At 37.9% G+C, this 129175-nt stretch overlaps 10 protein-coding genes across 22 annotated transcripts; 5 read left to right on the top strand and 5 right to left on the bottom strand.

Annotated features, from left to right (window-relative positions):
- The first annotated feature begins 774 nt into the window (after nucleotides 1–774).
- yif1a (Yip1 interacting factor homolog A) lies at nucleotides 775–4813 on the top strand. 3 transcript variants are annotated; one of them, XM_081382784.1, is made up of 9 exons: nucleotides 775–842; nucleotides 1147–1188; nucleotides 1582–1823; nucleotides 1978–2082; nucleotides 2391–2469; nucleotides 3327–3384; nucleotides 3572–3727; nucleotides 3830–3923; nucleotides 4001–4813. In XM_081382784.1, the coding sequence occupies exons 2-9, from the start codon at nucleotides 1158–1160 to the stop codon at nucleotides 4157–4159; spliced, it is 924 nt and encodes a 307-aa protein (XP_081238910.1). In that variant the 5' UTR covers nucleotides 775–842; nucleotides 1147–1157; the 3' UTR covers nucleotides 4160–4813. The 3 variants fall into 3 exon arrangements, with proteins under 3 accessions (XP_081238910.1, XP_081238909.1, XP_081238911.1); XM_081382783.1 differs by having other exon boundaries at nucleotides 777–842; nucleotides 1150–1188; XM_081382785.1 differs by lacking the exon at nucleotides 775–842 and having other exon boundaries at nucleotides 1046–1184.
- A 257-nt stretch (nucleotides 4814–5070) lies between these two features.
- Nucleotides 5071–9228, top strand: LOC308700898 (uncharacterized protein). The gene is made up of 4 exons (XM_081382782.1): nucleotides 5071–6343; nucleotides 6443–6564; nucleotides 6712–6767; nucleotides 8188–9228. The coding sequence occupies exons 1-4, from the start codon at nucleotides 5783–5785 to the stop codon at nucleotides 8478–8480; spliced, it is 1032 nt and encodes a 343-aa protein (XP_081238908.1). The 5' UTR covers nucleotides 5071–5782; the 3' UTR covers nucleotides 8481–9228.
- Nucleotides 9229–10187: 959 nt separating this feature from the next.
- Nucleotides 10188–26805, top strand: atl3 (atlastin 3). Its single transcript, XM_081383097.1, has 14 exons — nucleotides 10188–10445; nucleotides 11494–11721; nucleotides 11914–12048; nucleotides 15072–15176; nucleotides 15259–15309; nucleotides 19223–19279; nucleotides 19796–19888; nucleotides 19985–20123; nucleotides 20888–21015; nucleotides 21100–21156; nucleotides 21252–21323; nucleotides 23001–23192; nucleotides 23290–23529; nucleotides 25206–26805. Exons 2-14 carry the CDS (start codon nucleotides 11518–11520, stop codon nucleotides 25272–25274), a joined length of 1542 nt encoding a protein of 513 aa, XP_081239223.1. The 5' UTR covers nucleotides 10188–10445; nucleotides 11494–11517; the 3' UTR covers nucleotides 25275–26805.
- Nucleotides 26806–27656: 851 nt separating this feature from the next.
- cfl1 (cofilin 1) lies at nucleotides 27657–33033 on the top strand. Its single transcript, XM_081383405.1, has 4 exons — nucleotides 27657–27883; nucleotides 30739–31037; nucleotides 31297–31373; nucleotides 31477–33033. The coding sequence occupies exons 1-4, from the start codon at nucleotides 27881–27883 to the stop codon at nucleotides 31593–31595; spliced, it is 498 nt and encodes a 165-aa protein (XP_081239531.1). The 5' UTR covers nucleotides 27657–27880; the 3' UTR covers nucleotides 31596–33033.
- Nucleotides 33034–33232: 199 nt separating this feature from the next.
- Nucleotides 33233–38839, bottom strand: prss23 (serine protease 23). 6 transcript variants are annotated; one of them, XM_081383398.1, is made up of 2 exons: nucleotides 37458–37864; nucleotides 33233–36067 (listed from the first exon to the last, which is right to left on the bottom strand). In XM_081383398.1, exon 2 carries the CDS (start codon nucleotides 36047–36049, stop codon nucleotides 34919–34921), a length of 1131 nt encoding a protein of 376 aa, XP_081239524.1. In that variant the 5' UTR covers nucleotides 36050–36067; nucleotides 37458–37864; the 3' UTR covers nucleotides 33233–34918. The 6 variants fall into 6 exon arrangements, with proteins under 6 accessions (XP_081239524.1, XP_081239529.1, XP_081239527.1 ...); XM_081383403.1 differs by lacking the exon at nucleotides 37458–37864 and adding an exon at nucleotides 38733–38839 and having other exon boundaries at nucleotides 33399–36067; XM_081383401.1 differs by lacking the exon at nucleotides 37458–37864 and adding an exon at nucleotides 38188–38450 and having other exon boundaries at nucleotides 33399–36067.
- A 25809-nt stretch (nucleotides 38840–64648) lies between these two features.
- Nucleotides 64649–75536, bottom strand: ubl3b (ubiquitin-like 3b). Of its 2 annotated transcripts, XM_081383426.1 has the most exons (7): nucleotides 75225–75520; nucleotides 75026–75127; nucleotides 74508–74661; nucleotides 71254–71362; nucleotides 70452–70538; nucleotides 70169–70246; nucleotides 64649–66276 (listed from the first exon to the last, which is right to left on the bottom strand). In XM_081383426.1, exons 3-7 carry the CDS (start codon nucleotides 74532–74534, stop codon nucleotides 66224–66226), a joined length of 354 nt encoding a protein of 117 aa, XP_081239552.1. In that variant the 5' UTR covers nucleotides 74535–74661; nucleotides 75026–75127; nucleotides 75225–75520; the 3' UTR covers nucleotides 64649–66223. The 2 variants fall into 2 exon arrangements, with proteins under 2 accessions (XP_081239552.1, XP_081239551.1); XM_081383425.1 differs by having other exon boundaries at nucleotides 64676–66276; nucleotides 75026–75536.
- A 319-nt stretch (nucleotides 75537–75855) lies between these two features.
- Nucleotides 75856–84957, bottom strand: slc7a3b (solute carrier family 7 member 3b). 2 transcript variants are annotated; one of them, XM_081383036.1, is made up of 13 exons: nucleotides 84900–84957; nucleotides 82163–82575; nucleotides 81734–81895; nucleotides 81221–81392; nucleotides 80800–80918; nucleotides 80488–80710; nucleotides 80238–80377; nucleotides 80038–80140; nucleotides 79421–79653; nucleotides 79113–79276; nucleotides 78897–79005; nucleotides 78185–78333; nucleotides 76256–77556 (listed from the first exon to the last, which is right to left on the bottom strand). In XM_081383036.1, the coding sequence occupies exons 2-12, from the start codon at nucleotides 82530–82532 to the stop codon at nucleotides 78203–78205; spliced, it is 1926 nt and encodes a 641-aa protein (XP_081239162.1). In that variant the 5' UTR covers nucleotides 82533–82575; nucleotides 84900–84957; the 3' UTR covers nucleotides 76256–77556; nucleotides 78185–78202. The 2 variants fall into 2 exon arrangements, with proteins under 2 accessions (XP_081239163.1, XP_081239162.1); XM_081383037.1 differs by having other exon boundaries at nucleotides 75856–78333.
- Nucleotides 84958–85281: 324 nt separating this feature from the next.
- On the bottom strand, nucleotides 85282–91965 carry LOC308700377 (uncharacterized protein). Of its 4 annotated transcripts, none has more exons than XR_014031302.1 (9): nucleotides 91800–91885; nucleotides 89398–91363; nucleotides 89236–89278; nucleotides 88598–88773; nucleotides 88326–88415; nucleotides 85975–86040; nucleotides 85793–85864; nucleotides 85614–85681; nucleotides 85284–85462 (listed from the first exon to the last, which is right to left on the bottom strand). XR_014031302.1 is itself a non-coding variant. In XM_081381982.1 (9 exons), exons 2-8 carry the CDS (start codon nucleotides 91342–91344, stop codon nucleotides 85614–85616), a joined length of 2445 nt encoding a protein of 814 aa, XP_081238108.1. In that variant the 5' UTR covers nucleotides 91345–91363; nucleotides 91800–91885; the 3' UTR covers nucleotides 85284–85462. The 4 variants fall into 4 exon arrangements, 2 of the variants coding, with proteins under 2 accessions (XP_081238109.1, XP_081238108.1); XM_081381982.1 differs by having other exon boundaries at nucleotides 88598–88756; XM_081381983.1 differs by lacking the exon at nucleotides 88326–88415 and having other exon boundaries at nucleotides 85282–85462; nucleotides 88598–88756; nucleotides 91800–91965.
- A 3458-nt stretch (nucleotides 91966–95423) lies between these two features.
- On the top strand, nucleotides 95424–100738 carry foxo4 (forkhead box O4). The gene is made up of 3 exons (XM_081383022.1): nucleotides 95424–96701; nucleotides 97266–98733; nucleotides 99040–100738. Exons 1-2 carry the CDS (start codon nucleotides 96270–96272, stop codon nucleotides 98709–98711), a joined length of 1878 nt encoding a protein of 625 aa, XP_081239148.1. The 5' UTR covers nucleotides 95424–96269; the 3' UTR covers nucleotides 98712–98733; nucleotides 99040–100738.
- Nucleotides 100739–106258: 5520 nt separating this feature from the next.
- Nucleotides 106259–123095, bottom strand: sesn4 (sestrin 4). The gene is made up of 8 exons (XM_081383023.1): nucleotides 122862–123095; nucleotides 115337–115534; nucleotides 114098–114526; nucleotides 112705–112819; nucleotides 112370–112491; nucleotides 111495–111661; nucleotides 111116–111260; nucleotides 106259–109241 (listed from the first exon to the last, which is right to left on the bottom strand). The coding sequence occupies exons 1-8, from the start codon at nucleotides 122925–122927 to the stop codon at nucleotides 109152–109154; spliced, it is 1332 nt and encodes a 443-aa protein (XP_081239149.1). The 5' UTR covers nucleotides 122928–123095; the 3' UTR covers nucleotides 106259–109151.
- Between the last annotated feature and the right edge of the window lie 6080 nt (nucleotides 123096–129175).

Raw genomic sequence — 129175 nt, 5'->3', positions numbered from 1 at the left:
ATCTGTTCAATATAGGCTACATTATTATCATGATACTCATGAGACTTATAAAAGTGTTTTTGAGGACCATTTCCTGCATAAAAGTTGAAGCTGTGTTTTTATGAAGTTGCAATTTGACACTTTTATGAGAATTCTGACAATTAAATGTCAATAATTTCATTTTTTTTAATCAGTGTGGCTCTACAAATCAAATGACCTATGATTCTTTTTAAGCATCAGAAGCACAAATCACATGTATTTGCTATGAGAATATTTAGATATGTTTAATAAACTATTTTATCAATAACTACAGACCAACATTTATTTGGTCCCAGCTTTCTAGCTAACGCCTACTGAGTGAGTTTAATAAGACCATTATTTTATTTTGTATTTTTTTTTTAAATAAATATTATTTTATTATATTTAAATATTCATTGAGCCATGGTCCTTTTACACGTTTAATTAAACGTATAAGAAAATGTAAGAAATAAAAAGGGATGAAGCTTAATATATGCAACTGATGCACCTTAAGTTGGTTTGCCAACCGCCAGTTAAACTCTAAAAGAAGAAGAAGATATGCAACTGATTTACTGTGTTAAAATCATAGACTGGAAATGTAAAAAAAAAAAAAAGGTGAGGGGGGGGGTGTATTACTATTTTCCTTTCGGTTGCCTAGTACTACGCAGCGCTACTACCTTTTTGATTGATTTGTTTGCAGCCAATCAAAATGCAAGAACTTCAGTCCACGCAACCATCATTCTAACCAATGAAATTACGATGTTTCTCATCTCTGCCACGCAGGCACATTTGTCATCAGCCAATGAGAAGCGAAGCGAGGAGGGTGTTAGGGTGAAGGCGTATCTGTGAGTATAAGCTAACATGAGAACTTATTTAAAAAACATTATTTCAAACTTATATTATACGTGACTACCAGTCGTTTGTATCCGCATGAAGATACATATATCTGTAATCATTTTGGTATCACATTTAAGATTAATCCGACATGTTTTGTTAGTCATCTTTCAGATTAGCAACATAGCAAGCTAGTATATTATTACTAGTCTGATGCTGACATCAGATGCAACATTTTAGTGGGGAGACTTGAATCGCTTAGATTGCAGATTTTTTTCTGGTGAAGCTGATCAAATTATTTTTTGGAATTGAAAGCAGGAGAGAAGATGGATTTTCAACAGCATGGACACCGGGCAAGTACGTATGAAAGAACGTGGCAAAAGATTGTTGTTCTTTGACATGATACGTGGACAACTAACGTTACATACTGTACTTTAATATCAGCAAAGTCTGAATTGAATACATCATGTGCAGTTTGGCACCAAAGTACAATGCAGACTGTAGAGTAACTGATTAGTTATCTTAAACTAATTAGATCTCTTAGTTTGATGACGTGCTGGGTGAACCCTTTGCCACATCACATGTAATTAGCATGGACTGCTTTTATACCACAGGTCATAGTAAAAAAGAAAAAAAATGAAATGGAAAGAAGGATCCTATTATTTGAGAAGCATATGTGAGAGTTCTGCATAGGGGATGTTGCTTCATCATACAAAAAAATAAAATAAATAATTGTTTTTCTCCATGCAGCAAAACCCAGAGCCAGAGCATCTCCACCCAGTGGGGGTCCACTTCTTTTTGATGACACCAGTTCTGGGCCTCCTCCAATGAACAATCAGAACTACTACAGTTCAGGTTATAACATGGCTGAAGTGTCAGCGGGTGGTCCAGAGCCTGGAGTGGGCAACCTCTTTGCAGATCCGATGGCCAATGCTGCCATGATGTATGGCTCATCACTTGCCAATCAAGGCAAGGATATTGTGAACAAAGAGGTGAGATGCCATGTTTGACTTGGGAGGTACACAGTGATATGTTATGATTATGTGTGAAAACAACTGATTTAACTATAGATATCAATCATGCATTGCATCTGGCTTCTGAAAAATGTTAATTAATTTTTTGTCCACCCTGTAATCTCTTCTGCAGATTAACCGATTCATGCCAGTGAACAAGCTGAAGAATTTATTTGCAGTTGATACCAAATATGTCATGAAGAAACTGATGATTCTCATTTTCCCATACACACATCAGGTAAAATGTTAATTCCTAAATCAAATAGATAATTAAAGTTTATTAACATTTTTATTAACAATTTTTTTTGTCTCCAAATATTCTTAAAACTAAAAATGATTAAATGGAGCACAAAGTTTATTTAATCAGTTTTAATGTTTTTGTCCCTTTATCATAAATTAATTTCAAACTTGTCTTGCATCACCCAAATTCATTCAGAAAATCTAATTTATTGCAAAATTATTGAAAAGGTTTGTCTTGCCTTTCTTTGAACAGGTTTAATATAATCTTTTGCTCTTTTTTTTGTACGTTTACTCTGATATGATCAGGACTGGGAAGTACGTTACCACAGGGACACTCCTCTCACACCACGCCATGATGTCAATGCTCCAGATCTCTACATACCCAGTAATTGATGTTTATTATTAATTTTGAGCAACCTGAAAAATCACTGATCTATGCGTACAACATAAATTATTAATCTTGAAAGTAATTTTAGAGTTTCTCTAAGGCCCAAAACAAACATTAAGCAAGTATTTGAATGCAAGCTCAAGCTCAATTTTGTGCATTACTGCACTCTAAAATTGTGTCAGAGCACAATTCATAGTATGCACTGCGTTCTCAGCATTACCACAAGTGCCGATGTGGTGGACATTTCTCCTCCTATGGCTAGTATTCTCTCTCCAGTCAGCCAGTAATGGCAGAGCAGCAGTTGAAGAGAATCTTTGTATGTTCGATTTTATAAACATGTTTATAACTGGCTAGCTACCCGAATAATTACACGTCCTGATGGCACAGACATTTGAAGGGAACTCTACTGCTCCCTTGAGTACTAGGCGAGTACTAGGCTTTGTTAAAGACGTATTCCCCCGGTTTCACAGGCAAGGCTTCAGCCTAGTCCCAGACTAAAATGCATGTTTGAGCTGTTTTAACTGAAAGCAACTTGCACTCAGTGCCATTGCTTTGTAGAAATGTTTTTTTTAAAACTTATAAAGCTACATAAATACAATAATTGAAACTAAGGCGTAACCCTGGCTTAATCTAAGCCCTGTTTGTGAAACTGGGCCTAAGTGCGCAACAAAACTATGCTTACATTGCATTTGCATCTGTTGTCACATATTTGCATATAGTATGCATAATAGTAAGATCAGAAACAGTGTATTGGTGAATTTATAGATTTGTAGTGTTATTATATTACAATTATTAGTTGAGCCATCTGCTCAGTGTAGATTTCCTCATCAAATCCTTTTTTTGTTTTCATTTAGCAATGGCTTTTATCACCTACATTTTGCTGGCAGGAATGGCTTTAGGAATCCAGAAACGGTGAGTAATGATGATTATCACAGGAGAAGCACACTGATGTGTCATTTTATAGACATCCTGTTGGATTTGTATAACAATAATCAGTCAACTAGCCTATTACATTCAGTAACACTGATGTGACCCTATTAAATGGGATTCATAAATGTTTCATATGACATGAATTTGTTTGTTTTCACTACATGTTCAGGTTCAGTCCAGAGGTTCTGGGTTTGTGTGCAAGCACAGCTCTGGTGTGGATCATTATTGAAGTCCTAGTCATGTTGCTCAGTCTTTACTTGCTCACCGTTCACACAGACCTCTCAACGTTTGACCTTGTTGCCTACAGTGGATACAAATATGTGGGGTATGTTTCTGTTGGATATTATATTGTATTAGAGCCTAGTTTGTAATTGGGTTATGTGTTTTTTATATAGAATTAAAAATTATTTTTGTCTTTGTCTTTCAGGATGATTTTAACAGTGTTGTGTGGACTGCTCTTTGGCACTGATGGCTACTTTGTTGCTCTTGCTTGGTCTTCTTGTGCCCTCATGTTTTTTATTGTGAGTTTTGTTTAGGAATTTGTTTAAAAGTGATGCTTGCGCATTTAAGTTTTTCATTCTTTAATTTTTTTTTCCAGGTTCGTTCTCTAAAAATGAAGATCCTTTCTTCAATCTCAGCAGACTCCATAGGTGCAGGAGGGAGTGTCAAGCCCCGCTTTCGCTTGTACATAACTGTGGCATCTGCTGCCTTTCAGCCAATCATCATTTACTGGCTCACCGCTCATTTGGTCAGATGACCTACAGTATTTATACTATGAAGGAACTTATAAAATGACAATGCTGGACTGGGATGGCTTCAAACTTTGGCATTGTTAAAAAAAAAGTGACTTACCATGATTGTGTTTTTTCACAGAGGATTTATGTGGAATGATCTTCAATATTGGCTTCATCTGCAGATCAGTTGTTGAAAATCTAATCTAAAAGTTTGTGTTTTTCTGCCATTTTCACATGGAGAAAATGGGAAAATGACCATTCGACTGCTCTTGTGACTTTGCCATGCAGCTTTAGTGTCACAAAATCCAGACTTCTTTTTAAAGGGATAGTTCGCCAAAAAATAAATCGTGTTTTTCCAAGAAAATAAATACTATGGAAGTCAATGGGAGCCGTCAACTGTCTGGTTACAAACATTCTTTAGATCATCTTTTGTGTTTAACAGAAGAGAGAAACTCATACAGGGTTGGAAAAACATTAGGGTGATTTAAATGAAAAAAAAAATTGTGTGAACTATCCCTTTAAGAAGAATGCTAATCTATTTGCCCAGTGCTGTGATTCTTGTGTGATGTGTAATTGGTGAACACATGGTCAACTCAAGTGCCCTTTTCTGGTTATCTGTGCATGAATAGCAGTGTTTTCCTCTTTATAGCAAAATAAAGTCCATAATTTAGGCCTTTGAGGTGTGTAGAAATGTTTTCATCTTGAAAATTAAAATACTTGACTTATGTTGTGACAGATCATGCGCTGTACACTCTGGGGGCAAAATCCTGCAACCATGTTAGAATTACAAACGATGTTTTTCCATCGCATAGACGAGTAGCTGCTACCAACGGCAAACATCAAACCAAACGCGTTTTATTTCATCCAGCTGATTGTCTCTTTAAGGAGGGGTCGCGCAGGAGGCGCGCCGGCTGCAAAGCGTCCTTCTGGTTTCCAAGGCAACGTGGGAAAGGACAGCGCAGACAGGACGGGATAGTGCGAGGCATAACAGCTTATTTTGCAGATATTTAAACACTTTGACAGAAACTTTAAAATTATAAGAGAAAATAATAGGAGATTGAATGCTATAAATTCAGACCCAGTTGTTTAGGTAAGTTTTCGCCCTTCTTTCGCTCTTTTGTCTTGACATATAAAGCGCTCACGCGAGCATGAATGCTTGGGTAATTATTCTAAATGTAACTTAATATTCTTGCGCCATTTTCTCAGGTGTATAGGCCATGTGGCTTTGCTCTCTGTGGTAGAATAGTCGAACTATTTTTATTTCTGTTTCATAAAGCCTGTTCATATTTCGCATTAATTAGGCTGTGTTTGTTTAGCACCAGTTGAATGGTATGTAATTTCTCGCTTGACGACCTTGCTCAATGATTTACTCGCTTGTGTACTCAGTACTGTAAAAGAAATGATACTTCTGTGGAAGGGCAATGACTTTAACATTCTCCTTCCTGAGTTTAGTACCTTCAAGTTTGTTTACTTATTTATTTAACAATTTCTAAATCGGTGTGCTTGTTTTGAGAAAGAAAAAATGTTAAAGGACATGTTTGCACGTGTGTACATAATATGTACAGTGCATTAATATTAAGATGTTTGTGTGTTTCTACAGTTCAACAGGTTAATGTGTGGACCTGTATCTTGCTGCTGGGAAACAGATGGAGAAAGACACACAAGCACTGCCACCCCATTCTCCTCTACATTCCCCCCAAAATCATTCAGAAGCTCTTTCTCTATCCCCCTCTCTTCCACAGCCTGCCGCTGTTCTGCCTACATCCCTCCCTTCCTCCCCAACCACCCCAGCCTCCTATCTTCACTTTTCATCAACCCCGCAGGTATATGGAGGATCACACTGCCCCAGTCCCTCCACAGTATCTGACCAGGATGACCTGACCTGCCTCAGCTGGTTGCATCAAAGAGGGAACCTGTTGCCCTTGCAGCCCCTGCCCAGAATCATGACACTGCCTCAGACTTTCGAGCCCATTCCTGCCCAACAGCTGCCTCCCTCCCCTGCCAAACCCCCGTACTCTTTTAGCAGTCTCATCTTCATGGCAATAGAAGACTCGCCTGAGAAGAGACTCCCTGTCAAAAGTATTTATGAGTGGATTGTCGACAACTTTCCCTACTATAGAGAGGCTCCGGGTGGATGGAGGAACTCTGTCCGACACAACCTGTCCTTGAGCAAGAGCTTCCAACGAATACATCGAGACAAGAGTCAGGTGCGTCAGACCCCTTTACTTCCAAAACACATTAATCAGAATGTTCTGATCTCTTCTCATATAGATGGCTTAATCAAATATTCCTGTATTGTTTTCCAGTCTGTTGGAAAGGGCTCATTGTGGCGTGTATGTCCGGAGTATCGGCCAGCTCTTCTGGAAGTTCTTAAGAAAACACATTATTGCCATCGTACCAACAGCAACTTGTTGAACAAGCCTGTTTTGTGAGTTTGATTCACTTTCTTTTAATACACCACCTGTATGATGCATAATATTGAATTATCTGATTTAATATGCGGGATGAACAAATTACTCTTTCATTTTTGATATATGATACTGATACAAGCATATTTGACCTCCATTTTGAACAGGTTGGAGGCGACTGATAATGGGCAGAACATTTTGAGTGAGACCATGGAAATTTCAGGTCAGTCACAAGTTCACAACACAACTTTTGAACTTAACTCTAATGGAAATCTACTAACCACTTATTCTTTTAATCACAATTATTATAGTTTAGTTTAGTGTCCAGCCATGGCTAAAAATTGGTCTTTGCTTAGCTTGTCATACTAACAAACAATCAATTACAGCACAACAGACCAAAACACCTAGAATATCATCCATAGAGGTTAATAATAAAAATATATTAAATAGCCTAATGTAAAATAAATGTTCTGAAAAAAACGTTTACACTACTGATCAAAAGCTGTATAAATGTTATAAAAAAATAAAGTAAAAACAGTTGTATTTTGAAATATAATTACAATTTAAAATAACTGTTTTCTATTTGAATATATTTTAAAATGTAGTTTATTCCTGTGATGGCAAATCTGAATTGTCAGCATCATTATTCCAGTTTTCAGTGTCACATGATCCTTCAGAAATCATTCTAATATGCTTATTTGCTGCTCAAGAAACATGGCTTATTATCAATTATCAAACCAGTTGTGCTGGTAATATACCCTTTTTTTCAGGATTCTTTGATGAATAGAAAGTTCAACAGCATTTATTTGAAATAGAAATCTTTTGTAACAATATAAATGCCTTTACTGTCCCTTTTGATCAATTTAAATGGTAGTGTATGATATTGTGCTAGCTTCTCTCGCATGCTTTTTTTTTGTTTGCTAGCCTTTATCCACTTTTCCCAGACGCGGTATGTTTGTGAGCTGTTACCTTGGTAAAAGCCAGACATTACCCTAGCAACTTATAGCCACTGACATAATGGCCGTCCTCTCTGTGTCAGGCTGTTTTACTACAGGGCCACTTAAGTAAAGATGTCTCGTATAATGGACAGTTTACTCTTCATTTGCACACATCTTTTACCATATACTACTAATTAAACAATAATGCAACAGTACTGTAATTGGTATTTGTTAGTGTGTGTTTTTTTGTGTGAATGAAATACATTTATTTACAGGGATAGTTCACCCAAAAATGAAAATGTTGTCATCATTTACTCACCCTCAAGTTGTTCCAAGCCTGTATGAGTTTCTTTCTTCTGTTGAACTCAAAAGAAGATATTTTGAAGAATGTTTTGTAACCTCATTGACTTCCATAGTATTTTTTTTTTCTACTATAACAGTCAATGGCTACCGTCAACTGTCTGGTTGCAAACATACTTCTTTTGAGTTCAACAGAAGAAAGAAACTCAAACAGATTTGGAACAACTTGAGGGTGAGTAAGTAACGACAACATTTTCATTTTTGGGTGAACTATCCCTTTTTAAAAAATGATGCAACTATGAGTCTCATATAGAAGAGTCACATAGAGTGACTGTCACACAAAATCCAGTCCTGTTCTGTATGGTACAATTCTCTTAATTCCATCACTTTCTCACTGTTTCTCAGATCTAGATTCTCTGTCTTCAAACCCGCCGTGCTCTTTGATACCAGATCATGAGGAGCTGGTCCCCATGGAGTCTGTGGAGCTTACAGAGGTTGCTGGCGACGATTCGGAGAAAGATCCATTGGCAGACAGCGGTTACATTGAGTTACACTATTATCAGTATCAGCAATATCAGTACCTGGTTCTTCCAGGGGACGCAGAGCTGGACCTGGAGACGGTTGAGATACTGCAGCTTGACGCAGAGGCTCAGGAGGCTGCAGGGTCACTGCTTGATCTCGCGGGAGGAAACCACTGAGAGGTTGCCTGTGTGCTATGTACAAGCATGGAGGGTAAATGGGGAGATGGGCCACTGTGAAAACTCTAGGCTTGGTGTATTATTGGCACTTTATAACTGCCTGAACTTTTACTTACTGTCATAAAAGGTGCAACATAAGCAATCCCAAATAATGTAGTGATTTGAAAAGTCATTTGTAGCGACTGACAACAGCACTGTGAGAGTATCCTTGGTATTAGTATATTGCAGGTAACTTTGGTTTAAAAAGGCATCTGGAAAATGATGAACGGTCATTAAGAACAAAATATTTATTGTTTTTTGTCATGGTTGACAAGTTATATGTAATGCACTTCCATGCCATTGTTCATTAAGTCCCTCCTATTAAAATTCATTTAAAGATTTGTTGTATTCTAGGTTCAAATAAGAGGGATACAGTTCTGATGTACTTTTTTTTGTAAAGAAAATTAGGTTTTTACTGAATGAAATTGTTCAAAATTATGAACATATTCAAGTATTATTGAGACAAACTGCCAGCTGTTAGTTTGGGTAGATGGAAAGATTAATATCTAACCCTTAGTTCTATTGTTTATTCTTATTGTTATGCTACAGCATTCTGTAGTGATTAGTTTTCTGTGTAGTATGATGCATGTCACATTTTTCTTTATTCACGTGTTTATTTTTTTTGTTTCTGTTTAGTATGTTAAAAACTAAATTACACTCTGAACCCATTCTCTTCATGTGCAAATCATTTAGCAATAAAGTACTGAAATATTATGATGAATTCTTTGGCTGATTTAACCCATAAAATTATGGTTACCGTAGTTTCAATTAGCAAACTCTTAGTATATTACAGATATAACAAGAATACCTTGGGGAGTGAAACACTGAAGTTAACAGTTTCTCGCATGGCTTAATTTATGAAAATTACACATCTTAACCTTTAGATACTGGTTGGTCTGCAGTGGTCTCATCTGTTAATGTGGGTAATTGAGAGAAAAACACCAGTGTTCTGAAAGTCGTCCTACTTAAGATGACCTACCGGTTTAAATGCATAATTTAAGCTACACCTTGAACAGCGTGAGACAGTAAAAACTGTCCAGATGTGCTTCTGATGTAATAAATGTGCTGCAAAAGTGGGTAGCATTTTTCATATGTATGCAGTCTGGGTAATTATCCTGAGAGGGTGGCTTGGATTTTCAATACACCTTGTATGTGTTCCTTTTAAATGTAATAGTTATATAATCCTAATGGATTGATGTACTGTCAAATGTACATATGAAAAGCAGCAAAGTAAATAAATATAAATGTATATATATTATTTTTTGTTATAGTTTTGCAATATAGAATCAGTTTGAAAGTGCAGGTAAAAATGTCCCTTTAGAAATGTTTAATCATGAACATGTGCTATACAGATTTAGGTTAAGCTCCGCATACCAGCTGTTGTGTAATGTAGGGAATAAGATGTGTTCTTGGTCCTGGCTACTCTATGAAGGCTGCCTTACTAGTATGACTCATTATGAGAAAACTAGACGACACTCCCTAGATGTCTGGCAAAACTTTTTTGACTTTATTGCTTTCCATGTTGGCATGAGCTAACGATTTTAAATGCATTGACATACCAGTAAAACAGGTCTGAATGTGCGTACAATGATGTAATATTAAAGGTAATATTCAATACACTTTTTAATAAAACGGAGTTTTAAGAATTGGTTAAGGCTCAATAATATCGATGTCCTCTGATTGGACCATAAAAACAAACCCCGCCAGTCAAGCGAGTTTTACTCTGGGTCCTCATGGATGTTGTAGTTCTTGTGTGGCCTGTTTACACTTGGAGTGTATGCAAATTGATTACCGTAAAAACTACCTTTCCTGGCAACACGCGCGGTGGGATGTTCTTTGACGGACAAAGTTGTGTTTATTAAAACTGGACGTTCATACTCTGGAACAGAACCCGCGGAAGGTCTGCAGTGAAAAGCGAAGCACAAGGTACCGGAATGAATTGGTTGTTTTTAAAGTCAGTAATATGTAAGCTAGTTCAAGACACTTTTAAGATGGCTGTTTCGTCCGTTTCTCAAATACGTTGTCGCTTTGATTAAGAAACTCCTCAATGTTGGGGCGAGGCGACAGTTACTAACGTTAGCTAGTTTAATATCAGCTAGTTTGATTTTATATCCCAATAATATTCATGCATCCTTTAAGATCTTACCACGTAAACAACTTCTGGTTCATATATGGAAAATATTACATAAAGGGTCTGGAATTCAGCCAGTCTGAACAAGAAGAGGAGGAGGAGGAGGTGTCTGCACTGTTTCAGATTTACTCATAAATGTTTACTATTGTTTGATAGGACCCCGAACACATTTTGTAGCAACACTGGTTGTTTTTATCATATTTGACAGAAGTTGTTTAGTGGCAACTGCCACGTTTCTAATTACTACATGCAAATTGAGCAGTACTGCAATTGTCTAACATATTTTTGTAATTGACAGTCTCGAATGTCTGACATTTTTTGGCAGGTTTTTATGTTCCACACCTCTTTTGACCGGTTCCAGTTGTGAAATTGTATTCCTCAGGATGTGTTGTTCTGCTTGTACACATATTTGTGCACAAACTCTTCCACCAAATGTAAATCTCATTGGCTTTGTGTAAATTTGTGTATTTCTTAAGATGTTTCCACAGCAGTGTTGATTGTTCTTGTTATTTGCCCATGAGTGAAAGCAGTCAGAATGATTGAAACAATAAGTCACATTCAAGCTGACGAATCAGTCAATGGAGAAGAGCATGCTTGAACCTTTTAACTGGCTTGCCACATCGCAATTTCCCAACAAACCCTGCTTTGCTGGCCAACAGGGCCTGTACTGTCTCAATAATGCCTTCCAGAAATGGATTTAATACACTCTCTCTTTGATATGTCCAAACAGATATTAACAGCTAGCTTTAAAGGTCGAAACAAATAGTCATGCACTCACATATGAATGTGTGCCCTTATTGTATTGCTGGTATTAAGCTGAAACATATTTATTGTCGCCCACAGAAAGCCTGTGATATAGGACAGAGGATGCGGGGTGAACCGGGGCCAGTTCAAATTGTGACAGTCAACAAGGAGGATCACTCCTTTGACCTGGATACAGATGCTCTCAGTCGAATTCTGTTGGCGCCTGAGGTTCGAGATAAGGAAGTTGTGGTGGTGTCTGTCGCTGGAGCCTTCCGAAAAGGGAAAAGTTTCATTTTGGATTTCATGCTCCGATACATGTATAGGAAGGTCAGAAAGAAAGCCAACGCATTCAATATTTAGATCATGTAATGCTGCACATAATTTTATATTAAGGCAAAAATCTGCCCAGATAGGATGTTTTAGGATGTTAGATTCCAAGATCATTGGCTCCCTCTAGGTGTGCTGCTCTTGAACAGGTTCCTACAATATATTCACCTCTCCTAATTTTGTCCCCTGCAGCCTGGTCAGGACTGGCTTGGGCAGGAAAATGATCCCCTGACAGGTTTCTCCTGGAGAGGAGGCTCCGAACCAGAGACCACCGGCATCCATCTGTGGAGTGAAGTTTTCATTGTGCGGAAGAAGGATGGAAGTGAGGTAACAAGCACTCAACAGCAGCCAGCGCACTGCGGTCATGTGGTGTTATTAAGAACTAAATACCAGAAACTATTTATACACTAATAACTGCATACACTATTCGTATTTATTCACGCATTTGAACTTCTCACAAAAACGTTCTGCCTAATTGTGCCACATGAATTTGTTCGCAACCTCATTCTAATGTAGTTGAATTCGAAATATTCTAAATGAGCGACCACGTGCCGGAGGTAAGTAATATATATACAGTATATTATAATGTACATAAGACCTATTTCTGTTTAGAATTTCATCTTAACGTGTTTAAAAGGCCACCAAGTGTATGTGTGTTTTAGATGTTCCTACATTTTTTCATAGACTTAGACTTTCATAGAATACATTTTAGAATGAAAGTTATTGATGAATCATGATTTGTTCGAAAAAACAAACAAACATCTGTACGCAGATTTCACGCACTGATTTATGCGTACGCATGCTTAGTGAATGAGACCCAATGATTTTTATAATTGTGTTAAAGGGGTGGTTTACTGCTTTTTTTCTTTGCATGATTGTGTTTATGGGGTGCAATATAACATGTCTTCTTGTTTTTGTTTTTGTTTTAAGTCTTATTTTTCATAAATTTCACCTTTATTGTAAGCCGCTTTCTCCTCTGTCATTTGAACGACCGGTTGACTTCCTGATTCTATGAAAACACTCCCTCGGAAACAGGCAATGGGCTCAGATTGGTTAGTTGGGCCAGTGTGTTGTAATTGGCTAAACTGCGTACTGCACGTTGTCCGGAAACTTCACGCCCATTACCTTTACGGGCGAAAGTTGCATGTGCTCCGGTCAAATGTAAATAATGGTGTCAATACTGCCGTAACAGTTCGAGCCAGAATCAGACCCAGAAAGCGGCAATGAAGAGAGTCAAGCAACCTCCGCAAACACAGCTCTTACAAAACGTTTCTGAATGGTACATTTTTTATTATTATTATTCTATTCTATTCTATTCTACTTTTATTATATAAGAATTTCGATACACTGTTACTTGAAAATGCTACTGCTGCTTGTTAGCTTTTGAGATATGGTTTTCTCCTGATTAAACATTTAATATAACTGAATAAATGACTGAGTAATACCGTTTTTAAAGTTATTGTTTTAACTTCAGCAGCTGACGTTTGTGTGTTGCGATTACATATATATTTTTTTTAACTTTATACACGTTTGTCTTATACATACAAAATAGCATCGAACTAACTGGCTATAAACAAACAGCGTTAGCATTGGTTTACGTTCTTGATCAAATCGAAAAATTACGTCATAAAGTATAGGCTACATGGAAAAATACATTTACAAAATTAGTAGCCCACATAATTACAAATTCAGGTCCAAAATGTTTGTACGCGTTTGTAGTTTTAGTAGTTTGTGGCTACTACAGCCAGCGCTGGCATTTGTTTACGTCCTTGATAAAACTAAAACATTACGTCTGAAATTATACATGCAAATACATTTAAAATTATTAAGTCTTACTTACAGGTTGTGGCCCAACAACTGTTGCCTCTGGTTTTAAAGTTGGAACTGCTTTATGTTTTAGTAACATTTTCTTGTTGAATCCGGCATTGAATTCGTGGAGATTCTGGAAGCTGTCTTCCGTAAAATGCGCAGCACAGAGAGCTAAATTACGATTGTAATTTTCAGGAACATAATCAAACATAAATTTTAGCCATTGTTGACGAACTACAGCGTCCGTATGAAGCCCGAACACAGAAGACCTGGCAGCTGGGTGAAAATAACACACTTTCGACGGCATGGCTACAGCTCTCCACTATAACTCATCCTCTTCGACAAAGCCGCAGAAATATGGCCATGCCCCCTTTTTTGCATGGGTTAGTTACGTATAAAACCCGGGAAGTATCTCGTTGTAGTCCCATTCGAGTCGTTTTTGTAGGCATTAAACTTCCTGATTTTTAAAAGACAATATCTCTGCTTATGTTGAACTTTCAGCACAGCAACTTTGCAGATACTGTTCATGCACCAACAGCAACATTACACAGTATTTAAAATGAAAAAAGTGAAATCACAATCAACCACCCCTTTAATTTTTTAATCTGAGTTTCGCTTATGCAGAGGGAACACTGCAGTCAATTAGATTTGCGAACGAAGTCAGTGAAAGAGAAATAATGCATTAAAATGTTGTTTCTATTTGTATCTGTATATTTAAAATCTGCCTCTACTTTGTTGTCCATTGCTGGTTGCACAAAACAAACTTGCAGCATGACTAGTCTAGTCCGATTTGTGTTTGAATGATTCCAAGCTGGGTTTTTTTTTTTTATTAATCATTCAAAAACCATTTCACTCAGTAATCAGCTTGGGCAGTTACTGAATTTACATCTGAATGACTTATTTAACTGCAAATTATTACTTTTGGTCATATCTGCATCAAAAGAAATCAAAATTGTTGTGGCGTTAGGTTATTTTTAAGGCTTGCGAGATCAGTGTTACTAACTGGTTCTTTATATGACAATGTGTAGTTTTAACTTTTGTTAGGAACTTTATGATTTTGTTGTAATACATGGAACTTTTTTTAAATATTACCAAAAATAGTTGGATCAATTATTTGTTGCTTTCTTAGATATACTGAAAATCATTAAGTGGAATTCACCACAATTCCTGTCATTAGTGGTCTTGCATGTTTGAGATAAATGGGGTGAATGAAGAAATGAGATTGAATGAAGAACTAAATGACTAGCATTAGTCAGTTTCAGTTCCCTAGATATTTATTATGACGCCGGTTGCATTATGAACTTTATTACTGCCTGAAATCTTAAGTGGTTTTTGTTCAGCAATCTGTACTTGCACAAGCCCTGAAATCAGATTCATAGTAAGTTTGTGGTCATTTCCTGTCAAGATTTTATCGTCAGTGATGCTTAATGCGTAATGTTTTAAAAAAGCGTCAAAACACAATTTGATCACTTCCGGTCACTTGCTCTCTTGAGTTTGGAGAACCTTAGTACTAAAATGGAGCATTTTGTTCTTCTCTGTAGGTTGCAGTGCTTTTAATGGACACACAAGGAGCTTTTGATTATCAGTCCACAGTGAGAGATTGCGCCACCATCTTTGCCCTCAGCACCATGACCAGTTCTATCCAGGTTTCCACATTGCATCTTAACAATTTTGCCACATATGACTGGAAATGTGTCATAATTATAATTACTTTTTTTCTTCCTCTAGATTTATAACCTGTCACAAAATATTCAGGAAGATGATCTACAGCAACTTCAGGTTAGTCAAGTCACAACTAGCCAACTGTTTTGTCTTGAGACTGTCCTGCATTTTCGATGTGGAAAACATTGTCTTGATTACACCACAGAGCACTTAATGGGTTAAAATCAGGGTTTCTGCGAGTCTTAAAGTCTTAAGTCATCCATACACAAATTAAGGCCTTAAAAGGTCTTAAATCAGAGCAGAAAGTCTTAAATTCATAAAGTCATGGCATTAAATGTTTCATGCACTGCAAAAAATGAATATTTTCCTATTTTTGTCCTGTTTTCCAATACAAATATCTAAAAACATCTTTAAATCAAGATACATTTACTTGAGATGCAAATGTAAAAAGTCATTTATTTAGAATAGAAATCTTTTGTAACTAGTGCTGTCAATCGATTAAAAAACATTTTACATTTTTCTGTAATTAATCATGATTAATTGCACCTAACATTAACGTGTAATATATATTTATATTGTAACAGCTTCACATTTTTATCTCCAAATTAATGTAGAAACAACATAAAGACAGTAGCCTATATTTTAAATATTTGTTTAATGATATCTTTTTATGAAAAAGGTTAGTATCATCGATACCAATACTGCTACTGTTGTTTCTTCAATATTAGCCATTAATTATAGCCATTCAGCATTACAGTATAATTAAAAGGTAAACATTTTAACATTTATTTGACTTACAACAATCTTCTCATAAACTCATTGTAATAAACGTCACTTACCTGTGCTCTTCAATATATCAGGGCTCATTTTTGTCTATTGGCCCAGTTCAGATTTTTACTTGCCCTGTCAAAATGCACAAAACGTTATTGGTTTCATTGTTTTTTGACCCATGTAACCTTGTAAACAGTGCTTTAAGATTTTTAGGTCGGTCTAACAGGTAGGATATATACAGAAATTGAATAAAGTTATCAAACACTTCAGTCTTCACTGTACAAATTATAAATTAAATATAGATTAATACTAATTAAAGCTACAAAAGTGAAGAATATTGAGTGATTTTCCGTAATGACAGACATTAGCATCGGTTTGTTAGGCTGCTGTCACTTTAAGACATGACGTGGATCTGACACGCATCCCATTTTCTCCCAGCTCTTTACGTTCATTTAAAGGTCCCGTTCTTCGTGATCCCATGTTTCAAACTTTAGTTAGTGTGTAATGTTGCTGTTAGAGTATAAATAATATCTGTAAAATTATAAAGCTCAAAGTTCAATGCCAAGCGAGATATTTTATTTAACAGAAGTTGACTACATCGAACGGCCCGTTTGGACTACATCCCTCTACTTCCTTCTTTAATGACGTCAGTAGAACAGTTTTTTGACTAACCTCCGCCCACAGGAATGCTCCCTCAACTCTACCGAAATTCGTTTATGTACTTGCGCCCTTCTAATAACTTGCTGTGTTTACTCAGCTCTTACGGTGATTTTCTGAAGTAAAACTGACGCTTCATCTTTTGTGTGATGTACAATAAACTTTATTAAACTCATCAGTATATGTTTGATCATCATTCAGACAGCAGACTTGTAGGCTATCATACCTGCCAACCTGTACGCATTTTGCGTAGCGGATACGCATTTTGACATCAAAGTACGCTGGTACGATTTGTTAGTCTAAACTACGCAAAAACCTGGTGACGCCTCTGCACGCGCAGTCCTCAAATCAAGCAACAGCAAAAGAAGAGTTCGACCAATCATAGCGCTGGATTCATTCCCCAAATAGCAAGCGGGGATGATTGACAGATGCGTAAGGCCTATCATTAAAAAGAGACTGAAAATCGACACCAATAAAGAATCCCGCTCGATCCGCCTTCCACTCCCGCGGCCGCAGTCTGGCTGATGTCATAAGCGAGGACAGTAACGTTACAGTAGTCACTGTACATCTGACTCCTGAAGGTAAACGGGCTGGGCTGGGCTCGATGTGGAAAGTTGAAATATTGTACTGAGTTAACCTAATCCTATGGATTCGATGATCACACGGATCGCATGGATTATCTTAAAATACTCCGTTCTTCATGGTCACTCAGAAAAAGAGGAAGACCTCATTCAGTCACGCAAATAATAAAATGCTCAAGAAACACTGAACAATAAATCTTAATAAACTTGAAACCGCTATGGCTTCGTGATTATGAAAGTGATGTGATCATTTGTGGATTACGGATAGCGCGAGTCTGGAGAAACAGGCGTTTATTAATTAATTCTCAGTGCTAAGAAACGTAGCCTTCATGTGTTACGTTATTGTGTTAATAATAACTAAAGTACCTAATTATGTTACATATTTGTTTTGTATGAAAACTAGCGTGTTAGTTATGGATTTAAAAAGTACCGTTGTATCAGTGCTGCGCGAGCTCTCTCACAAACACGGACGCGCGCACAGAGAGAAGATTGTAAAATTAAATTTGACGGGTTAAGTTTAAATTTTGTTCTTGCTTGTTTTTGTTTTTGTTTTGTTTTCTGTGAAAATGCCAGAAAGCATTTTGTATTATCCATCCTTGTTTTTAAAAGTCGTTAAATGACGAACGTTTTACTGTTAACAGCCCTTATATGTCGGATTCGTCTAACTTACCGGTATACTTGACATTCTTTTTAGAATAAGTGATTCGTTATGCAATTATTGGACTCCTGTCTATTCATTGTCAACTGTTTTCTATAAATATGTTTTGGCTAACATTTATTCAGCTAATGCGTGTCCTGTTTAAAATGTGCAATGTTTAAATGCAAAGACAGCACGTCACAAATAGAAGCCCTTTTCCCTGTGGTATTTAGTATCATATTTGGATATTGAAATAATAAATTAACTAGCCTATCTTAATTGTTTTTTTTTTTGTTTTTGTTTTTTTACAGTTTTATAGTGGTTTCTTAATTTTAGACTAGTTGTCCAGCACACATTTTATGCAATGCAATATAATGCATGTGTGTCGTCGTCCCCCCCCCCCGTTGCCGTCCACCACCCCTCGCCCCCCCCCCCCCCCCCCCCCGTCGCCGTCGGTACGCAAAAAATAATTTCAAGGTTGGCAGGTATGGGCTATTAATAAATAATGGATACATACAAGTAGATGACAAATACGTTATAATAACCGTAATTAAACTACTAAACTATACCTGTTTCATCTCTATACAGCACTCTGACTCTGTAGGCATTATTGTCCGAATCGAAGTGAACACCGTTACTGAGAGTTTCTGATATTATCATCATTCCGTGAGATGAAATTGTCCTGAGAGACTGAGCGCGAGCTCATGAAGCTCCGCCCCCCTGGGTCATCCAGCAGCAGCTCATTTGCATTTAAAGGGCACACACTAAAACAGCGCGTTTTTCTGAGCCCCAAAAAATGACAATTTAAACTTGCTGTAAAAAATGATCTGTTGGGTATTTTGAGCTGAAACTTCACATACACACTCTGGGGACATCAGAGACTTATTTTACAATAAAAGGGGCATAATGCGGGACCTTTAAGACTTCATTAAACTCATTTAACACTAACACTTTCGAGGATACGCAAAAAAAGCCATTTTGGTATAATTTTGTGAGTTCTTGTCCGTTCAAGCACTGTCTGAAGCAGCTTTCTGTGCGCACGAGTGTGTGTGTGTGTCACACAGACAGGAGATTCAGACGCGCGCCAGTTCTGCACTGCGTTCTCTGTTGTTTTTTATCGTGCTTGAATGATTTAAAAGCATTTGCATAAATAACAGCGTGATCCTATGTAATTCTAGCCAAAGGATGATGGGGGAAAAAACAGATGCTGTGTTAATTGCGTTAAATATTTTTAATGCTTTAAACTGAAAAGCCCATCTGTTCTGATGCATCTCTGTTCTTAACCTTACAGACCATTCAGTATATCACAGTCATTAGTCATTTTTGTTTAATGGTTTTTTCAAACTTTTTTTATTACACCTGTCATTTTTTTGTGTTTGTGTAGCTGTTTACAGAGTACGGCCGACTTGCAATGGACGAAATCTTTCTGAAACCTTTTCAGGTATGAACACACCTTTCTGATACTGACATTGTAGTAATCTCTGTTAGTTTAGATGTGTTTGTGTCTGTGTGTACCTGTAGTGATGCATGCCTTCTGTGCTCACATTTGTATTTCAAATTTGTGTTTTTTTTTTTTGCTTGGCACTCATTTAACTTTGTGAGCAGAATAACCACAGGACCTAAAAAGACCTCTGGTGACACTGTATTAAAATTATGGTATCAGATGCCAATATCATGGTATTCGAAATATTAAATTGAATGATTATCATAATTACATCCCATTGTATTTATATCCGTACCAAGATTCTTCAGAGAATACAGTGGTAGTACCGTGGTACCTATCCAAAATGACTGCATAAATATGAAACCATGGACAACAATATCTTGAGAGCTCAGGACAGATGAATAACTTGAAACTTGAAGCTGCTTATCAGAGTGCATCTAGACAGACATGTCTGTGCTTGTGCGTTTTATTGTGTGTTTCCTTAATTTCAGTGCAACTCTTTCTTGCCCACAGTCGCTTATGTTCCTGGTCAGAGACTGGAGTTTCCCATACGAGTATACATTTGGGTTTAAGGGAGGAAGCAGTTTCTTGGACAAACGTCTTCAAGTATGTGACTAAGAATGACTTAAGGTTCACTATTTGTTCAGTTGTGTGTTTGTCTTCAGTGATCTCTCTCTTGTGTGTTTGTGTGGTGATGTTCAGGTGAAGCAGTCTCAGCATGAGGAGCTTCAGACAGTGAGAGAGCACATTCACTCCTGTTTCACCTCCATTTCCTGTTTTCTCTTACCACACCCTGGCCTGAAGGTGGCAACAAGCCCTGCATTCAGGGGACAGCTGTGTGGTATTAGACTTCATTCATGTTTTATTACTCACACTAAACACTCTACCTAGAGATGGGCACAAGTACCGGAGCATTTGATGCTGTCAGCAAAGATTCAACTTGGAAGCACAATAATTGTCTTTTAACTTCGAAACATTTTTACAACAATTTTGTGATTGGTTACAGTACGTTTTTACAGTAATTTGTATTCAGATTGGTTTGACAAATTATTAGAGATGCTTAAATACAGTGTGGTGGGATGCAACATACACCCACAATTTAAAAGTTGGGTTACGGACCCCCAAATTTGTTTCATTTATCTGTTTGGACAAAAAAGTGCCCATTCCTAATTCTGCTGTTACATATCCACACAAAAATGACATGCACAACCATTCAAACGTTTGGGGTCGAGAGGATATTTTGTAATGCTTCAACGTTTTATGCCAACCAAGGCTGCATCTACTTGATCAAAATACAGTATTATTAACATTTAAAATAACATTTATAAATCATTCTATGCTGAACTTTTGATTCACTTTTGATCGGTTTAATCCATCGTTCCCAAATTAAAATATCAGGCAGAAAAAAATCTTACTGACCCCAAACCGTAGTAAAGTAGTGTATATTTGTCAACACTCCATTTACTGATATTTGCCTATCTCATTGTGTGTGTTACTGTGTTTCATTTGCATTTTCAGAGCCTCATTTTATACTGGCATGTTTGTTATTTGTTGTGTTTACATGTACTAACTCTCTTTAACAATCACTCCATCTTCGATTCTTAGATGTGGCTCCAGAGTTTAAGGAACAGTTGCGTGAACTCATTCCCAACCTGCTCAAGACTGACGATCTGGCTGTGAAAGAGATCAATGGTAATAAGGTGACCTGCAGAGGCCTGCTGGAGTTCTTTAAAGTGAGCACACAACTGGCTTATAAACATCTTGGTCCATATTTGGTTGAACAGAATTTTTCATGAGTTTTGTTTGTAATTTTTTAGGCATATATTAAGATATATCAGGGAGAAGACCTTCCACAACCTAAATCCATGCTAGAGGTAACATAATATAGTTTTACTAATATTTGGTATTTATTTGGTATTGCTTTATCACAAGATTTCATGGTTTTGATGTAATGTTTTGACTCATTCAGGCTACAGCAGAGGCCAATAACCTTGCGGCGGTGGCGGCAGCCAAAGACCAGTACTACAAGAATATGGAGAAGGTATGTTACCTGGAATGTGTTAAACTCCTGTTATGTGTACAATAATTGCAGTCCCTCCCAAAAGGTCAATGCACAATGCAACTGCTGAATATGTTTTGTCCCGTGAAAATCACGAATCATTCACGTTCAATAACTTTCACCTTAGTATAAGATCTGTGTTTTGGATTCAATAAGATTTTCCTACAAATTCTGAGAAATAATCAAATGTCTTAAATAATAAGCAAGAGACAGATAAATTATGCCACTGCTCGCTTGTCACTTTCATTTTGTTTTACTTGGTTAAGGCTCGGTGTCATTCTCACAAATAGGGTAAACATGGGGCAAGATGCCCCCCTTAAGAACAATGTGGATTTACTTTTAAACTGTAACACATGGTATAAGTTTAGCATGTTCAGGATGATTATGCATCGGTCAGTGTTATTATAGGAAAGAAATAGAAACATTTGCTAATTTAGTTGTTACAGCACAAAATGTCAAATATCAAATACCCCTTCCTGGGGTAAGAAGCCAGATAAACCTTTACAGAATGTATAAATTACTTTTAATATATAATTATTATTATTAATATTTATACTGTATATGTTTTAAATTATCATTAATTTAAAATACTAAATCAACTTCTATTTACCTTCCCCAAGGGTCCCATTTTATCTTTTTTATCTATAAACATGAATGTGTCCACAAATCCCTCATTAACAAATAGACACAAAAAAATTGATAAATTAACCTCAAGACTGTTTTCGGCTGACTGAAATCACAAATGTTGATATTCAAATGACAAATTAAAAAATTGCACAGCCGTTCATCAAAAGCCATCTAACACCGTGTCCTAACTACACGTGCCGCGACACGCGATAAAAGGTATCTTTTCCATGTTAATCAGAGTTTTTGTCCTAACCAGGCGCGACGGCGACACACGACGATTCTAATTTAGAAACGGTTCTATTTTTCTGCGACGTCGCGCTGGAACATCAAACACAAAGTGTGGCGATGATAATCTAAGGCAGTGGTTCTCAATCCTGGTCCTGGGGACCCACAACTCTGCACATTTTTATATGTCTCCTTTATCTGACACACCCAGTTCAGTTCAGAGCTCTTTCCTAACGAGATGATGATCTGAATCAGGTGTGTTAAATGAGGGAGATATACAAACTGTGCAGAGCTGTGGGTCCCCAGGACCAGGATTGAGAACCACTAATCTAAGGTACTGTTTATGTGATTTATTTAATGTTTAAAGCGTGTTATGTGACTTGGAATATCATTTAGTGCTTGAAATTAAACGAATGGAAACATGAACGTTCAAACTGTGAACAAACAAGTGTATTATTTGACAAAGATTGTTATAGTAACTCAGTAGCCTATGTATTTTTTAAATGGTGTAATATTTGTGAATTTGATTAGCTACTTATCCATTTTCTTGCAAGTGCCGTCAAGTTTACTCTCTAGTGCTGCGAGACTCCGCCCACACGCTGTTCTGATTGGCTGTGATTTTTGATTGACGTTGTGGCGTCTCAGTCGCGTCGCATCTAATGTGGACCGACACACTCCCTGTCGCTGGAATTGTATCGTGTCGCGTGTAGTTAGGACGCGGTGTTAGACATTCTGTGCTTATATAAAAGGGTAAATGGATATTATGTCCTTTTATTTCTTTTTTTATAAATTCCCTCTCACTGTTAGGTATGTGGTGGAGATCTGCCTTATGTGGCTCCTGACTCACTGGAGGAAAAGCACCGCTTCTTCCTGCAGGAGGCCCTTCAGCTTTTCTCCGGCACTAAGAAGATGGGTGGGCGGGATTTCTGTCACCGATACCAGGAACAGTTGGAAACGGAGCTGAAGGAGCAGTGGGAGTCCTTAAGAAAGCACAATGAGGTAACGGCAGCATTGTGAAAAAGAATCAAAAGAATTAATGTGAGAAAAATATTTAGAGGATTTTATTAATTTCTTTTTGTACTCTTGTTCCTCTCAGTCCAAGAATGTTTTCAGTGCTTTCCGGACACCTGCAGTGCTGTTTGTCCTGATCTGCCTCCTGTATGTGCTGTCAGGAATTTTGCACTTCATTGGCCTGGAAACTATTTCCTTTGCATGTGACTGTGTAGTTGGTCTAGCCATGATTGCGATGCTGACCTGGGCCTGTATCCGGTACTCTGGCCAGTACAGAGAAGTAGGCACAGCCATAGACCAAGCTGCTGGAGTAATACTAGAGCAGGTAAATATATTCCTTTGATAAATGTTTTTATTTAAAGGTGAAGCATGTCGTTTCTGCGACACTAGTGGCACCTAGCAGAATCACAAAAGCATATTTTCAAACAACCTTGCAAATGTCCCCTTGCGCATCATGTCTCCCCCAACTCAAACATCACAATCACAGCTTTTACGGGTGCTTGTGAAGGCATGTCTCAACAGGTAAATGTAGCTACATTCAATAAAAGGTCCAAAATATTAGGAATACTTTTAGCAGTGTTGGTGTGTGTCATTGAGTTGTCTAATAACACTGTCTTGAGCGAATGTTAACGTCTCACCTATAATAAACCCATGCAACATATCTGCACAGGGCGCATTTTTGACTTGAGGCTTTCTACGCTGGACACATCTAAATAAACATTATATACGGTTACATTTGTCTTAAAGGGTTAGTGCACCCAAAAATGAAAATTCTGTCATTAATTACTCACCCTCATGTCGTTCCAAACCAGTAAGACCTTCGTTCATCTTCGGAATACAAATGAAGATATTTTTTGTAAAATCCAAGAGTTTTCTTTACTACCTTTCTGGGTAATTACATTGCAGTCTTTGTGGGGTCAGAAAGCTCTCTTAATTTTTATTCCAAAGATTGTTTGTAACGGCATGAGGGTGAGTAATTAATTACAGAATCTACTTTTTGGGGTGAACTATCCCTTTAAGAGTTTAATACCTGTTTAATCTTTGAAGGTCTTAATGCAGAAAAAAAAGCCTGCTACAGAAGCCACGCCCCTAACTCTCGCTATAGGTCAGTGTTGCCAGACGTACGATAGTTATCGTATTTGTACGATAATTTTGACCTATGTACGATCAATAATGAAAAAAATCCCATAATGTACGATAATTTCAGAATTGTGTGACACTTCAAATGATGTTCGTTGTAATCATAGGGCTTCTATACTTATTGATCTAGTTGTGGATTCTACGTCTACCGTGAGAAGAACGTGAACGTGGTGTTACGCACGTCTTCCGTCTCATCTCACGTTATGTCTTCTCGGCCAATCATCATGGAGAATGACTCTCATGAGCACAAGTTAATGTTCTTTTTGTATATTGTATACAAAGTTGGATATCATTAACATGTCATCTCTATGTTTTGCAAGAAGAAAAAAGTAAAAAAAAAGTTAACGTTCCTTCCACGTTAGGTCAGTTTTTTCCAAGCTGAGGTCGATATTTTAGCAATAAAGTCATTTTCATGTCGTTTCAAAAAAGGACAGCACGCCAAATACGCATTAAACTTTACCCCCTCTAATTGTATGTAAGTGTGAACTCGTGAAATAGCTGTATTCTGTACGTTTGACTCGTGTACGATAATTTTCTCCCAAATACGATAATTTTGAGCTTCTGGTATGATACTTGGACATTTCCAATCTGGCAACACTGCTATAGGTTGAGCTGGTAAGAGATTGACAGATCTAAGCAGACCGCTCTGTGTATGGTGCCTGGTAGGCTCAATATTTACACTTTTGTGGGAGATAAACCCATGAATGACAATACTAATAATAGTCAATGAACAATTATCTTGATTAGGAGAATGTATTTTAACATAAAAATCTTACATTCTTCACCTCAAAAAAATGTCCCTAATGGTTAGGAATTTGTAATTCTGAAGTGTTTTTTTTTTTTCTCCATTTTTTTTTCCAGGCTACAGATGTGGTAAACAAGACAAGAAGCCATGGTCAGGTGGCTGCACAACATAAGAAGACTAGATAGCTTCTCAATCAAACCGAAGATGCCAGAACAAGATGTAAATTGCACAGACGCGACCAATGATATGATACCAAATATCGCAGATCTCCGAATATAGCACTTAAATCTCTCCTTATAATGCAGGTTGACTGATTTTTTGCAAGATGTCTTAAACCAGATTTTTAAATATCAACACAAATATGAATATAAACCAAATATCACAAACCAGCAGTTTTTCAGGGACAATTATGTAAATTGCAAACTAATTATGTATTTAGCACAAGGGCTAAACTCTCCACAGAGCTGCATTGATACGTTTACAGTTGTTCACTCCTGTACAGCCAAATACATCCTCCATAGCAGGTCAGGGTCGTGTAACTTTTGGATTGCACTTGCATTGCGCTCTGTAGACACGTTGTTGGTTTGTTGTCTTTAGCCATGAATATCTTTGCACATGAACTGCCATTATTTCATTAAGGCTTGAGCTTGATGTGATGTTTAGTATTAAAAGTGTAAGTACTCTATATTATGTGATCTTTGCAAGACCTTTGTTTTATTATCTCTGTACCAAATTGTGGCCTTTCTGTGCATTCCATCTCTCCATCTTGTATACATCCATTTATGAATTCTATGATAAATCCTGTCAATAAGTTTGTTTTACTTTGTTTCATCGGGGTAACAAACATATTGTATTCCATTCCAATTATCTCGAGTGCTCGATTGGTCCTGTACACCCCTTTTTAACTGCTGGCATGTTTTTGGGTGTTCAAAACCATCCTGACACTTTAAGTTGGACTGATAGTATTGATAGAAAAGCCAATATTAACTATTAAAAAATGCCTTGAGGAAAGCTCGGTCATTGTGCACTATTCTGTAATCATGTTCATATTTGCATATCATATTAGTAAACACCTGATTTGATTCTGTTTTTTAGTGGTTTGAGCACTGTTGCGTCTTACTTTAATTTCGTTTTCATTTTTGTCATATGACATTCTTCTTTCATGTATGATGTGGCAGTGAAAGAGTATACCTGGAGAATTCAGTTTCCAGATTTTTACAGACAATGACAATGTGTTTGCCCCCCAAGGCATGTCTGTAATGTGTCTTTGTGGCATTGTTCTTTGTTGCATTCCACCAGAGCCTCGGTTGTGGGGTTTTGAATGTGTCCTGTGACCTCTTCACATTCATAGACTGTAAAAAAATGGACCTGTCTAAACTGACCTACTAGGGATCATTCTATGTCCCTGTTTATACTTTATACTGTTACATACACTTTACATATATAAACCCCAAAAATAAAGATTTAAGCATGCAATGCACTCATGGGTCTTGTTTGTATTCAGATGGAAGCAGAAATGTCAATTTTGTACACTAGGTGTCAGCATTGATTTGAACTGTGAGAACATCTCAGTGAGGACCGTAAGCATTCATTCATGGACACGTTTTGAACAGCCGTTAATTTGCAAGAGTCTACGAATGAGCAAAAGCGAGTAAATGGAACTATTAACTATTATGGTTGATTGCAAACTGAAGATAATAAATTATATTCTGTGTTATTTGGTCTGCGAGATATGTTCTTCCCCCTTTGCAGTTTCATTCTTTCTTTGCTGCTGTACACCGCTCCCTCTAGCGCTTACTGTGTGAATTTTTGTCTATAGAAATGAAATGTCCTTGTTTCCTTATATGGCGATCGGAGTCGCGAGCCGCCTGATGTGCGCGGCTTTGGCTGAAGCGCGCTCACGACTGTCACCATTTGCTTCCTTATTTGGAAGCGAGTTAAGCGAACCTTAAAAAGGGGCAGAGACAAGCACAAAGGGTTAGGCTCAGACCACAGCGTGCCCTACGAGCCACTAACGAATATTGCAATCGGTGTAGTATGGTTTCAGTGCAGAATTAGTGGGACCAACAGCGCTTCCCATCATGTCACGTTACAGTAAGGTAGAAAGCGCCATCACAAGAATTTACCAAACCTATTTAAATATTAGATATATTCATGTTTACATTTAAATATAGTAACTAATTAAAAAGGCATGCTAAATATTGAGATTTAATCATTAAGATTAAATAATAATAATTACACACACACACACACACACATATATATATATATAAATATATATTATTCATATGTAAATATATAGGCCTATATGTATATACATAAATATATGCCTATATATATATATATATATATATATATATATATTCATATATAAAAGAGTTGACATACATTTTAGAGTACTGTTAAACATGACACATTATGTGCTATATATTGTATTTATGTTGTAAAATGTAACTGATTTTTTTTAATAACAAATGCTTAATAAAAAGTGCAACTTTAAAATGTACAACCTTGTATAAACGCTTTTCAACGACCATACGTTTGTGCCAATGTACTACTGACAACAGTGAATATATTTTTATGTGTTCTGTTCACGACCATTTGTGTGGAGCCCAAAACTACAGTTCCCATAACACCTCAATAAGCGCGTGACATGGATGCTCGCTCCCATCTGCCTCGCGGCCACGCGCAAAAGGGCGCGCCCGAGCGTTGTATCAAGTGTGAGAGCGAAGGACTGCATCACAGCTCATTCAATTCCTATCCAGACGCCGACTAGCACAGAGAAACAACCATGGTATGTCTATATTTAAATAATAATTATACGATTTACGGCTATTTCCAACGTGTTTGAAGAGTTTAATGACTAGGCTGTGGGCTTTTTAGGGTGAATGAATAATCTGAGAATCAAATCTGTCAATTAACGCCTCCGCCGACTATAGCTGCAGGCTACGTTAAGTGCCGTAAATTGTTAGAAAAACGTTTCCTTGGCTCGTGTGGCAGTGTTCTTTGAGCAGTTTTATTTCTATATATATATAACGTTGCAGTTAATCTCACAGCTCTCGATGTTTTGGTTGTGCGTGGCCTTCAGCGATTCGGATGCGATGAGATTGGCAAAAAATGAGACCCAAAAACTACTGGCGCCATTTCCCCGCTCAGCTTCCTTTATTTCCGTGAGTCGAGGCCCAGGAAAGGCCTCGCTGCTTTTCATTACACTCTACCTACAGGCCCCATCTCTCCACACACCATTAGATCGCACGGCGAAATTAAAAGAGGATGTGTATAAATCAATGTCCGCAAACCGGTGTGTGATTAACTGCGTTTTTCGTTTGCCAGATGAAGCGCTTTCTTGAGTCTGTCCTTTGTCTGAACACGGCCAGAAAACACCATCGCTCACATTTGCCGCACCGGAGAGACTGCGGGCGTGTGTAAAAACGCAGATTATTCCCTGCTGAGGTCGAAGCCCCGCATGTTTATACTCCGCTTTTCGGCTTCGGAACGCGTTAATTTTGCGGATATTTGGAACGCATGCAGGAACACCGCAACCGTGGCCCCACCCTAATTCTTGATGCACAGATGGTGGTGGTTTATTTCTTTGACCGAAAAAAGATACCTCGACTAGGAAAGTGTTTTAGGTCGATTGCAGCTCGGGTTTATATGAAACATTATTAAATATATGCGCTGGGAGGAAGGAAGCCGAGTTTAAGAACCGTTACTTGTGCGTTTGCGTATCGGCAGGCAACGTGTGCACGACTAACGTACACTCTTCCTGGTTGGACGTAACTTTGGGGAATCGTAGCTTATCGGACGTTTTATCTTTGCTCGACGCGTTTGTTTAATTTCCATAATGTATATGCATTTCGTTTTATCGGCATTTTGTCTTTAAGCACATGACGTTTCTTGTCTGTGACGCGCAGTGCTTGTGGATATTTGGTTGAATATGCTTTGCTTGCTTTTTATTATTTATTGCTGCGTCGCTTTCGTCAACTTGTTTCTGTAGACACGGAAGATACTTGAGAAATTGAGAGGAAATTGCGTTCGTGTCGCGTGTAGGCTGAAGGAAATGCCGGTTCCGGTGTGAGCAGTCTCGGTATCCTCGTCACTAGGACAATGTACACGTCATAGGCCACAAACAAAATCTCTTTCTGTGAGAGGCAAGTGAAGACTCGTTATACATCTTTTTTTTTTTTTTACGTACAAGCTCTCTTCATTTAAAGGCCCACGATGTCATTTCCTGTATCTCATTTCTACTGTGGGTTTCACTTCTCAGTGAACGTGGATGATTTACCTGCAGCATTATTGTCCTTGTGCTTTAACTTTGGACTTTTACTCTTTTTATGACACTAGATGACAGATGAGGGCGTGTTTTTTCTTAAGATGCTGGCGGAAGATCTAGAATCTTTGATGACTCGTTCAAAACAAACTTAATGTTTTAATTTTTTTAAGCTTTTGTCTTAAACATTTGTAGATGATTCTTAGATGAGTATCTGAAGGGTATTTTCGCCTGAAACAAGGATCCCACAATCATGGAAAGTATTTATACAGGTTAGTCATAAAAGACTGAAAGTCGTGATTCATTGGTCAAAAGGTGTGGGAATCCTGATTATCCCTTGGGCCTGTAATGCCCTATTTCTTTCATTATTTGTGATTGTTAGGTAATGAGGCATCTTAATGCATTCCTGACACTCACACCTTAAGCAGACCCGGTTTCCACCCGTCAGACATGCGTTTCCTGTAAGTGGGCCACTCAAACATCTACCCCGCAGGGCTCCTGGTTTCCACCTTTTCACATGTCCTAATGTCCTATTCAGAAGCTAGATCTGCACTAGAGAACTGAATGTTCAGGTTTTCTCATTTCTTTGAGATGTTTTATGTTGAATGTTTGGTTATAGCAACGCAGCATTACACTGATCCCTGTTTCTAATGGAAATCAGAGGACTTGAGTAGGTTCATGGGACTGGTGTGACTGAGGCCATTTTGATTTTTCACAGAAGAATCATTGTTTTGCAATCTAAAGCTGTACACCAGATTTGAATGACATGGCTCTCTTATAATTCTCTACGGCCAATTTTATCCACATTTAATGATCCTGCTTTAAATCAGATGCTCAGTATAAATTGAATCAACTCTTATGAGGAAGTGCCCAACCATCCCTCTGTTCAAATGTGTTGGAGGATGTCTGAAGTCGTGTGACCAGGGAAGAATGGTGCCTTGTTCAAACCACCCTTTTTCTTTAACTTGCTATTTAGTTTTTTTTTGGGGAGTAGAAACCACATCACTGCAACAATGGATAATTTGCACCCAGAATGTCATTCAAGTTCTTTTGCCATGACTCTCATTCCACTGCCCTTGAAGTGTGCAGTCCTGTTTCTCCCATGGCTGGGTTTTTTGTTTAGTCACTCGCTTCTGTCTTGTGTTGCAAAACCTGCAGGCCCAGTAGTTTGGATTCAGCCAAATGAGGTCCAAGTATTCAGTTTTGTTAAAAGGGCAGCCCGTCTAACTAGATCAGACAAGACGGTTTGGTGCAAAATCCCATTCATTCACTTCTCGTTTTGCACCCACACATTCATGCATCCTTGCTCATCAGCTCACTCACTTCCCTCTATTCAAACCCATGTGACCTTATCCTGTGTGTGTTTTGTGTTCTCGCAGGCCTCCGGAGTTACAGTGGAAGAGAATGTCTTGACCATCTTCAACGACATGAAGGTTCGCAAGGCTCATAGCAATGAGGAGGAGAAGAGCAAGAGGAAGAAGGCTGTTCTTTTCTGCCTGAGTGAGGATAAGAAGAAAATCGTTATGGAGGAGGGCCAGGAGATCCTGCAGGGAGATGAAGGAGATCCCTACCTCAAGTTTGTCAAGATGCTTCCTCCCAACGACTGTCGCTACGCTCTCTATGATGCCACATATGAGACTAAAGAGACCAAGAAAGAGGACCTGGTCTTCATTTTCTGGTAAGTCTGCGAATGTACTTAGTTTAAACCAGGGGTTCCTAGTCCTGTTTCTGTAGATCTGGCTTTCTGCAGAGTTCAGTTCCAGGCCTGTCTGTAACTTTCAAGTGTTCCTGAAGGTCTTCGTTAGCTGGTTCAGGTGTTTGATTAGGGTTGAAGCTGAACTTAGATCTCCAGTAACCGGATTGGACATCTCTGATGTAGACTTATGTCAAATGCTTGTGTGGGAACAGATGATCTGATCTCTCGTTGTGTTGTCCAGGGCCCCGGAGAATGCCCCACTTAAAAGCAAGATGATCTACGCCAGCTCCAAGGATGCCATCAAGAAGAAGTTTACAGGTAATGCTGTCCATCAAAAAAGGAAAATCAAAATAATGTCCAATTCTAAAATATATAAATGAATGTGAGATCTGAAGCATTTTTGCTCTTTTGTGTTTCACAGGTATCAAGCACGAGTGGCAAGTGAACGGTTTGGATGATATCAAGGACCGAAAGACCCTTGCTGAGAAGCTTGGGGGTTCATCAGTGGTGACTCTCGAGGGGAAGCCTCTGTCCGATTGAGGCTGACACATTTCAGGGGTTAGCCGTTCATTCCGACGTGGGTGGGGCAGGTGGGCCAGCACGACTGTTTGTGGGGCCACGGGGTGGGTTAATGTGGGTGGGGAGGGTTGGGCAAAAGTGACAGTTTCCAAACTCCACACTTGATGAAAGATGTAGGCTGTCATTCCAGTTCACACATACAATGAACAAGAACAAAAACATTAAAGAGAAAAAAAAGATCTTAAAAGACAAAAATGAAGGATGATGATTATAAAAACAAAGTAATATAACTGTAAATGTGTACTGGCAGGTTTTCGTTCTTTCTGAGTTCCATGGGATTGTTGAAAGAAAAGACTGAGACAGCAGCCGTTACAATTCAGCTATACAACATACTCTTTGTTCTTAAGATTTAGGTTTTTTGTTTTTGTTTTGCCAAACATATAGTTCAGTTTTTCTAAGTATGTGTGTTGACTAGGTTAAGTACAAAATTTTCTCCAAAATCACACAACGTTATTGGACCATTCTGGGAACAGTTTACTTGCCCCTTCCCCGCTTTTGTTTTATTTTGAGTTCACATGTTTTAATGATTCCATCTGATTTAAATATTTCAAAAGGTAATTCAAAACCATGGCACTGGTGTCAAGAAATTGTACACATTCCTTCTACCTGTAAAATCTGGGACCTAGTGGGTGAGCGGTCTGTTGATGAATTGGATTGAGTGTATTGACACGTATGAAGTTTAGATGGGGAGCGATATATTTGGGCAGCCTGTGTACAGAGCTTTGATTGATATTGGTCAGTGGATGTTTTGTATCGTCTCCTTATCTCTAATAAAAAAAAAGCACTAAACAACTCTGCTGTTACAACTGGTTTGTTTCTTCATGTTTGGCAAATCATCAGTGTGAAGGCTGGCTTTATTTTAATTTTATTTTTTTGTGATTCACCCCAAGGTGAATCTAATTTTTAAAGTCTTTGAATCTCGAGTTGATCTTTAATATTGGTTTATATTTATATATATGCGCTTACATTTTGTTAATTCTGCATTTGTTGCTCTTTATCAGTGGTGTTCAGCATGGTTTATGCACTGATATATGTGATGGTTGCAAAATTCATAAAGTTCAAATGGATCCAAACAAAGAGACTCTGATTGCTTTGTCATCCTCCATATAGATTTGATGGGTGGCTTGGCTTTTAATAATGTCTTCAGTAGGCTACAAGCCAATAATAAAAATTGCTGATTATATTGAAACCATGATTGCAAATCCATCATGTACAATCATTCAGTATTTGAAGATGGTGGCATGTCAACTGCATTGGATACTATTAATAAACATGCAATTCCATTTAAACAAATCAATTCCATAAGCTAATTGGTTAAATCTCTCTTTTTGAGAAATGGCAGCAATATTGTTTCACTGACAAATTGATATTTGTGGCATAAAGATATTTACCCCTAATGCTCAATATCTTATGCCTGTCATTTTTAGACATTTAGAATAGATACCACATAGAAGAGAGATTTAGATGGGATGACTGACGGGGGAAAAAAGCATTCACCGTATGAACTGGACGTCACATATGTAGAATATAAATGTGGATGAAGCTATTGCCAGTAAACTGCCTGAGGATGGGTATCAGTAATTGAGAACATGCTGATAAAACGTTATTAAAACATTTATTTCACTAAAAGTACCACAGGGATGTCTGTGAACAATTTTGAATGACTTCAATGAATTAATGATGTTTGTGTGTAGTATGATAAGCTCCAGTTTGTTCTTTAAAACATATCTTACCGGACAATTTGTGCTATAATAAATCGCTGAGCTCCTGCAACACTGTTGAGTAATGTATTCACGGCAGTATAATCGCTCCTGACTGACCGACCGGACCGCGAGGACTTACTGTTCAGCCATGTTGTGAAAGACTCAATGAAAGATGTACACGACAACCATTGGAGGGCAGTAGAGATTCATTTCAAAACCTTACTTAAAAAATGAACCTTCCTACTTCCTGTGCTGAACTATCGTCTTTAATCGTCTTTCTGCACCTTTGCCTTTCGTAATCCAGTATTTTTGCAATTATGAATCAAACCACAAGCTATTAGTAGCTATTACAACAGTGAACTCGCATATTCTCTATGAAATATAAACTAACCATAAACAATACAAGCCAAAAAGTGTAAGTGTAACTGTAATTGCTGTTTAAAGGTCGCCAGTGGTTTCTAGCAGTATTTTTACGTCTTCCTCTGCTTACCACCAGAGGGTATCAGTGTCACATTTTACATACAGTTTTTGTTGTTGTTGTTCTTTTTATCATACTTGAAATATACAACACATAATCATATATGCTATTATTACCACTTCTTTACAACATAATAAAGTCCAATTTGCAATGAAAAAAAGCAAAAACAAGAGACATTTTAGTTTATTAAAATAAAAAGCTTTTTAAAAATAGAACTATAATCAACATTTACCCCACAACATTTCTCTTAGTTTGTGTTTGTTTGGTCTTTATATTAATTCAACATAAAAGAATAAGAAAAATAATTTACAAACCGATACTGTAATTTTACCAATATGAGGTCTTCATCTATCTTGAAAAAGAGTATGTAACCGTAGAAGAGTGAATTGAATTCATGGGTTACAGATCCAGATGTATGCATTAAAATAAACTAAGGATCTATGCTTTTAATTTCTATTAACTCTCAACACCCACACTACATCTCCAGTCATCGATTTTGTTATTGTGATGTTCAGGGATGGAAATTAAGTAAGCTTAGCCATTTTTCCTCTACTTTAAGTCACCAAATAAACTCAGCGTATGTTAATCTAGTGTTACACAAAACCCAAGGTATGAGATCAGAATAAAACCTCCATCCCAATTCTAGTTTCTAAAAGTGCAAACAACAGTTGAAAGCTTCTGTAATGTGGAATCTGAAGGCTGTGGAGAGAATCATTTAACCGAGACAGCAACATAGTGTCGGCCCAGATCCGGCCCACATCTGGTATGTACCAGTGGATTCCACGTGTACCAGATGTGGGCCGACACTATGTTGCTGTCTGGGAAGGGGGGTCGAAGACTTGACAAGATAAATCTGTTGGTGTTGTCAACCACATAGTCTAAAGCTGAGTAACGTTGGCAGTATGGCGAGCAAAAACTAAAGGTAGTGGTTAAATAAAGTCCCAGCTCAACCCATGTGAGAAGCGATCTACCAGCAATGGATCTTCTTTCGTCTCAGATTCAGTAGCCACACCCGTAAAAGACTGTAAAGTGCAGGTTCCAAAATCAGGCACGTTGTATTTTGTCTATGATTTTATATTGTCCCATTCCTCTGTGTCATGTCTTCAGTCCTGATTGCAGTCCACCTTATTTCCATGAACCCAGTAACAGATCTGAGCAAACTTCAGTGGAGTGAAGCGAACAGCCACGTTGTAGTCACGATTCTCTCCATTGATTTCCAGCCACTGGTGGCCCGAGAAGATCCCGATGACCTTGCGCTCCCATCGCTCTAAAGTATCGTCCCACACACGTCCGTAAACACCAGAGCCACTCGCACCTGGGCGGGCGTCGCAGTGCTGGTAGATCAAATCGTTGGACTCATCCTCCACCGGACAAAAGCGGTACACCAGTTCCCCGGGCCGGTCACTGTCAAATCCAGAGAAGTGGATGCGTTTACCAGCCAAATTGTCTGAGGTGGGTGCCACAGCCAGCCGCATGAAGGGACGCCGGTGAGGCCAACGTAACTCTAGAAGTGCGTAGTCAAAGTCCATGCTGACCTCTTGAGGACCTTGAATCCAACCTTTAGGAACTCGGGTCCGTTTAACTCTCACCCAGCGCACCAAGGGTTTCTTCACAGGAGCCTGACCCGGCCTTGTACCGTTAATAGACGGAGGGATCAGAAAGCCCACCCTGAGTTTCCTCGCTCCTTTGACGTAATCCTTCCCATCGTGCACGCAGTGGGCTGCGGTCAGGACGTGCTGCTGGGACACCAGAACTCCAGTGCAGCCGGTAGAGATACGGACAGCTGTGGAGAACGGGTAGTCCAGAAGGAAGTGGTCACCGCGGATGTTAAAGCGCCCGTCTGAACCATAAATCTGCCGTTTTAGCCGCTTATGTCCGGGAGCGGTTACTCTGGGCTGCTTGAAAGGAAGTTCAGTCTCATTTTCACCCAGGTCAACAGTAGTTAATGTTCGGGAGCCATCTGCATAAAGTGTTTCGAAAGCTAGGTGCTCTTTATCCATGTCTTCTTCTTTGTGGTAGCAGCTCTCGTTGCAGTGAGTAGTGAGGTCCAGCTGAGCTTTGGCGCTGAAGCGAGAGCGGGACAGCGGTAGGGTGGCATGAGGTATCAGCGAGGGGAGGTGGGCGGGAGACTGGTGTCGAGGTTCTCTCACTGAAACCGAGCTGGGCAGGAGGAGTAAGAACAGCAGGCCAACACAGCAAGGATGGGCCAGTCCCAGTGCGCGGTTAGGCACCATGGCTAAGATGTATGCAACCTAAAAGCAAACACAAACATATATGCAAGCATGAAATAAAACTCAGGATGTTCTTAATTTTGCAGATATAAGGTCATAGAAATGTAATGGCTTCACTCTTTTTTTTGCCATCTATGGTGCCATGAAGAACCTTTATCATCCATGGAAACAAAGGGTTCTTTATAGTGGAAAAAGGTTCTTCAGATTATTAAAATGTCAACTTGTCCAGGCTGTAAATTGGGGCACAAATGTTGTGTAGGAGTGTATTTCAGCCTTAAGAAAAAACTTCACTGAAAGGAAACAAAAAAGGCATTGCTGTGAAACCCCCGTTTACAACGTTTATTTTTTTAAGAGCGTTGACATGTTTAGCTGGCTCTTATCCGTTCTAATAGTACCAGTGGTTTTGGACTTATCATACTGATACCCATCTGCCTGGATCAATAAAGTTTGTTTACTAGCTACTGTCACTTCATACCAAAGCTGCTTGTTTATCTTTTTTGTTTAATTTTGTCTCATGCTACATTCTGTAATTTGAATTGTAATTTTATATTGTATTTAATTGTTTTGTTTAGTAGGCCTACTTTATGCATTGTATATGAGTGAAGTCACTTCATTTAGAATAAATCAGCTTTTTCAGAGTGTACATCACTTAATGTGTAAAATTAGCTAAATAAAATAAAAAGCTGACTTCACCTGTAAGTTTATATAGGGAAAAAAGCTGAGCTACTTATTATTCCTTAGGTTTTGTCAAATACGTGCCTTGCCTATTCATTTTTCTGGTGGAAAATATCGATAAAAAAAAAAATCAACACGCGACGCACATAATAGTCTAGACATAGGCCTTAAACAAATTACTTGATATTGTCCCTTTATACTAGCACTTCTCATCTGCTCTATTCATCATGGACACCCATGTGTGACACCTGAGGAATTCCCTGGACACAACCTGTTTCCTATCCCTTTGTCCCGAAAGACCCTCATTTCGTCTTTTTTGTTGTCTTTCACATCATGAGTGAATGTCCAAAGAACCTTACCCACGCCTTGCGTTGTTGTTAAGCTCAAGGAAAACAAACTGTGTTTACCTACCCTCACTTTCCCATCGCTCTGTACAAACCAACAACTACAATGCACTTGCGCCAATGGAAGCCAGGAGATAGCCTATTCAAAGATCTACACAAACTGAGCATTCCATAATGGAAAAGTGCGTTAAATAAAATTGATTTTTCGTTTTTTACTTTTTTTTTTTTTTTTTTTTTTTGCAGCTTGTAGAGGCATCTCGAATTAAACGGGAATTTAATTGTGTAGCCTACAGCCAACAAGAGCAACAGTGTTTGACCCGTGCGCCAGAGCTTTACGCGCGCGTCTGACCGAGAAAATGACACAAAACAGTTTCGGAATTCGCGGAGGATACTTAACTTCAAGCTGTGTTAATAATGATCAAGGCTTGTTTAAATCCAAATCACAAATTCGTCTCCAGGAAGTTCACCGGGTATCCCATTCTCCAGGTTTACTCCCATCTCCACTGTGAAGTGCTGGAGCGCGTGACAGGTCCACCAAAAACATACACAATCCTTTTAACCGCCAGCTTTTATTCAAAAACGGCTTCTTTTCAAGAGTCCTTATTTCAACAAAGCAGACAGCACACTTACTCTCCGCTGAATGGTGATTGCGGTAGTGAAAAACTGAGGTCGTCCAAGCCCAATAACCGAGGCGCAATATTGCGCATCCCTGCGGGGTCCTAGTGCCGCCGTCACGGGGACAAAGGGGAAGATGGTGTGTCCTAAACCAACATCAATGTGTGAACAGTCTGGTACGTGTTCAGTACAGCACGTCGTTATCTCGTGATTCTTTAAATGTAATGATAAACCTGTCCGCTAACAGAGCATTTATTCTGGGCATGTCTTGGCACACATTAAAATATTCCTACAGGTGTTTTTAAGCTGTCTATCAAACATAGGTGACAGTCAAGGCATGCATGTCTTTAGGATATAGCCTACATTCCTTCTCAGTTCAGTTAAATTGCACTGCATTTACAATGCCACTCAACGCAAGTACGAACACATGTACATGTGTTTAGGTAATTCTTTTAGCATGTATTTTTTATTGTGACTCCTTAAATCTATAGGTGTAACGAATCTTACCTGTTAAAGGGGTTCAAATTACCGATTATTGTGGGTTGGGACACATTCCAGAAATATCTGGGTGTGTTTCAGTCGTGATGGCGTCTTGACTGACCCATAGTGCGAGCTTGAATATAACCTTCTGACCTTGATCTACCTCAAGCACTCACAAAACACTTTTCGTTCTTCCTTCCTTTCTTTCTTTCTTTCTTTGGTCAAAAGATTTCTAGGGACTTTAATGGCTAAAATACACAGCTTTGAACAGTCTCCAACACTGTGCGTGTGAATGTTGCAGGGGGAAAGCATTTTGATTTGTTGCTCAAGTGCATAGCAAAAAGCATATCAAATTTGCTCGACTAAACTAGCCACACATAGTGCCAAAGTATGCAAGCCTGCAGCTTCAGAGTAAAAAAAAGGGGGTAATTGTGAGATAATATGTAAAATAAGAAACAAATTCACATTGTGGAATACAGTTACAATTGTGAGATTATAAGGCACGTTGCAAGAAATAAAGGCACATTGTGATACATAGTCACAACTGGTAGATATAAGTTTCAATCACTTACTTTTTACTTTGAGGCTCCCATATAAAGTTAATGTTCTGCTTCATTTCCAATTCAAAAGATTTTTTTCCCCCACAATACCCCAAGGCTGTTCTCTCAACCTGCGGTTTCGCACTAGGTTAAGGGATGCTTGAAGTCTTGGTTCTGGAAGGCTGTAAATGTCTAATACCATAGCAAAACACTGTTCAGTGATGGTATCAGTGCTACATTGAGTGTCACTGTGGGTGAGCGAGATTTGGTTGATGTGCGCTGGCACTGACACGCTGTTCTCATTGTCTGTTTCCTGCTCCCCTTTCTCCTGGTTTTCTTTCAGACACTTCCAGACATATATCTTATTTAACATCACAAGCCACCAGAGACTGAAGTGGATATCATTCTAGCTGACAAGCCACTGATATTTGCTATGCTCTTTCACAGTTAGCGATAAGGGGTTAGGACATAGGAAACGCAGCCTAAAGCTCATTCACTCGACAGGAATCTGCTACCTTGGACAATCCCCAGATCTCTTTACAGTGGGACTCTTGTTCTTGACCTGTCCTGGCTTCATGCCTCGTGGGGGGAGGTGGAGCGGGGGGTACGCCATGAGGAGGGGCCTTTGAAAGTGTGTCTGTTCCTCCAAAGCTGATCTTTTATCACCTCCAGCTCCAGTCCTGTGCCTCTGTGGCCTTTTCTCTATTCACCAGGCTGTCTATTTTCAGAACAACTGATTCTTGTCTTCTCTTCTTTGGGTTTTTTAGACAAACTGAAAAGCCTTTTCTCCAGCAACACCAGATAATTTGCAGAGGCTTTGAAGCTCCTATAAAATGAAAAGGGGGAAATTCTTTCACCAAAGGAAGCAAAATAAGTCAATGAAGAAGACTCTTGGTTTCTTTCCATTCACAGACATATACACAACCTTCAGTATAAAGCCCCTGAAGAACAGATTTTGAGGCATGTGCTGACATATCTCAAAAGTCAATAAGCACAAATTAAAGTGAAGCTGAGAAGAAACAACACTTTTCCAGCTAAATACATTTTAAGCAGGGTTGGGAACCAAAAAACAAACATAACTGAATGATTTATGTAACAGCTTATGGAAGACTGCATTAAAATGTTCTTGATAGTGTTCCATTTATTACTATTCAGCGCAATACATACCAGTGAAGTTTGATTTTCAAGCAACTGACTCTTAATCTTTTTAGTAAATCCAAAACATACAGCATGCAAATAAAAAAAAAAAATAATATATATATATATATATATATATATATATATATATATATATATATATATATATATATATATATATATATATATATATATATATATATATATATATATATATATAAAAAAATGGAATCATTAAGGAACCAGAATCATTCCATTTTTTGTTGATCCCTGATTACAGATAATGTGTGATTGACAGATAATGTGTATGTGGGATAGATGATAGCAGACTTTTTGTCTTGGACTGTAAGCTGAGAAGCCACAATAGCTTGAAGAGTATTCAATAGTATCCAGTCCCTTTTAGGGGGCCATGCTTTCTTCTCTGGAATACAGGAATAAAGACCCAGACCTATTCAGTGGCACTCCTGTTAACTGCACTTTCAATGTATGTATGAACTCTGTCTTACATACACAGGTGTGGTTAGCGCACAGTTTCAAATCATTAGGGTGTAGTACAGAAGTCCCATTCTTTCCCAGCTCTTAATTCCCATCACACTGAGGCTGAGTGTACAGTAGCCATCCAAGCAAATAAGTATTGTTAACAAGATCAGAGACTCCCTCTGTACTCTTTAATCCATTAATTGACTTCTGGTTCAACCCAGTGCTTTGGACTCACAACAGTGGAAAAAGCTTTTCATAACAATAGTCATTGTGCTTGACTCGTTTCCACAGCATACTGCCAATCAGAGTCATGACAATGTGTGCATGGACTGGGGTGAGCGGGGCACAACCTAACGCAGGGCTAGTTGTAACACACTTGTTTTAAATACTTCTACACATGCAAGGATGACGAAATGTAGTGTATTTACTAGTTGCCATATCAACAATATAGAGAAAAAAATGCGGCAGAAATATTTGGAAGATATCACTGAACATTTTTTAACCACAGCAAAAGTTTTTTTGTGTTTATTCAAAATTAGACACATCTGATATTATTTTATTCCCCAATCTGTTATTTAACAGTTGAGGTGGTTCTTTGCTAATCAGCAGAAGATACTAGCCGGGTTTAAATCCCAGTTGTGCAGGCGGGGCATGTTGTAACACTGTGTTACAATGTGCCCTTATTAGAACTACGCTATTCTATTCTATTGAGAAACCATGAGAACAAGGTGAATAAAGACTGAGAGTCACTGTTCAGAAATTATTAATTATTATGTTGCGAACAATGCTGCATAGCTGTTTTGTGGTGTGTTTATTGTCAAACTCAATAATGAATTATTTAATTATTAAAATAAATGGCATTATTTTATATGAAAAAGTTAATAATTGTATTTTATAAAAAAAAAAATTTAGTTTGTCTTGTATATAGTATCAGTTAGCATTTTAATCTGTAATTTTCAGAGGTGGACAGTAACAAAGTACATTTACTTGAGTACTGTACTTAAGTACACTTTTTGAGTATCTGTAGGCCTACTTGAGAATTATTTTTTCTGGAAACTTTTTTCTTTAAATTCACTAAATTTGAAAGACAAATATCGTACTTTTTACTACACTACGTTTCTGTCAAGGTCCTTGAGTAGAAAGTAACATCAGTCAGAGGATGATTTTAGTTGCAGGGGTTGCATTTTGGTTGGAAATGAAAGTCAGATTGAAGTCTGAACCCGACGTCGGATTGACGTCACTATTCATCAGACAGACGTTGGATTTGGAGGGAACAGCCATTTGGGTGTCTGAAACCATTGTGGACGTTATTGAGTGACTTATTCAATCTCACATTCAGTCCCACTACTGGAACTGTGTTCTAGAAACAAATTTGATATTGATATGAGGGTTGGTAGGCAGGCATAGATTCAGAGGCATAAGGGACTGTAAGTATTACATACAACAATGCGACACTAATAAAACAGTGCATTGCACTGTAAAAAAAAACTGTAAATTTACAGGAAACGGTCTGTATTTTTTTACAGAATTTTGCCGTTTTGTCATTATACAGTGAATACCTGTTATTTTACAGATATTTGTTGTAATTTAAAGGTCCACTATTAAATTTACAGGTAATTGCTTTTATTTTGGTTTTACATTAATTTTACGTTTTTTAAAGGAAATTTTATAGGGTTATGTGTAATTTTACATAAAAAATTAAGTAATATTTTACAGATTATTTCTGTGGAATTAGAAAACAAAGAAAATAAGGTATAACTGCAGAAATCAGCAGTCACTTAACATGTTTTCCTTAAAGATTATTAAGCATGTGGGGGTTAAAGTGAGTTTTAAGATTTGTACACACATTAGGCAAGCCTATTTAATTATTTATAGTCTTTTAATTTTGTCTTGCAAATAGATGTTCATTTTCATCATCATTTGTATTTGCCCGTAAATTTCATTTAGGCCTATATTTTATGTCTTTTATGAATCGTTTTTCCAAATCTGCGTGGCTTTGTGTGCGTTTGTATGTATGTGTGTGTGTGTGTGTGTGTGTGTGTGTGAGCGTGCCCGCGCGCGCGCAGATTCAAATTATCCGCCATTACGTTTCGTTGCTGCTAGTCCCGCCCACAACAGTTAGCTACACATCTGTCTCTGTCGTCGATCTGTGTCAAGGGCAAGCGGGAGATTTGAAGTTTCAGTCTACGCTCGTGAAGTAGTCGTGGATTGTGATCACAGTGGTTCAAAGCTATAATCGTATTCGACAGAAGCAGCCAGCCGTGAGCAGGAGCGCTGAACACATATTAGTTGTTTGTAGTCTGGGTGTCAGTCCAGAAATAACGCGCCCTTTTTCAGTGAGCCTGGTTCGCCGTCACAGCGGACCTCATCCCGACCGATCAACGGCTGAGGTAAGAGTCTCATACTACATGTGTGTACGATATTTTATATTACATTTGTGTTAAGTGGTTAGACAGTTTCCATGCTAACGTTAGCATTCTTAAATGATGTTCAGTTATAACTGGGTCAGGGCAAAACACTGAAAATGCAGCATGCGTTTTTTAATTATCGATCTGTGTTAAGAAAGATCAGTTGAACCCAACCCACATCTCTACTTGTTAACTTAAAGACCTAAAACAATCTTTAGTAGACTTGTTATTCATATTAAAGTCCATAATTGTGTATAAAATCTTCGTTATGATAGTCAGTGACATTAAACCAATAAATGGCGGGATATTTTGAAACACTGTCTGGAAGCTGAAAACTTTTCTCTTAAAAAACATACTTTATTTTATTATAATAAAATTGTAGTAAACACGTTTTTAGCTGATTTTTTACCATTGTAATAGCCACAGTTTTACTAAAAATAGGCCTACCGTGTTTCTTTTGTTTATTTCGTAATAGTTAACATGACTAACTTTATTAAGACCGTTAAGAAATCGAAATACTGTAACTTAACGTACTTGTTGATGATACAGGAAAGCCTAGAACAGGAATACTAGAATATGAATACAACATGATGAACCCCTAGGACCTAGGTGTGCAGCTAGGTCACAGTAAATCATATTCATTTAACATTACTTTCTATAAATGTAACTTGGATAAAATCACATGGCAGCTCAAAATATTACTGTTAGCCTTTCCAGCTCAGCTTCAAGATCATAGTCATTTGAGTTTTTGCATTGTCCCAATGGAACATATTCTGACATGTGTAAATCTAATACTGAGTTTTAAAATAACTTGTGTGTGTGTGTGTGTGTGTGTGTGTGTGTGTGTGTGTGTGTGTGATTTCAGGTCATGTGGAAAGCAGATGATCATGGCAAACAAGGTATGGGAAGAATTCATTAAAACATAAAAATCATAACGGTTCTGATTCCATATGTTCATAACAGTCTTCTGATTCCATATGATTGCACTAAAAGTATGCACAAGGTTTGGATTTGCTACAGCAAGATTACGATTGTGTTAGATTCCACCCATCTTTCTTTCTTTTTTTATTTTTTTTTAACTACCCACTAAGCAAAATGATGTCCGAAAGACTTCTTTTCAATGTCTTTGTTACAAAAATCAGACGTTGAAATGCCGTCCACTGAGGAGCCAGAATGAAAGTTATGACGTCTTTTTTTGACGTGTTCTGCACGTCCGATATAGACGTTCATCGAACCTTCGTACAAGGTTAAAACTAGTTCAGATGTGGCCATTGTGGACATATTTCAACATCATTTATGGTCTCATTTAGACATAATTACTTTGACTATTGCTGTCTTATGATCTTACTGAGAATTAACAGAGGTTTAGATGTTGATATTCGTTTAATTTGAAGTGTCACCATAGTGGGGATCCGTGTTTGCTTTAGTTGGGCTCTTGGTCCCCATTCCTTTTATTTTAACTTTTCTTTGGCTGCTGTAACAGTGTGTTTGTGTAACACAATTGTTGTGGCAGAGAAAGCCTAGAAAAAGTATGAGGTGTTATCAGTTCAATGTTGATGATGACATAATTATCACAAAAATGGGCCTTTAATATTGTGTTTAAAGTTTTGTGTTTATATTTGCCGTTAATAACCACCAACCTTTTGGAACTGCATTATTGGTGAAGGTGTATTTATTTGAAGGTGTATAAAAAGCATGTGCACATTATGTTTTGAGCAAGAGTATCATACAGTCACACACAGACATCAAGATTTTGGATATGAATCACAACAACGGTGACAACCAAAAAAAGCTTGGGAATTAAGGATGAGTTTTGTACTATGAAAGCTACCCATCATGCATTGCAGCATGAAGCTTTTTTTTAAATTGTCACTATTGTTGGAAATCATATGCACAATCTTGATGTCTGTGTGTGACTGTATGATACTCTTGCTCAAAACATCATGTGCACATGCTTTTTATACACTTTCAAATAAGTGATCATTTTAATGTTTTTGGCACCAATAATGCAGTTCCACAAGGTTGTTGGTTATTAATGGCAAATATAAACACAAAACTTTAAACACAATATTAAAGGCCCATTTTTGTGATAATTATGTCATCATCAACATTGAACTGATAACACCTCATACTTTTTCTAGGCATACTCTGCCACAACAATTGTGTTACACAAACACACTGTTACAGCAGCCAAAGAAAAGTTAAAATAAAAGGAATGGGGACCAAGAGCCCAACTAAAGCAAACACGGATCGCCACAATGGTGACACTTCAAATTAAACGAATATCAACATCTAAACCTCTGTTCATTCTCACTAAGATCATCTGACAGCAATAGTCAAAGTAATTATGTCTAAATGAGATCATAAATGATGTTGAAATATGTCCACAATGGCCACATCTGAACTAGTTTTAACCTTGTACGAAGGTTCGATGAACGTCTATATCGGACGTGCAGAACACGTCAAAAAAAGACGTCATAACTTTCATTCTGGCTCCTCAGTGGACGGCATTTCAACCTTCGATTTTTGTAACAAAGACATTGAAAAGACGTCTTTCGGACATCATTTTGCTTAGTGGGGCTCTGTCATTTAGAAACATGACTTTTCCTATCACTACTATCTTAATGACACATATCTTTTAATCCAGCTAGATGATCTGACGGTTGCTGCTCGCATCTTAGCCTACCTGACGGAAAATTCTTGCTGGATGAATGACCTTCACCTTTAAATCAGCCTTGCCAAGACAGAACTGCTTATGGTTCAGCTTTCAGCCAAAACATACTTGCTGTGATCCTGCTGATTTGCCTTATCATTAGGAGGATCAGGCCCTTCCTATCGGAGCTACACAACTCTCTTGTTCTATCCAGACTGGGCTATTGTAATGCTCTCCTGGCAGCTCTTCCAGTGTCAGTCAAACCTCTGCAACTGATCCAGATGCTGCAGCAAGAGTTGTCTTTAAAGGTAGCTCTATGCCTAAACTCACTGCTTCAGATCTATGTGTCCTCCAGAAGCATGTGTTCTGCAAGTGAACGGCGCCTTGTGGTGCCATCATCCCAAAGAGACACAAAACCACTTTCACTGACATTTACCTGGACTGTTTCCTGGTGGTGGAATGACCGGCGCAACGCAACACATTTTCAAGAAACTGCTAAAGATCCATCTTTTTCATAAACACTTCACCCAATAATACTAAATCTTTGTAAAAAAAAAAACAAAAAAAAAAACACCTTTCTATGTGTACTGTGCTAGACTAACTGGGACTTGTCACTGCACTTGTTGCTTTTTATTATCTTTAATTATTATCTTAATTGGTTAGTCACTTTGGATAAAATGTAATTGTAAATGTTAAAATAAGTTATACTGTAAAGGTATACGGTAATTGCTTTTTATTGTGGATATTTTTACATGTTCTAAATGATATACTAAGCTTCTATTTCCTATCAATCACTTATCTTGATGTTTAGTGTTTGTTCAATTACTAATACTGTAAATATGCAGGTAATTTGTACTCATACATTTAGTTAATTTAAAAGAAATTGACTGTACATTTGCTATTATTAAGAACTTAATTAGAGATGTTGTGAAATTGGATCTGTACAAATAAAAATTAAAACTGTAAATTTACTAACATTTGTATTTGAATTTATGTACTTGTGTGCATTTTTTATACATAATTTCATTGTTATTTTACACATAAAAACTATATTAAAAGAAAATTACTGTAGATAGACAGCATTATTATATAAAATAATTTTATAAAACCTTAAATTTACAGTATTTAATTGTTTTAAAGGTGTATATGACTTTTTAAAACATTAAAAATCCAAATAATTACATAAGATTTAATGTAATATTAAAGATATAATCTGTTATTTAATTATGGAAAATTACTGTATTTTAACGAGATTGTTTTTTGCCGTTATTTTACGGTAATTTTCTGGCGCCCCAGCTGCCGGAATAATACCGTTTTTTTACAGGTTTTTTTTTTACAGTGTGACATTTACTTTTTTACTTTTGATACTTAAGTACTTTTAAAAACGAGTACTTCTGTACTTTTACTTAAGTAAAAATCGGTCTTTACAACTTATTAATAAATATTAATACATATTTTAATTAATACATTAAAATAACGATTAATAATTAAAATGGCAAAAATGCTCAAAGTATATCAGAACTAAGAACCATGCCCGTCAGCAACCATGCATTGCCTCCATAAATGACACCAGACCTTTATGAACCTAAACAATGTAGCTTTTTCCCTCTTCCATCATGCCTTTTTTAATCAAACAGTTTTTTTTTAATGGACCTCATCAATATGTCAAACACCAGCTCTTGACTGTCCTCATCTGTTCTGTTGTTCCCCTTCAATGGATCTGACATCTCCTCTCCCACAACACAGCTGTCCACCGAGTCTGACCACTACTGTGCTACACAGTTTCTTCTTTCTTCTTCTCTAACCTCTTCTGACAAACTCTATCTCTCCCTCTCTCATTCTGTACTCCCCCTCCTCATCTCCCCAGTTCTCCCCAGGAGCTCCAGAGGTGTATAAATGCAGCTCTGCTTCCCTACAGTATCAGCTCATTCCCAACTTGGCAGCTCGAGGGAGTGAAGGGGAAAATCGACACAAAAACACACAGTTTGCAAAAACAAGTCGAGGAATGCAGAACAAAATAGTCTTATCGCAAAAAACATTTATAAAGACCATGTAACTGGCTCCAAGCACTGAGTTGCATAATACTAACTTTTCCTAATCTTCGAACAACTTTGTAATGATAAGCCGCTAAGCGATAACCTGGAATTTATGTTTGGTCATTAGAAATCTTTACAGAAATAATTCAAGATAATTAGCATCATGAGATCCAGAAAAATGATAATGATGTTTCTTTATTTGATTGATTTGTCCATTTAGAAACAAAAACAAGGAAAGAGCAGCAATGTGACATCCGACTGTGCTGGCATGATGGAAATGAACGCATTATTACCATGCTGGAAAATGATTCTCATGGTGAGAGATGAAGCCAAGAAAAAGAGACATGTTTTACTGAACCAACCGGCTGTCTGCAAAAGAAATGTCTTGCTTCTTGCAGTCTTACATAAATGTTGATTTTTCCAATTACAGTAGCTGTAAAACAGAAACACATTTCATACAGCACTTCAAACTATAGTTCACCCCAAAATGAACATTTTGTCATAATTTACTCTCTTCAATGTCATTCTAACCCTGTATTAAGAAATATGTTATGCAGAATGTACAATCTGCTCTTTCCTATAAAAGCAAAAGTGGGTAGTTGCTTTAAAAATAACAAAAAAGCAGCACCTGAAAGTATTGTAGATATCTCGAAATTGACTTTCTTTCTTCTTCCCTAAGCTCTTCTGACAAACAAAGTTGAAAGATTTTGTCTTTTACAGACAAAAATGCATACAGGTTTGAAATTCCCGCATTAAACATAATCTGTCTTTGTGTTAAATATTAAACCAAACTGAAAGACACAAGAACAAGTAAGTTACGACAGAATTTAAATTTTTACATTTTCATGTTTGTTCACTCTTTCCATGTGCTTGAAAATGAAAATCAGGTTGACGTCAGAAACCAACATCAGTTGTTACTTACTTTCTACTCAAGGACCTTGACAGAAATGTAGTGGAGTAATAAGTACGATATTTGTAGTGAAGTTAAAGTAAACGTTTGCAGAAAAATAATACTCAAGTGAAGTACAGATACTCAAAAAGCGTACTTAAGTACAGTACTCAAGTAAATGTTCTTTGTTACTGTCACTAGTGTACACTAATACATTCACACATGAAAACAAACTAACAAATGACTATTGTTAACTGGTATAAAAGTGATTTCTGCTGAACATCAAGCTTGATCCACATCTGAGAGGAGTTGAGTAAATGATTTGGCCATGTTGAAGATTCCCAGCAGTGTTTTGAGTGTAGTCATAATGTCAGGACTGGTAGACAGAGACAGCTGTAGAGAGTCTGATGTGATTGCTGTGCAGATGTTACCACAGACACACTCCAACACTCATCTGGATGCCTGACCTTGTGAAAGGACTCCCTAAGTATTGGCCACTTTAAAGTGATCCACGTCAGCCTTGCACGAATGCGTGCTGTTTTCAAGCCATTCTGAGCAAGAACTTTTATAAATGTCATAAATATTGCACTGAAACACTGAGAGCTTTTATATAAGCACAGTGAGATGATTGGGAAAAGGACTTCCCAAACAGCTGAGCAAATAGAAAATTCTGCCATAATCATGGCAGATTAATGCACATATTTGGGATAATAGTTCTCCACTTTGGGTTAATTTATGGTTCAGGCTATGAGAATGAGAGGAAGGATTATGAGGGAAAGAGAAAAAAGAAAGAGTATAAATGAATTTCAGTTTCTCAGTTCTCTGAGTCAGTTTTAATTCACTCAGATTCCCAGAGCAATAACTGAAGAAAACATCATAGAGTCACACAGAACATAAATTAAACAATGGAATTACACTTTTACCCTCGTTGAATGAAATGCCTGCATTAAATATCATCTCCATTTTCATCTTCAACATTTAGTAAACATCAGGATTACAGAGTCTTCTGCCTTCTTGACCACATACCTTCAACAGAAACTGATAACACACTGAAAAGCAATCAATTGAGCTTATTGCTTTAACACTGAAGTATTATGGCCATGTTGGGGAAGAGAGCAGAAATCAAGATGTCTAAACCGGTATTCAGTTATGACAGACAAATGGACAAAGAAAAATCCAAATAAAAAAAACAGGGAGAAAAATATGCTCTGAGGCTCTCTATAAACAATCCAAAATATCTGCGGTGGATCTCACGGTGAACTGCTTTGCACTGCTGCTTTGTCTCTCTCACACATGTATTTGCTCTGTATTATCAGACACTGACTGCCAGGATCACCCAGTCTCCGGCGTTGGCACGGCCAGAAATGTTAAAGTGAGTGGACCTCAGTGCCTACTCTAAAAATACATCATTTTACAAAACATGGGATAAAAATAATTTGACAATTAGGATTAGTTATTTATTGTCAGCCAAAAGTGTCTTGAATACAACTAAATCCATTTATAAATAAACTAACCAAACAACAGAATAAGAACAATAAATTTAAATGAGCGTGTGTAAGGCTTTAATTCCCCTGGCCACGGACATGAGGCGGATGGAAATTTCTCACTCAAATCACTGCCCGCTGCTGCTTCTGATTGCTTTTAGAGGGAGAAACTGCTCATAATTACTGGTCTAGAATCAGTTGCTTCATCATAATAGCATATTGGCGATTTGGCAAACGATCCAGTGTGTATCTTTGTTTGCATTCTGGAGAGTGTCTGGGTTTCCATTTACAGCGTGTTTTTGCCGCGTTGAGCAATCATGTAGCCAATCGCGGACATATCTATTGAACTCTTGAATTCAGTGGCCATGCAGATGTGTTTAAGTTAGAAGTTTCCGAGTTTTTGTTCAGTGCTGAGCTCTGCATGCTCACAAATCCTCTCATTATAACAACGTGTTTACATCATGTAAATAAGAGATTCATTGTGCAGTGTACAGCTTCATTGATTATAATCGGAACTTCGTGAGATAGCATCATCGCTATGAAATAAGGTGAGTGACAGCTTTTTAGTAATTATAAAGGGAGCGCTCTTTGCACACTTCCTATGTGATATAGAGCCTAATAAGTCCAGAATTTGGATAAATATTTTGTTTTTCATGCTTGACCAGCGGCATCATAGCCTGGTTAAAACCAGACCATTCTCAGTAGTAACTGAGTTATGGTCTGGCAAAGCTTCATTAATAACTCATTTCCAAAGGGGCGTCACCAACGGACGTCGCTCAAATGGCTCTAACCAATCAGAGCGATCTTCATCATGTAAAGCCATATGCTGCGTCCCAATTCGCCTAAGTTACACTACGCCATGCAAAAGTATGTACTCTTTTTGTGAAGAAAAGGTATTTACTTTTGAATGTGTAGCAAAAAAGTAGGCAACTTTGGGACATACTACTTCGTCATCTTTATCGGACGGATCTGTCGCGTGCATCCTGTCACGTAAACTGCCCTGTCAATCATCTTGTCACAGTTAAAATCCTCTATAAAATCTAATTTAATTTCCTACCTTTTCGGAGAGAAATGTAGTAGCACGTTCATCTGCCAGTGGGTCTTTCATGGAGATTGTCCTCATGTGTTTGCAATTTGAATATAATAATGCATTTAAAAGTTGAACGGACGTCACTCAGATGCCTCTGGGCGCAATTGGATAGACCTAAAACCAATCAGAGCGATCGTCATTGTGTAAAGCCCGCCCCAACGTTTCTGATTGGTGCCGCGATTTCGACGGATTAGAAATGGGCAATCTAAATTTGCCAGAAGTTGTCTGGGTTTTCCCAGGCTATTGGCATCAGCTAAATTATATATTATGTATTATTGTCCAGTATGCTAGTAAAAAAATAATTTTGTGTCTCATTTGATTGTGTGGACCAGCCGTCAATCTGAGTGGGCCAGTGCCACCCTGGCAATAGAGTGGTGGAGGTATGACGTCACTTTGTAGGCCAACAGGCAGTCAGCATCCCGCTGGTTCCCTCGACAAAATAGGATTTTCCCATAGGCTTTTGGATTAACACTAAAAACAAGCTCTGCGATCAACAAAAGTTTATGATACTTGCGCGTTTTGTCCATCAAGATAATTATCACAGATGAACACAACTATTATGAATTTTTAAGCCTAAATGCACTCACCAGAAGTAAAAAGCTAAAGGTACGAACTACACCACGGTCCCACGAATTCAACATCACCATCACTTAAAGCTTTCGACAACTCTCAGTTTTTATGTAAAAACATTTTCCTCAAATATTTGAGTTAGAATTGTTTGTAAGAGCACAATTATAACCATAACGAGGCTGTAAAAGCGGACCTTTTCGGCGTGATGACGTTTAATCTCCTTGACAGCCTCTATAGTCCCATTTAGCCACTCGAAAATCACGAGTGAGGTAATATTGATGTATTTTATGTCGTAGAAGAAAACGTGAAAGTGTCTTGAGCTTGTGTTCACCACAAACATTATTTCAGCTATTTAACCAAAACCCTATTCAAAAAAACAATTGACTTCGGGATGATGGAACCGGAAGTGGTAAAACGTTAACTCGCTTCCGCGCTTTGACCTACAAAGTGATGTCATACCTGCACCACTCTGAAGAGACATAAGCTGAGAAGCAAACTGAGTTGAGTTGGGAATTGATAAGAATGACAAACAATTTACACGTCAACCATGACAACAGGGAGGGACCCGAGTAGCAGGCTGAAAACCTCTTGAGGGAGAGCGAGACTCATGTGGATCTCTGTCTCCGCAACCGGATTGTTCTGGAATGACTAACGCAACACACATAAAAGAAAACTACAATATAAACCACAGCTCATGATTAGAGCAGTCTGCCTGAAATATGAAAGGCCAACATTTCAGTTTTCAAAAATATATTCCTTTCTCAACCACAGATTTATTTTCTAAGCTGTCAGATTTAATATATCTATATATATATATGCATCATAAGCTCGTAAATTAGCAAGATGACAAAGAGACAAACAGAACAAAGACTTTTTCATCTCCTGTGTTTCAAATGGGATTTCTAATCCACCACAAAGACACGTTTGAGCCTCCCAGTGCATTGCATTCGTCTGCACGACGGCAGTTTTCCTTCACCACAGCTCAAACTAATTACCAGACGTACTTCACGAGCCAAACAAACTGCAGCCTGCGTTTCGTCTCTGATACTGCGTAATTAGACATTTCCCCTTTGACACTTCACAACAATACAAACACAACTGCTTTCCCTTTAGGTGTTGTAGACACCACACATCAGTAAAAAACACTGAACCATACTGAGTATTAGAAAGACTTTTTTGGCTTCATTCAAAATGATGCAAAGCTATTCAGTTCTGCCACAATGTTTTCTTCCAGCCTGAAGCATTTGGAGTACTTATTCCTGCCAAAATTGTGAAACAGAGGGGACAATGGATAGGACAGTTTTATGTTTTTTTATTAAGAGAGAAAAAACAGTGAGTCGGATGGAGGGAAAGAAAATGTGGCTTCTTTTCCTGCTGCATTCTTTCCTTCATCAGGAATTCTCTGAGGTTTTGGCAGGACGCTTTTATGTCTATCTGCTTTACTTGGTGAAGGATAGACTGTGTGGTGAGTGCTGGGATAACAGTGCAGGACACTGAAGTGTAAATCAATATACAACCTCTCTACTCCATCTATTCATAAATAACAGCCATAAGACTGGGTCAAAGCAACCTCACACTCCTGGTGATAAAAACATCTCATAAATAATATTCTAGGATTACATGTGACCTCTTCGAGATTTTGATTTAATCTTCTTTACTAATCTCACCTTTGGTATTTCAATATATTTCAAAGAGCCCTGCCCTGACGTGTTTTTTTATCCACTTCTTTCCCTCTGATGTGGATTGCTGCACCCCGAGCATCACTCCTCTGGGGCATTAGCACCAGCAAGACCAGGCTCATCACATCAGCACTGTTAATGCATGTCAGTGTAGCAGAAGATCCATGCACAATCTCAAACATTTAGTGTCTGGCCAAAGAAAACATGAGGGGAAAACATCATCCCTGTCCATGACAGCAGGAATCTATCTGAGAGAAGCTTATAAAAACAGAGCGACGGTGCTATAAAAGAGTGGATTGTGACAGCGGGTTTGTCTCAGCAACAAAACCAACATCCCATCCTCGCATTAATCTGCTCAGAACAGCCGCATTTGACACAAGCTCTGTGCTCTATTCAGGATGTAAAGTACAGAGAGAATGAGCTTGTTACAAGACCGTTACACTTGCATAAAGATACGATGGGAATGAAGCTCTCTAGGGCCTTCCCATACTTCACAGCTGAAGTGAGTAAGCACTTTTCTACACTGTTTTGTCAGGTTGACTCAAAACGCACTTCATGTGATAAATAATTGGTTTATTATAATATTTAATTTAGCCAAATCAATCTGACTACATTAGCTGAAGTGTAAAGTTTTATTTTAAAGGCACACCATGCAAGATTTGTACCTTAATATAACAGCTTCGAAATCATTTTGATGGTAAACGAACTCCTAGTAGTGGGGCGAATCATCCCGATAGCAAAGCTGGCAAAACCATAGACAGTAAAATAAATGGACACAGAGACCCCACTGGATTCAACGGAGAAAAGTGAAGTCGATTAGAAGCACTGGCTGAGTGTACTGCGCAGACTCAAACTGAGCTTGACGATGTAGATGTGACGTGAGCAAACTGTCTGTCTTCTAGCTGTGCCAAGAGAAATCTGAATCATTCCCTTCTGAAACTTGCAGAGATGGAGATTGTGAGTAGGAGGTGTCCATGAGCTAGGAGCAGGAGCAACTTTTGCTAAATATTCTGATAAATTATTTTGTCATTTTGCCTCCACATCCCCCCGATTGCGCGCGAGCTTCTCCTCCTGTCCTTACAGTAATTTCTCTACTGTGCGATAGAGAGTCGCGTGGTTATGACGCAATCGTTAGCCTATTTTTACAAAAACTGCTTCTACGGGGCCATAACATAAGATACAAGGTAATGGAGCCTTTTATACATTTTCATGTTTCTTTAGAAATAAATAATGGACCAATGGAGTCTTTAAACGCCTCAGATGTGAAGTTATTTGCTGTGAAAGTGACGCCAAAATGAATGGGAGTCAATGGAATGCTAACAGCAGGTGATGGTACGCTAATCAATGGCGGCGCCCGCGGAAGCTTCAGTTTCCGGCTGATACAGTAGATTACCCCCCTGGGCAAAACCAGCAATGCAGGTTTGAGAGGTGGCACCCTGACAAATCTCGCGAGAATCACGACTTGCTTTACGGCACGATGTCACATACATCAACAACATATGAAGCAAGCCTCTATGGAAGACACTAGCATGCATTTCAGATATTTCAGGCAGATCAAGGCAGAGTCGACGAAGAAAGCACGGTAGGAAGAGTGTAGAGACGGCTCTGCATGAGTGGTATTTACGACAGCGTTAAACACAAGTACGCCACAGCGACTCTAGAGGTCGCTGTCTGAGAAAAACAGAAACTGCATAGTGTCCCTTTAAGGGTCATGCTTGGTTGAAAAAGCTCTTTACAGATTTACAATTTTTTTAATTTACTTTATTTACTGACCCTCATGTCATTCTGTGACATTTTGTTATATTTTTTATGAAACAGGACATGGATAATTTGCATATATATATATGCAGCTCTTACTGGCAGTTCATACCCAGACAGCAACATTGTGTAGCCCAGATCCGGCCCACATCTGGTACGTGTGGAATCCACATGTATACCAGATGTGGGCCGACACTATGTTGTTGTCTGGGTAGTGCCCATATTATGTTAGATTAAAAAAGGACAAAAAAAAAAACACAAAAAGCACTATAAAAAATATTTGTTCTTGCTGGACATAAAACCTGATGCTTGCTGCCATTTTTCATTTGATAGCTATACACAGAACAAATTGGCAAAATTATTATATTATTAAAATAAATAATAGAAAAGTAAACATGAAAAACATGAATGTCATCCACATGAGAGCTGTTATAGCTCTCAACCTCTGGTCTTCAATCTTTCATGCTACAGCTCTGATGCATGAAGCTTTGATCTGAAAACAGTCCTATGATTTAGTATTTTAACAGTGATCTGGGCCTGTGGTGCATGAGGTGTTGGATTTTTAAACGCCCCATATGTCATTAACAGCAGACTCACAGCAGCACAAATGAGCCACTCATAACAAATTCAGTTTCTGTTGTGCAACATTAAAGATAAATGATGCAAAGATGTGCAATAAATGTCCCGCACTGACTTTCTGTTATCCTCTTGTGTATCAAACTTCAGCTCAGAGCATGCAGGCACAGCTGTAAACAGCGCTCAGACTCGAAGATCAGTCCCGCTGCTCCTTAATTAATAGCATGAGAGACTGAGATGAGATGATGCAGAGACTGGGCTGCAGCTGCGTGTCCTCTTGTTCAACCTCTATCTCTCTGTTTGGTCCGATTGAGCGCAAAATCCAGTATCCCAAGAGAAAGCGTAGTCTCCCTAATACTCTGCCAAGCACAGGCTAATACATCCTCCTTCACAATTTTCCCCGGCACATCCCCAACAGCAAATTCCCGGAGCCAACAGTCTCCAGCATGCGGGAGAACAAGAGCTCCAACATCTTTAAAGACGAAATCCAGCTCATCCTTCTACACCTATATGAGAAATGATGAAGGTAAATGAATCATCTCCAGGAGTTTAGATATTATGTACTGCTGCCAGTGTCTGAATTTATGGTGAAGATCCAGAGCCACAGAGCCAGTCCTGTTCTAAGGCCAATAACTGTCAGTGAGGACCAAATGTGAAGCAGCTGTTATTATGCAATACTTCCTAAATGACCCACAGAAATCGCCCCAGGGTGGCTGGCACAACCTGAGCAGATTGTAAACGGCTGACCTCACAGGTACAATCCCATCTGAAGACTTCCTGAGCCAATCTACAGGGAAGGTGTTGCAGATTAATGTGCATAGTTTTCCAGGGTGTTAAGTGAAGAGGACACTGAAAGCTGTCAAACTAAACTTCTTCCTGCAGTGCTGAAGCATAGACGGAATATTTTGACAGAATAAAGGAATATTCCGGGTTCACTACATAAATTAGACAGCATTTGTTGCATAATGTTGTTGATTATCACAAAAAAAATAATTTCCACATGTCATTTTCTTTAAAAAATAAAAAGCAAAAAATCTGGGCTTTTGTAAACACTGAAACATTAACAGTTTAGCCAAAAGACAAGCAATAGAGCTTTGTAACCTTTTTTGTAACGATATATCCAATTTTAGCAACTGGATACCATAATAATGCATTTTATTTAAGGTGCCTTTCAAATCACTCATGGTTATTATACATCAAGAACAAGAGGTAGCAATAACAATGTCGAAGTAATAAATGACAATGTGAATAAACAATAAAAGAGGAAAGCAACAATTACAAACATAACAACTGTTAAAAAAGCCTGATCTGAGTGCAGACAGTAATCAGAAGGATAAGCTATTCTTAATAAGTGAGTTTTGACTTTGACTTTAAAGTGGGATAGTAAGTCTGAATCATGTATGATAACTGGGAGAGAATTCCAAAGGCGAGGAGCAGCACGGCAAAAGGCCCTATGACCCATGGTGGTCGGTTAGACGAGTAGAGGAGATCCAGTGAAGAGGAGCGGAGAGTTCAAGTAGGGCTGTAAAAGATCTGAAAGGTAAGATGGAGAGAGGTTATGAAGAGATTTGTAAGTGAGGAGAAGAATTTTGAATACAATGCGGAATTTAAAAGGGAGCCAGTGAAACTGTTGAAGGGATGGGGTAATAATATATGTTATATAGATGAAGTCCGGGTTATGATACGGGTATAGAATTCTGAATCAGCTGGAGTTTATGAAGAAACTTGTTAGATAAACCAGATAAAAGAGAATTACAGAGAGGTGACAAGCGAATGAACAAGATTTATAGATAATAATCAAACTATTTTTTTTTACAGTGCAGAATATTCAGTTGCTTCCACTGATCTTCTTTCATCGGGACCATTATGTATGAATGCTAAGCCAAAAATAGTCAAATATTTATCTAAAAACCTTGTTTAAAATAACCAAATACAAGCTGATATGAATCTACTAGAATCTGACAATATTATAAGCTTGGCAAAATTTTGACAGCACAGCAATATGTATTTTGTAAAGAAGAAAATTGCAGAGTGGAGCCTGAAGCAGAGTTTGGGAGATCCGACAGCAGAGTTGATTTATAGCAGGGCGTCTCTGCTCTTTATATGATCATAATACAAAGGCTTCCTCTGGGTTTTTTAACAGGCAACCGTAATGGAAGCCAACACCTAGCAGAACAAACTGACCACCTGTCTGGGGTTGCACACATTTCTGTGGGCATCCCTGTGAAGGTTTATAGCACATTGTACAAAAAGGGAAAGATGAATTTCCTTGACCTTGACTTTACTTCAAGCTCATAATTCCCCCCAAAGCTTCCATGACACATTAGATTGAACCATGGACACTATCTTCTTGGATGCAGATGAACATGAACTTCTGACATGTTCTTTCAGTGGAGGAGTCATGAACGGTCTGCCAGTAAATGATAAAGTGAGCTGAATTTTCCACATCAGTCAGGAGGCTGGTCTGGACACGTTTCACAGCACCGAAACGTAATCCCCAGATGTAGAATAAGCTGTCCTTGCTCATATCTCTATAACACTCAATATCACACTAACAAGTGTGTTAATATTCTGAAAAATGTAACAATTGCAAGTTTGATATTGCTTTTAGGACAGCTCAAGAAATGAACTTGAAAAAGTGAACTGAACTGACTTACATTTTAGACACAATATTGTCAGTTTCTTTGTGTTTTTTTGTTCCCTCAACGAACATTTCAACAAAGTTCCAAACAAAGTCAAAGCAGACTCGACCTGCTTGTCTGAGGAAAGACAGTAGTGTTTCACTCTATATAAATAAAAGTGTTTTATAATAAAGCAAATGATTCAACTGCTCAATCATGTCATGTCGCAATGTGTGTGTAACAATTTACCCTACAGAGTCAGAGGGATCCCAAAAATCCCCAGATTCCCCACCGTTAATAATAGTCACAGTCTGTCTGGAATACACAAACACAGACATGCGGAGTGATACAAACAGTGAAAATCAGAAATCTTGGAATGCGGCCAATCAATTTCGAGGGCCGGAACAAATTGTTTTGTTATGTTATAAAACCATATAGGCAATTTGTATATATGTATATTGGGATTGTTTACTTTCAGTGTTAAAAAGCATTAAACTGGTTCATTTATAATAGCATTATAAATTAATTTGATAACTACAACAGGCTATTATGAAATTAATTTACGCATTCACTTTAATACGGTGGGAAAACTGCAGAGATTCCATATACAAAGGCAAATATTAAAAAACATTAACCACAAGCATTCAAGAGCATGGAAGGTTTACTGAACATTGCAAATATGTTTTGTGCACATCTTCAGTATATAAATCAAACACAACAGGAACCAGTTAAGGCTTTGATGAGCATGACAAATTCCAGGAACAAAAAAAAGGAGACTAGCTGAAAGCACTGATGTTGCTGTGACAAAGTAGTGGGAGAGGTTGAATTAATATCATCTGTTGAGTCCATATAGTGAATTTTGAACAGAATTGCCTATCGGCCATATGAAGCACAGATGACTCAAGTTTCAAACCAGAGAGACACACAGTGAATTGAATACAGAATGTTTATTCTTTATAGGTCAGTGAAAGGCAATGTATGGATGTAACAAGCTCTCTTTCTGTGTTTCTCTTTGACCTTTTTTTCTCATTTTGGCTGGAGCTGCAGGTACAGAACATCCGTGGAGCCGCAGAATGCCTAAGCGAGTCCAGAAAACTTTCAGCGCTTTGTAATCCTTCAGCTCTTTTCCTAATGACTGACCTTAAATCCTCAGTGTTGTGAGAGATATTGTGCTGTTAAAACAGCAGGACAGCATGGCAACATTAATCCTTGCTAACAAAAAAAAGTGATTCCAGCCATTATGGATTACAATCATTTTGAATTTGCAGAAAGACTTGTAATAAATCTCACACTGTGAAATATAAAGTTTTTGGATTCAATTGTTTGTCCTGCAGAAATCAAATGGAGAACTGACTTCTAGATGACATGTAGCAATCTTTGACCTACTCCTGGTTCACACTTGTTTTGTCCAGCAGATCCTTCATTTATATATCTTAAGTAACATACAGAAACAAAATCCTTCATACGCCTTTTGAGTACACTGTCACATAAAGGCACTTATGGAGTTTTAGTGCTGGATGACAAAATGGAATGACAGACTCCAGTGACCTGAGGGTTGGCAGGCCATTTGGTTCCCGAAAAAAAGTCTCATGGTTGTACAATGTGAGAAATAATTCGGCAAGCTTTCTCAAGTCAGAATACTACTCTAAACAAGCCACCATAAATCATGCGCGCAGATGGATTTAGTCCTCACATACCACATCTAAAAGCAAGACGTCATATTAAGTCATAAGCGTGTGTTTGTGTGTAGCAAGCTGCTTTCACAGATTGGATGGATCCACTTTAAATGCTTGAGAAAGATTAGCAGAGAGGAACGCAAACAAACACACAACAAAATCTTTATGACAAACATAGCAACTGAGCTAATGTTTGGTTTAGGCATGTGTCTGTATATTTTGTTTAGAAGAAGCCTAATGAAGAGTTATGGATAATGGGGGATGTTTTTGTTTACATCTCAGAGATGATAAATGCAAAGGATCCCCCGACATGTGCAGTTGCAATGAAGTATAAAGCCATAAAGAACAGCTCATATTGATTTTAACAGCTTTAATTTAATCATTTTTAAACCTGTAGAATACAAACATCTGAGGCCACTATAGCAAAACAAGTGACCGTCTGCATCCAAATATCCATACTTCCCTATATAGTAGGCGAAAAACAACTACTGCTGGCATGGTCACATACAATGACAACATGGCGAATGCTGTACGCCTGGATTACATTCATGGTACACACATTCACATTATATATAGTAGAACATACTTTTTTAATGGATGCAAATTAATTAGGCCTACTTATTCAAAAGTAGTACTAAGAGATTATGCGATTTCAGATGCAGCCTCTGTCTTAATGAGTGAGTCATTGAATTATTCACTCATCAGATTCGAGAACTCAACACTGATTCATTCAGGAATTAAAGGGATAGTTCACCCAAAAATGAAAATTCTGTCATCATTTACTCACCCTCAAGTTGTTTCAAACCTGTAAGAATTTCTTTTTTCTGCTGAACACAAAAGAAGATATTTTGAAAAAATAACCAAACAGTTGATGGACCCCATTGACTTCCATAGTAGGAAAAAATATATATACTATGGAAGTCAATGGGGTCCAAAGAATTATCCCTTTAAACACCAGTAGTGTGATTTATTTTGTGGTTAATGACAAAATAACTGGCTATTTTGGGTCTAAAATGTAAGTCAGTATTGATTTCTCGTTCACATTAACAATCGTGCTGTTGGTCTAAGTAAGCAGACTTTGATGGCCAGCAGTCTTGCTCATGTGATATTGCATAATTGTTTTATTATTAAAACTTTTTCAATGTGGTCTCAAACCTTTGGGCCCCACTGCATGAATTAATGGCTTTCAAATGTGGCCACTAAACTTAGCAGTATGTGAATAAACGATAAAGAAGCCAAATGCAAAAAAATATCTCAAGAGAGGAATAGGCAGTCAACAGATTTTCTGTGGTCTGTGCTTCTCCTTGTTTGTGACTGACCCCTTAGCTGGAAATCTCCATAGTGATCCCAAAAGCTATTCGCTGAGCATTTGGCTCCCTCTCATCAGCTTTATACTGAGGGTCATACATCTAAAGCACCATCTCCTCAAAGAAAAAGAAGAGGAGAGAACTCAGTGCTCTTAATGCTTACTCACTACACAAAGAAAGACAGTTCGCAAGAAAATGTTCCAAAACCTCAACAAAAAAGACTTGCTTATTGTTCACACATCATCTGTGAGTAATTTGCGAGGCAGCAAAACGAGAGCGCTTGTGCTCTGATCTTCTCTCGTTAAGACCTATAGTTCTCATTATATTCTTCACAACTTTTTAACAAGGAGAAAATAATGTTTGTTTGGATTGTAAACCCATAGCAGCGAACACAAAAATGCATTATTCCTTTTACCCCCTAAAAATTGAAATTGTGCACTTCCTGTAATGGAGATCCCCAGAATGCCGGCCGTAAAGAAAACCAGGCAATAGGGCTCTTGAAGGGCTCCAGACTCAATTTGATGATTTAGATGCAACAACTTGACACTTATTTGGTGTTTTCCAGCTTTCAAAACAAGTGCCTTTAAGTCTAATACAAAAAAGTGGTAGAATTTCACCCTCATATGAAGTCTGTTTCAAATTATAGCTAAGACAATTCGTAATTTGTACTAAATGGCTCAATTGAAACATTCAGCCTTCACATTTTATGTGCAAATTCCACATAAATTGCAGCACATGAGGGCACTGTCTAAAGAGTATAAGCGATAATACTGAAATGGCTGGATGACAGCTAACAGAACGAACAACAACAGCTGATGTTTATCACATTGCTGTACTAAAACAGTGTGAGAAACTCTCCACCCAGAATGCTTTGAGGCACATGTCTGCAAATCCTCTTTAGCTGGCCTCCTTCTATACCCCTCATTCTCTCTCCTTCCATCGCCACAAGGTACAGAGCTCACATTGTTATTAAACGGCCCTCCCTGCAGCCCTCCCTCTCGCTCCTACTTTTTTACGGTGGCATGTTATTAAACTCAAGGGACCACCTGGTAAAATAAACAGGCAAATAAAAGGGGAGATGTAACAAAGCCCCGTTGCCTCCTCCGGCCCTGCCATGAAAATAAAGAAGCGTGTCCGGTTCTCCTCCCACTCCAGTCAGGCAGCTCCAGCTCACGGGTCTTACTTTACAGAATTTCCTATGTCAAACCACAGTCGTATTCGCTCGTGTCATTCCTGTAATTGAGAAAATGGCTTCTGGAGGAGCTGGAGTGAGTGGTGAGGGGCGTGACCTTTAGTGCAGCCACGAAAGAGTTTCGCACATTCAAGACGTGTATCCGCCAGCTACAGATTCTCTCATGCCTCGAGCAGCAACTTGGCAGAGGACGCATGCATGCGTGCAGAATGACGGCGCTGGCACACACACTCATGCCCTCTTTGTGGCAGGGAAATTGGCTTGACACACAATACTCTCCCAGATGCACAACTTGCTTCTCTGATAAGCGACGGAATACCACAGAGCAAATGATCTGGATGGACGGACAGAGAGTCCAGGCTAACGGTAGCCTGCTTTGTTCACAGCTGGTTTTAATATCAGCCATAATGACAGTCTGCGAGTAGGACTGACAGAATTGGAACCTGAAGAAAAAGCAAAAACAGAACCATGCTGCTGAATGTGACACATCCATCATTCTGTGCGTTTATTATTTTCCACTCATTTAACATGGAGGTCACATGAAAGATTGTGCATTTTAGAGTGAAAGATATATAGGGCTTGTTGGATAAAGGTCTCAAGGGGTTAAATAGATCACACCACTTCGACTGACCACATACATATTTGTGTTTGACCTCAGGGAATCCCTAAAACCAAACAGAAGGATAAAGAAAGGGGTTTAAGTTGAGGCAGCTGCTCCGTCACTCTCGTCGTTTCTTTCAAATCACCCACGAGACTTCCTGCTAAACCATTAGTGGAGCTTTCTGTTTAGGTCGACCCTGGATCTGATCCATCCCTTCACACATAACAAGCAACAGAGACCTGAACTCACACAGGTTAAGTATATTATTACAGCTAAGGTTTAGAAGATTGACAGGATTCAGACTGACTAAAGCAGAGCAAGTCACAAATAGGCCTATATTCAATAAAACTAAAAATGCTGTAATACATTAACTTTTGGGCTGTGATTGTTGTTTTGGAAATAAACATGACAGTACGTACAGTTCAAAGATTTGGCCCAGTAAGATTGATAGTGAGTAATTAAAGACAGACTTTTAATTTTTGGGGGAATATGCAGCATAACTGCTTTCAACACCAAGAAGAAATGTTTCTTGAGCACCAAATTCAGCATTGTCTGATTTCTGCACTGAAGACTGCAGCTAATGATGCTGAAAATTCAGATTTGACATCAAAGAAACCAATTAAAATTTAAAAATATTAAAAAAGTTATTTTAAAATTGAAATAGCTTAATAGTTTACAAGTTCAGGGTTTAATTGTATTTTTTATCAAATGCAGCATTGGTGAGCATAAGAAACATTAAATCTTACCTACCCCAAACTTTTGAAAGTTAATGTACACAAGTATGATACTACATTGGATGTATTATTAGATGTTTAATATTAGATATTCAGGCTATTTAGCTTATATAATTCATTCTGTCTTTCGCAACTCTTTAGCGTTATTATAATTGTGTGGCCCAGTCAGTGCAAAAAGAAACACCACGAGAAGCGATTAAGAGTGTGTGTGCTGGAGTCAGTGCACGATCTGGACAATTCCTCTTCCTCCAGTTCTCTGCCAAAGTCAACTGGAAACCTGGACATGTCTCAACAATAAGTCATGAAAGGACTTTTCAAAAACAGAAGGAAAATTTTATTAAACGAGAAAAGGTCTACAATAAATTAAGGCTCGCTGTAATCATTAAAAAGAGGAAAGAAATGTTATAGGTCACGCGACTGGGCCTGCTGTCGAAAGGTCTGTGGAAATTGATGGTCATAAACAAAGCGAGGATATTGACTTGCCAGAGTGAATACTATCATGGATATAACAGTGTTTGTGCTGGCTCGTTTATTTAATAAATGTTTAATAGAAAATGCTAATTGCCTCAACATAAGAGCTAGCGAATATTAAACCGTGATCAAACAGACAGGCCAAAATCATGAGGAAAAGCACTCCGTAAAGGATAGATATAACGTCAGAGAACCGGAACCACATCGCCATCTAGAGGCAGAACCACAGCACAACATAAACACACGGTGCAGCGGATTCACTTATAAAGGACGTGAGAATGACATTCAGCATGTGTTATTATTCACAGAACGCATCACTAGACCCAAAGTGTATATAAAAAGGTATATTGTATACAATACTGTGCCAGAAGATTTAGTTCCTGAAATAGTGTTAACAGCAGTAATTCATTGGTGTTGCAATTACATACACATTGTGATTTACGTCATTTGTTATTTAGTAATTTCGTGATTTCTGCATGACTGTAACATTGTTGGCCAGTAAAGGCTTGGGGAGATATAATTTTTAGTTGATGATAAATCAATAAGTATGCTAAAAAAGAAAAAAAAAGGATAAATAACAACATTTTAAAATCCACAGGGACACCGTATTATTTGAAAGATTTTATTAATTTATAATACAAGATTTAGGGATATTTTTTTTACATGTAATAATTTGTAGCTAATTTTCATAGCAGTGACAATGATAAAACACTCTTGCAGTAATTGGCCAAACAAAAGAAGATTGGAGACCGTTTCTGTGGACATTTCCACAACAAAACTCACTATCTTTCCAAAAAAATCCTCATCCACTCTCACTCCCACACACACACAATTAACACGAGTCAGCCATCTGATGTGTACTAATAAAAACTCATACTTGGACAAGATAAAAAGGTCCCAATTATTACTCCATTATTAATAATATTAATTTCCCACAATCAAAAGGCAAACAAAACAGACGGCTTACAAACATTAGGAAATAAAACACTCAATTGTTTCTTTCTTCTGGCCCAGTGGGAGGCCATTAGGGCCGGCCATCCCCAACGCACATTTTTACCTCTAATGCAACAATAGCAGGGGGTCCATGAATCCATAGCGCTTATAATGGGGGCTTTTACCAGCCCAGCCCTTCGCGCCAGACAGAGGCTTTCGGATGATTTCCTTGTTCTTTGCACCTGGACTGTGTCCCTCAGGACGCATTTTAGACAAGCATGGGACAGGATACAGATGATATATCCTGTCTGGGCAAGAAGAACAGTTTGTGTCACTTCACATCAAACACATGCTTCTTCAGCGGAGACGAGGAAAAGAAAAGAAAAAAACCTCTATTCAAGTAGACACAGGGTGAATGGTTTTCAAAGGCGGCTGGTACACACCCAGGGCGAGGAAACACTAGACTAGGGTCATGCACAGATGTTGACGTAACTAGGTAGTAAGAGGAGTCTGGCGACTTTGAGATCCACTCTCGATTGGTCCTAGGACAAAGGCAAAAAACGCAGGTGGCCATGGCACAGCCAAATCCACCAGCGCTATAGCAGACTCCCTCGGTCCACAGCAACAGACTGGTGCTTGTGTCATCACACCTCTCTCTCCGTAAGCTCCTTCTGTTTGAGGCAGGCAGGAGGATTAAGACTACAACACACACAGTGACTTCAGATAAGGATCCGTGTTAAGTGCAAACCAAAGTCTGTGATAATGACGCATATTAAGCTTCATCTGAGTCAGGCGTGTAATGCCAAGTGAAAACTGACACTTGGGTGTTGGGAGAACAGGAGGTCTCTCGAATACAGGACGTCCCTCTGAAAACCTGTTCGCACATCCGCTTACATAATTTCCTTTCAATGATTCAGGTACGTCATATTTGCACAGTTTAATATTTTCAGAGGAGGCGGCCTATAAACAAATGGCCACTTTACCAAGCAAAAATCAATTTTGGCAACCAAACGAAACGAGAAAACCAAACCAAGGCAAACGTATGAGATTTGATAAACTTGGCACAAGAGAGTCTCCAGCTACTTTAAGGGGCAAAAACACTGAACGAAAACCTAGTCGCACTGTCCCTGGGGCTGTTCTGTAATCATCCAGAATGCACCACGGGTTGGTGAGCAGAGACAGGAGCGGGGAGCAGAAGGACAGGAGGTGGGGAAAGCTTTGTCTGGGTTTTACAGCAGTAGACAGCAGCTGCTCTCTGTAGTCTTCTCCCTGTTCCTCTGGCCTACGAGAAGAGAACAAATATTAATTGACACCTAATAAATCACACAGGTCCTCCTCTGAAACACTCTTCAGTTACAAGAATGCGAGGGAAAAGCATGACACTATGATGACTTAGAGGAGGAAATAGCTCATATTCTTCCTTGAATGACAAGGTATAGTCTATAATTAATGAAGGGTGGTATTAAAATCAACAAACCACATTCAGAGCAGAGTTGCTTCGGTAATGTAATGCATTTCAGAGTGAAAGAGAATATTCGATGAGAAATGCAAATACAGGACTTGATTTTATACATCAGGAATGGATTGGATCAAAGTGGGCGTTCTATAGAGCTGGTAAGTCCCGCCCATCGGTAAAACCCCCAGTGGACCTCTAGGTTGAAAAATCGTCAATGCAAGTGAATGGGAGAAAATAATTATTTTCTGGGCCCATTTGAATTGTGACATGAATGTGAACATATGTTGTCTGTGAATTTTTTATATAATTTTTCATGTTACGAGTTTGACAGTATATGGTATGCTTCTTCGACTAGCAGTTGTGGAAAAGACATAACGAGAAAGACTACATGTCGCCTATGTGACGTCACCCCATAAAGTTGACTTACCCGTGGTTTTCGCCAACCTCAACGATTTTGTCCTCTCCCTGAAAGAAGGCGGTGAAGTGCACCAAAGACACAGAAATGTTTAGCGGGATCCGTGAGCTAGTGTCCGTGTGCGAGTGGTGGTGACGTTTCAAACGCGTCGAAAGCAGCGAAGAGTTGTCGTCCACAAAGTGCTCTCACACAAAGTCTAACAGTATCAAACTTCTACCCGCTAAATTGTAGCATTCTTTACACGAAAAATTATATTAAAAATTCACAGACAACATATGTTCACATTCATGGCAGAATTCAAACGGGACCAGAAAATAATTATTTTTTTTCCCATTCACTTGCATTGACGATTTTTCAACCTAGAGGTCCAGTGAGGTTAGCGGAAGGGGCGGGACTTATAGTGTTGTTTTTGGCAGCCTGTTTTAATTTTAGTTTTAGTCTAGTCGTTGTGTCAGGCTGTCATTTTAGTTTTTATTAGTTTTAGTCACATTCATACTCTTTTTAGTCTAGTCAAGTTTTAGTCGACGAAAACTGATGACATTTAGTCTAGTTTTAGTCAATGAAAATTGTATTTTAGTCTCTTTTTAGTAATGCGATTCTATTTAACCCAGTCAATATAGAATTTCAAGGTTATCTTATTATAGGCTAGTAGCCTATATTTAGGGCTGTGACAGTGGCAGTTTTTTTTACCACCGCGGTAATGGACCAACTACCGGCGGTGGTTATTTAAAAAAATAAAAACTCGTTTTATATTTCCACACAAAGACGCGTGATATAGCCTACCACTCTGCGCTTTGAGAGGGATGTGGCATGTGGGACACGAGCAGGAAAGAGACCATCTCTTTATGATATCTTCGTGTTTTCGAATTTATGTAAATTGGTCTGAAGAGCAAATATTATCCTCCACAAGGGCGAAATATTTAGGCTATGTTTGAGATTGCACTGCCAGAGAAAGTGAAACTAAAAATCACCCGCGCGTGTGAAACGCGCTTTACAACCAAACTTGACGCGCCCTATGTCTAATATAACAAGCACAAACTGTGTTAAAAAGAATTTGACATGCAAGTACAAATGTAGGCTATCTGTCCTACAGCGTTTTTCTACTTTACCACAGTAAAGAATACGAATATAATAGGCCTAATTAAAAGCGAACCAAAGAAACGTTTATCCCTTTACAAAACGTGAGACGTGAGTGAAGATTTGGGAAAAGAAACAAGAGATTCCATGCAGGGATTCACGATTTTTGGATATTCGATTAGTTTATTTAATTAAAGAATATCAAATGGGTTGTGCGATTATTCTCTAAAATAAAATCTCCATGTTCTGGCGCTGATGCGGTGACGCGACCAGAGACGCTGCCAATAACATACAGCTGTCACAAAGAACCGGCAAAAGTAATGATTATGAATGTGTCAAATATATCAATGAGACATTTTAATAGAATAACTAATGGAGTAATATTGTTAAATTCGCTGATAATCGGGTGACCAGATCGCAAACCAGAATTTAAAGCCGACAAAGCTATGGGTTCCCGCACAACTCTCTCATTCGTCGTGACGTTATAACATTTCGTCTCGTCTCGTTTTGGTCAACGAAAATGAAGAGACATTTTAGCATAGTTTTTATTTTGTAAACCACATTTAGTCTCGTTTTTATTCGTCAACGATATTGCATTACACATGTATTTTAGTCATCGTCACATGACCATGCATTTACGTCTAGTCTCGTCTCGTTTTCGTCAGGTGATAACGGTTCGTTGACGACAATATTTCGTCATAATTTTCGTTGACGAAAGCAACACTAGGGACTTACCAGCTCTATAGAGAGCCTAAGTCCCGCCCCTCCGCTTCCGGTTCATGGGACCTTAATTCGGAAAAAAATATGTATGGAAGTCAATGGCGAGAGACAACTTATCTTTTTATTCCGTCTGAACTGTGCCCTGAATTACACATATGATGTTTGTCAATTTAAAAGGTAATTATGAAAGTCAAGAAAGTCGCAGTTTGTCATAAAACAGAAGAGTAACGTTTAGTTTTATGTGAAAATCGCTCAATGAACTACATCTCTCGTCTCGCACTATGTACGTCGTCACAAGATCCGTTGCTCGTATGTGTGTATTCTGGCTCAAAACACTCAGGCATGACGCCGTTACGTTACGATTATAATGTAAGACTATAGAAAAAAATGACAGACGTTAGCTTCAGTAAAGTTAGCTTCATTCATTGAGAGAAAAGGTATGACGTCCCATGTGCGCCTTCTGGGTTTGTAGTCTTTCTAATTACGTATTTTCACAGTCTTATACCTCAGCAGTTTTACATCAAGCTGCGACTTTCTTGACTTTAAAATGCATCTTTTAAATTGACAAACATCATATGTGTAAATCAGGGCACAATTCAAACGAGATCAAAATATTTGTTGTCTCTCGCCATTGACTACCATACAATATTTTTTCCGAACTAAGGTCCCATGGTGGTCGACCGGAAGGGGAGGGACTTAGGCTCTCTATAGGAACCAGGCCTAGTTTATAATCAGCCTCAAATTCTTTTGAACTTTCAATCAAATAATCCTGTAAAAAAAAAAATTGTATCACGGTTTCCACAAAAATAAAACACTGATAATAATTTCTTGAACAGCATATTAGAATGATGTCTGAAGGATCATGTGACTGCTGAAAATTCAGCTTTGATCAATTACATTTTAAAATATGTATAAAGTTACTTTAAATTTTAGCTGTGTGTATTTGGATCATATAAATATAGCCTTGAAGACTTCATCAATATAGATCCTCTTTTCATGTTGACTTTGCATGAACTCAAGGGAATTTAAAACCACAAAGACTGAGGGCTACAAATGGGCCATTTGTTCGTGTTAACTTTATCTATTGTGAAGCGACAGTGTGAATGCTGGCTAAAACAAGCCTCTGCTCTGAAGCCAGTGTTTCTATTTTATATTATCAATACATAAAAGCACGCAACCTGCTTCCTCATTCCAAATATAATGACAAGTCATAGTGAACAAGAAGCTTGCTTCATTAAAGCCAGCACAACTGGTTAAACCGGAAGTACCAAGAAAGTTTACAGTTTTGACTCAGCATTGTGTGACTGGATAAAGTTCAGTGTTAATGTGACTGTTTGCATCTTTATTATTATAATGTGTCTGGAAGATTTACGCCTGGCATCAGTCCTCCAATTACTGCTGTGTCCTTGTCCTTAAAACAAAAAGTGGCTGTGGATAGGCAAGCCAAAGACATTTAGCCGTGTTTAGAGCAGTAGGAGCTTGCCAGAGGAATATATCAGGACTTACCATGGGAGTTCGGCTCTGGCAGCGTCTCTCTGGCAACCAAGTGCATGACAGTTGTTCGGCCAGGGGGCAACTTCAGAGCTATTCAACAGAGAAGTGGCATTCTGAATATCTGCAAACAACTTGGCTACTTTGCCCAGTACAAACAGCTTCTGACCTCCAGCATATTTTAACATCCACTTTCACTGTCCTCACAATAACGTAGAGACAGACAAAGAGAGCGAAACAACAGGACTGTCAAAGTGCGTTGACTGTGACAGACACGCAGACAAGGTCTAGTGCTCACCTCCTAGTGTGACATTGCCATGCAGGAAGCGGCCCTGGAAGATCAGCCTCAGGATGCTGGGGCTGCTCACACTCTCCTCCTCCCAGCCTGCAATGCAAGTCATTACATTCACTACTGAAACAGGCTTGCATGAAGCTTCACTATGAAAAAAAATGGTCAAGATCATAGTTGGACCGCATGTGGTCACAGATGATATCCAGTGAAAGTAAATCAGCAATAAGAAAAGTATCTAATCCATATATTTATTCCATATACATCTATGACAGACACTACCATTCAAAAGTTAAGGTTTTATTATGCTCACCTTAGGCTGCATTTATCTGTGATGGCAAAGCTGAATTTTCAGCATTAATACTCCCGTCTTCAGTCACATTATCCTTCAGAAATCATTCTTATATGCTGATTTGGTGCTCATGAAACATTTCTTCTTACCATCAATGTTGAACGGTTATAAGTTATGTTTAATATTTTTGAGAAAAGATTCTTTAATGAATAGAAAGTTCAAAACAACAGCATTTATTTGAAATAGAAAACTCTTTAGTCACTTTTAATAAATATAAAGCATCCTTTCTGAATAAATGTATTAATTTCTTTAAAAAAAAACTAAACTTTTGAATGATAATGTTGCCATTTCAAAGTGATTGTTTACCAAAAAAACCTAACATTTTACAGTGGATGATGTTTAGCAGTTCCACATATATTATTGAGTTTAACAAAAAGTTTCTGTGCACAAAAAAGTGTCTCAAACACAAATACAATACTTTAGCTACAAATACAATTAAAATATACACTCAAAACATACCTGCTGGCCAGTTTTCAAAAACATGGCGGGCAATGTCTGTGGCAGAGTCATTCGGAGAGAAAGTGAAATCCTGTGTCTTCCCACTTACAAGGATCAGCCGTAGATTCACCTGTATCCGAGTGAAAGGAGAGAGGAAACTAATTAAATCTTTAAATTGTGAAGCAGTGCCCTATAACTCATACACCGAGACATTTCCACCAAATAGACCTCAATGACCCTTTAATCTGTGCTCACCCCACAAAACATGAGACGACCTGGAGAGTCCTTTGCAGAAATGGGCATTCCCTCCTAATTAGATTTATGTTCAACTTTAAGGGTGAAACTAGTGGCTACCCTCTTTAAAGGTTCCTGTGAAATGGTCTGGTGAGTGGGGAAACACAGGGTAGGGCAGAGCTAATGCCTTTTCGTTTGCATGTAGTGATACCAGCCCCCCCTTTTCTAGACACCCCTTAACCATAATGCGATAACCCCAGGTGTCCCAGACAACCCAGGGCTGAGTTATTAAATTTACATGGCCCATGCATAACCCCTTGCAGGATGAGGGGAGCAGCACGGTGGATTAGCACAATAAATTTGCCCCATGCATGAGTCCTATTAAAAAGCAACAGACAGACACAATGCCTCTACAATCAGTATTAACACCACAAAGGCCAATGTTCATACGTTTAAGAGATCCATCATGCTGCCTAAAACATAAGGATTATTTGATTTTTACAGCTAACATGCTCAAAGGCTCCAGCCTTAGAAATAATTTAAAACCTCTCAGAATAAAAAAAATAAAAATTTTATATATATATATATATATATATATATATAATTTAATTACTATTTTATAATAATAATAATGATTGTACTATAATAATTGTAATTGATTTTAAACAAATTCCAGCAATAATAGATACAACGGCTATAAATTCAGACATAATTTTGCTGGAAAACAATTACATACAGTTCCAAACCTTACTGATTTGTTAAGCATTTTTAACTCATTCTAATTAATGCTTAAAGACAATAACAAATAAATCTAATCTATGCTAGCCAGCTAAACAAGTTTACAGTGGTTTCAATTTTAAATCAGTTTGCAACAATATTCAATACATCAAAAAAAAAAAAAAAAAAGTTTAGCCTTGCAATGATGACATAACCTTGATCAACCAACACAAGACAGTGATTTCGCCACATTGCCCAATTTAGGAATTGAACTGAATAAATTTGGCAGCATCCTCTTTGAATATAAAAAGCACCGTAAGACTCAATGTCTGCACAGAAAAGACACAAAGTGCCACTATATCAACCCATAATTAAAATCAGACCAGGAACTTTGAGATTCCAAAGGGTCTCTTGTTCAGTTTATTTCTTCCAGGGTTTACACGTCCCCCTGCCGCCTCATGGTTTTCAATGACTCCACTTTAAAAATTACATCACCCAAACTCAGTGTACAGAGCTTGGCTGGGCATTAATGCTTTCGTTCAGAATCAGATGAAGGAAGGGAGGGGGGGCTAAGAAGGTCAGCCAGTTGGCCCTGGCACTGCTGTGTATAAAGCCACATACGACAAAGCACAAAAACAAAGGAAAACTAGCTTTATGGAGACACTGCAACCAGTCAGCGGACCAGGAACAACTTTCAACATGTTTCTGAGAAAGTGGAAGTGAAAGACGACATTCAGTTCCTCTCAGTTTCAACTGAAAATGTGCGTGGACAAGTTGAGTAAATCGGTTTACATTATTATTTAATTTGAGTCAAACATATATATTCGTGGCATTAACACCAGCTCGCAATAGGGGGGCCCGAGTTTCCTTCCACCCCACCGTCAGGTCATGACCCAAATAGTGGAAGCAATCAAATAACATGACAGGAAAAGGACAACCTCTTCCAGCCACAAAAATGTGTTCATCCTCTCGCACCACGTGCCAGCTAAATCCTTACTAAGGGCCCCCCAATGCCCTAACCTAACCTACTGTGAAATCAGGCTCCTGTGCCGAGGGCATTTGCAATGTAGGGCACCCCACCCCCATTCAGACACTCTTGAAAGTATTCAGCTTTCACCTATGGGGACCAGCAGTGAGAACAAAAGAGGTCAAAGCATGATGCATGACGTCATGATAACAGACTGTTTACAAACCCCCGATAAAGGCACAGAAAGCCCTTCTCCAGCCTGCTCCGGTGGATTTAGGGTGTTATCAGCAAATCTGTGATGGATAATATAGACGAGAGCATAACAAACAAATAAGCACTCCCTGCTGCCCTAGTTCTTAAAGCCTTGACAAATACAAAACACCAAATCTGCCTAAATGCCCCAGAAACAGTACGCAAACACCTCTATAATCTCACGGCTTATATATTTGTCTGCAATAACTTCAATCATGTTGCTTTCATCCCAAAATTCTGAATATGGGACCCCATACTTGGCTACACGTCATGTCACTTTCAAATCGAGAGCTTAAAGGCATCACCATTTTCCCCATCCCCAAATAATGGCATTAAAACAACATATCCCAGAAACAAACAGGTTCAGAAAACAACAAGTGATCTCAAAGCTAGTTATACTGAGACTGTAACATACAAGATTCATTTAGTTTGTTCATTTCAAATTCACAACTTCTCAAAATTGATATGCTTTTGTCATTTTCATTAGTTTCAATAAACAAAAATTAAGTTTACAATAGTAACTTAGTGGTTTATAATAACACTAACTGTTTTTTTAATATAACATTTTTAGGCTTAAACTAATAAATGATTTCACAGACAGAAATGCAATGACGTCTCCCCACAAATGCGGATAAAAGGAACGGTTTACAATGAAAACGGTCATCATCTGTTGGCCCTTGGTTTGCATAAAACATGCAAGATGCATGTAGACGTTTGTGAATAATGATGCAAAGTTTAGTCTATTCATCAGATAAAGCCATCAAAGGCTTCAGAAGTTTTGGAAAATAGTTAATGAATCATTTTTTCCCCTGTCTTATAACTTGCCAGCCATGGTCACCACGCACTTTTCATAGCATGGAAAGGAGCAGCATGAACATTGTGCCAAGTAACTTTTATTGCATTATTTATTGAACAGACAAAATAATGAAAATATAATCAGTTCCGTGGGAAAAAAAGGTAAAAATAGATGACAAAAATGTACATATTTCAGTGAACTCCGCACCTTTAAGATTTGAACTCATTCTAAAATGACACCTGATGCTCATCATATTGATATTGTGCAATGGTGGAGGATGTAAAGAGAGATCTGGCCTGATATACTCACTGTGTCAGGGTCTCTCTGAGAGGTCATGGCTGTGATCAGAGGTGGAGGGCAGCCAGGAATCGATGGTTGACCAGCAGTGAGAGGGCAGCACAACTCCTGGCACAAAGACTCAGTATGTGTCTTCTCCCTCAGGCCTTTCACTGCCTCGCACAGCCTAACACCAAGTCAATTATTCACAACATGTCACACAGATTTGTTTACTATACACAGTCCAGTGGTCAAACCAGCATTAACACGATATAACTAATTACTATCTTAAGTGACATACTTTACAAAGAAAAACTGCAAAGTATTACAACATACAGGTGAGATGACAAGACATTACAAACACTAGACAAACACTAATTCACGAGATCCTGGTGAATGTTTAGCGAGTAAGGTAGTAACTATCCAATATACTGATTAATGAATCACCTAAACAATATGCAGCCATATAAACAATACAGTGTAACTTATGTGGCTCGACGTTTAACAGCGGATATGTATAGGGAAATACAACAAAAACAAACGTCACATACCTTTGCTCTACTTGACGTGAAGCCAAACTGTTGTTTGTATTACTGGATCAGCATTATATATCAGCTTGAGTGCTTGAATCCGTGTTAGGAATCCAGACCTGCCTGTGAATCGGACACCAAACCAGGATGAGCTCGACTGCCGATCAGGAAAAATATATAGTCCAAAATCAAAGACACATCAAAACGATGATACACGAACCATTAAAGAAGAGAGATGTCTCGATTATGATGCGGGAGATGTGAAAGGTTGTATGAGCAGAGAAAGTGCGCGCGACCGCTGGCCTTGAGCTGGAATAATTTTGACTGCGGCAAAATAAAGAGGAACTAAAACGACCGCTTTGATCGAGTTACAAACGCCTATCAAATCAGGCGCGGTCGTTTGATGGTCCAGTGCTTTCGTGATATATTAACTGATGGGTATATCCATCGTTATAATCAGATTAGATGTAGCCCAAATCACTCGCAGCGTTCGATCAGATTAATGGTTGAGAATTTAAAGACACCGGAAGTCAGCTGGCCATATATGCAGGAAACGGAGCACAAGGCTTTCTGGGACTTGTAGTTTTAACGCAGCTCTCCATTTTGTTCGCACCTTGCAGAATGGCAGTCATTTCACATGCTGTGTGATGGAATGTGGGGAGTTCTCTCTCTCTTTTTTATATCTAAATGAGCTTTTCATATTTTGCTTGTCTTTATATTCATGCCAAACTCAACATTTGGCATGAATACTGACTTTATCTTCTATATGAAATTCCTTATAGAATTTAATTTTTTTTCACAGATAGACACTCTATTCTCCAATCTTCATTTTTAAAAGAAAGCAACTGAATGACAATACTTCATATATTTATTTGATGACAGCATAGCACATAATAAAGGCACATTGAATAGGCTATTTACATTGGAATAATTCAAGCTGAAGTGTGTCATTTTTTCCAGCGTCAAAATACTTTCTCGTCCAAATATGCAGAGATAATTTAAATTAAGGATTTGTTTTCCTATGTACCCAAAAAGTGTAAATACTGCAGATATATGTAGCCATCCCAAACAGGGTGCATTTCCCAAAAGCATGGTCGCAAGTTCCGCTGAATTGTGTTGGTAACGACGACGGATACTTTCCGTCTGCTACTTTTGACCAATGGCAGATGATGGTGCGTTCTGGAAACATGTTTGAAAACAGTAACTATTTTTGAAATTTCTTTTGCTGGCACAGAAACTTCACACTTCAGCTTTAGAGAGAAAGTATGTACATGGATATGAAACCATAAGTCTTACTAACAGTAAACAGTGATGTCTTTTCAATAAAAGTAACAATACAATACAGCTATTCAGTCATGATGTAATTTTGATGTAAAACAGCTTTGAAAGAGTGAGAAACAGCAAGTCACAACACTGGGCCATGTAAAACCATTACTTCTGAGAAAAACTACAATAATACCCATAAGGGTCTATTATAAGAGAAGGCAGTGTCTGTTCAAAGGTAATACAACTGACTCATCATAACTAGTTGTAACAAGTAACAGATATGATTTTATAATAAACTGGAGGAAACAGTCCCAGCTCAAGTACACAGCAGCACTGTGTAAACATTAACTGTAAAACAATATTTGCAGCAAATTGTAATAACTTTTGAAAAATATACTGTACAAACAACTGTGTAGTGTAAAGAGCCATACACTATTCGGTCCATGTCAATAAAATATACAGTATCACAGCAACAAATTAAAAAGCCACTAAATTCCCAAAGCTCCATAATCTCCACTTTCAGACCTACTTTTCCTTTAAGAAAAAGCATTTACATTGCAATGTTTTTACAAAAAACATGAAAACAGCATAAACAATGTTATCTTAAGAAGATAACTACAATGGCAAAAATCTACATGACAAATAAGAGCACTTAGAGGCTGACGCGCAATGTGAAAAATTACAAATTTTGTTACACAAGTAAAAAACAAAAGACTATTTTAGAAAATAAGACAATTATGAAATGTCTGATTTTGCTATTAAGCACATTTAAGACAATGAGGTTTTTCTATTTTACATCCCAAATATGTACAGCTCAATAGAGACAACTTTAAAAAAACATTACAGTACAATAAGCAATAAATATATTTTCCTCTTACTGGTACATAAATACATCCATAAAGTTACAAAAATGTACAAGAATATACTTTTACATATAGAGATCTACTGATAAAATCCAATATTTTTCATGTATCACTTTTTCAATCATATCAAGTTTATAAATTTATGAACTAAAAGGACGTTTTGAGTTCAAAACAATAAAGCACCTAATATTTTACTAAATATATCACACTTTCCCAATTATCTCTGGTCCAGTAAACATATTTTGGTTCTGTTTACACAAATCCAAGTCGTCTTTAAATGTGAATTTAGGACTGAGTGTGATTTTGCAAGGGATGAATTCTGATCCGTTTACTTACAGTAGATAGGCTAGTAAATACCTACATTGGCTGCTATAGTAATGATGTAAACGCCAGCATAATGCAAACAGACTCATACCAGAACACCTGTTGGGGTGGAAAGAGAGGACAGACCAGTTTCAGTTTTGCCATCTTGCCACAGTGCTGAACTCATGAGGCACATTAGAGAACATCATTGTGCAATTAGTCACATTCACTAGTGAATGTCAGTGTGCTATAAGAGAAAATGAGTGAATTTGCACATGAAGGAAGTTCAATACACATTGCATCATGAATTACAAAAAAACTTCAGTTGGAAACGCCCAATGAGATATTTGCTGCCTGTCTGAACTAAGTCTTTGAATAACCTATTTATTATGAACGAGATGAGTCACCCTATGACCAGAGAACACCCACAGGCAGAGACACCCAGTTCACAAATGTAACAGTTCTGGTCCATCTCTTAACTGGTACCAGAAAAAAAAAAAAAAAAAACATGTGCATACAAAGTACATGTAGGACTAGACCATAGTCTTGTCATAATGAAGTCTAGACATACATAAGTAACACTGTCACAGTACCACTATGCACTGACACAAGGCAAACTATTAGTAGGAAATACAGTTTACCTACTGAATAAATTGGTCACTTTTCGATGCATACTTCAGAAAATTATATGGTGCAAAAATGAAAGTGACTGCATTTTACAAAACTGGTTGTTACGCAGCTGCCATACCAATCTAGTTTGCTCTTCTTAAGGAGTGGGCCCCTCATGTTCACGGTCATCTTCAGACAGGTAGATTGGCTTCTTTCCTTGAAAAATGGGCTCAGATTTTTTACCCTCAGAGCTGTTCCTTATTCCATACGCAAAATAAATAAGAAAACCTAAAAGAGACATGTAATGAAGTCAATCTTTGAATGAAAAACTGACAAAATATCCATATTAGTCTTCAATTACAATACCATTCAAAATTTTGGGGTCGGTAAGATTAAGTTTTTGAGAGATGTCTCTAATGCTCAACAAGACTGCAATTATTTATTAAGAAATAGTAATACTGAAAAACATTACAATTTAAAACAACTGTTTTCTATTTGAATATATTTTAAAATGTAATTAATTGCTGTGATGACAGCTGAATTTTCTAATTTCTTATCATCAATGCTGAAAACATTAGAGCTGTTTAATATTTTCGTTGAAACTGTTAACTTTTTTTTTCAGAATTTGATGAATGGAAAGTTCAAAAGAACAGCATTTATTTGAAAAACACTTCTTTTGTTACATTTATAAATGTCTCCACTGTCACTTTTGATTAATTGAATGCATCCATCCTGAATAAAAGTATTCTTTTCTTTCTTACTGACTCCACACTTTTGAATGGTAGTGCACATTTAACACACAATTACATCAATTATCCAAGTCAACAACAAATTGATATGCCATAACTCACCAAAAGCCATCCATACTGCGAAACGAGCCCATGTAGGTCCATTTAATTGCATCATGAGGTAAATGTTTACAAAGATACTGACCAAAGGCAGAATGGGGAGCAAAGGCACCTTCGAAATGTAGACAGAGGAGTACTATAAGTACCTAAACATTTGACACTCTAAATTTTTCAAGCACAAGGGTAATAACGCAGCTTTGTTAATGTAAGTCTCAGTACCTTGAAACTGATAGCCTCTTTACTCTGGGGCTGTCGCCAGATGATGACGATGCAGACAGCAGACATACCAGACAGGATAACAACCAATGTGATATAAAGAGAGTTGCCCATCCACTCCTGAATGTTCACTGACAGCACCACACACAGTATAGTGAACAGCACAGCTGAAGAGCAAAAGAGAAGGTGGTTATCTGCCTGTTCACTTTATGAACAACAAAAGTATTATTTTACATTTCCCTGGGCTTAACTTTACAGTTACATGTTGCAGCAAAAACGGTATCATAAGCGGGACCAAAGGAAATGCTTACATATGGTGCCAGTGGCAAAGTAAATAATGTTGCCCGAAATCTTGGTGGGTACGTCATAGATAGGTTGCACCAGCATCCTGAAGGAAAACCTTTCCTTAAGGGGCGTTGTCTCCAGCTCCTGGCCGTACTCATCCCCACTATCCACATCTGCCATGGCTCCTTTAGCCTCCAGCCTCTGTAGTTCCATTGGCTTCTCATCCACAGCCCTGGAGCTAAGGCTGCCTGGTTGGTACCTGCAGATTTAAAAATAAATAAATAAATTAGACACATTTTAAAAAAGTATCTTAATCCAGGCTCACCAAGGCTGCATTTATTTGATTAAAAAATGAGTGAAATATTATTGCAACTTAAAATAACTTTTCTATTTGAATATATTTTTAAATGTAATTTATTCCTGTGATGATGGCAAATATGAATGTTCAGCATCATTACTCGAGTCTACAGTGTCACATGATCCTTCAGAAATCAATATAATATGCTGATTTGGTGATCAAGAAACATTTATAATTATTATCAATGTTGAAAACAGCTGTGCTGCTTAATATTTTGGTGGAAACCATGAAACATTTTTTCAAGAACATCTGATGAATTGAATGTTCATTTAAGTAAATACTCACCGGAGAATGAGTACACAGACAGCAACCAGAGTGTATGCCAGCAGGGTCCCAATTGACATCAAGTCCACCAAGGCAGCAAGATCAAACAGGAAGGCCATCAGGGCTACAGGGAGGAAATAAAGGAGATTATAGGAGTTAGTCACATTTACTAAAAGAGTTATCTATTGACAGACATTATATGAGTAAGAATGCAGTTTTACCTGCAACAATGCCAGACACAATGGTTGCCAGCACGGGTGTCTTGGTTTTCTTGTGCATGCGGGAGAGGAAGCGAAAGAGCAGACCGTCCTCAGCCATGGCATAAATCACACGAGGCATAGGGAACATGGAGCCCAACAAGCTAAAGAACATCCCCACCAAAAAAAAAAAAAAACAGTCAGAAAGGCATTAGTTGTTTCATGGTGACTTTATTTCAATGTCAGTAATGTAATTACGGCTTCATAAACGTACCTGGTGGAAAGGGCACACAGAGACCCCACAGCCACAATATAACGAGCAGGCTGCCAGTGCACATAATCAAAGGCCTCAGGAAGTGGACTCAGGACGTCCAGCTTGTAATAGGGTATCATGAGTGTGAGTGCTGCAGACACTCCGAAGTAGGCAAAAAAGCAGATGAGCAGAGAGGCCACTATGCCGATCGGGATGGAACGCATGGGGTTTTTGGCCTCTTCACCTATACGACAACATCATCAACAGAGCTGGGGTGAGTTTGGTTTTAAAATAGGACATTCTGGTTTTACATGAGAAGTTTGCTGAACTTACTTGTGGTTGCAATGCAGTCAAAGCCCACAAATGCATAGAAGCATGTAGCAGCGCCAGAAAGGACTCCGGTAAAGCCAAACGGTGCAAAGCCACCTGAGCCGAATTCTTTTTCAATGTTGCTAAGACATGAAAGAGATTTCAACTTTAAGTTTACAGACAACATAATGCTTATACATTTTTATATACAAACAGTATAAATAATGTTTTTAAGTATTTTTGTTTTGTTTACTACCCTTTAATTATCATTAATTTAATTGTCATTTTTATCTGATTTTTTAATTTTATCTTTCTTGTAATTTAGTTGTATATCTGTATCCAGTAAATATGAACAAACTGATCAAGTTTGAATTATGCTCGAAACTGTACTTTCCAGATTACTATTGCTTTGCCAACATATAAAAGTTGAGGAAGTGTGACTTACTGTGCTTCAGATTTGTTGGTGCCATTAAGGTAGTCCTCCACAGTGAGGTTCCAGTTGGCAGTGTCGCCTTTCACAAAGCCCGATATGATGACAAATGTCAGAACCACCAGGTTGATTCCTGTGAAGATCTTGTTGACAAATGCAGACTCACTCACTCCAAATGCCAATAATCCTGTAGTGTGGGAGGTGAGAGGCAGCGAATTCACACCATTATGGTCTTTTGCATGGCAATGGTGAAAAGAAAGAGTGAGCAACAGTCCTATGACTAACATATATTGGTGAAGCGGATCATTTAAAATTATTTAATTCCTTTGGTGGAGCTTGTGTAGTAGAACCAATGAAAATCAGGTGTTGGATAAGAAGTGAAGTCAAGAAGATTAATTCTGGAGCAAAGATCCACTGGGTTAATGGAATAATGGAAGTCTTGACTTTGAACAACACTTTGAGTCAACTAAGAATTAACTAGGCACCATCGTGTTGGACAGAAAAATAAGTCAGAAAAAGGTTTCTTACCAGTGAGCAACAAGACCAGGATGAGGGCAAACAGATCTGGATACTCCGCTAACACTTTTCCAGTGTCTGGAAATGACATGGAGCCATTGAAGAAAACAGAGATCCTTTTCTGCACTAGATGGTCGAAAGTTGAGCTCCAAGCTCGTGCCACACTAGCTGTGCCTGTGACAAAGAGAGGAGCACATATGTAAATGCAAAAGACTTCAGAACGTCCACTTGTTAAGTTAAACTTAAGCACCTTCTCAAGAGTCCTTCACTCAAGTGAAGTAAACACTTCATGCAGTTTCAAAACCACTTCAGCTCATTCGTAATCGCATATAATTGGTCAAACTCTTGGGCTTGCATTCAGAATAAACTCTTGGGAGATGACAATTAATTGTTATATTTGAATTCAAAAAGGGAAAAAGTCATTTTAGTCAAAACGCTCACCAATCACATACGACAGAATGAGGTTCCATCCTGTGATGAAGGCCCATATTTCCCCAACTGTCACGTAGCTGTACAGGTAAGCGGATCCCGTCTTGGGTACACGTGCACCAAATTCAGCATAGCACAAGCCAGCGAGGACAGAGGACAAGGCCGCAATAAGGAAAGACAGCACGATTGCAGGTCCAGCCTTCTCTCTGGCCACTTGCCCAGCCAGGACGTATACACCTGCACCCAGTGTCGCCCCCACACCGAGGGCTATGAGGTCCAGAGTGGTAAGACAGCGAGCAAAGCGGGTTTCGTCCTGAGAGGTGTCCAGCACGCGACGCCTTAGCAGCATCTTCCCGAAGGAGGCCAGTTTATTCTCAATCATGATGGATAACGTTGAGAAGACTGGGATAACAAAGCTGAAGGCACTAAAGGAGAAGAGAAACAATATAAGTATATATATACACTTTTTATTTATTTATAATAATACAAAAAAAGATTTTTTTTGTTAATTAGGGCTATTTTTGGCTATAACAATAACTACAATTATAACTATATTAGCCTCCACACCAACGCACTATACTGTTATGTTTATTATAAGCACGTACTGCTTAAAATGTTTAAAATCTGGCTGTCAATGTTTTTATCATTCATTAGCTGGGGAAAAATATTGTTCTGAAAGTGATTCAAACTATATGGTTATCATTATAGGTGTGGTGTGGAATTCTCTATATTCATTGAATTAGAATGATTATTAAAACTTTATAGTTTTTGTCCTTGGTGTGAACGCCTTTTAACCAAGTCATTACATGTAAAGGGCATAAATATTAGGGTGTCTGCTTCACACCACACCCGTAGACACAGACAGAGCACTTTATGAACAACCCATTTCACCACAGGGCAGTTCGATCCATCATTAATAAGATTAATATCTAAGAGGTTTATATTGCCTTTTCATTATTGAACCATAATTTATGAAGTACAACAGCTTTAGAGCATTAACATTGGTGTGGCCGGAAACCATTTTCAGGCAAGACCAAACTGATTAGTCACAATTTACTGGCTAGATGAAAAGAGCACACTGGGTGAAATGGGAATAGTATCATGGTCAAAGAAATAAAAAATTATAGGAAACATTTTTAAAAAAGAAAAAAAGAATAGGGAGGTAACTCACCCTCTGAATGCAGATTGGTGAATATTTTAAAAATGCTATTTGAATACAGTGTTTACATATGACAAATAGTAGCGACTGATGATAAGCAGTGGCAGTCCAAAGCGTTGCACACTTTCATAAGGAAATAAGAGCACATGCAGTGAAGGTCTTCTTGTGTGGGTTTCTGACCAGCAGCTTTGAGTAGTCATGCATCTTTGATCAGGTCCTGTCTATAGAACACTAGAAGTAAACCTGCACCTGCTTATATGACTATTTAACAGTTAAAAACTTTTAACACTAATCTTTAAGCATTCTTACCACATTTTCTTTTGTGATACTCACACACAAAAATAAAACGAGGATGATTTATTTATTTTTTCTCAGATTAAACTCTTTTTACTAACTCCACGACGTCACTACGCGGAAATCATTGACTTCCTAATGATGACATAATCCTACATAAAACCATTAACACACACACACACACACACACACACACACAAACAAAAAGCAAACTATAAATCTAGCTAGCCCATGAAAATGGTTAAACTGCGATGATTATCAGTAACCTCACATAATGCACTGCCCTGTCCTAGACGTTCCTCTACTAATTCCAAGTAATAAGCATGCAATTTAAACAGGTTTGGACAAGGTGAATTCACAGGTCCAATGTCTATAATCTGACTATCCTGACACCTGCTTCCCTACTGATGAGTTTGCTGGTCTTAGAATCAGATTAATAAAATTAGGATGATGTCTGACAGCAGCCCAGGTTTTTGAAGCAAAGTGGCCATTTCACTTGGCCTTAACAATTATTTATTTATTTAAGCATTCAAATTGAAAACACTGATTTAAAGATAAAGCCATTGATTTAACTTACATGCATGAAGTCCAATACTGCACAATTACTGGTGTATCGTTTACTTTTCAAATGGAATAGACCAGCAGCACCTGTATGACACCTATATTTACAGTAATGGAATTTCATCATGACTTAATGAAACTAACTTACACTACAGCTCAGCATCCCATTAATAATACTATAGTTTTAGACCCAAAGGACATGAGTTACATATACATGTACTGATGCATTCAGTTTGGGATGATTAATTAAAACTAATCGAAGAGGTTTTATTTAAACCATGTTTAAATGAAGTAAAACTGTACCTAGAAAAATAAACATCAAGAAACATGTGCAATGACTGCCTACATGATGGAAACTATCATAGTGTCGCAAGACAGTATAATAATGTAGATGTACATGAACGTATATTTTTAACATTATTAGACAAATATAATACGTTTTGGTGATACGATAACAAATATATAATTTTCTCAGATTGTTTGAAATGTATTATGCTAGTATAAATAAATACAAATAATAATATAGAAGAGTACATTAAACATCGCGCGCCATTTCTACACGAGGATGTGTAATGCAATAATAAACATATGGGATTTCCGCTTTACTGTTAAAGAGGCTCTCAACACTTGACAGAACACATCATTCAGATCTTTTACTTCACGAATACTCCCTACGCCACACGTGAAGATTAAGAATGACATTTTATAAAGAATAAAGGTTAAAAAGGTAGTTACCCTCTCTTGAGACGATGAAAATCCAGACGAGACGATGCGCGCCGTGTGTAATCTAATCTAGAAGAATGAGTGGCTGACTGGCAGGACGTGGTGAATACTAAACTCAGGCGGAAATTCCTTTTAAGGAAAAGTAATTTCCCCCCAGGCAGGGTCGTTTTTTTTCTTTTTTCTGACGTCAATCTTAGTAGGACTGGTTGCCATCGACGACATTCATTGTTTTGAGAGAGCGATGGTTTTTCCAGCATTTTTTAAGTCCTGCTCTGCTTATTGCTGCATTTATTTGTAATACCACAAGATGACCCAACTAATGCAATGTGTTACAGTGGAAAATGTAAAATATGACTCTTTTCACATGCCTTTAAAACAAACAATAAACCATATTGTAATATTTCAAATCATTTCATAATTTATTAGGGAAAGCCTAGAGACAATTTTAATTGGGTTACATTTTATTAACAGTGTCTCATTTTTAGAAGCACATAAACATGCATAGAACTGCATAGAAATTCCACAACTGGTAAAAGTTAAAACTTTCTTTGTCAACACTTCTCTTCTTTTCTCCTCTAAGTGTGGGAGAGAGAGAAAAGACAGAATCAGGCAGAGGTATACACAATATTGCTTATATTAATATCAGCATAATACAATCATTTGATATTTATCTGTAAAAAGAACAAAATGCCAGGAATAAATTGTGAAGAGACACAGAATACCTACTTAAATTCTCTTCATTTCCTTTACACACATCTCAAGTTTTTCCTGCAATGGTCCCCAGTTTTTACACTCTATAAAAGGCAGGTATGCAAAATATAAGACATTATCTCACAATAAATAAAGAGGGTAAAATTATTGGAGAAAAAAATATGAAACTTGTGAAAAAATAATAATAGAGATACCTGAACGCAAACCCATTAGTTCTTGGAGGACGCTCTCAAGTTTGCCTTGAAGTTGCAAACAATTAACACAGCCTGGATGGGGGGTTAAAAAGATTAGGTAGGTTTGAAAATATTAGACACTATTTGTGAATTAGAAAACTTACTACATGAGCTCTAAGATAATAACAACCACCAAAATTCACCTGATTCATGTGCTCCGTCAGCTGGATGCACAGCATCACTCTCTACTGTAGAAAGAGCAGCATGTGCTATGGATACAAACACACATGAAATACATTACAACAAAAAAGTGTTAGAATATTTCACAAACATTTACTATACAGTTTTTGTCTATTCAAGTTTTTTTTTAACAATATAAGATGGTAACAAACTATACCAACCAATATCTTATTGTCTTAACAGTGTTTGCTCACCATTCACATTTGCTCATCCATATGAACACTACCATTCAAAGGTTGGGAATGACAAAGACAATTTGTTTTTAAAAGGATTTAATATTAGCATTTAATTGATCAATCAAAACTTTATTATTAGTATTTAAAAAAAAAAAAAAAGGTTTTATCTTTACCAGCGATGCCAAAGCCGTTTTCAACAGCCATTACCCCAGTCTACTAAGAAAACACTGTCACCTACTTCTGTGCTAATTTGGTACAAGAGGACACTTTCTTCGTATACAACAAGCACAGATGAAAGTGGCTCTTAATTGGTTCTTAGGAGAAAGCAAACTTGACCAAACCAGGACAGAGAGAAGTGGACAACAGAGGACATCATAGGGTCTAGTTTGAGAAACACTCCTCTGAGGTCCTCATTTTGCAGCTTCATTAACCGGGGAATAAATCCATGTTTGAATTGGTCAAAACAGCTTGATCCTAACATCCATAAAAAGTGTCTAGTGTGATCATTTAATGAACAGTTTGAAGAACACAGAACTTAATTAAAAACAGAAATAGTCATTTGCAACATTTTATAAAATATATATTTTTTTTCTATTTTACATTCACAATTAATGCAGTGCATTATGGTGGCACGGATGCCAATGTACCATCCTATAATTGAGTTTGAACAGACCTATAAATCTCCATTTCAAAAAGAATGAAAACACTCAAAGGGAAGGCATGCACACACTACTCCTTCACATGCATGAATTAAAAAGCTTTCAACAACAAGATCCCAAATCTATTCAGTAAGGCTATTACTGCGCCCTTCACAAGTATATCAATCCGCCTGGATTACATCTGATCAAGCAGGGAAAATATCTTGCAAATAAGAAATGTCAATTTAATGACTCAATTTTCTTGCCCAGATTCCTGGCGGCTTCTATTTTCCAGTGATATATCAGGAGCTGTCCTGTTGAGATTTGTCAGTGTGGCTTAAGGCAATGGGTGGCTATTTTCCACATTTTAGACACTATAATGTTCTTGAACATTGCTTTGACACACCCAATGCTTTTTTGTTCATAATGGACCAGATTTACTAAACAGGGAAAATTAGCGTGAGCGCAATCCCATAAAACCGCAGATGGGAATGAGAAGTTCTGCACGTGATCTACTGAAGACGCGCAAATGTAAGAACACAGACGCAGCCGCGTCATTTCCATAATGACCAACGAAATCTATCAAGAGAAGCGTCTGTTTTAAGACATGCTTTTTTTGGGTGCAACTGGTAATAATGGCGCAAATACCAGTAAATTGACTATTTAAATACTCCCATAGATTTTGCATCTGAAAGGGAAACTCCAACAAATGCATATGTAATAAGGTCAGCCACAAAAATAACCCTGTCCATGATTTTACAGTGCTCATTTTTCACTGACAGTAATTTTTAACAACAAAGGAGGGTTTGCGCTGGTGTAAGCTGTTAGTAAATCTGGCCCAATATCTTAATGTCTTTTAATTTTTAAATATCACAAAATATTGTCAGTAGCTAATATGTTTCCATTCAAAGTTGTTGTTTTTTTCACAAAATTTTAATCCAGTTATCCTATCACATCCACTGCTGATGCAAAGTCACATGAGTTTTTTTTTTTTTTTGCACAATAAAGGGATTTATTCAGTAAATAATACCATACATTTCAATCATAGTTTATGCGCATGTCTTAATATCGAATAAGACATTTATCTGCCTCAATTAAGCACATATGTATAATTTATGCGCATCCTGGCGTTTCCATCCAGTTTTTTTTATGCAATGTCCCAAAATGCGTATAAAAACAGGTGGATGGAAACATTACAATAATACTAGTTTTAAGAGGGTATAATAAAAACTAAAAAAAAATCAAAAATTTACCACAGTCCCCGCCAACCACCACAAGCGAAAATTCACCAGAGACTCATAATTACATTAAATTATCACTTTAGTTGGCTTTCCAAATAAACTTCATTGGTTTAACATATTTAGTGTTTAAAAGTTGTTGTAGACCTTCTGAAAGTATTAGAGATGTACCTGTTATTCATCCAGTCTCACTAATGCACTTATTTCCTATAGTTGTTCAAAGTAAACAATCATTATAAAAAATAAGGACAAATGATCGCACCAATTCTTTTTCTCTTTGCCGAAGGCAAACCATCATTGTTCAAGTGCGTTTGGCCCACACTGGGAAGCAGTGAATTCCTCTTCCTCATACCTTTCATAGATAGAATTAGAGGAAACATGATTGGAATGACAAAGCATTACATAAAACCAGAGTCCTTCATTTACATAATCATTTAGTCTAGGTATTTACTATGTATCCATGTTGCATAAAAGTATACAATCTGAAGATACACAAAGGAAAAACTATCATGGAAAAACAATCATGAATAGTACCTTGTAATACTGTTGTTGGTTTATTACTGGGCTGAGTCAGAATGGTTTCAACAGTGGATCGTGTAGTCTGAGGCGTCTTAAGAGCCAGTCTTTTACGGGTTGGGGGCGGTAGTCCTGATGGTTTGTTTTGCGGTATACCAGAGCTTGAAGGCTTTGCAACTGCAACCACATTACAGCTTACAGAAAGCACAATTACTATATATAATACACCATAGTAATAAAAAAAGTAAAATTACAATTTCACTGTTTTCTATTTTAATATATTTTATAATGTAATTTATCCCTGTGATGCAGTGTCACATGATCTTTCAGAATACAGTATAATATGCTCAAGATTGGTGCTTAGCTGCGAATTTATCATCAATGTTAAAAACAGTTGAGCTGCTTTTGAGGGGAACTTAATATATTAAGGATTTTTTGATGAATAGAAAGTTCAAATAGAAAGTTCAGCATTTATCTGAAATCTTTTGTAACATTCTAAATCTTTTTACTGTCACTTTTAAATAATTAAATGCAAACTTGCTGAATAAAAGTATTTTAAATAAAAACAAAAACATTTGAACAGTAATATAAATTGTGCAATGTGCATGTATAAAAAAGAAAGAAAAGGAAAATGAAAATGTGTATAAGCCACTCACCAGCAGTAGAGTTACATCCAGTGACAGAAGAAACCATAGAGGTCTGTTTACCAAAAAATAAATAAATAAATCACATTTTAACCCAATTAAACCCAACAAGTCCAACATTTTTATGTATCCAAGTGACTGATTCATTGCTACATAAGTAATAGAGTTTCCTACCTTAACAGTGCTAGCTGACGCTGTGTTCTTGACAGGTGCGGTGTTCTTTCCCTTGTTCATCTGTACTGACTTCCGGTTGCCAAGCAGGGTGGTGGATGTTGTGTCGCGATATTGTGGACCCTGTGTCCCTTGGATAGTCTTTGGTTTGTCCGCTACTGAGGAGTGCATGGACGACTGTGGCCTTGGTGGAAGACTGGATTTGGGATAACTGAGCTTAGAGCAAAGTTGAGGAATCTGTCTTTTAATTGGAAGTTTTGTGGGAGGCTTGTTCTCATTTGCTGGTTCTGATGTACTGTGACTTGAAATGCAGTTCGATGTGACCTTCTGACTTGAGCTCTCAGTCGCCTGCACAGCACCAGTTCCATTGTGATTACTCACACCAACAAGCTCATCATTCGATTGGGCCTCCATACTGTGGATCACAGACAGTCTTTTTCTCATAGGTGTGGGCTTCGCATCTCTCAGTATCTCAAATCTAGGTTCTCTGCCAAAAACGATAGGTGTGGATGTAACCATGAAGCTTGTTTTCATGTCCAAACTATCATCCAAACAAAAAATACTGTTTCTGCTGATGTTTCCCATATCAGAGGAGGGAACGGACTCACTTTCAGCTAATCCAGGTCTCTCTTTTATTTTGTGATGCTCCTCTGCTTTGAGCTTAGGAGCATCATTGGGAGCATCTACAGAGCAAACAAAAGCTAAGGTGCTTATCTCAACGTTTGTTTCGCTGCTGTTAGAGACTGGTTTAGTGATTCCCACCGAGCTAGAAGCACCACTGACCAGGTCTAATTCTAAAGCTAATTCTGTGCTTGAGGGCTTAATTTCTAGAGTGGTGTCCTTCAAAACTGGAACTTCTGGCACAGGAAGATCAGTGGTTGTATTATGTTCAGTAAACATCGTCTTAGCTGGTTTTAAAATATCTGAGCTCGATTGTTCAATCTCGCTAGAGGGTAGATGAGGTGCACTGGCTATTTGCTCCACAATATCAACCATTACATTGTCTTTTAAATTAGCTTCCTCTGTGTTTTTTATATTATCATCCAAAGTAGAGTTAAGATTACCACTTGGTTTTTCTTGTGGCTGAATGTCTATGGTTACTTCAAGCTTTTCATTGAGCTGTTCTGTTGTAGTGTTTAAGGGTGCACTATTCACAGATGAACTGGTTTTAGAATGTGCACTATCTAGATTAGGAATATCCACAGTTGCATTAACCCTAGTGTCAGGACTCTCTTTAGGGTCATGTGACTGGACCAGGTCAACAGTGGTATTTCCTGACTCAGTCTTAATATTGGGGACATCAATATCCACTGTTGAATTAAGTCTAGGGTCGGACCTCTCCTTTGACTCTTGACACTCAAAAGTGCTGTTCTTCTCCCTGGTGTTGTGTAGATCAACAGTCACATTAACATCAGTGTCAGAACGTTCTTTCGAGTCTTGAGTCACATTAAAAGTGCTGTTCTTCAACACTTCACTCATAAAATCTGATTTCTCTAAAGATGTAGTGGATACCGCGGGTTCATTGCAGTGCCCATCTGCTTTATCTGCTGTTGCACTAATGTCTTTCTCATTTTGTATTGATCTAGTAGACATGCTTCCATCTGCTGACTGACAGTGTGCTACAAGAGAGCAACTAAGACCGGATCCGATGGCAGCCTCTTTACTTGGAGCTAAAACTCCCTCGTCCTTATTTTTGGTTTGATTTTCTGATGGTGTGCAACCAGGGGAATTCAACACAGTTCCGGCTTCATTTGAAAGAAACGACGGGCCGACAGTGTCATCAAGAAATCCAGACACTTGGGGAAAAGGTTCATCTGCAATTGAATAGAAACTAGAACACACATCTGGCAATTTGATAGCCTGGTAAGAAGAAATGGGTTTCTGAAGAGATGATCCACCCATTAGGTTGCCACCGGCCTGAGCAAGCCTTTGCCTTAGAAAGCTCTCCATTTCAATAGCAGGAAGGTCTCTGAAAAAAAATGTAAAAGTCTGGGAATTCTTTTGTGGCTTCTCGAAACCTACTTACTAACAATCACACATCTCACAAAGGATGACACATGAGGAAACAACTATAATATACAATGCAAAATATAGCACCAGTTTAAATTCCTTAAATACTGATCTAAATTTAAACACTAAAGTACAGCATTGAAGAAACCCAAATGTGTTTAAACATCTGATAATAGTTCAGGAAGTATAACATAACACAACAGACTAAAAATACTAGAATGAACTAAGCTTGTAACTGACAACTGCAACTGACGATTGTTTTGCTATGGAAACAATAACCCTTGAAACGGAAAATAAGTAACGAGCCTACTTTCGATAAGGAACTAACAAACTCAATACTATTTCTAAACAAACAAACATATCATAATCATTAGGAAGCATTATCTTCTTCTTACCAGGTCTCTAAACAGCCTCAGGCGGACTCTCTCTGAGTGTTAGATACTTCCGTGTCTGACGATTTGAAAACGGCGACATTCTAGTCATTGGACAAGACCCTCAGACCTTGACCAATCAGAGCGACGATCTGTGAGGCGTTTAGAAACATCACAGCGCCCCCCAGTGCTGGCAGTTATATAGAACAAAGACCTCAGTTCTTTCTTAGTAATATACATTTGCATTAACATAGATATAAATACGCACACACCTATTTGTTGTTTCATTGTGCTCTAAAACAATTGCCTACACACTTGTCAACCTTCGATAGGCTATATTAAGTGAAATATTCATTTATAACAACAGATAGGTTGTCAGTGAAATCGCGCATATAGACAATGTAAATTTATAAACTTTGTTATGATTGATTGCATACATTATAGGTTGTTAAAAAAAAGAAATATGCCTACTTTTCAGTATTAACATCATAGAAATGGTTTACTCTTTTCTTATTAACTTTCGTTTCCGTAAAATCTGTTGAAGGGTAAAATTCCATATTAGCCTACATTAAATTTCGTATTTCATTTAAAATTCCATATTACATTTAAATTATCCATATTACATTTAAATGATACATAGGCTATACTTTTACTGACATATGTAATGTGCTTACATCAGTAAGAATTATATGTGACAAATTCATTATTGTTATTTTTATTTTTAGAACATGTCCATGAAAACATTAAATGCCGGACATCAAAAAAGGTAGGGGGAGAGACCAGGGCATGGTTGTAACACATTTTGTTACAGCATCTGTAACTCAGTGAATTCTTGAACTAGATTGCTCAAACTTTTATATTAAGTATATTTGTTTACTACAAAAGACGCCAATTCAATCCTCTACAAAAATATCACAGCCCTTATGAGTTGATGTCATATACATTTTATGCCTATGTTACAATCTAGCCCACTGCTGGGGTAAGTTGTAACAATTAAACAAAAGATGCAAAACCAGAGGCCACATTATGCAAAGCTTCAAAAACAGTAAACGATCCAAAAGAACAACACAAAACAGTGTCTCTCTTTCTGTGACTGACCATATCAAATCCTGTTAGCCAGGTGTGTGTAATTAGTCTACTCGAAAACTCCCTTAACAGTGTAATGAACACTCAACTCAGTGTACCTAAAAACATGTAAGTCTAACAAAAAAAAAAAACAGTGTAAATGTGTGTGAGAGGTTGTGTGTCTATAACAATGGTGAAAGTTTTTAAGAGTGTAGGCTCGGTGAGCCCATGCTGCTTGGCACAAATTACCCTCCCATTGACTTTGAGTTGCCATGACTCCATACAAGTTAAAAATGCATTACATTTTGCTTGAGAAACTACACTTTGATGTAATTTAAGTTATATTATTGTATCTGCAAATGTTTAAGCGTTTAACGTTTTCTTTATTAAATCTGCATTTGACAAACTTGACAGCCATTATATGGGATCTGGGATGAATAAATAATGAAATGATCATAGGACGCTCAGGCCTATCAAATTCATTAAAGCATTGAATGTAAAAAAAAAAAGCCCTGTTGTAAAAAGTCAAAAATTCTGTATTAAATCATTTCACTTTGACTATTGAATGTTTATGTGACAAGGCAAGTTAGGTCACATGGACCATATAGTGTCAGAGATTGTCTGATTATTGGTAGTGTCGATGTAGTGATTTACACTCCTAGTAAAATTATCTTTTTTCCAACCACAAAACTAAGAATTATTTTAACAATTATTTCACTTTTATTTGTCAATCTTCAGTACAGGTTTTCAGTATGAATTATGAAACCATAAAAAAGGAAAAAAATATCTTATTGTTTATTTTCAATTTAAAAGGGTCAACTTAACTTTTTATTGCATACATATCTAATTGATAATGAGTACTAGTGGGGACCGTGGGGTGTCAACTACTGATAAAAAAAAAAAAAAAAAAAAAAAAAAAACATTAATAAAAAGTGGTGTTATAATGTGTTTCTGGTCAAAAAGACTGTTCAATTAAAATGTTTTCAAAATAAATTAATGACTTAATCACAGATCTAATACTGGTTTTCACCAGGAAGAGTTGCATCATGCTGTGTCCATACGGTCCATACTGCGCACAGCAATTCTGGGAAAAGGGGTAATGCCTTTGAAGGTCCTGTGGGTATTGTAGTTCTCATGGTAGATCCGTGACCAGACAGACAAACACATGCATTAAAAAACTTACGAGCAACAGCTGACCTAGAATGAACAACAACACAGTGACACAAGTGAAAGTCTGTTTTAAAATGAGTACATTCAGTGGAGGTTACATTACACCACTGAGGGGGCTCTTCAAAATGTAAATGTATTACATATAAACTTGAATTTAATTTCAAAAAGTACGTAAGAAACCTATAGCCACGGGGCGATTTCCAATAATGGCGCGTCTTAACGATAACGACATTGTGGCGTAAACATCTAACATAAAAATAGCTTCCATCCAATTGATCTTAATTAAAAAATGAGATTGCCATTTCAACGGGAACCATTTGGACAGCATGAGGTAAGGGGATTCCATTGCATTCCATTGGAAATATATTAGGGGATTAGGCTCTTCACCCGCTTCATAACAACACAGAGATTCTTAAATGACAAAACCATTTAGCCACAGACACAGTCAGGACTCCCTCTCACACGCACACACATATTTAGAAACTATTACATAACATTTTGCGTGCTCAGTCTTTCTTCGGGATCCCGGTTCTCTCTGGTTGTGTATTTACGGACACGGTACACGACTCATCACATGACTGACTTCAATTCCCATCAATCCCTTCGACGCATGCGCACGACGCGTTGTCTGGCAGTGGTAAACAGACGTCAGAAGGGAGTCTTCGCCTCGAGTCAAAACAAAACAAAACAAGTAAGATCTACGAGGAATGGCAGTTTGTCTATCTCCATTAACAGCAGAAGAGAAATGATTTCGCATTGATTTCAAGAGACGACCAAGTTATTGAAAAGAAGCAGGTTTCTTCGACTTTTACCGGAGGGATTTTAACTCATAAAAACTGGAGTTGGCTAACTAGTTACTCTCTCTGTAGTAAAACTACGCTTTCGAGTTTTCTCTCAGAGGCCGAGGTGCCGGTGATTGCCTAGAAGCGGACGGGCTACAACTTTTTGTCTTTTCGAAGAACACATCGACTGTAGTGTGATTTGCGAAGGCTTCAACGGGACGGACACGTTCGGCTTAGCTGTGCCCGCGCAAGCATCGTGTGTAGCTGCGTCTCGAGGAACATGGCAGATGGTGACACGCGCCAGCAGCACACAGCGTGGAGGACCGTGCAAACTTGAACGACAGTAACAGAGATTGTTTATTGTACGGTAAAAAAAAAAAAAACATAAAACAACCCGTAATGATCGAGCACTCCTGTAAGATGTTATCTTGGTGTTTTTTTAAATGTAACATTTTGATCGTGATTAATTAAGTTAAAGAGCCTTTTCCCCCGTAGTGCTTCTTTTGGCGATTAAACATTCTTGCTCAACGCATTTGAGTTAGGATGTACTTTAAGCCTTGGATTTATTTGCTTTAACTTAATAATGGATCCCAATTAAAAAATAAAATGGCTTTGTTGACTTTGACAGGCAGCTCTGACAAGTAATTTACATTAACTTGAGTTCGTTTACAAGTACAGTATTCCTACATTGTACAGAAATACAATACTCAGTTTACTAGAGGGGTTGTTGTAAAACCCGTATTAAGGTGGTTTATCGCTTTTTGTAGAGTTCCTCAATTTGTCTGCTGTTTTTTTTTTCTTGTTCAAGTCTAATTGCGAAAACCAATCAACCATTCGCTGCTATTATAGGAACCAGTTGCAGGTTGATATTTTAGCAATTACGGCGCATGTTATGATTGGTTTTGCTATTTCACTTATTTAACTGCTTCGGCAATAATTTTTATCTGTAAAAAGGTGTTTATTTTTCCATGAAAAGTTCATAGATTATCCCGGCACTCCAGGGCGTCCTCTTTCCTGAGGTTTATTTCAGTAGTTGCTCTTGACAATCCAGCTGTTTTGATGTGTAGTGAATTTCCTTTGTTCTTTCTACATAAACAAAGAGACCCCCATTCTGTCCTCGTTTGCTCTATGTAAATCAGATGGTTTATGGTAGTTACTATTAAGGAGATTATTTGCCCCCTTTAATCTCCAATCTGAGGATTAACTGACGCTATATTGGTGTGTTCAGATTATTACGAATGTGCTGTTACCATAGGCAGTCACGGTTAAATTTAGTCTGGATTCTGTAGTATCAAGTATCAAGCAAAAAAAAAAAAAAACAATTCTAATCAAGATTATTTTACTTATTTAGTTATAAATAGTCATACTCTTACTTTCATCGCCCAGTTGGTGTATTTGGTGTTTTTAAAAGCATCGCCCCAAAACTATTTCACTTAAATCAAGCCTTCGTCTGAAATTATCTGGATTGTATCGCACAATGGAGGAAGAAAACGTACCCCCGATTGACCCAGATTTTGAGCCGCAGAGCAGACCGAGGTCATGTACATGGCCATTGCCTAGACCCGACATCTCATCTGTCAAAGCCGGGGGGGCAGACGGCTCAGAGTCCGCTGCTGGAACTCCGCCCGCGGAGGAAGATAAACACGAGCCTCAGCCAATCATATCCGAACCTGAGAAAGTCGCGCTCTCTGAGGGCGGGGTCGTCGCTGGAGTGGGCGGGGCCACGCCTCGAAAAGGCACTTCCCGGCGTAATGCTTGGGGTAATCAGTCCTACGCAGATCTGATCAGCCAGGCGATTGAAAACTCGCCAGAAAAACGACTTACTCTGGCGCAGATCTACGATTGGATGGTGAAAACGGTGCCATATTTTAAGGACAAAGGAGACAGTAACAGTTCTGCTGGGTGGAAGGTATGTAGAAGAAAGTATTCATTGATTATTTTGAGTAATAATAATCAGGGTTTGAAATGAACCTTTTCACTCACCAACCTAATTAGCAACACACATTTTAAGTTACTGGCCAAAACAAAAATATAAATCACATTTTCAAAAATCAAAACTTGTATTGAAATATCATATTGAAATCTATTTATTATAGCATTGAAGCCTCTCCTCCACTGACTAAAAAAAGTTAATGATCATTAAAATCATGCCCCAAAATATCGTCATGATGACAAAAATTATACCCAAGCAATATTACTTCATAATGTTAAAATGTTCATAATTCACAGTAAAGTCGTGGATGTGCAGTATTTTACTACTGACAGCTAGGGACGGGAGTGAGACTTTAAGTGTGATAGAATGCAATCAAAACGCTCTGAATTGGCTAGTGAGTTCATAGCGTTACCTGCCACGGTTGATTGGTGGGATTTAATTTCAAACCCTGATGATCTTAACCTTGTTATGCAGTAACATTGTTTCTATTTCATGTTCTTAAAATTTGAGATTTGATTTTTTTTTTTTTGTCCTATTTAGAACTCCATTCGCCACAATTTATCACTCCACAACAAGTTCCTGCGAGTCCACAATGAGTCCACGGGAAAGAGCTCTTGGTGGATGCTCAACCCTGAGGGTGGCAAGACTGGCAAAGCCCCACGCCGCCGCGCCGCCTCCATGGACAACAGCAGCAAACTGCTTAAAAGTCGTATGCGAGCAAAGCAGACTAAAAAGCAAGCTGGAGCAACTGGGATTGGAGGCTCTGGAGCTGCCCTGCAGGGTGAGGGTGCTTCCGGCGCCAGCGGTGCGGACAGTCCCGGGACTCCGGGTCAGTTTGGAAAGTGGGGGGTGAACAGCAGCAGCCCTTCCTCTCGTGGCAACCTGGATGACCCCGACATGTGGACGAGTTTCAGGCCACGTACAAGCTCCAATGCCAGCACCCTGAGCGGTAGGCTTTCTCCCATTGCCACGGGGCAGGAGGACGAGGATGACCTACCTGAGGACGGCCTTCTTGGTGGCTATTCTACAGGGAATCTTCCCCCAACACTAGCTGAGACCCTCATGGAAGAACTGGATTTGATTGACGGGCTCACTTTAATGACGGGTTCGCAAGGGGGTGCGAGCCCAAGCACGGCTCCCCCTGCCCCGCCTCAACCTCTACCCTCTGCATCCACTCTGCTGCCTCGGGGGTCCAGCTTTCCCACATTTAGGCAGCTGCAACCAACAAAGGCTTTGCAGGGATCCACTCCATCAGGTCCACAGAGCTCGGTTCAACCCACCGCCAGATCCAGCACAAGCCCTTCCAGCTTTGGAAACTCCCTCTTCAGCCCTCTGCCTGGTCCTGGTCACAGTGGTTTCAGTGCTCGCGTGCCCTCCAGCCTCGAAGCTCTCCTGACCTCTGATTCGCCCCCACCAAGCGACGTCATGATGACCCAGATGGATCCTCTCATGCCTAGCCAAGGAGGTGGTGGCCTTTTGGGGCTTGCAGGATCTATTTCCAGCAGCCAAGCCAAAGCAGGTCAGATGATGTTGAGCAAAGGCATTGACACAAGCACGGTGGGGCAGATGAGCCTTCAACCTCAATCCCAACTCCAGCACTCACAGATGGGCTTTGGAATGATGCACTCACCAATGAACCAGGAACCGCCTCAGCTCGCAACCATAAAGAACCAGCATCATGTGCCAGGTGCTGGGCTTCTGCAGCATGGAGCTGTCCCGACACCTGGTGGGAACGGAGGCCTGCAAGGTCTAGGCCAATTTGCTTCAGCACCCTGCTTCATGCCCTCCCAGGACCGTCTACCTACAGACTTGGATATTGAGATGTTCACTGAAAACCTGGACTGTGATGTGGAATATATTATCAACAGTGATCTAATGGATGGAGACTTGGTTGACTTCAACTTTGACCCCATCATACAGGGTGGGCAGGGCTATTCTGGGCCAGCGACCACACAGAGCTCCTCCCATAACTGGGTGCCCAGCTAACTCCATTTTAAGATGAGAACAGGTAATGTATCAGAATTTTATTTTGCTTTAAGGGATGGCCAAACCTGTATGACTTTTTCTTCAGAACACAAAAGAAGACATTTTATATATTTATATAAATAAATATCTTGCAATGAATGTCAGTTGGGTCAAATGCTGTTTTGGCCCCATTGACATTAATGTAACAAAAATGGTTGAAACATCCTTCAGATATCTTCTTTTGAGTTCTGTTTTTGAGTGTATGGTTTTGCATTATTTATATAAAGGTGCTCCTCTTTGTCTCCTAATATGTTAATGTTTTTTCTATGTATTTTTGATGTTTTTACAGGTTTATCCCTCATCCTTAAAACAACTTCGAAAACAGATGTGGCACATTGCCACAAAAAATATTCTCAAATTTTTGCCTCTGCATTTGCCATTGTACCTCAAATACATAAACTGCTTTGGTTAAGGACAACACACACTTAGCCAAGAAGTCTTTGTCAGAATTTTCAATTAGATGACAAAATCAAACCTCATACATGTCAAGTGCCAATGTCAACTGAAGAGTGTGCTGTTGGACACAGAGAACATGGTCTTGAAACACATAGTTTTATCACTTTTCTTACATGTGGAACTTTTTTTTTTTTGAAAGGTGCTGTTTTTTGGCCAATCTTGGACTAAAGAAGCACAACTAATAAACAGCTAATCATGTTTATTGCATTAAGGCCTATGATGTGTAGTATAAGTTGGAGATGGTACTACTCTTTGATCTTCTTCACACTGATAATGGAAGTCATTCAGCCAGGAGGATCAAACTCTGCAGCTTTTCTTGATGTGAACTCTTGCTCGTTGAACAGCAGTGGAGAAGTCTGAGCAGCCGCGATTCTGCATTGATGGAGTGACTTGCTGTTGCTCTCAGCCCCCCTTTGAGGATGAAAACAACATGGCACCACAGGAATGTTAAGTTGAGAACAACATTAAGTGGCGATGGTCGCAACAACCCCTGAACACAGAGCAGCTGAACTTTTACGCTCTCTCAACGATATGATGCATTCTTGTGCATCAAAGGGCTGAAACGTTGCTGAAAGTTTCAAGGTGTTCATTGTGGTTCAATGTGCAATTAGCTTGACTTTTATGACCTCTTCTCTCAAGGGTTTTTTCCTGTGATGTGTTGAAGAGGCTGATAACTGAATGATGATTTAACTGTCTGCTCTTAAGTGTTTGTTAGTGATAACAACAGTATGAAGAAATGTGATTTTTTTTTTCCACAGGGCATTTTGATGCATTTTTAATCCTGCCAACAGATTAAATGGTATAGTGTTATTGTTGGAAACTCGGTGCCCTTTTGCAGAATGCAATATCTGAAGATTTTTTTGTGTGTGCTGGAGGGTGTGTGTGTACATTTGTGTGCATGCAAATATGTTTAATGCTCCCGAAACTTGATTCCAACACACTGACAACAGAATTTAAAGTTATGGTGAATCATTTCAATAAGGCACAAAAGAAAGTTTGTTTTCTGAGTTATATGCGAGTTTGAAGCGAATCTTGAAGAAACATGGCTACGATAATGAGATGTTATGGTTCCTCTGGCATGTTTGACTTTGTCAACAGAGGCACAGAAGAAAAAACTATTTTCTCATTGATCAGTTTTTCATAAACCGCACTACTCATATTTTGTTTAAAAAAAGTCATTAAAGAACAAAAACAGTCGGATATAACGACTATAATTCTAATTTAGATTGGAGAGTTATCCTTAACAGACTAATAAAAAAAAAACAAGCTGTTAATTAGCTTTTTTAACGGTCATTTTCTATGTAATCTTTTATTTTTGTAAAAGATGAGATGCATGTAGATTTTATACAATAACCAAAGGAACACTAAGGACTGCATGTTGGATGGATGGACAAATTGCAGTGCGAATAAGCTTTACAAAACCTTTCCGAAAAATCAACATGTAAACTAAATCTTAATTTGATTGGTTGCATGATTACGTTTATCAGAATACAATGCTCCAAAAGTTGAAATATGCTATAATTGTTTGTGCTAAAAAAAAAAAAAGAAAAAGAAAAAAGCTCATGAACTTTCTAGGCAATGAATATCATCTCAAAATGCTAGACTGGTCCAACCGAAAAGGATTAATCCAATGTTTCACTCTCAGGGTTATGAAAAATAATAATTAAAACAACTTCTGTAAGGAAGTAATGAGATAATCATACTATGACTTCAATGCTCACGGCTTTGTCTAAAAAACGAGTCGTTTATGCAAGCCAACGTCACAGATATTTTACCATTGGAGAAATATATCTAATGTCGCAGTTTATAATGAGAGATTTAATGTATGCTTTTTTTTAGAGTTTCTACAAAAACTTGTAAACTGCCAGTGAACACTATAGCATGTCGCTTCAGAGCAAACCATACAGTTTTAATGCCCTTTTCTTTTCAACTTTTACCTTTTCTGTAATAGAAGGGTTAACTTTTATTTTATAATTGTCTCAGATGGTTTTTACTCTATTAGTTTAAAACCAGCAGTCTGAAGGTTGATTCGTTTTAGGGGTGTATGAATTGGCTTCAGTTTGAGAGCTTGACATTAGTTACTCTTATGACATCAATGTAATGGTCTGAGTACATTAGATTAACTTAAAATGCTCTCTCTCCTTACAAAGGAATAATTTTGATCCTATTCATTGGTGCTAGATATTAAATGACTATTAAAGAGGGCCATATTTTATTGGTGCATATGTAGATATCAGGGCCTTTAATAATTTTATGCAACACATATTGAATACAATTTCTTAATGTAGAACATAGTATGATAAATGTACCTTTGTTTTAATTCCCAAACTCTCAGTTTTTCTCTTCATTATAAAAGAAGCTGTGAATGGGAAGGGAGGGACTTTGCCATCTCACCACATGTTGTGAATGGTGTCAGCGTGGTGTAACGTTTGATACAGCAACTGATGATTTCCAATCAACCGTTTACATTGATGTTCTTGTCTTTTGGGGCATCTTTTCTCATGTTTTTATGTTTGTACGTGTAATGCAGAACCGTTATGTGGTTGTTATACCTGCATGGTACATCTTCCAGAAAGCTTTAGGCTGACAGTCACCTTTGGCATTTTCTTTTGTCATTTAAATGTGTTGATATAAGTTGAAATTTTATGATTAACACCCTTGCTTAGTTTCATTTCTCAAAAAGTACAAATATTGTATGTGCCCCATCAGACAGATGTCACAGGGCTGCTGCATGAAATGCAGGAATTCCACACCTTCACTCTTTCCAAATCAAAATCTCTCTTTCCTTGTTTGATATTATCATTTTTTCCCTTTAGTATTCATTCTTTTAGTTCCTTTAAATTTTCCAAGAGTTTGCTAAGTATCCCAGTTGATAACACAGGACATTAGTTTATGGTCTGGGTTGGGTTTTTTCCTCCGTTTTTGTTTTGGGTTATGGCGGGATGTAAGACTGACGAGTTGTGCATAGCCAATATACTGTATATGTACTTGATTGCTTATTTTGTTTTTTTTTGTCCCCCCATATTTTGTTAGTCAGAGGCCATTAAAAGCAATAGAAAAAAACCTAATCTGTTTAACGGAGACTGTTTTGTTGTGGTCATTCTGTCATTGGTCCATTCATTTGACATTAGCACACATGCAGGGCATTCATTAAATCCAGACTAATTAAGCAGTAGTAAAACATGATTCACATTACAGCAGTTTGATAAACCATTCATATTAAACATGAAATTAAACATATTAAATCTGAATGACCTGGCTGGCATGATGGTCGCACAGAAACTTGAGCTGATAATGCATATTCCATGTTTAGTCAAATTTAAAGTCAATCGACAGTGTGGCATAATGTGAATTCATTTGTTTGAAAATTAATTTCTAGGCTACTTGTTCCTCCTTTGGCTAAAACCTTGAGACCCGCCAAGAACGATAACTACAACGTTTTAATAATCATTCTAATTTTATCAGAAAATTTAAATCCTGTCACACCCTCAAGGTGTACCAAACCTGTATGAGTTTTTTTATTTTTTTGAACACAAAAGAAGATATTTTGAAGAGTATTTGTAACCAGACAGTTGACCATATAGCCATTGTCTTCCATAGGAAAAAATGACTATGTAAGTCAATGGCTGCAGTTAACTGTCTGGTTATCTTCTTTTTAGTTCAACAGAAGAAACTCATACAGGTTTGGAACAACATAATTTTCATTTTTGGGTGAACTATCCCTTTAAGAGTTAAACCACTCACTGTTTCCATAGTGTAGCCACAAGACGTAAACAATATGCATGTCAACATGATTTAAAAAAATTAAATAAAAATAAAAATAATAATCAGATTTAGCCTTTTCCGCGTAAAGAAGGTAAACGGTAAAGGTAGAAGGTAAATATAAACAACTGTCACCACCATGACATTGACAATGCTATACACCACGGTTCTTCAAAATTGGCCTAGGAGGTCCACTGTCCCCCAGAGTTGAGCTCCAGCCTTTATTAATATCACCTGTCTGTAATTTTTCTAATAATCCTAAGACCTTGATTAGCTAGTTCTGCTGAGTTTGATCAGGGTTGGAACTAAACTCAATGCCAGGGGATATTTAAAAGAACCCGTAGTAAACTACGAACAGCTTTACAGATCAAACAATACAAAGCATTTTAAAGTAAGAGTTAATGTTAGTGATTTTATAACATTAGTTATAAACATTACTTTATGATTCCTTAGATAAATTTGAGATATTGTATAACAACAGACTACATACAGACCACATACTACAACAGATGGCTACAACAGACCACATACCAATTTCAGTTATGTTAAATGTTGAAAGTCTACCTGAGATGACTAACTGTGAAAATTAGACTTGGCAAGACTTACAGCAAATGATCTTTTGGGATATAACCTATTGACAGAAGAGGTTGAGCAATGTAGAAGTGCCAACTGAGACAATTGTGTGTAATAATGCTGATTGTAAGAATCCTAAGCATATGATCTATGTGTGATGTATGATGAAATAGTGGACTAGTAGACCTTTCTGTCAAAAAAGGGTTAAAAATTATAATTTTAGGGCTGGATGGAATGAATATGATTCTGAACTGCATTTGCGGGCTGAGAAGAATTTACAAACTGGGTTTTAACGGGTAAAGCTATGTATGGCCCAGAATGTGAGGAAAAGAAATTGGCAAATGCTAAATTTAAATATGCTGTATGGTATATAAAAAGGAACGAGCTGTCCATGAGAGCAAACTCAATGGCCAAGAATTTTCAGCAAAATAATGTCTATGAATTTTGGAAAGAAGTTAAGGCTATCAATAATAGTAAAATACCACTCCCAACTAGTATTGATGGGGTTGTTGGGGCTGAGAATATTGTTAAATTGTGGAGAAAATATTATGGAGATATTTTTAATTGTGTTGAGAGGAAGGAATTTAAAGTTGGTCATGTGTCGAACGATGAAGGTATGAGTATTGCACCTGAGTGATGAGGTCAAGTACGCAATTGAGAAACTGGCTGAGAATAAAGCATGTGCTCCAGATCGAATAACAGCTGAACATTTGAAGCACGCTAGTTCAAGGATCACAGTGTTACTTGCTGTGTGTTTTAAAGGATTTTTAATCCATGGTGTGTTACCTGATTCCATAACAGTTTTACTAGTGCCAGTAATTAAAGATAAAACAGGTAAAATAACTGGGACAGAAAACTATAGGCCAATTGCATTGGCAAGTGTGATCTCTAAAGTATTTGAAGTAGTTAAAAGAAGTAGTTAGTAGCCTAAAGTATAATGTACATAATTCCACAGTTTTTGTGTGTTTTTTAGATGCATCTAAGGCGTTTGATCGAATTAATCATACTGAGTTATTTATAAAATTGCAAGAAAGAGGGGTTTCGCCATATTTGAGAAGAAGCTTACATTTTTGCTGTATACATTAAACCTTAAAAGTTCAATGGGGTAAGAACGTATCGGAACCGTTTTATATGACGAATAGGGTTCGGCAAGAGGGGATATTGTCACCTCTTCTTTTTAAAGGAGAACTCCGGTCAATTTTAACATTGAGCTCATTTTTTGTCAATTTGGAGTGCTGTCAATACAGAGAACAACGACAAAAATCGGTGTTGCCTACACCGAGTTATTCTATTTTTAAAATTTGCACCCTGTTGACTTCAATGGGGCAAGTACTAAACCTGCTTTTAGCCTCTTAACATCCTTGATGTGTCATTACAAGTGCACAGAAAATGTGAGTGATTCCTTCAGAGTGAACACGAGTGAATCTGACTGCAGTAGATGTGATAAAAATGATGTTATTTGAGACAGCGCAAATACCCGTGTTTACATCCTGTTTTAGGTTGAAGTCCAAAGTAGTCGATTGCCGAGTTCACGCGCGTGATCATCATAGGTAACTAAACCTGTACATGGATGGTCTTTCTGTAGAGTTAAATAATTGCAAGACTGGATGTGTAATAGGTTATAGTCTCATTAACCATTTGATGTATGCTGATGATTTATTTATTATGTCTCCTTATAGTGCAGGATTACAACAGCTGATTCGAGTAGCCTGTTCAAGTTATGGTGTGCAGCATGATATTAAATTTAATGTTAAAAAGAGTGTGATCATGATTGTTAAAACCAAAGAGGACCTTAAGCTAAATTTTCCTTCTTTTTATATAGATGACCAAGTTTTAAATGTGGTAAATAAAGTAAAATACTTGGGTCACATCATTAGAAATGATTTAAATGATGACGATGATGTAAGTTGTATGGGCAAGCTAATATGCTGGCTCGTAAATTTTATATGTGTAAAGATGATGTTAAAATAGCTCTATTTAGGGCATACTGTACTTCTCTTTATACTGCCCACTTGTGGTGTAGGTATGCAAAAGCTAAAATGAAAAAGCTCCAGGTGGCATTTAATGATGCGCTAAGAATTTTGCTTAAACTCCCAAGGTGGACAAGTGCAAGCCAAATGTTTGTATCTAATAATGTACCTATAGCATGCTGTTTTAAGGAAGTGTATGTATAATTTCATATGTCGGTTGAGTGTTTCAAAAAATAGTATCATAATGGTCTTAAATGATATTATATTAAGTGATACAAGGTATTTTTCCAGTTTCTGGAAGCATTGGAATGAAAGCTTGTGTGTCTTTTAATTTTTGCCTGCTGTTTGTCAAAATTTGTATGTATTTTTCTTTTTCCTTTTATATGGACCCATGAGTCTGAAATAAAGAATAATAATAATATAACATTTTATAGTATCACATTTTTCATTTTAAACGCTCCATTTTATTAATCCAGGAATATTGAATGCTTTATTTGAATTGATCGTGTTATTTTCTCAAAGTGATTGTGAAGGGAGATCTACCACTAGATGGCAGGATTGCAGTTAGCAGTATCAGACGCCATTATTAAAAAAATAATTCCTAAATCATTTGGATGCCGCGGTAACGCTGAAGACATTTCCTTTGATTAAATTATTTGTAACCATAACGCTAGTTTACTGAATCTAGGCTGATAAAGCTTATACACATTCATACTTAAAAACGAAGTAAAAACAAGACACATCAATAATATTGCATATCTTTATAGAAAAAATAATCTTTCACATTTCAAAACTTTTTTTTTTTTTGCTTGGTTTTTCAGTGTCTTTTATTTTTTTCTTTCTTTTTGGTCAGTTTAAATTTTTATAGTTCCTACATTTACGTGGTAAATAAACATTTTGGCAATAGCCAGGCTCGTTCAGTCAGCATCGCTGAGTCGCTGAGGAACCATCCTTAACGTCTTCCAGCTGAGGAGATGGTGGAGACATACTGGAAGTCTCCACGTTTCAGGGATTTGGCAGACTGCCATTCAAGAACAAGCATTTAAGACAGTCCTGCTTAAGGTAAGAATGGCTGTGCTGCAGTTGTATTCTGCTTCTTCTCCTGACAAATGTCTCCGGTTGTCTGTTGCTGTTGGTCAGCCCGGATGATGCACACTCTTGGCTTGTCTTCCATTCTCAGCTAGATTTAATGCAGTTTAATGCCATACTGATGAGCCAAGAGCCAAAAGTCAAAAGGCACAGAGCGTCCAACACAGACTGCGGCTCATGTACTACTTAACACATTTCTGCTGATTTACATATCTTAGTATTAAATCAAAACAGTTCAGAAAAGAGCCAAACTGATACAACAACATCACCCTCCCTCAAAAACAAGGACAAAAGTAATGCAAACGATAAATATTAAAAACACACAAAACCAACCATAGGTGTTGCCCAAGTCATTCTGCCAACTGTAATTAGTTAACCAGAGCGATGAGAGTTGAACACAGTACAGGTATTTGGCCTTGTCAACAAAACTGGACATTGAATATATAGGTTCATGGCATCAGAGGGCTCAACGCCCTGTAACAATGACAGCTGCAACCTCACTTGAAGGGTTTTGTGCAAAAGGTTCAGTGCAAAATAATAATAATAATAATAATTTTGTGCAGGTCAGTTGTGGGAAAGATAGTGATGACAGGCTGACTGCAAACCTTTCTGCATCTTATAGTCCTGTCAGAAGCCTTCATTTGATCTATACCAACGTGTCGACGCTAAAATCACAAATTATAAGCTTATTCTGAGCCCCTTCTTACATACATCACAAGGTGACTTAATTTTTACATGGTAAAATATTTTAAAACAAGTCCTAATTATTGGATATTAATTTCTCGTGAATAAATGTCTACACTGGACAACCAGTGCTTCTCACTAATCGCTGCTCCTTTCAAAATCCATTCAGTGTGTGAATTACTTAGGACCTATTAAAATTGAAGACTTTTAAATGTTTTTTAAACAGTTTTCAAAATTAGCATGCAACATAATTGATTTCAAATACATAATGTGTTAATTTGGCCAATCCGTAAAGAGCAGGTGAAACCGACTTTTTGCCCTAAGAAACTGAGAAAGTCTGAGAACACTACCACGAAGCAAACATACAATTTAAAGTAGTTTAGAAAATGCAATTCCTTTCAAATGCACACTGTAAAGCTGTTTAGATGACTACTGAGATGAATGGGATGAATTATTATGGATCCTATAAAAGTACCAATAATCGTCCTTTATAGCACCCATGCAGAGAGGAAAGCATGTGGAAGATTTCGGAAAAAACATCAATGCTAATCGATGTGGGGTGCGTTTCCCATGCAATGATGTAACTCGCTGCTTAACTAACATAGTACGAAGCATCGTTGAAGAAAACTAGCTGGTCACGACTTTCCCGAAACCATGTTGTCGTAAATTGGTCGTTCAACCACATTGGTAAATGATATCGCGCAGGCGGTGGAGTAATAACTACTTGTAATGAATCTGTTTGAGATCGAATAAATGATAGATGTTTTGCTACAAATCATGGACAAGGCATCTGAGGACTATTTCTCATTTTTCCTAGTTATTTTGCTTCATTTCCAGATTTAATCGTAGGCTCTACTTGCGTAGTAGAGCTCGTACGCACATGCACACTCTTCAATAACAACGCTTTAAATCTTGACAAACTAAAATACGTAAATTACATTATGTATTGTAAATAAAAGATATAGATTGTACTGAATGTTAGCTTGCTTATTTGGCTCAAGATACGGATTTATTGAGTCCACGTCATGCAAACAAGAAACTCTGCTTCTAACCACAGGTGGAGAACTGCAGTTCCAACCACACAACTTTGCGATGCTGTTTGCGAATGTTCGTTAGAACTATGTCTTCGGGAAACACCGACTCGTTGATGCTGAAAACGATGGAACTTGCGACCAAAGTTGGCTAATGATGCTTTTGTGAAACGCACCCCTGAATAAAAGAAATCAGTACTCGGACGACCTGCTGTGTGCTGAACGAAGCCACAGCCGAAAGCTTATTGAGATATTATTTAGATGGATGCTGTCTTAAAAGTGCTCATTAAAAAAGAAAGTTGCAGCCGTTGAACCTTCGTTAAATTTTGCTCTGGTCTCACTATTCTACATTCAAATGAAATATCTGGAAGCCATGTTAAGCAAGCACCTTTGTCCAGTCACTCATTTCCTGTAAACAGTGACCTTTCCAGAATTTGATACCTTGGAAACGGACAGTTCGACACATCTCTCAATTGAATAGCAACAGAAAAAAACAAACAAATGGGAAAATATTAATAACAACAACTACAAGTGAATAAAAAGAATTGCACATTAACCGTCTGGGATAAAGAAAAAAGAAAGAAATTGTACACACACAAAAGAACATCTAACAAATTCACGTAGGAGAAACATGCAAAATGACAGTAGGGGGTGAGCGATTGCTTTGCACTTTTTTTTTCTTTCTTTCTGAAGTTTAGCAAAGAAACTTTTCACAGCAGTACCTTGCGTCACACTGATCAACTCAGAGACAACAAATACAGAGACGGAGAGACAGATCTCTGCTCTTATTTCTTTGCCTTGATTTCCGTTGTACCACGTCCCTCTGTGGTGCTGTCCTATGCGATCATGTATTGGGTGATGGCTCTGAGCGCATACAGCAGCTCCGCCTGCAGACGGGCCTCCATCACTAACAAATTTACATGAACCTAAAACACAAAACCACAGAAAGATTTGCATTAAAACACTATTATAAAATATCATCAAACCATTTAAAGTAGATGATATTATATATATATATATATATATATATATATATATATATATATATATATATAAATAATGCCAAGTCAGCAGCATCTTCATGGCGAGAACAAAGTAAATAACTAAATACATTCAGGTGATACTTTTTTTACATTTTTTATCATCTCAGATGTATTTGACTACAATGTTATCTCAAAGTAAAAACATTGTCCATTTACAATCCAATGTCCAGTAAAGTATGTCTAATGTTCAAACTGAACATAATATGCAATTTGGTGCAGTTGCTGATATTTATATAGTCAAAAAGTAGACGTGAAACGATACATTGTTATATTAAGATACCGCGATATGAAAATGCGATGTAAACTATATGATTCAGGATAGAGTTAGTTTTATCCAAGGCTAAGCTTACTGTATTTATAAGGTATAGCCTAATTAACCCAAAAATGTCAATTCTGTCATCATGTACTCACCTTCATGTCATTTCAAACCTATAAGATTTTTAAAGAGATTTTTTATGAAACCTGAGAGATTTCTGTCCCTCCATTTAAAGTAAATTCCCCTAAAACTTAAAAGATCCAAAAAATGTCAAAGGCATCGTAAAAATAATCAATCGAGTGGTTTAATCCAAATCCAAGTCTTCTGAAGAGACACGATGGCTTTATATGATGAACAGATTTACAATGACGTTCATACTGTAGTAAACACGGACAGTCAAATGCTTGCGTGGCGAGCGAAAACAACATGAGTGAGTAAATGCAGAATTAAAAATTTTTGGATGAACTAACCATTTACAGTTTGGGAATAATCATTTTGACATGCTTTCTTGTGATTAGAACTGTGCACGGATTGTCTGTGAAAGAGATCCAACGAAACCTTCATTGAAAGCGCAAGTACTGTCTGCGTGAGAAAGAAAAAAAAAACATTTACAGAGATTAAGTGACGTTACTACATTAAACTGCTATATATATATATATATATATATATATATATATATATATATATATATATATATATATTGTTGAATGTAATGTAGAATAATGCAATGGGGGAATATTTGTAGGACCTGATAATAAAATAGGCCTAATTATAATATTATTTTAATAATAATAATAATAAAGTAATAATAATGGGGAAAAAACTTAAATTACCACTATCGTATCATGACACGAGTGTATCGTTACACCCCTACATTGAAACGCATAAATTCGTGTCATGATCCGCACAGAGTATAACGTCACGGGTTTCCATCTCTTCCAAATTACAGAGGTTATGGCGTGAACTTGGCGTAAGCTTGTTGTTTTGGCTCAGGAGGAACTATAAAAGGTGGCTGCTGTTTCGGTTGCGGTGCTCTGTGACTGACGTCTGTCTAACTCTGCATAGCACGAAACGCGCTGATGGCGTGTGATGTCTGCGTGAGCAGGGTGCGCGGAGGTATGCGAATACATATGTTGTCAGGCCGATAGGACATTGTACCATTGCATTCGGACCAAATGTTTGGACGGACATTTTATGGTCCTACACCTTCCACAGACAATAATACACATATAGTAAATGCATTTAGACCACTTAACTAAAGTAATTGCAATCAGGATGTGAAGAGACTTTCAACCAACATAACAATAAACGTTTCTGGAACAATCACCCGCCCTATCTTTAACATGATTTAAAAATAAATAAATAATAGTTTCAAAGCAAAGATCATGTTGATCATTTAAAGGCCTTAGAGATTTCCATATTAAATATGATACAGTAGACTTAATAGGGTTAAGCAGATGGTGCTGAAGTGTACGCAGCACAAATTTTGATAGGAAATCACCTTCTCTGAAGCTTTGACAGGGCCCCAGGACAGCGGACATATAGGGGTCTTGCTGGAGTCAGGGTAGCAGGCCACAGCTTTAATGTAAAGTTTCAGTCCACGCTCCAGTAACCGGTTAACTTCCCCATAATCGTAATCATCATATCTGAAGGTAAACATGTCAATGTAAGTGCTTTGTTTTTTTTGTGTGCATTTTTCAGCATGTTCAAGTTGATGAGTCACAAGACAATTTTAATGTAGGAGTGTGTAGTTTAAAGCTAGGCTAGAAATAAACTCTAATTTCATTTCATGTTTCTTTTGCATAAAAAGTGCAAACTAAAACCAAATTGCAAAAGTGTAATAAAAAAATAAAATAAAAAAAGAATTCCGGGAACTGTACCTGATTCCATAGATACAATGAATGTAGTTCCAGATGGCTCGTTTGAGATCGGGACTGTGAGGGAAAGGGAGGGAGGCCACATTGCGGAATCGCTCGTCTAACAAGTGCCCTATATCAGAGTAGAGCCTGTTTACCAACGAAAAACCATGATCCTCCCATGAATAGTCCTGCACAGAAAGACAAATAAATAGTTCATAACATCAACTTTACCACAGAATTTTAAAGATTCCTAAAGGTAATTTCTGTATATAATATTATATATAAATATTATTATAATTTAAAATAACTATTGCAATATAGTTTAAAATATTTTTTATTCATGTGATGCAAAGCTGAATTTTCAGCATCATTCCTCCAGTATTCAGTGTCACATGATCCTTTAGAAATCATTTTAATATGTTGATTTTCAGTGCTGAAAGCAATTGCGCTGCTTAATATTTTTGTGGAAACTATGATAGTTTTTTGGGGATTCTTTGATGAATAGAATAAATAAGAACTCTAGTAATAATATTACTTTTGATCAATTTCATGCATCCTTGCTGAATAAAAGGATTTACTTATTTCTTACTCCAAACATAATAGTGTTAGGATAAAAGTAAGAAAGTAGTAAGTTGGAATAAAACAAACTATATTAACATAAAAAAATGTAACTACAGGAGTTGCATCCAGTTCCCATTCAAATCAAATGTAGGAAGCCTAACAGGCATTTGAGAGGACTTGTCAGTGGCACAAAACCTCCTTTTAAGGTTTTGAGAGTAACGTTAAGTTCTGATAGTCTTAAGAAGGGCGGGTATGAGCTGTATTTCTGACTCTTAGTACCCTTTCATGCTACTACTTTTGGTAGCTGACACCCAATGCAAACTCTCCGTCCCCACCTGCACCCGGAATACTTGGAAATGGTCCTCCTCCCGTCTGGCAAATTCCTGGTAGCCGAATTCTGGATCTGTGACGAAGCGAGAGGGGTCTGCAGAGAACATTGCCTCCTCCTCCTCCACATCTAATATGGAGTTGCATTTGAGAAAGAGAAAGGCAGGTTACGAAAGAGGGTCCATGAGAGAGAGAGAGAGAGATATACACACAAGAAAATGCGCTTGTGTAAAAATAACTCGAAACATTCGTCCTAATCCAAAATTACGCTTCCTGTTTACAGCAGCGTTGGGAAACATGGTTACACAACACACTGTCTTTAAACTGGTGAACAACATCTTACCAGAATGTAGGAGTGTCTGTGAATGAAGTCGGTCTCCTTTTCTTTCCTTGATCTCCTCCTGTGATTTCTGAATTTGTTCTAGAAGGCAAGCAACTTCACAGCTGGAGTCTAGAGACTGCAAAAAAACCAGACCACTTTTAACAATAAGACATTCTGGTTTTGCCAAAATTTCAACTGACTTCACAATGCTTGCACACTGCCGTACTAGGGTTGTCAAAAATATTGTTACTTAAGAATCATGCTGATAGTTAAAAGTAAGTAATGCAGTATTTCTACAGTGTTGATAGTGCCAATTCAAAGTATCCAAATGGTATGTCCATGATCAAGCCAGCCACGATCAAAATATGTGTGTGCCTATTGTGAATATCAGAAAATGAGTAGAAAGATCGTACTTGTGCTGTATGAATGTTTGTAGAATTCAGTTTTTGTAGTTTTTTTGTAATATAACTGAAGTAGTCTCTTGTCCTCAACAATTTATTTGATCAAAGATACAGTAAAAACAGTAATATTGTAAAATATTACAATAATAAAAAAACATGCTGATTTGCTGCTCAAGTAACATTTTTTTACATTTCTGAATGTTTACCTGAATACTGACACTACAGTTAAATACAAAAATGTTCCACTGTTTACTTCATTTGCATCAGTGATATATTGCTTTAAAGGAGAACTCCGGTCAATTTTAACATTGAGCTCATTTTTTTGTACATTTGGAGTGCTGTCAATACAGAGAACAACGACAAAAATCGGTGTTGCCTACACCGAGTTATTCTATTTTTAAAATTTGCACCCTGTTGACTTCAATGGGGCAAGTTTTAAACCTGCTTTTAGCCTCTTAACATCCTTGATGTGTCATTACAAGTGCACAGCTAATGTGAGTGATTCCTTCAGAGTGAACACGAGTGAATCTGACTGCAGTAGATGTGAAAGAAATGGATAAAAATTATGTTATTTAAGCCAGCGCAAATACCTGTATTTACATCCTGTTTTCGGTTGAAGTCCAAAGTAGTCGATTGTCAAGTTCACGCGCATAGGTTTAGTTACCTATGATTACGCGCGTGAACTCGGCAATCGACTACTTTGGACTTCAACCGAAAACAGGATGTAAATACAGGTATTTGTTCTCTGTATTGACAGCACTCCAAATTGACAAAAAAATTAGCTCAATGTTAAAATTGACCGGAGTTCTCCTTTAATTGAATAATATTAACAAATTAAAAGTGCTCAGTGGTGTATTAATGGTTGAAGAACTTTTTTTGATATTGTGACGACTCTATGCTGCATATTTTATCTGCTTTTTGTTATTTACCAGCTTCTTCAAAACCCGAACAAAACTAATTCAGAGTCAAAACATCTTTTATCAACTAAAACTGTTGTGAATGATCATTTATACCCTTCGGCGTGATGCCTTCTCTGTGGGTCCGGCACGGGGCGGTGATAAGGCCGTGTTGCCGTTGGCAGCGTCACAGAGACAGTAACCAGGGGGCGTGCCGTGATGCACTCTGGGAGTGGGAGTGCCATCAGAGTCAGAACCAGAACCAAAAACAAAACTGCAAAGGGAGTGACAGTGGGCCAGCAGAACCACTGCCTGAACGAGCTCAGCCAGAGACCAGCACTGCTCTCCCGTCTTGAGCAGAGCCTGTATGTGCGAGCGTGCCGTGAGCCAAGGCTGATGGGCCAGGACCTTGTTGATGTGGTCAAGGTGCTGTAGACGTGGGGGTGCAGCCTCCAGCCCCTGAAGCCATAATGGGTCTCCACCCACACGCAGAAACTGAGCTGAGTGCAGAGACACCAGGTACCTACAGTGATGCCGTGCTGCAGCCTGAAACACAAATATGGGTCTTCAAATAAAAGCAATAAAATCGAGATATTACTTGAGCCTGTGATCAACTGTAGAGCACGTGCAAGTAGGGATGGGCAGTATGATAACATATTTATCGTGGAAACAACAATATAAAACCTATCGTTAGAAGTTTCGCTATATCGTTAATATTGCGGTATGCAAATATGTCCACGTAGCACAGTACTACTTAAAGTTCTTGACACTTTAGAGTGATAAAGAAACATGTATGAATGAGAATAGCACATGCAAGAGTGCAATAGGCCGTGAAATAAAGAGATCAATGCGGTGATCGCACTGACAGACACATCCAAAGCACACGCATAAAATGACGCCTTTCTCAGACAGCATGCGATCTCGAATTCAGTTCTTTTTCGCAGCTTATTGCGCTTAAATGGTCAAATACACATATTATGTCAGAATGCCCATCGTGTGGAGAATTCAGACTATTCATGTAAGTGAATTAGAAGTTGTGTCTTATAACATAAACAGTTGGGTGAAAACCGGATGCGTGTCAGTATATTATATCTGTACATTAGGTCTTAAAGTAACAGTAGCCTAATATTCCTGCTGCCATCTGTGTCATTAATGTTAATCAAACAACAACAATAAACTTTATTTTTACATTTGATTTAATTTCTGTAGCATTTCTTTCTACGTTAAATAAACATTATGTACAAGTTCTATTGTATTTGTCCCATTGTCTCAAAATTTGAAACAAATTTGTGAAATAAAATTTCTCGTAATGTGAAATAAGACTTTGGCCATAATGCCTGATCATTCTGTTCTTACCATGATGGCAATGTAGTGGCGGTAGGGCAGGGGCAATGGGCCATCCATATAGAGGATGTAGTGCTGTGTGCGCAGGAAACTCTCCAGGTATTGTGGGTGAGAGGCCATCTGCTGAGACACCGTGTCCAGACGCCCCCTGTTGGCCAGAGCCTTCATACACAAGAGAGAAGCACGGTCTTTCTCAGAGTTCACCATCACCTGCCAGAATAAAAAATAAAAAAACAGAAATTTACATACAAAGGGAAGGTAAAAAGAGCATTTAGTGAATGAAAAATACCTATTCAGTGCAGTTTTTGTGTGTAAAATTTGTTAATCTCAAAGGTTAATCTCAATCCTTGAAATATTCCTCAAACAGTTTCCCAAAAAAAAAAAAAAAAAAAAAAAAAAAAAACACGAGTAAAGGAATATTAGCAAACAAACACTGCTTCTGCCACGGGTTCTGTGGGTTTCGAGGGACAGCAATAGACATTCCACACTTAGTTCCTCCTTTAGTATACAGACTAGACAGACGTCTGTCGACCTCAATCTCCCACTTTCACGCCCCAAGATGCTTAAAATACATCCAGATGATAAAAACAGCAACTGGACACCATACCCATGGATAACCACAGACATAACTTGAGATCTATGGCTCAATCATCCATATTTAGCATATGGAGTCTAATTTACATAATTAAGACACCTTGTGGAAAGAATATCGATGTGAATATAGCAAATATAATCCCTTGATGCCATTGTTTAATCGGTGTTGAGCAGATCTGCTGACTCATGTCTTCATGCTCTTAAATGCTGACTGTGAAGGCCAATCGAGGCCTTGTTCCTCTGCCTTTGCCCTGCTTTGTGTTTGACTGTGGGATTATGGAAATCCTGCCTACTCCCCTCCTGTTTCTGCGACTCACAGAGAGAGAGAGAGAGAGAGAGAGAGAGAGAGAGAGAGAGAGAGAGAGAGAGAGAGAGAGAGAGAGAGAGAGAGAGAGAGAGAGAGAGAGAGAGAGAGAGAGAGAGAGAGAGAGAGAGAGAGAGAGAGAGAGAGAGAGAGAGAGAGAGAGAGAGAGAGAGAGAGAGAGAGAGAGAGAGAGAGAGAGAGAGAGAGAGAGAGAGAGAGAGAGAGAGAGAGAGAGAGAGAGAGAATACTGAATAATAATCGTTCACTAATATTAAGAAACAGCTTTTTTTTTTTTTCTGGTGGTGGGGAAAACTATGAACCAATTAATATCAATTTCACAATTCCACACAGAAATACGTCACATTATGGAAGTTCAACATTTCGAAAGTGCATTTTGACACAATAACAGCTCTGTGGAAATGCTAGATTTTTGATTAACTAAGCAGTGAAACTACATTGGGTCTAGGCTAAGGCTGCACAACATGTGCAAAAACACTTTTTTTTTCTATCACTATTATTTTCTATTATCGTTATTATAACTAATGTATGATAAGTACATTTTACAATAAAACAGTGATATGTCTGACATTATATTCAAGATAAATTGAACTCATTTAGGCAGTTTGTCCTGAAGACCTTTCAGTTTCAATGTGAATTTGACAATAGCTTTTCTCAAACGAAAAGGTGAAATGCTCAGAGCTGCTCTGGAGATGATGAAGTCCACATACAGTGAAGACGGCAAACCCTGAAAAGAACCACGACAAAACTGAGCCGCTCATTCACAAAGAGACAGACAGAAAATGCAGAACTTTTTGTCACATGCACCTAATCGTCCAGATGTGGGCTAGTTATCATTGCTAGTGCGTGATATGAGATCAGTTCTAGTGTTCGACTGTCCGTACTGGCAGCAGTTATTCCTTCGAGTAAAACGTTGCTCCATGGGTCTAGCTGGAGTTCGGTTACACTTTCTGGGGGGAGAGAAGATGAGCTCGGACAGAATGCAAACATGAACGTGGTCACGTATTGAATGAAATCTTGATATCTATGGGGGACAACTGAGGGTCATGGCCAAAAAAGCCCTGGGCCATCAACCCTTCCTGACACTACTGAAGATTCACTGATAGCAATCTTAACATTTTCGTCAAGCGTTTTCACTTGAATAATAACAACATGTTCACTTTGCGCCCTCACAAACCGATGGGGCCTTTAAAATCTGGACTGTCAACAGAATCTGTATGATGATGAGGATTTTATTTCTTTTGAACAACATTCACATTTCTTTAGATATTTGCAATAATGTAGTAGTCTTATATCATGCTAAAAAACATATCCATTACCACCACCTAGGCCTTTAGAAACTGTACTAGAACTCAAACCACATGCTGAGAAGATTATTGAAACAGTGTATTCAATACTGAATTCAGATTACCAAGATTTCATGACCTTATTGAAAAAACATTGGAAAGATACGCTTGAATTGCAAATGAGTCGTCTTGGCAAGACGCTTTAGAAAGGATACATTCTTAAGTATGCGTCACACAATCATTCAGCCCAAAAAAAGTTTATAAATTGCACTGGTCTAAGATGAAGCTGGCCAAAATGTACAACAAAAGTAGATGCAATATGTGATGGGTTCAGAACAGAACAAGTCAGTCTTTCACATATGTTTTGGTCATGCTCAAAACGTACAACCTTTCAAAAACAAAGAATTGATATTATTGCACACCTGCTCACTTTCTTCAGTGTTGATTGTGAGGGAAAGTGTGTGGGTAATAAATTATGTTAGGACTACAGATTGGCCTTCCCTTCCCAGCTCTTCATACAGCGGCTGGCAGAAAGGAGAGGGTTATAAATAGTTCTGGAGGACAGCTGAGATAGCACTTGCATAGATAAGATAGAAATGCCATTCCTGCGCAAGGGACACCACGAAGAAACAAAGATCCCAGCGTTTGCACGAGATATAGGCTAGTAAACATCTCTCCAGACAGGTTCTTAGAGTAAACATTCTTGAACTTAAACACTAGAATAAACCTTCAGTCAATATTTGTGTCTTAACCCAATTTAAAGTGCATTTTTATTGAAATGAAGTTCTGCATTGTGGTGCAAACTGTGGTTTGTTCTCTATTTGGAAAATGTGTCAGCCTAACCTGTTTACTGAGGTATTTGAATGACTGAAGCTCAATATTTAATATTATGACCATTTAAAAAAAGACACTAAAGCTGGTTGATGACAGATTTTGAGAGGCACAATGATGAAACAGGAACAAAGACACTCTTCTTCGATCAAAGAAAAATATCTGTGTCAAGTCAGTGTTGAAAGTACGATATGTTTCTGTCTGAGAAAAGGTGTCTTGTCATTCAACAGAGTCAAGGTCACCATGGACTAACATTACAGTTACCTAGAAAGTCAGGCATTTTGATACATGTTCCAGATCAAGAGTCTATCAAGGCCTATTTTTATATAACATCCATACATTTGTTGTGTCCAAAATAACACACTATACACTATACCTTCAAGTGAATTAACTTTATAAGGTTATGTTGTCATCAGTCTGATCGACCCTCCACCTCCGGTACGCAAGGAAAACTGTGGCAGATGAGTGTACCAAGTTTTCAACATTTCACACTTCGTTTTTTCAGTTAATTAAGTGCATCATCCAGGCATTTAATGTTTAATTTTCAGTATGAACACACTATTCATACTACAAAAATGGCAGAAAATAGTACTACATAACATTGGGATGCACCTTTTGTTTAGATACTGTAAAGTGCACTAAGTTTTAAGACGAATGAAGTGAAAATATGGTCAACTAAGGACCATATTGGCAATATAGCACAAGACACAGAGACAAGTCATTTAAATGGGATTAAGATGTTGAAGTCAGCTTCAAACAACGAATCAAACACTAGTATCCATTGGGACGCACTTTCCCTTGTAAACAGATCACATGTCTCAGAGTCTGTTCGAATGCCCAAAACTTTTCAGCGGTGACCCAGAAAAACAGGCAACTGCAAATACAGACATATTCAACATGGTTCAATACAGAGTGTTAGTTTCATAGCCTGTATCGGCAGCTTCACAAAAATCACAAGGGGAGTCTCTATACCTGGAACGAGACAAAACAATTTGCAATTAACTACTAATGAAACTTCAGAGGGAAATTAGAGACTAATGCAAGTCAGATGAGAGGCTGAAAGACGCTCACACACCCACACAGATGCGGCTCAACGAAACGCTGCAGCAGATGCTGTCAACTGAGGAGTTTTTTATACCAAAACTGCGATCAACAAAGGTTAAACTTGATATTTAGAGTATACAGTTCAGAAATAACGCCTTCCCAGTTCATGGTCATCTGTGTAGGGCTATTTTGAAACTTGGGGTGATTTTTGTCAATACAGTATGCCTCATTAGCACCAGTAACATGCACCGACATGTCTTTACCAACAGTCAACACGAAACAGGAAGTCAGTCTCATATCCTCTTAGTGAGTCGCTCAAATTCATCTGAAATGTTATTTATTGGGTAAAAAAAGTGGCACTCTCAGCCATCATAATTCCTGTTTCTGTGATAATAATGATGTATGGTCTTTACATAATAAATCAATTATTTGTTAGATAAAAACAAGTTAATGTGCTAAGGAAAGCAGAATCTATGTTTTACAGAAAAAAAAAAGGAGTGCATGATCACTCCATGAACAAACAAAACAGCGTTTAGATTTGAATAAATTTGCATGTACCCTTGCATTGAGATTTGAATGAGTTCATGTGCTTATTCTAGCAGGTCAAAAGGTCTAAATACCACACAAAAAAAAAAAAAAAAAGTTTTGTAATAGGGGAATAGAGAGCTAAAAGGGAAAGTCCACTCAAAAATGAATAAGTACTAATGAAATTGTTATGGCTTTTTCTTCTGTGGAACATAAAAGACATTCTGAGAAATGAATTCGATTTTTTGCAAACTATGGTCACCAAAACAGTTTGGTTACAAACATACTTCGAAAGATCTTCTTTTGTGTTCCACAGAAGAAAAAGTCATACAGGTTTGGTTTGGAACAGCATGAGGGAGGGTAAATGATGACAGATTATTTGGGTGAATTATCTCTTTAAATGTGCAACATCTTGTCATTCACTAAACCAAAATAACCAAGACAGCAGACATAGTGAAAACAGATAAATATAAGCCTACTGCGCGTCTTTTGTCATTTGAGTACTGTCTAAACATGAGGCTCTAAATGGCGGGGGGCTTCAGTTCAGGGCCTGAGTCCAGAATAAGAGCAAGATGCGATATTTAATCTGCATTCTCAGAAGGCCTGGAGGGCTCCATCCTTGACACGCGCAAATGTCCCAACTGCAGTTGCACAAACCCCATCGCTCTGCTGCCTCTCTACAAAGGAAACACTATTTTGGCCTGCCAACCTGGAAGCCAGGAAGAACAAAACAGCCAGCTGCACCTCACTGGGTGTTGGACTGAAACAAGCCCTGCAGCAAACACACACACACACACACACACACACACACACACACACACACACACACACACACACACACACACACACACACACACACACACACACACACACACACACAGTAACACACAAACAGACAAACAAGGCAAGCCACATATGGAAGCAGTCAGACAACCAGGAAGACTGACATTTACATAAAGAGACGGTGACATATATTGAGCAGCTTGCACATGACTGTCAGTGAAGTGAAGGCAGATTATTGATGAATCACATTTCTGTTTGGAAAGTCCAAGCTTTGGTCTGCCGGTTGAAATCGCTTAATTACGTTATTTTGCCAGCGTTGTGTTTTTCATATCCAGAAGTGAATCATGGTGTCAGTTATTCCTCTTATTTTTATCCCCTTCCTCCTACGCAAACTGCATAACAGATTACTATTGCATTACAATGTTTTTCAACTAATTTTACCATAATGTTCTGACAAGGTCATAATAGATATATACATATATATTTTAAAGATGCTCTTTATGTGAAAAACATCAGGGGAGATTTGAAACACATACTGTGCCATTAAAACACTTCTCACCTACAGATATTTTTCCTGAAGTGTGTCTCTTACAAAAGGACTAGTGGTTAAGTTAGTTGAAGGGAAAAGGGAACGAGTTTATGATGTTAACAATCCAAGTACAAGCTAGGGGGATTTTTATGGGCTGGCAAATGAAGAGCATATTTCTGAGAAATGATTAAATGACACATTCCTCTATTGTTCTCCTGTATGCGGAACAGCGCCGTCACAACAGCGGCACCCTCAGGTTGCAGAGGGTAGTGCACGCGATTGAGGAGAAAAACAACTTTGATTGGCAGTACATCAGCATCACATCGCATAAATGGAGAAAGAGAAAACACTCACACTTCCCAAAACCAAATAGTCAAGCATGATGAAATGGTAATACAAGTTACATCTTCCCTTAGAGTCGTGCAGATTGTCGTGTCACGTCTTTTGTGGTTGTAACTACAAAGGACTTTGTGTCCGCGCGACATGAACTGCGAAAAAACACTAACGGCCGCGCTACAGACAAATTACAGATTTTCATTTTCACAAATGCTTATACACAAGCTTTGACAGGATGATAAAGCATGCAGTTAAACATTAAAACTCAATACCAGAGGACAAAAAAGAAAACCGAAAATTACTAAATCGATTGTCTTCATGTATGAAACAACAAGAGATTCGCCTTTTAAATCATTCAACAAATGGCCCAGACATGACGGAGAGAGTCAAACCCACAAAACTTCAATATGCCAGCATAAAAGCTTATTGTCATGTAGGTTTACATCATTTCTTGAAATCCATAACCATGACTTAATCTGCACCAAAGGCTCCCAAGATTGTTCCAGACTGCAGTCTTAATTCCCCAAGAAGCTTAAATGTAGAATATCTCCAGCATTAACAGCAAAACCTCAGGTTTTTCAAATGCACATTGCACACTTTTACGAGTAGCCTAGTCCAAATAATAGTTGCAATATGAAACAATGGTCATCTGAACTGAGCATATGCGCGATAAAAGGGGATTATAAATGCAAAAGGACTTGCACAGCTTCTTTTTTATTACATAAAACGCAAAATAGGCGACAAAACAATGTCAGAGGATCAGTATTGTTAAGCGAGCAGACTTTGGTTACAGATGAATGGCAGGGCAGCACAAACGTCCTCAAAGTCAGATTAACTGTAAAACTGCAGCTTTACACCGTGTAAGCACTTTGGTCTTGTCATAAATCAACTTTATTTCAGGAACAATGAATAAATAACACAATGAATTAGCGTTTAAATCTCGAAGTGAATAGTTACTGGTTGAAAAGTAGCGATCAGAAGAACAAAACCGACAGAAGAAAGAAAGACATCTTGATCCTGCAAATATGTGACTCATGACATTCATGTACGCTTAAAAATAACGGATAATATTTATGGCGATGAGTCTTTTCTGTCAAAGAGGGTCTTTTGAATATGTATGCAATTTAAAATGATGACATAAGTAACTTAACGTTATGCGATTGAGGAGCGTTTTGAACATGAATGAATGAACGATAACTTGCTAAGTAGATGAACTGTCAACTTTGAAACTTCCTAGCAAGAGTCTAGGTTTACAGACAATATCTTCACTTCAGTGATATATGTTACCTGATTTTGGACAAACTGACACTGGGTTCCAATGCGATAATCCATGATTTTCGTGCAGATGATCATTTTCCTCCCTGTAAGTGCATGAATGCGGCTCCTCTGGCTTTCTTGGTTCTTCTCACCGACTCGCTAACAAAGGCCAAGCCGCTATGAGAGCTACATGTCCGGACATACAGCTGCAGTATCAATGGGTGAAAAAAAAGCTGTTGACAGACACGTCCAGTGATGTTGTCCAATCAGAGAGTTGGGAAGGTGGGTCTAAGAGTGGAGCGATGGCCAATCAACTTTCAGTACTGGATTTTGTGTGCGTGTGACGGCTGCGTTTGTCCGAAATGCGAGCCAATGAGCGCTGTCATGTGGTGGAAAACTACCTGTCTGTCAAGCACGTAAGCCCGCCCACTTTCATGACGCAATGCAGCCTGACAACTGATTACAATATCGCACTGTCTGTGAATAACTTATATCTTGTTGTGAATTCATTATTTGGCCGTTATTTCTCTGGATCAAAACTGTAATAGACATACATAGTCAACATACAACATCATAGTCGTACTGCTCAAGAGAAAGTGTTTAATTCAAATCATTTGAAGCTCTACATTCTGTGAAGTCGGTATGAAATGGAAGTTGAGTCTCTTCCCTGCTGTGACGTATATAGGCTACCAGTGAAACTGTTTCTCGAACAAGAAAAATATAGCGGGATTTAATTTGTCCATTGGGAATCGATTGGATTATTGGATCTTTGTGGTTCATGTGACGTGAGTGACAGGTTGTCCAGCCCTCGCGCCAGTAAACACGTCATCAAAACACGTTTCAATATATTTTTTAAAATAGAAATCATTTATGGTTCCTATTTTCTTCTCTTCTCTCACAGCTATAAAGGCTTTTTATTTATTTATTTTACTTTGTAACAACTGAAATATGCTTAGTCATGCATTTCGAAAAGCTCAATCAGATAATATTCGACTGGAAATTGGACCATAATACACAAGGAGACTGTACAATTCATGGAGTTGGTGAATACAGTGATACAGCAGGCCCGTCAATTAACTCATGAGGTCTAGGACAAACTTCTATAGGTGTGACCATACTCTGTCACATTTATGTAGAGATCATTTAAGGCAACACTATTATGATATATAGTGGAGGCTGTTTAAGTGAAGTTGAGTCATCTGTTTCATTTGCCTTATTACAGAGTCTCATTACAAATATGACAAAAGTGCTTATTCAGCATGCCATGTCCTCTATTTCCGTTCACCTCAAGTCAGAGTGATCTTAACAAAAGCCTTTGGGCTCTCATTGTCTGGACACAATCCATCATCTCTCCTACTACATGTGAATAGGCTCTTGTTTTGGTAAAGGTCTTAGTATTTGGAATACAGTCAAATTTATGCCGTTAAACTAAGATGATTTCTTTTTACTTTGGATAAAAACATGTGATACCTGCAGATTAGATCCTACAATGGAAGTGCATCAGACCTGACCCCAGACACTGAAAATGTCATCTCATTCTTTTTTATTGATATTTGTAAAATGAGCATTGCAATCTTGCAATAAGATATGTTTTACCATGTTTGTCTTAAGGGGGGTGGAAGGGTGAAATATCAACAAATATTTTAGTTTTTATCACTGTTTGATTGTCTGAGCAAAATGTAACAAATGGTACAGAATGTTTTCTGATGCTGTAAAAGAGTTTTCTAACATGCCATTTACTCAAGTATGTGTCTATGGTAATTACAATTACATTTTAAATCTCTTAAAAATGTAGGGCCACATGTCTGAAGAGCAGTAAAACATTTGTGTAATATCAAATGCACTACTTCTTTGCTGTGTCTATGTTAAAGCACACTGCACAAATCACATTTTGTTTTAATCAAAGTACATTCTCCTAAATGGTGCACTGTAAACTAATACAAGCCTCTTTTACTCTATCTCAAGCAGAACAACCAGTCGATTCAGCTGCCTCACTCTTCTGGATCCCTCAAAAGTGCCAGTTACTGCATCATAAGTACTGAGGGTGACCCAGAGTGCAGCGAATGCTTAAAAAACAAGACCCTCTGTCCCACAAGGAGAAGGGACTTGTGTTACTGTGTTAACAGTGAATAGCAGATTTTTGAAAAGACAGAAACTCACAATGGCACAAATTGATGCAAAAAACAATATTTACAAATGTATTTACAATTAATTAAAATATACTAATTATCATGAAAATGAAAGGCAAGAAATAAAAATAAAAAACAGTTTTTTTATGATTATTTTTTTATAAATATGGCCCAGGGAGAGGATTCTGAAATTACAAATAAGAAACATTGAAAATAAGGTGTCCGTAAAAACTATGCAACGAATAAACAAATAAAGTTCTTTCTAAAGATTCTGGTAAATAAATAATAATAATAATAATAATAATAATAATAAAGTAAAACATCTAAAATGGCATGTTTAATATATTAGGATGCTTTTCCCCCCCACTGCTAGTCATTTTATGACTTTCTTCAAAGTACAGCCACAAGGGGGCAATTTATACAAGTTTACTTTGAAAAGTTGAGCTCATTACAATATACTTATCTTTTATACCATTTATCTTTTATACCAGCCTCCTCCACAAACATCTCATAAAAACTGTTTACACACGCACACAGGAATGCTGGCTGATATCTAATTATGAGAACTTAAATGTACAAAAGAAGCCCAATGAAACTCTACATGGTTGTTCACACAAGGGGAAGTGAGGCATTACGTATTGAGCACAGGCAAGACAGCTGCAACCTTCACTTTGAAATATAGGCCAGTAAGGCAGTTTCAGTTCAGCATTGTCAATCACATTCAATCTCATCACACATTATGACTATCCTTTATATGCACCTTCCAGAATAACTGACATTTCCAAATTTCACAACCAGGGCTTTAAAAAAAAAAAAAAAAAGCCAGGAGGTATATGTGCGGTACAACATCAGGGAAGGATGTCACAAAAGATTATAATGGCCACAGACGGTAAAACCGCTAACTGGCATTTCACCCACTCGTTCCTGTCTAATGGCTGCATTCCGCCCACATTGTGCTCTGGTGAAATGCTGAAAAGGAAAAATCTATGTGCTGAGTAACACATCATAAAGTTCCTTGCACCTGCAGGGCCTACGTACGTTTTGCTGAAAGTCTGCAGCTGCATGGATGAGAGAGACAGACAAGATACTCATCTTGAATTATATTTCAAGATATCATCATGCCTCTGGCATAAAACTTATTGCAAAAATACAGTTTACACCCACTCCGTCAGCATTCAGACAGGTTGATTGCTTACCAAATATAGATACAAGCATTAAAGTTTGTGCAGTAACTAACTACACACACCAACCCATAAATATTCCCTCTTAGATTCTCTCTCAATTTGTACCCAGCTGGGAAAAGCTTGGTAACAAACAGGTATTCATACTAACCAATCACAGGCAAGACGATGACCTCATCTGTTGCTTAATTGCAAGGGGCCAGTGGAAAATTCCAATATTTTTTAAAAAAGAAAACAGAGAAATAAGGACAGAAAGAAAGACAGATACAGTGTATATATATATATATATATATATATTCAGGTTAATTGGGACACTTTTTGCCATTGATATGACTGGAAAAAAGTGTCCCAATCAACCTGAATTCACCATATATATATATATATATATATATATATATATATTGAAAATAATATATACACACATAAATTCCTTCCCTTCCCTTTCATCTTCCAGCAGAAGGATGTACCTGAGTTTAGTCAATATAGTAACTTTGAATCTCCTTATGAAAAAATTCAAAGTAATACAGCACGTATGATGAACACATCTGTATTTGAATAAATTAAACTGAGACTTAACATTAAAAAAGAGCATGAAGACTGAAGTGATGGTGTTTTCTCAGTTCCTGCTCTTCCTGTCCCCTGTGTGGCGCTGGACTTCATCATTTACATGCGTCATCACTTACATGCGTAACTTTCTTGCGCTTTTTAGTCTTCACAGCCACATGAAAACAACACACAAGATTAGATTATTAAGTTATATTACCAGTTGTTTTACAGATATGTCTGTGTAGTGAATATCTGGCCACAGTAAATTTTACAAGATTTTTTTAAACAGTGCAGCTAAATACTGAATTTCAAGCTGAATAATACAAAATCGAGGTGACAGCAGGTGAACAAATATGAGAGAACGGTGAAGCTCAGATGTGGCTCTAAAATACTCACGGTTTTAAGCAGTGGTTGAGAATTGATTTCCATTGATTTAGCCATAAGAGCCTCCACAACTCGAAGCTGCTTCAGACGAGTTTTCTCAAGATTGTCAATCTGAGTCTGCAGAGTCTCTGGAATTACACACACATTAACAAACAACAGTAGCCTAGAAATCTAGACGCACCCTAGCGGCAGCAAAATGTGTTTTGCAGCCAGGGCAGTCTAGCAACTCTCCATTGACTTTCGAGCTGCAAAAACCTAAATTGGGTCAGGCCAATCACGTTGTGTATAGAGTAGGCAGGGCGGGCTTAACATAATGACGACAGAGTTGCGACGGTTACCTGCCAGCTGCCACTTGAAAACAAAGAATGACGGAGCTGCTGCTGCTGGCGAACATCTTTCGAATCGGCTTTGTCCGCGACTCTGGAGGACTTGGAGTTAAGTTTTTCTTTGAGAAAAGAGCATAGAACAGCACTTAAGTCATTCTTAAAAAAAGGAAGATGTGTTCGTAGTTTTGCCGGCCAGATATGGCAAAAATTGAATCTATCAACTAGCTCCGCTGTTGGGAAAACGCTCTGGTTGGTTGAAGCGCTGTCCTATTGCGTGCAGAGGGAATTTGAAAGACAGCCGTTTATCCGGCCCCTCGGATACATACAACCGGCGTAGCGTCATAGAACGTCTCTGAAAAGGTTCACGCCCACTTTTAGGGGAAAACAATCCGGCGAGCGCCATACACAGTAACGGATTGAGGACGTGTACTAACCCTTACAAACATGTAATTTGTATTTAAACATTTTTTTTTCACACAGTAGGCTACCCCTATTATGTATTTGTATTTAATTATTTTTTTCCACACAGTATTTTGTATTTTTTATTTTATTTTAAATACATTTCCATGTATTTATGCCCATCTCTGCCTGCCATCATCATCAATATCTTGCTGTTATGGAAATATCATGAATTACGGATGATGCTATCGAAAGCTAAATCAGGCTAGTTGTATAGCTGGACAGAAACGTGCACTCAGTAGCTACTCTAAATATAAAGACACAATATTATACATTTAAAGATGTTTACTTATTAAAACCGTAGTAAAATCATTCACTGGCTACCTGGTGACTCGATGAGGTACGAGTAAATGTCCGGGTAAACCACTGGGTGGGGTTGTTAGACCATTTTGACGCTGGTAGAATGAAACGGGATATGTTTTTAAGTTGCCCAAATTAAGTTTATAAATGTATCGTTCACGCTCTATGGAAGGCAGGGTGGACATATAATTACTCAATGTATTTCATCTAAGTGATTTCTGAAGTTATACACGTCTGCCGGCTGTGTACGGACGTTGTTTTGTGCCGCTATTTTGTATTGAAGTCTATGGGAAGTCTGGCTTGTTTTCCCCTAAAAAGGGGCGGTTACGAAATTGACAGTTAAGTTCCCGGATGTGCCGGTTGTATATATTGAGCCGTGACTATGGTGAGTTGCCAGACCCAACATCTTGATGTAGGTCTGGCTTGCCAGGCTGAAACAACAGCGTATCAGCAATATAAAATACAACGCAACTGCTACATAAAATAGCTCAAATAATAATAAAATTGTAACTTAGACTATACAGTAAAAAAGTATTTTTGTCTAAACATGAATTCACTACATATCCAACATGTTAGTATTAACGCAAGTTAATTTAATCTATATTCTCTGAAAACAATCATGATATTAGTTACCTTTCAAGAATTTTCTTCTTCGCTAAATAATGTATATATATATATATATATATATATATATATATATATATATATATATATATTATAAAACTGATTAAAAAATATATTTTTGCAGTGTACAAAATGCAATGGCACCTATAAGAGCAGAGTGAACACTGGATAGTAGAGATGTGGCAGACGTATAAGCCCCATCAGACGTACCTGTAAACACACACACACACACATCCCTGACTGTTACTTTAAAAATACACAAACTATTCTCTTCAGGTTATCAATAAATATCATGTGAAAAACTCAAACTCACGCTTAATAATGCAAGCAATGAATGACTCTCTAGCATTTAGGAGTCCACTACCATTCTCCTGTGAATTCTCAGGCATAAAGAG

The sequence above is a fragment of the Scardinius erythrophthalmus genome (genome assembly GCF_964197995.2).
Source record: "Scardinius erythrophthalmus genome assembly, chromosome: 13".
Classification (NCBI taxonomy): Eukaryota; Metazoa; Chordata; class Actinopteri; order Cypriniformes; family Leuciscidae; genus Scardinius; species Scardinius erythrophthalmus.
This window is presented reverse-complemented; position numbering and strand designations above follow the sequence as displayed.

Bases quoted from the DNA above. Each gene is read 5' to 3' on its own strand.
- yif1a (XM_081382784.1), top strand. From the start codon at position 1,158: ATGGATTTTCAACAGCATGGACACCGGGCAA. The intron at 1,824-1,977 runs GTGAGATGCCAT...TCTCTTCTGCAG, and splicing joins AGGATATTGTGAACAAAGAG to ATTAACCGATTCATGCCAGT. The intron at 2,083-2,390 runs GTAAAATGTTAA...TGATATGATCAG, and splicing joins TTTTCCCATACACACATCAG to GACTGGGAAGTACGTTACCA.
- LOC308700898 (XM_081382782.1), top strand. From the start codon at position 5,783: ATGGAGAAAGACACACAAGCACTGCCACCCCATTCTCCTCTACATTCC. The intron at 6,344-6,442 runs GTGCGTCAGACC...ATTGTTTTCCAG, and splicing joins TACATCGAGACAAGAGTCAG to TCTGTTGGAAAGGGCTCATT. The intron at 6,565-6,711 runs GTGAGTTTGATT...CATTTTGAACAG, and splicing joins TTGTTGAACAAGCCTGTTTT to GTTGGAGGCGACTGATAATG.
- atl3 (XM_081383097.1), top strand. From the start codon at position 11,518: ATGCGGGGTGAACCGGGGCCAGTTCAAATTGTGACAGTCAACAAGGAG. The intron at 12,049-15,071 runs GTAACAAGCACT...TCTTCTCTGTAG, and splicing joins GGAAGAAGGATGGAAGTGAG to GTTGCAGTGCTTTTAATGGA. The intron at 19,280-19,795 runs GTATGAACACAC...TCTTGCCCACAG, and splicing joins TCTTTCTGAAACCTTTTCAG to TCGCTTATGTTCCTGGTCAG.
- cfl1 (XM_081383405.1), top strand. The intron at 31,038-31,296 runs GTAAGTCTGCGA...TGTGTTGTCCAG, and splicing joins GACCTGGTCTTCATTTTCTG to GGCCCCGGAGAATGCCCCAC. The intron at 31,374-31,476 runs GTAATGCTGTCC...TGTGTTTCACAG, and splicing joins CATCAAGAAGAAGTTTACAG to GTATCAAGCACGAGTGGCAA.
- prss23 (XM_081383403.1), bottom strand. From the start codon at position 36,049: ATGGTGCCTAACCGCGCACTGGGACTGGCCCATCCTTGCTGTGTTGGC.
- ubl3b (XM_081383425.1), bottom strand. From the start codon at position 74,534: ATGACCTCTCAGAGAGACCCTGACACA. The intron at 71,363-74,507 runs GTGAGTATATCA...ACTCGGATACAG, and splicing joins CTCAGAGAGACCCTGACACA to GTGAATCTACGGCTGATCCT. The intron at 70,247-70,451 runs GTGAGCACTAGA...TCTGTTGAATAG, and splicing joins TGGCAATGTCACACTAGGAG to CTCTGAAGTTGCCCCCTGGC.
- slc7a3b (XM_081383037.1), bottom strand. From the start codon at position 82,532: ATGATTGAGAATAAACTGGCCTCCTTCGGGAAGATGCTGCTAAGGCGT. The intron at 80,919-81,220 runs GTAAGTCACACT...TTCATGTCTTAG, and splicing joins ACCAACAAATCTGAAGCACA to CAACATTGAAAAAGAATTCG. The intron at 80,141-80,237 runs GTAAAACTGCAT...TCCTCCCTGTAG, and splicing joins TGTGTCTGGCATTGTTGCAG to CCCTGATGGCCTTCCTGTTT.
- LOC308700377 (XM_081381982.1), bottom strand. From the start codon at position 91,344: ATGGAGAGCTTTCTAAGGCAAAGGCTTGCTCAGGCCGGTGGCAACCTA. The intron at 86,041-88,325 runs GTGCGATCATTT...TTGTATCCATAG, and splicing joins GGCAAAGAGAAAAAGAATTG to CACATGCTGCTCTTTCTACA. The intron at 85,865-85,974 runs GTGAATTTTGGT...CCCCCCATCCAG, and splicing joins TGACGGAGCACATGAATCAG to GCTGTGTTAATTGTTTGCAA.
- foxo4 (XM_081383022.1), top strand. From the start codon at position 96,270: ATGGAGGAAGAAAACGTACCCCCGATTGACCCAGATTTTGAGCCGCAG. The intron at 96,702-97,265 runs GTATGTAGAAGA...TGTCCTATTTAG, and splicing joins ACAGTTCTGCTGGGTGGAAG to AACTCCATTCGCCACAATTT.
- sesn4 (XM_081383023.1), bottom strand. From the start codon at position 122,927: ATGATCATCTGCACGAAAATCATGGATTATCGCATTGGAACCCAGTGT. The intron at 112,492-112,704 runs GTAAGATGTTGT...ACTCCATATTAG, and splicing joins ACAGACACTCCTACATTCTG to ATGTGGAGGAGGAGGAGGCA. The intron at 111,261-111,494 runs GTACAGTTCCCG...GTTTACCTTCAG, and splicing joins CATTGTATCTATGGAATCAG to ATATGATGATTACGATTATG.